This window comes from Mesoplodon densirostris, chromosome 15 (assembly GCF_025265405.1).
Source record: "Mesoplodon densirostris isolate mMesDen1 chromosome 15, mMesDen1 primary haplotype, whole genome shotgun sequence".
NCBI lineage: Eukaryota > Metazoa > Chordata > Mammalia > Artiodactyla > Ziphiidae > Mesoplodon > Mesoplodon densirostris.
Window position 1 is genome coordinate 5,483,903 of NC_082675.1, and position 116,807 is coordinate 5,600,709.

Sequence of the window (116,807 nt, forward strand, 5' to 3'; positions counted from 1 at the left end):
TGGGATTAACGATAATATTTAATCACCAACTTTGTCTCTTTCCGCTGTCCCTGTCAACTGGGGTCTCCTGCTAACCTGAAAAATGACATTTTATTTTTATTATTCATTCTAATTTCCCAGTAATAACTTCATTCTGAAAAATGTTAAAAATGATAGAGGTTAAAGTCTATTTTGAAAATTGCTCAGACCTTTTTCATAAATACATACACAGGTTACCAAAGAAAATATAGAGCAGTTTTGTTCTGATTCACGTTTTAAGTATAATGTTTAAATAATATAATGTTCATAATTTCAAGCAGGAATGTAGTCTTTTCCTAATGGCAGAACATTTTTTAGTCAGTTGCCCCTTTCTCTCTATATATATATTTTTGAAGGCTTTAAGGGTAAAAATTAAAAACACCCTCCCCTCATTTGTACAAATAGGGAATATTTCTAGAAGAGTCCAGAAAGAACGGTGGCTGGGGAATTGAAGGCATGAGGAAGATTTTCCACTGTAAACTTCAAAAAAATCTGTTGGCATCATGTTCATATATTTCAAAATACTTTAAAAATCTGCTGGAGAAAGGACGTAGAGATCATAAAATAGATTGTCATAAAAAAAGGAAAAAGATCTAACTGACAATCTTTTTCTCTTCTTTTACCCAAAGGGAATTTGCCTAGAGAATTAAATTTTATATTTGGGATATTAATTTTTTTTCCCCAGGAATAAACCGAACTTAGATTCAATAAGTATCTTCTTAAAATCTCGGGCTTAAATAGGTTTGATTTCTGATTTCTGAGCTCAACTAAATGTCAACAGAATTCAAATTCCAACGCCTCCCTGTTGATAATCAAGCACAAACCAGGAAAGCTGAAGAGCAATCTGGAAAGTTCTGTCAGCTTTCAAGTCCAGCTCAAAGAGGTTTACACAGCTGTGTGGAATTTCTGCTTTTCTTTTCAAAATTCCATGTAGACCTGCCAATAGGCATGTCTCCCTTGGAAACTTAGTTTTCACTCCTGTGTTCTGAGGAATTCCTGAGGCTCCTGACGACCCGCCTGAGGAGGGCTTGAGGCCGCGGCCCTGGGATTTGTCGAGTCATTCGTCTTGTCCCGGTGCCCGCCCGGTGGAGAATGGGCGCGGCCGCCACAAGTTGGGGGGCTGGACTCCCAGAGAGGCCTAGCGACGGGCTGAGGATGAGGGGGAAGTTCAGGGCAACAGAAACACTACCGTTATGTAAATGCGACTCACAATAAACACCCCTCTTTATTCGCGGGGGGGAGGGGCAGGGCGGGGTGTGCGCTGGGGGAGCGGGACCCCGACTCGGTGTCAGGCGCTCGGCCGGACCCCTGTCCGCCTAAGGCGGGTCTCGCGAACGGCGGGGCCCGTCCGGGCCGGGGGGAGGGGGCATCGAGGCCGGGCGGTGGAGACAGCCCGCTCCGGACGTCTGGGCGACTCCACGCCGGGTTTTCAGGCCGCCCGCTCCCCATTCTCCCTCCCCTCAAGTCGAGCCCCGGGCAAGTCCGCGGACGCAGCACTCAACGAGCGCGCTGATCCCTCCGCCCCGCCTCTCGGGACGGAGGCCGGCTCCGCGCCAGATTCGGCCCCAAAGCTCCAGTCTTCACAGGAGAGCATTTTATGAGTGGAATTAGTCGAGTCTGGGGTTTCTCTTCAGAGGGCAGGAGGGCTGCGAAAAGTAGTCCCTTCTCGGCGTTTCTGCGGAAGGATCTATCGGAGCGGCGCTACCTGTAACTATATAAGGGAGCGCCGTTAGGGGCGCTGCGCAGGCGGTTTCGTGAAGACTGGGACGTGAGTTGCAGTTTTTCTGCGTTTGCTGCCGTCACCACCACTTTGGTAAGGAGGGGGCCCGGGGGTTTTGCGGCCGCGGGGGGCGCGGGGGGTCGACTTGCTGCGGCAGAGGGGGCAGCCGAGGCCTTTAGTCACCCGGGGCCCGCTAGCAGCAGAGTGGTCCTGAGGGGGAGGAACGCGGCAAAATGGCGTCCGTTCGCCGTCCTCGGTGGGAGACGCCGGACTCTGAAGCGGGCTATGAAGTGGGAGAGAGAAGATGGGGGGCGGGGGAGGGGACTGCGGGTGGAAAGGAAACGCGAGAGGCCCATGAGGCCTCCGTGGCGGCGGGGCCCAGCTTTTTGGGGAACGGGGTTGGGCAGCGTGTGAGGGAATCGAACACTAGGTCACGGTTTGACTCGAGCGAGAACTCGGTTTCCCGTCCCAGTAAGGGGACATTAATTGCCGATGCCACGGAGCCGTCCTGCGCCCGCGATGGGGGAGGGGACCCGCTCGCCACCGCGGTTACGAGGCGTCATCCCTTCTGTGGGCTCATAATCGAGGGTGGGGCCGCCTGCTGGTATGTGTGGAGGAAGAGTTTTTCTAGTCTCGGGGCACAGGGTTTGGGCCTGGGGTGGTCGCTGCCGTGTTGGCAGGAGACAGACAGCCAGTGAGGGGGGAGGATAAGTGAGGCCCGCGAGTTGCCTGGGGTCACGTTTCCCTGCTTTTCTTAAGTGCGTGAAACGTTGGTTTTGACCTTATTTGTCAAGCTTTTGAGTGTTGCGGCAAGTTAGTCATTTGGTTAGTATATAGTGACGTATAATTTTGTAGCATTAGGTTTGTGTTGACTTCTGAATTACCTGTTAAACGCTGGGGTTATTTTTTCTGTTAATTTTTTTGTTCCAACAGACAATGCAGATCTTCGTGAAGACCTTGACGGGTAAGACCATCACCCTGGAGGTGGAGCCCAGTGACACCATCGAGAACGTCAAGGCGAAGATCCAAGACAAGGAGGGCATCCCCCCTGACCAGCAGAGGTTGATCTTTGCCGGGAAACAGCTGGAAGATGGGCGCACCCTGTCTGACTACAACATCCAGAAAGAGTCCACTCTGCACCTGGTCCTCCGCCTCAGAGGTGGGATGCAGATCTTCGTGAAGACCTTGACGGGTAAGACCATCACCCTGGAGGTGGAGCCCAGTGACACCATCGAGAACGTCAAGGCGAAGATCCAAGACAAGGAGGGCATCCCCCCTGACCAGCAGAGGTTGATCTTTGCCGGGAAACAGCTGGAAGATGGGCGCACCCTGTCTGACTACAACATCCAGAAAGAGTCCACTCTGCACCTGGTCCTCCGCCTCAGAGGTGGGATGCAGATCTTCGTGAAGACCTTGACGGGTAAGACCATCACCCTGGAGGTGGAGCCCAGTGACACCATCGAGAACGTCAAGGCGAAGATCCAAGATAAGGAGGGCATCCCCCCAGACCAGCAGAGGTTGATCTTTGCCGGGAAACAGCTGGAAGATGGGCGCACCCTGTCTGACTACAACATCCAGAAAGAGTCCACTCTGCACCTGGTCCTCCGCCTCAGAGGTGGGATGCAGATCTTCGTGAAGACCTTGACGGGTAAGACCATCACCCTGGAGGTGGAGCCCAGTGACACCATCGAGAACGTCAAGGCGAAGATCCAAGATAAGGAGGGCATCCCCCCAGACCAGCAGAGGTTGATCTTTGCCGGGAAACAGCTGGAAGATGGGCGCACCCTGTCTGACTACAACATCCAGAAAGAGTCCACTCTGCACCTGGTCCTCCGCCTCAGAGGTGGGATGCAGATCTTCGTGAAGACCTTGACGGGTAAGACCATCACCCTGGAGGTGGAGCCCAGTGACACCATCGAGAACGTCAAGGCGAAGATCCAAGACAAGGAGGGCATCCCCCCAGACCAGCAGAGGTTGATCTTTGCCGGGAAACAGCTGGAAGATGGGCGCACCCTGTCTGACTACAACATCCAGAAAGAGTCCACTCTGCACCTGGTCCTCCGCCTCAGAGGTGGGATGCAGATCTTCGTGAAGACCTTGACTGGTAAGACCATCACCCTGGAGGTGGAGCCCAGTGACACCATCGAGAACGTCAAGGCGAAGATCCAAGACAAGGAGGGCATCCCCCCTGACCAGCAGAGGTTGATCTTTGCCGGGAAACAGCTGGAAGATGGGCGCACCCTGTCTGACTACAACATCCAGAAAGAGTCCACTCTGCACCTGGTCCTCCGCCTCAGAGGTGGGATGCAGATCTTCGTGAAGACCTTGACGGGTAAGACCATCACCCTGGAGGTGGAGCCCAGTGACACCATCGAGAACGTCAAGGCGAAGATCCAAGACAAGGAGGGCATCCCCCCAGACCAGCAGAGGTTGATCTTTGCCGGGAAACAGCTGGAAGATGGGCGCACCCTGTCTGACTACAACATCCAGAAAGAGTCCACTCTGCACCTGGTCCTGCGCTTGAGGGGAGGTGTCTAAGTTCTCCCTTTTAAGCTTTTGACAAGTTTCGTTGCACTTTCGTTTCAATAAAGTTGTTGGCATTCTCAAATAGTGTAAATTATTTATTTATTTCATTTTTTTTGCGATATGCGGGCCTCTCACTGTTGCGGCCTCTCCTGTTGTGGAGCACAGGCTCTGGACCCGCAGGCTCAGCAGCCATGGCTCACGGGCCCAGCCGCTCCGCGCTATGTGGGATCTTCCTGGACCGGGGCATGTGTCCGTGTTCCCTGCATCAGCAGGCAGACTCTCAACCACTGCGCCACCAGGGAAGCCCTATTTATTTTTATTAAGTGTTTCCAGAAGATTCTTTTTAACTAGGGGTGGGGTGTGAGGGATCAAAGTTTTGGTCTACCAGCTGATTCTGTGGTAACCTGGAGGTAAGCAATGTCAATAAAAGGTGGCCTTAGCATAGAACTGTAGTGGGTGAGTATAAATAAAACCCAGACAAGTTGGAGGTTGCAGTTAGAATTTTCCACGTGGATCCTTAGATGTAGATTTACTTGTAAACTACTGACTTCAAAAATACTGAGTTTGCGTGTGGTCCCTGAGTGGGAGAGTTTCTGGAATACCAGCAGGGAGGAGCTATTAGAGGGCCGGAGTGGTGGAAGGGAACCTACAGAAAAATCAGTTTTAGTACATAGCTCTGTTTAAATTCACGTTGAGCTGCATAGAAAGTCATTTGACCAGGTGGTGTTTTTTAAAAAGGATGTGGCAATGTTTTTTTGAATTTTATTTTTTATACAGCAGGTTCTTACTATCTATTTTATGCATATTAGTGTATATATGTTAATCCCAATGTCCAAATTCATCACACCAGCACCCCCTGCTACTTTCCCCTCTTGGTGTCCATATGTTCTCTAGGACGTGGCAGTTTAATTTTTACTGAAGTCTCATTAGGCGTTATGCTAGAAAGTTTAGGACTTAGTAGTTAGAGAATTAAAGCTATTGTCATAATTTTTGCTGAGATAAAGTCAAGATTCCTTAATTTTCTGTGACTAGGTGAAAGATTTGTATATGGCTAAATTGGTGGGTGAAGCTGTTGGCTCTTGGTCTTTTATAGTAGTGACTTACCCAATCAGGTGCTACTGGTAAGTATCTTTGTCATAACTAGAGCCAAAGGTGAAAGTTGCAGGGAAGCTGGTTTAATAGGAGGAGCTGGCACTGGTTGGTAGGTACCCCAGAAATCAGATCCTTACTTGAAGGACTCGAAATAAGGGATTGTTCTCTCCAAAGAGCATCAGTCCCGCTAGCTTCTCCCTCTCTCCCACTTTCAGGGTATGCATGTGTAACTTCTGATGCAGAGGAAATTCTGTATTACAGCCAGTTCTAAAATAGCTGAAGTCAGCAGGCTTAAGTCCTTGCTTTAGGGAATCACAACTAGGAAATGTCATTTGAGAAGTTTGTCTTAGGCAAATCCGTTACTTATTGTGGGTTTTCACTTTATTGACACTAGAAAATGTATAGTTCACTGGATTCCCATGAATCACCCATGCAAATGAACATACAGGTCGAGAAGCAACGTTACAAAACTCCCTGGAACTCCACCAGCACGTGTAACCACGTCCAGTCGCTGTGAGTAGTTTTTGTGTAAGAAATTTTATTTTTTATTAAAAATAAGTGGTCATAGCATAGGGGAAAAAAGCTCAATAGCATCTTGAAAATGACCGCTCTGCAGGACGGGTTTTGCAAGATTCCTAAGGCGGTGTTGGTGATGAGTGCTTTGTCTTCAAGCGTGAGGTGGTCAGTGGCTAGTGATGCTTCAGATTGTGGGGCTGGGTCAGTTCATGGGGGGGACCATGTGTGCGACATGCAGTTAGAAGGATCTTGGCATTAGAGCATAAAGCTGTATGGGTGTCCTAGGGGTGGGGATGCTCAATGGAGACCTCGCTGAGGAACACTTGGCTCCTTCCTGTCAAGTTTAGTGAAAGGAATTGCTAATTACAGGTGTAAACACTAGAAAAGATTTGAAAAACAATTACATTAAAATCAGTGATGGTACAAACTATAAATATATTAAATATTAAAATATGCATACGATATAGTACAAACATTAAAATCATAAAGGAAGTGAAAGTTCCACATAAGCTTACTCCCAGGAAGATGAGTATATTTGCCTCTTACTGTTTCTAATTACAATGTATACATAGTGTGTTTTATAAAGTCAAAGGTAGCCCACCTAAGCTCCTAAGTAGTTAACTGACCATATTCCTTCCCAGTGATAACTAATTTTAAAGTTTGATATTCCTTTGGGCTTTCCTCCTATGTAGTAAATACATATAGATGTATACATAAATACAAATAGGACCATTCACAACATAGTGTTTCTCAGCTTTTTTTTTTAAACTAGGTAATTATGGACTTCTTTCCATGCCAGCATATCAAGATCTCCATCATTCTTTTAAATACTCCAGCTAGTATTTCATTGTATAGATGACCTGTGACTTATTTAACCTGTCCACCAACACTTGATTCTAGGTTTTTGCTGTTACAATCCTGCTGTAAAGTACATCCTTACACACATATCTGTCATATACTAATATTTTGAAAGGATAGCATAAAAATACAAGATTTCTATTTAATAAGGTTCTTGGGGATTTTTTTTTTTTTTTTTTTTTTTTGCTGTACGCTGGCCTGTCACTGTTGTGGCCTCTCCCGCTGCGGAGCACAGGCTCCGGACGCAAAGGCTCAGCGGCCATGGCTCACGGGCCCAGCCGCTCCGTGGCATGTGGGACCTTTCCAGACCGGGGAACAAACCCGTGTCCCCTGCATTGGCAGGCGGACTCAACCACTGCGCCACCAGGGAAGCCCCTCTTGGGGATAACTTTAAAAATCAGCCTTAAAACAGTTTTATAAATAATGATTACTGTATTTGTTACTGTCTCATATTTTCCTACTTTTATTTTTTTGAGTAGATAATACATTCATGTGTTTCAGACATATAAAAAGTTTAAAACAGTATATAATGAAAAGTTTTCAATTTTGTCTCCCAGCTACTTGGTTCTCCACCTCCGCTAGTACGTTCTTTCAGGATTTCTCTATGCATGTACAAGCAACCACTAATTACTAATTCCTCTTTATGCAAAAGGTAGCATACTGGCTTGCAGTCTGTCCTGCACCATGCTTTTTCACTTTATGTCTTTTATAGTTTTGACAGAGTTCTAATATCCTTTCATTATAAAGGAAAAATACCTTTCATGTAATTTTCTCAAGAATAAAGACCACGAGAGCAACACAGTCCCTAGTGCACACTTACAGGACCTTTCACCCAACAAATAACAAGCATGACAGGAAAAATAGTGATATAGTGATGAACGAGAAGCCTTTCTATCATCAAGGGATTCTGAGGCTAAAGGACAGAGATGCTAGACTTGCTCAGTTTCGTTGAATGATCTTAAAGCACCCCAAAGTTTGGTTTCACACGTGAGTTAATACTATGTAAGGATTCATTTACATAGATGTGATTGTGTGAATCTTGAATAAACCAGAAGAAAAATGCGTGGCTCATATTTGTTTAGTGTTCCTTTTTATGTTTTGTCTGAAAGCACAACGAAGTCCTCGTCAAGTTATTATAAATATGGTCCTCAGAGAGGTATGCTGTCTAGAGACTGGCAAGCGCTTTTTAACTCAAGGATGTCAGCCTTTGTGTGCAGTGATATCTCTGCCGGAAGAGGGAGCTACTGGAACAGACTGGTTTAGTCATGAAGCCTGCAGCGCCCCCAAGCGGTGTGGTTGACTAGGCAATTTGTGCTTTTACTTTTCTATTTCTCACAGTGGGTTGTTTACTCATTACTAAAAGTTAATTTACTGTCCTCCCAAATGCCTTTTACTTTATCCTGTTTCTGCCGGTCCTGAAGCCATCTCCATTTTTTTTTAAATTTATTTTTTGGCTGCGTTGGGTCTTCGTTGCTGCATGCAGGTTTTTCTCTAGTTGCTGCGAGCGGGGCTACTCTTCACTGAAGTGAGCAGGCTTCTCATTGCGGTGGCTTCTCTTGTTGTGGAGCACAGGCTGTAGGCGCACGGGCTTCAGTAGTTGTGGCTCGCGGGCTCTAGAGCGCAGGCTCAGTAGTTGTGATGCACGGGCTTAGTTGCTCCACGGCATGTGGGATCTTCCCGGACCCTGGTTCGATTGCATTGGCAGGTGGATTCTTAACCTCTGCGCCACCAGGGAAGCCCCAAGCCATCTCCTTTTCCATTCCAGCTGGAATGACTCCATAGCATCTAATGTAGCTATTATTCAGTGTAGATTCTCTGTTTCTTACAGTATGTCATCAGATCTAACCCCTCAAAATGCCCTTCTCCCTGCTTCTCTTATCTGCTGACCACTTTCTTTTTCCCCATATGCTCCCTGACATTTTCTACTTCCTTGTTTCACTCCAGCTGCTCCCTCTTTCTAAAATACCACCTTTCCCCTATGTCTGACTTAAAAAAAAAAACAAGTCTATAGCCTTGGCTACAGTAAGGAAAGAGCTGGGTTCCTGGGACAGCACAGAGAGGTTATATTGCAGCCCAGAGAAGGCGTGTATAGGATGGCAAGAGGTCACTGGCAGAATTTCCTGAGGCAGGAGGCTGGCTGAGCAGCAAGGGGCTATCAGCACAGATTTGTGGAAAGTGTAAGCATTCCTCAGAAACCCCCAAAAATACCAGGGAAGGGAAACTGATAAGTGGACTTCCTAGAGGCGGTCACACACAATGCAGAACAGACTGGTCATATGGGCTTTAAAGGAAATGCTGACTCCTCCACACTGGCCCGCACAGATGCTGGGTCACAGCTCCCTGACCCCTCCTCCCTATTGGTCATTCCCCTGGCATAGTTCAACCTGATGGGCTTCACTAGAGTTTTCAAAGGCCCCCCCCAGCGGAAATGCTTGAGACTAAAAAATACATTGTATCCAATACATGAAAATTACAAGAATGAATTTAAATATTTTAGAATCTTCAAAAGGTAACACATAAACTGGCCCAGACTTCAACGCTGACATAGGGACTTGTATTTAATGAGGGTACTTTTTAATGCAAGATATAATATGAAATGCTTTATATTTGGCTGTGGCATCCAAAGTAAAAATGTCTAGGGCCTACATGGGTCTTAAAATGGCCCTGTTCTTTTCTTTCATTTAAATTGAAAACAGATTAGACATTTGTTTTTCAAATGTTTCCATGCCAAAAGAGAATTTTGAAAGTTTTTGGAATAAATCATCCCAAGATGTCAGTAGAGCTGATTTATTTTTTGATCCAGGATCCAGTAAAGATTCATGCTTTGCATTGGTTATTACGTCTCCTTTATGTTTCTCCCTCTTTTTTTTTGGTTTGGTTGTGAAATGATTCTTTATTTACGTGCTCCTTTATTGAAACACTTCCCTTTCTAGTTTTTAACTAACTGGGCATTGCATGGCACCACTGTTGATGTCATCTTTCATGTCGTGATGGTGGTGGCCATCAGCACACCACCTCACAGACTGGGCAGTCCTCAGGGTCTCCTGATGGTTCCAAGAGAATTCTCTAACCAAAGACTGGTGCTGCATCTGTCGAGCAATGGTGACAATCCCGTCAAAGTGATACTCCCACTTAATGTTTTTCTGCTGCTTTCTGTCTCTTGGCCGTTCCTTGAGGACTTTGATGATCAGCGCAGAGGCAAAACGTACTACCTCAGTCTGAGCCTGTTGGTTCTGAATGGTCAGTTTCACTGTCATCCTCAGACGCTTCCAGTCACTGGTTGCCTTGGCGATGTCATCACCAACCTTTTTTGGAGACAGACCTAGGGGGCAGATCTCAGGGGTCAGGGCAGATGTGGCCCTGAATTCCACCAGTGTACCTCAGGCACACAACTTTGAGAAACCGTGGGTAGGTGGCTGTACTTTAACCATATCTGTGTTGTCAGGCCTGAGGGCCTCTTCTATCCTAGTCTAGGGGAGAGCTAACCTTCTCTCCGTTCACACAACACCCCTCCTCTGTCTCTCTTTTTCTTTGGCTGTGCAGTGTGGCCTGTGGGATCTTAGTTCCCTGACCAGGGATTGAACCCAGGACCTCAGCAGTGAGAGGCAGAGTCCTAACCACTAGACTGCCAGGGAATTCCCCACACCCTCTCTTTCTCTTAATCTAGAAAAACCCTGTGTCTTTTGTATTTCCTAGGACACTGACTGAAGAACCACGCCAGCCGATTTAACTGATGTCTCCCATTCTGGATTTGTCTGATTGTTTCCTCATATGTGTGTGCCATTTTGAAACATATAGATAATAGAACACATTTATTGTCTCCCAATTTGCACTCCACCTGTCTGTCCCTTCATCTTTCCGTCTCAGCTAATATCTCCTCCGTGTCTTCCTGTTCCAGCCAAAGCCTTACCCTCTCTTTCTTTCATCCATCCGGTCCAATTCATCAGCAAATCCCATCCACTCAGCCTCTAAAACATAGCCAGACTCTTGCGGCTCTTCCTCCAGGCCAACACCCTGATCCGAGGCACCCATTTCTTTCATCTTAACCCCCCAACGGGTCTCTGCTCCCACTTGGGCCCTGGATGATCCACCCTCCTCCAAGTAGTGTGGGATGTGCAGATTTCCAGAAAGCTGATGGCTTGAGCCTATGTCCCTCATTCCTCATTTCTGACTCTCTCTTTGGGCAAATACAACAATCAGGAGGGTGTGAAGGCCATGGGGAGGGGGATGAGGCCCAGGGGACCCCCAGAAGGTGACAGTGTGTCAGCACGTGGACCTCCGGCCCTCGTGTCCAGGTCTTCCTGCTTGCTGGTTTGCCATCCCAGTTAGTTATTGGAAACAAGAAGCCCTCCCCTGCTTAAAAATCCCCAAAGACCAGCTGTCCTATCTCTTGGCCTCATTGCTGCTGTTCTGCTCCCATTCATTCTCCCTTAGCTGCGCGGTTTTCTTTACGGCTTAGGAACAGCCCGGGGCTTTTCCTGCTTCAGAGCCTTTGCACTCAGCTCTGCCTGGAACGCCCTCCCCTAGATCCTCCCATCAGAGGACCCACCTCCTCTCTCAGGTCTCAACTCCAACCTCCCTTCCATGACCACCATTTTAAACTAGTCCACTGGCTCTCAACTAGTCTCATCCCATGATCCACTCCTAGGTCCTTCATACGGCTTCTCAGTATCTGGAATTTTCTGACTGGTTGGATATTTGTCTACTGTTAGTTCCCCTACCTGTTAGCGTACTGATAATTCATTCCTCATCATGCATGGCACTCACTTCAATCCGAAACTTCTTCGTTGTCCTTTTTTTTTTTTTTTTTTAATTTTTTTTGGCTGCTCTGCCTGGCATGTGGGATCTTAGTTCCCCAACCAGGGATCGAACCTGTGCCCCTTGCACTGGAAGCTCAGAGTCTTAACCACTGGACTGCCAGGGAAGTCCCAGTCCGAAACTTCTTAACGACTCTGAGACCAAGGCACGGTGAACGTCCAGATTTTATTGATGCAGAAACTGAGGCACAGAGAGGTACAGGGAAGGCACCAGGCAGTCTGGTCCCAGTTCCAGACTCTTTTTTTTTTTTAATGTTATAGAATATATATTTGTATAGATTTTTATTTATTTATTTTTATTTTTATTTTTTTAATACAATTTTAAAGGTTACTTCCCATTTACAGTTATTACAAAGTATTGGCTCTATTCCCTGCATTGTACAGTACATCCCTGAGCCTACCTTACACCCGATAGTTTGTACCTCCCACGCCCTCACTCCTAAAGTGCCCCTCCCTCCCCTCCCTACTGATAACCACTAGTTTGTTCTCTGTATCTGTGAGTGCGCTTCTTTTTTATGATATTCACTAGTTTGTTGTATTTTTTAGATACCACATTTAAGTGATATCATACAGTATTTGCCTTTTTCTATCTGACTTATTTCACTTAGCATAATGACTTCCAAGTCCATCCATGTTGCTGCAAATGGCAACATTTTGTTCTTTTTTATGGCTGAGTAGTATTCCATTGTATATATATGTACCACATCTTCTTTATCCATTCATCTGTGGATGGACACTCAGGTTGCTTCCATATCTTGGCCATTGGAAACAAGGCTGCTAGGAACACTGGGGTGCGTGTATCTTTTTGAATTAGTGTTTTTGTTTTTTCCGGTTATATATCCAAGAGTGGGATTACCCAGCTCCACGGTCTTAACCACTATGCTCTCAGATCCCCATGGAAGCACCACAAAGATTGGGGTTTTTTCTGTTTCATTGCTCTGGCCGCAGCTCTCAGTGCTTGGAACCCAAAGCGTCTGATTCAGGCTCTGATTCCAAGAAGAAACCTTTTATCTTCTTGCTGGGCTGGGTGGTAGAGCCATCACAGCAAGCCCAGGGCCTCAAGAATGGTCTGTCATGTCGTACATTTAGGAGCGGCAGGATGAATGACTTCAGGGAGGTCTCAGGGATGATTCATTGGCGTGGATAAAAGAAAGACAAGGCCAAGTTGTTAGAAGTTCATAGTTCGATTCCAAGAAGCTAACCACACATGGCTATTTACATTTAAATTAATTAAAATTAAATAAAATGTGTTCATCCATTGCACTGGCCACATGTTAAGAGTCTAGCAGTGGGGGAATTCCCTGGTGGTCTGGTGGTTAGGATTCGGCCCTTTCATTGCTGTGGCCTGGGTTCAATCCCTGGTCGGGGAAGTAAGATCTGGCAAGCTGTGTGGTGAGGCCAAAATAAAAAAAAAAAAAAGTTTAGTAGAAACATGTGACTAGTGGACATGTTTCCATCATGGCAGAAAGTTTCATTGGATGGTGCTGGTGTAGGTGGACCATCACTTAGTTAAGCATCCTTCTGCTGTTGGCTATTCACGTTGCTTCCAATATTTTTCTACTATAATCAGTGGAACAAGATTATAAGACTATTCTTTTTTTAAGTAAGGTTTTCTTTTTTTGTTTGTTTTGTTTTGTTTTGTTTTGGCTTCACTGCGCGGTTTGTGGGATCTTAGCTCCCCGACCAGGGATTGAACCCAGGCCCTCGGCAGTGAGAGCTCAGAGTCCCAACCAATGGGCTGCCAGGAAATTCCCTATATGGCTATTCTTACACATAGATCTTTGCCCATGTGCGCATGTATATCTGATAGATACGTTTCTCAAGGGAACTTGTGGGTCAAAGGGCACATGCTTTTGAAATTTAGACAGACTTTGCCAAGTCCCCCTCCAAAGAGGTTACACAAATTTACACTCTGCCAACAATAATCAACAGCCCCTGTTTCCCCACACCCTGGCCAGCACTGGGACTTCTCAAACTTTGATCTTTGCTTGTCTGCTAGGTGAATAATGGTACCTTACAATAGTTTTAATTTAAAAATTATTTTAAGTTTCCCCTAACCTCATTCATTATTTCACTGACAAAAGCACTTTCAATATGAAAAACATTTCTCCAAGTTCTTTGTGTCTTAGTTGGGGACTTTGTCCTTCAGGGCAGCGTCTACCGTTTATATTGATTGCCTCACCCGTCACTGGTGTTGAACTGTGTGCTGCTAATTATTAGCTATGTGGAATCGGAAGGAAGAGTAGAATTGGATATGGAACGCCCAAAGCTACAACAAATTATAAAAGGGCCCGGCTGTCACTTAAAAAAATAATACGATGTTTCTCATAAGCGACTCCATCATCAGGTACAGATTGTTCATTTAATTGCACAGGTAAGGGGCTGTCACCTAGTCCTTTTCCTCATGAGTAATTGACTTTTTGCTCTCGGAATGCAAATCTGCAGTGGCAGATACACAGGACTGTTGACTTTTAAACTATGTAACATTTAAAGATAATTTTGGTACACCCATGTTCGGAGCAGCACTGTTCCATAGCCAAAAATATGGAAAGAATACAAACGTCCATCAACAGATGAGTGGATAAACAAAATGTGGTGTATCTATACATTAGGCTATTATTCAGCCATGAAAAGGAAGGGATTTCTGACACAGGCTGCAACATGGATGATTTTTTTTTTTTTTTTTTCCAGTACACGGGCCTCTCACTGTTGTGGCCTCTCCCATTGCGGAGCACAGGCTCCGGACGCGCAGGCTCAGTGGCCAAGGCCCACGGGCCCAGCTGCTCTGCGGCATGTGGGATCTTCCCGGACCAGGGCACGAACCCATGTCCCCTGCATCGGCAGGCAAACTCTCAACGACTGTGCCACCAGGGAAGTCCTTTTTTTTTTTTTTTTTAACATGAATGATCTTGAGGACATAGTGCTAAGCAAGATCAGCCAGTCACAAAAGGGCAAATAACGTAGGATTTCGGTCATATGAGGTCCCTAGAGAAGTCAAATTCATGGAGACAGGAAGTAGAATGGGGGTTGCTGCGAGGGGCTGGGGGAGGGAGATGAGGAGTTGTTGTTTAATTGGGACAGAGTTTCAGTTGGGGAAGATGGAAAAGCTCTGGAGATGGATGATGGTGATGGTGGCACAACAATGTGAATGTACTTAATGCCACTGAACTGTACACTTGCAAGATGGTTAAAATGATTAAAGAAAAACAGTGCACACATGGAAAAGTGTTTAGGAAATAGGTGGAGAAACAGAAAATAGTCATAGAGGCTCCCATTTGGTATCTTCTCCTATTAGGGATCGAACCCATGCCCCCTGAAGTGGAAGCCCAGGGTCTTAACCACTGGACTGCCAGGGAGTTCCCGGTTATGTGTCTTTTTATTTTTTTATTTTTTAAAAATGTATTTATTTTTGGCTGCATTGGGTCTTCACTGCTGCGCGCATGCTTTCTCTAGTTGTGGTGAGCGGGGGCTACTCTTCATTGCGGAGCACGGGTTTCTCCTGTTGCGGAGCATGGGCTCTAGGTGCGTGGGCTTCAGTAGTTGTGGCACGTGGGCTCAGTAGTTGTGGCTCACGGACTCTAGAGCGCAGGCTCAGTAGTTGTCGCGCACAGGTTTAGTTGCTCCGCGGCATGTGGGATCTTCCCGGACCAGGGCTCGAACCTGTGTCCCTTGCATTGGCAGGCGGATTCTTAACCACTGAGCCACAAGGGAAGCCCTCTTATGTGTCTTTTTGTTTGAGTTTTTTTTTTTTTTTTTGGTACGTGGGCCTCTCACTGTTGTGGCCTCTCCCGTTGTGGAGCACAGGCTCCAGACACGCAGGCTCAGTGGCCATGGCTCACGGGTCCAGCCGCTCCGCGGCACGTGGGATCTTCCCGGACCGGGGCACGAACCCGTGTCCCCTGCATTGGCAGGCGGACTCTCAACCACTGCGCCACCAGGGAAGCCCTCTTATGTGTCTTTTTAAAATCACAATTTAAAATGTTTAAAAAGTATTTTTAGAAAACAAGCGCACCAAATATGTCATAATATTAAGGTTCAATAGAGCTGGATGCTGAATGTGTTATTCCCTATGCTTTCATGAATGTTTAAAATATTCCACAATCAGGAAAGAATTCTGAAAGTAGTTCTTTAGGATACATGGGCAAAAAAAACTATGATGTAGAATCTTTTTAGCTTTTATGTAAATCTTTAAACTTTAAAAGCAGCAATAAGGCTTTGATTATCTTTTTTTAATTATAAATTTATTTATTTACTTATTTATTTATTTGGCTGTGTTGAGTCTTCACTGCTGTGCGTGGGCTTTCTCTAGTTGCGTGAGCCGCGAGCAGGGGCTGCTCTTCATTGCAGTGCACGGGCTTCTCATTGCGGTGGCTTCTCTTGTTGCAGAGCACGGGCTCTAGGCACACGGGCTCAGTAGTTGTGGCACATGGGCTTAGCTGCTCCGCAGCATGTGGGATCTTCCCAGACCAGGGCTCGATACCATGTCTCCTGCATTGGCAGGTGGATTCTTAACCACTGTGCCACCAGGGAAGTCCCATGTCTTTTTAAAATTAAAAAAATACCTAATACCTATACACGATTTAAAAAAATTCAACAGTATTGCTTTGATTATCTACTGCTGCTTCATAAACCATTCTGAACTTAGTGGTGGAAAACCACTATGATCTCTTCTGATGATCTCCCATGGTTCTGGGGTGAGTGGGCTCAGCAAGGTGGTCGCTGCAGGGATCTCTCACGTGCTTGGGGTCAAAAATGGGGGGAGGAGTCAGGGAGGCTTCCTCGAGCTGGTTTTGGCTGGGACCTCAGTGGGGGCTCTTGCCAGAACTCTACACAGAGCAACTTCATGTGGTTAGGGGTTCCTCCCAGCATGGTGGCTGGGTTCCAAGAGCCAGCAGCCCTTGAGAGCCAGGTGAACACTGCATCACTTCTGCCACCTTCTATGCCTAAGAAGCAAGTACAGCTAGAAGGTACAACTTCAAGGTCATGTTGTTAAAAAGGAACCTGGTTGTCCTCCACTCACTTTCCCTCTGCCCTTGGGCTGGAATGGGGACAGGCTGCCAGTGAGTCAGCTCTGACCCTCGCGGGCGGGGTAAGTGTACCGCAGAGCAGTGGGACAGCTGCCTAAACATTCAAGGGGAAGAGAATTAGTTTCTACTTTTTTGTTCTGGTTTTTGCTTTCTTTCCCCGCCCCACCCCAATGTGGTTAAAAAACACATAACATATAATGTACCATCTTAACCATTTTTAAGTATGCAGTTCAGTAGTGTTAACTATATGCACATCTTTGTACAACAGGTGCCCAGAACTTCTGCATCTTGCAAAACTAAAAGTCACTGAATAACAACTTCCCACCCCACTCCACCCAGCCTCTGGCAACCAGAATTCTACTTTCTGTCTCTATGAGTTTCACTACTCTGGGTACCTCATATAAGTGAAATCATACAGTGTTTGTCTTTTTTGCGACTGGCTTATTTCACTTAGCATAATCTCGTCAAGGTTCATCCATGTTGTATCATGTGACCGGATTTCCTTCCTAATTTTTAAGGCTGAATACTATTCCATTGTATGTGTATACTACATTTTGTTTATCCATCCATCAGTGGACTCTTGGGTTGCTTCGACCTCTTGGCCGTCATAAATAATGCTGCTATTTGCATGGAGGTGCAAATATCTCTTTGAGGTCCTGCTCTGAATTCTTTTGGGTATATACTCAGAGATGGAATTGGTAGATCATATGGTAGTTCTATTTTGATTTTTTGAGGAATTGCCATACTGTTTTCCATAATGGCTGCACCATTTTACATTCCCACCAACAGTGCCCAAGGTTCCAATTTCTTCACATCCTTCCCAACACTTGTTATTTTCTGTTTTATTTGTTTGTTTGTTCATTTTGTTTTGATAGTAGCCATCCTAATGTGTGTAAGGTGATATCTCACTGTGGTTTCGATTTGCATTTCTCTGATGATCAGTGATGTTGAGCATCTTTTCATATGTTAGTTGGCTATTTGTATAACATCCTTGTAGAAATTTCAATTCAAGTCCCTTGTCCATTTTTAAATTGGGTTATTTGATTTTGGGGTTGTGGAGTTGTAAGAGCTCTTTATATATTCTGGATTAACCCCTTAGTAGATATACGATTTGCAAATATTTTCTGCCATTCTGTAGGTTGCCTTTTCGCTCTGTTGACCGTGTCCTTTGGTGTATAACAGGCTCCACCTTTTCATGGATAAATGTCAAAGAATTCACAGGCATGTTTTAAAGCTACCACAAGCATGAAAGGGTTTTGGAGGGGTAAAAAATGTCTCCCTCTGCTTTGACTGCCTTCCGCAGAGATAACCTCTGTTACTGGTTTCTTGTGCAGCTTTCCAGAGGTTTTCTTTGAGGCTTTGTGATGTAAATTTTCCATAGAAGTTGTGCACAGTTTGTATTTATGCAAAATGAACTATGAGGTGGACCTTGGATCCTCTGGAACAGGTCTCTCGGGACCTCATGACCCTCATTTGTAACATAGGACAGTTGGAGTGGGTGATTTGCAAAGACCCTACATCCTGGATGAACACCGGCCACATGCTGGAAAAGAGCACTTTCCCATGTGCTCCTGGAGCCTCCTTTCACTCAGTTTATGGAGGTTTGGTCTTGCCTTGGAAGCGATTTCTTAAAGGAGAAAGCATTTGCTCTGAGCAGAGTCTGAGTTGCTCATTCACGGGAATCTAAGAGTTTGTGTTTTGTTTCACTTAAATAAGAACACATTTCCTCTTGTCAGTTCCGTGCTGGGCAAAACTCTAATTTCAGTTCTTACTTTTCTGAAATTGAAAAGGATGTGAAACGTGGCACACACACACAGGAAGAAACAAATTTGCTGCCTTGGCCTAAGATTCTTCTCCAATCTGAGATTTGTAGTGTTGAATGAAAAAGGTTCTCAGACTCCAGTAAGTGTCATGATGGGCTGGATTGTGGATTAACAATGCAGAATTCTTGGAGTTTCAATCCATACCTGCTAAATCAATCTTTGGACTTGGCTATAAATATACAACTTTACTTATCATGGAAGAAAGGATCCAATTTACGATAGCAACCATAATGATGAAATATTTAGCAGGAAACTTCTCAAGAAATGCGGAGGATATAAATATAAAATGTGTTAAAATTCTACTATTAAATATAAAAGGAAGCTTGGATGAGTGGCGAGATGATCTTAGTTCTTAGAGAAGAAGAATCCATTTTGGAATGATGTCAGAGTTCCCTAAATATAGCCAGAAATCAGTGCAATCCCAGTTAAATAACCAACAGGAAATTATGGGGGACTTTGAGAAAATGGTGCTGAAGTACACAGAAAAAAATGAATACGTGAGAATTGTCAGGAAAATTCTGGAAATGGAGACTAGAGAGGGGAGATTAGCTTTACCAAATATTATAATGAATTATAAAGGTGGAGTATTAGATACAGTTGGCCCTAGAGAAGGAATGGCTGGATTGAGCATTGTCATAAGAGAAAAATCCAGAGAGAGATGAAAGTATATAAAGAAACTGGCTTGTTAAAGATGGTGACTTCATTCAATGGAGAAAGGACTTGTAATACATTGGATTGGCATAACTGGATTCCTTTCTTACTCCATAGCTGAAAACAAATTAATTCCAAATAGAGCAGAGATATAAAAATAGAAACACCTACAAATCCCTGGAAGAGAATGCAGATTTTTAAAAAATTCTTGGTTTGGGAGACTTTTCTGAATATAACACAAGACTAAGAGTTCATAGAAAAAGTAAATCTGATCCCGAGAAAATAAAATTTCATCTTTTGCAAAATATTGAAGGCAAAGCTGACTTGGAAAATATATTTGTAACTCTGATGTTAGGCAAAGAATTGGTGTCCTTCATATACAAAGAGCGAGTGCTAACAAACAAGCCAGTAGAAGAAATGATCACAGCAGGTCAACGTGAAGTTCACAAATGGCTGATAACTATATGAAAAAATGTTCGGCCTCATTTATAACGAACAGAAGTGCAGAGCCAAGCAATTAGTAATTTTTCACCTCTCCAGTGTGCGAAAATGAAGAGTTTGAAAATACCCAACTGTTGAGGATACAGAAAAGGTTCTTGTGTATACTGTCACTGGGAGTATAAATGGTTATACCCTTTTTGGAGACTGGCTTGGGAAAGCTTTGCAAAATGAAAAAGGTGCATACTTTGGATCCAGCGGGCTCAGGGCTGGGTGGCACTGGTGGTTACCCCGCCAGGATCTTTCTCCTCCTTCCTTCTCTGGGGCAGAACCCCCTCCTCTACAACGCATGTGTCCTGCGTGAATGCTGATGGGCCCACCCAGCAAGATGTAGACAGGGCCTCCAGCAAGCCCCTAAAATAAGACTTTCTGGTAACTTTTAAACAGAGGCTGAAGTCAAAAGGACGGGGAAGCCACAGCTGGTCGGAGAGTCTTTCCAGGCAGCGGGGAACAGCATGTGCAAGGGCTCGTGGCTGGAAGGAGCTGCAGCCGTAGGGGTGTGGGTTTCTGGGTCATATCACTTTGAGGGCTCTGGGTGGTAAGTAAGGAAAAATCCAATCAAAAGCGACTCGGGGGCGGGGGGAAAGCGACTCGAACAATAGAGACCTTTGTTACGTTGCGCAACAAGATGCCAGAAATGGGGCTGCTCCAGTAGGGGTTAATTTAGTACCTGAACATCGCCACAAAGACCCAGATTCTGGCTTTTCCCGCTGGCTGTCAGAGCAGAGAACTGAATGAACTGTAATCCGTGGTTCGCACCACAATCTCATCATTTGGTCCTTTCAAGTCCTGCTTATGTTCTTTTTAACAGTTAATTGGATTCCATCTATATGAACTGTGCGAATAAGCAAATCCACAGAAACAGAAAGCAGATTAGTGGTTGTCAGGGGCTGGGGGAGGGGGAGCAGGGAGTGACTTTTTAAAGGGTATGGGGTTTCTTTTGGGGGAGATAAAAATGTTCTGGAATTAGATGGTGGTGAGAGTTGTACAACATTACGAACGTACTAAAACCCATGGAATCGTATGCCTTCAAAGGCTGAACTTTATGGTGTGTGACTCAATAAAATTGTTTTTTTAAGAGGAAGTTAAGGGACTTCCCTGGCGGTCCAGTGGTTAAGACTCTGCCTTTCTACTGCAGGGGGCCCGGGTTCGATCCCTGGCCGGGGAACTAAGACCTTGCATACCATGTGATGAGGCCAAAAAGGGGGCAGGGGAAGAAAAGTTAATTGGTTATTTTTTTTAACGGAAAAAAAATTTTTGGCCACACTGCACAGCATGTGGGATCTTAGTTCTCCCACCAGGGATTTGAACCTGTGCCCCCTGCAGTGGAAGCTCAGAGTCCTAACCACTGAACCGCCAGGGAATTCCCCCTGTTATTTTAAAGTAATCCATCATCCAAAATAAAAACCAAGGCTTTGACAATGACTGAGATCTGACTTTGTACGGTCCCCCCACCCTATTTTTCCTCACCATCCTTCAAAATCTGTCTTCAACATTGCCTTGTTTTTTCATATATACACACAAATATAAAGAGGTGATGCAAACTGTGTGTGTGTGTTTTAAAACTTCCGTTGTTTTTAGCAGGGAGGGATAAATTGGAAGTTTGGGATTGACATATACACACTGCTAAATATAAAATAGATAACCAACAAGGATCTACTGTACAGCACAGGGAACTCTACTCAATGCTCTGTAATAACCTAAATGGGAAAAGAATTTGAAAAAGAACAGATACATGTATGTGTATAACTGAATTACTTTGCTGTACACCTGAAACTAACACAACATTGTTAATTAACTATACTCCAATATTTAAAAAAACAACTTCCGTTGTTTTACCTTGGCATTATAACGATAACATATAATATCATAAGGATGCCAGGTTCTAGGCCTGAGGAGGGCTTTGCAAACTCTGCTGGCCAAGCACAGTCAGGGCTCTGTGAGCTGGGGAGGAGGGGCCGAGGAATGGCTGCTGGGCAGACCTCTGCTGTCAGAGTCTGCAGGGGAGCTTTTGGAGGTTTTCAATTCTGAAAAAAATTATGGTGCCCTCTCCCAAAGAAGTGATTCAAAATAACCACGTGGCTCAGCAGTATAGTGGGTAAAGCAAGTCTAACAGCTTGCTTGCTTGTTTTTTTTTTTGGCCTCACCTCATGGCATGAGGAACTTCTCCGACCAGGGATTGAACCCGTGCCCACTACAGTGGAAGCCCGGAGTTTTAACCACTGGACCACCAGGGAAGTCCTCTAACAGCTTTCTGATGATCTTCTCACGCTGGCCACTTGGATGTATTTTAAAAATATTAAATACAAAATCGTTTCAGAATTGTACGAGTGGAACAGGAGGCTGGGGGACAGGCGAGGGAGGGGACTGGCTTCATCAAATAGGCCTTTCTGTTTCTCTTGAATTTTGTAGCTCTTAGGCTCTGAAATCTGAAGACCTGGGTTCAGATTCAGGCTTGGTCACTGCCTGGTTGTGTGACCCTGGACAGGTCACTTCACTGCTCTGTGCCTCAGTTTCCTCATCTGGAAAGTAGGGATATTATGGGTTCTGACTTCAGAGGGTCAGTGTAAGGATTCAGTGAGCAAAGATATAAAGCATTCAGAACAGTGCCCGGCACAGTTCAGGGTCCCTAAATGTCAGCTATTATTTTTTAAAAAATATTTATTTATTTACTTAGGCTGTGTGAAGGTCTTAGTTGCGGCATGTGGGCTTTTCATCGCGGCACACACGCACGATCTAGTTCCCCGACCAGGGATTGAACCTGGGCCCCCTGCATTGGGAGTGTGGAGTCTTACCCACTGGACCACCAGGGAAGTCCTAATGTCAGCTCTTATTATGATCAATATCTGTTATGGTTGAACTGTGTCCTCCAAAAAGGTACACGGAAGCCCTAACCCCCTCAGAACGTGACCTTATTTGGAAATTGGGTCATGGCAGATTAGTGAAGATGAAGTCATATTGGAATAGGGTGGGCCCCTAATCCAAGGTGACTGGTGAGACACCTTTTAACGTGTCTGGGGGTCAGCGATCTGGGTACAGCTTAGCTGGGTGTTCTGTTCAGGGCCTCTGAAGACACACAGGGAGAAGATGGCCACGGGATGAGATGTGTCTACAAGTCAAGGAACACCAAGGAAGCCAGGACCACCAGAAGCTGGAAGAGGAGAGGAAGGATCCTCCCCTGGAGCCTTCAGAGGGAGCGTGGCCCTGCCCACACTCTGATTCCAGATTTTAGCCCCCAGAATTATCAGGGAATACATCTCTGTATTTTAAGCCACCCCGTTTGTGGTACTTTATTACAGCAGCCCAAGGAGACTAATACAATATCTATTGAAAATTACTTGATAAAGTCAAAGAAAAGCAGTGCTTAAAAGCGATTCTTCCTCTATTTCTTCTTGTGCCCTGGAGCAAGGTGGAGGTGTCAGTTCCAAGTGCCCACAGCTGAGACCAGGCAGTAAGGGTGACTTGTGAAGGTGTTCGGACTTTGTCCTGCAGGTCCTGAGAAGCTCCTGGAGGTTTTAAATCTGGGAGACACAGTTTCCAAGGTGAGTTTTAAGAAGCTCTGCCTGCCTGCGGGTGGAGGATGGAGAAGACAGTTTAGGCCATTTGGGGGATGGGTCTGTCGTCCAGGCAGGATGATGGTGTTTCAGTGATTCTCAAAGTGTGGTCTCCAAAACAGCAGCATCAGTGTCTCCTGGGAACTTGCTAGAAATGCAAAATTATAAGGCCGTCCAGACCTCCTGAATCAGGCCCCCGGGTTGGGGGGGGGCAGATCTTTGGGTCCCCCCTACCCCCATCCCACCAGGTGATTCTGAAGTGCCTCGGGTGTGAGAACCACTGGTCTAACCAAGGCGGTGGAAATGGGGCACTCATTTGCTAGGACTGCCGTAACAAAGTACCACAAACTGGGCGGCTTCAAGCAACAGAAATGTATTGCTCAGAGCTCTGGGGGCCAGAAGTTCGAAATCACGGTGGCGCATGCTCTCCAAAGCCTCTACCGGAGGAAACGTCCTTGCTTTTTCTGCTGGTGTTCCTTGGCTTGTAGACCCATCCCTCCAGCCTCCCCTGTGTCGCCTCCTCTTATAAAGACACCAGTCATTGGATTTAGGGCCCACCCCAATCCTGATGACCTCATCTTCACTTGGTCACACCTGCAAAGTCCCTATGTCCAGATAAGGTCACACTCACAGGTCCTGGGGGTTAAGACTTGAACATATCTTTTTTGGGGGACACAATTCTACCCACTACAGATGGAGAGAAATGAAAGGATTCGGGAAATATCAAGACAAGAGAAATCTTAATGGTTAGCTGGGAGTAGGAGGGAGAGAAAACAGAACGAAGAGGAAAAACGACTCAAATGCTTTTACATCAATAACAAAGCCTGGACTGACGCTGGTGTCTTGCTCCTCTCTGAATGAGTTCCTTAGGGTAGAGTTTCAGGAACTTGATTCCAGTATCTTATGACCGGTAAACACCTTGCTGAAATAAACTCCTTCCCGCCTGAGAACCTGTCTCCGTTCCCCGCGGGCCAGGTCTGGGGAGAGAGGAGCTGGAAGAGAAGATGCCCTTCAAGGCCCATGGAGCCCCCAGCTGATTGCACTAACTTCAATTCAGGCCACACTTGAGAGCCAAAATCAAAATCAAGGTCACAGAGCCCGAGGACATCTGAAGCTGCTGCAGGTCTCAGCAGCCTCAAAGGAAAGGATGGAATGGGAGACCATGGGCCTGTCTCCGGGCAGAGGAGCTGGGGGACCCGTCAGCGTGGGAGTCCCTCCCTCCCAACCACAGGCTGCACTCAAAGCATTTGTTCTTCTGGAAGATTCTTCTCCTCCCTTCTCGCAGTCCCCAGGAGTTCTGATCCCCTGGAGGGCTTGTGAAGACACAGATCGCTGGGCCTCACCCTGGAGTGTCTGATTCAGCAGGGCTGGGGTAAGGACCAAGAATTTGCATTTCGATTTTGTTCCCATCTCTCAGAACGGAGAACCACAGCCCGAGATGAATGGCTCTGAGCCCCTGCTGCACGTGGGGGTCACACAGGGACTTAAAAACACCAACCCCAGTGCTGGACCCCGGACCCCAAAAATCTCCGACGATGGGGCATGAGCTCTGACTTTGAAGCCCCCCAGGATTCTAAAGGTCAGCTAAGTTTGAGGTTGACACCATTCCCTCACTATGATTGGCTGAGAAGTGGGCACGTGACCAAATTCTGGCCAATAAGACGCGGGGGTGGTGTGCTGGGGGACTTCCGGGTTGATGGCTGCCGCCTTTCTCTGGCGCAGATGCTGGGCCGGGAAGATGCAAAGAACGTGGGTGCTCGATGATGTCCATCCTTGACCACGGAAACTGAGAACCCCAAAGCTGCTCCATCTCAGGACTTGCCCCTTTTGTGGAAATAATAAATGTCTTCATTGTTCAACGGCTCAGGTTGGTGCTTTCTAGTACTTTGAGCCAGAAGCATCTCAATGGCTGCAGATGTGAAACCCTCTGGCAAGGAGCCAGCAGCCACAGTCAACAGCTTTATTGATCTACTTAGGCAGTGGATGTTTACTGAGTGTCTTCCGTGTGTCAGGATGGTTCTGGGTACTGCAGAGCATGAGAGAGGTCCCCGCTGTCGTAGAACTGCATTCCAGCGGGTGGAGCCAGACACAACAGCAAGCCCACAAATAAACCAACAGAATCATTTCAGACAGCGTTCAAGAAGGAAAATAGAGTGGTTTGCTGGAGAGGGAGGGAGGGTGGGGCTCCTCTGGGAAGGTGACATTTGAGCAGAGAACTGAATGAAGAAGAGCCAACTGTGAAGAGGGGCAGGGGAAGGACTCCAGGCAGAGGGCACAGCAGGTGCAAAGGCCCTGGGGTGGGAGTGCACTTTGTTCAAGGAACTGAAATGTGGAATGTGAAGGTGGCATGATTATGCCAGCAGCCTCAGGGAAGTATCTAAAAGCACACAAAAGCCCCACAGTCCAACTTTTTCTCTCTCTTTCTCTCAATTTCTTAGGGCTTTTGTTTTCAGGTCCAAAGTGTGCTAGGACTGGTTTGTTGAAATCTGAGCGGAGTTTTTCAGGCTTCTCTTCCTAACTCAAGAGAACCACTTAACCTCTCACCGTGTGTGGTCTGCTGTACATTGGCTTTCTTCAATGAAAGCCAAGTGTTCGTGCTTCAGCCTAACTAAACAGCGCTGTCTGCAGCAGGTCCCCATCTGTTTTGCTGTTTTTCCTGCCAGAACATTTTCTGTCCTGCCCAGAAAACTGCAGCTCCTGTCACGGCCCCTTCCTTTACAACACCCACCTTGTATGCCTGGGGCCTGCTGACGCCCGGGGATACATCCCACAGCAACAGAGCAAGAGGACGGCCGCTGTGCCAACAGGCAGGAGTGTTGTTGAGGCCAACGTTGGTACAAAGAATCCTTTAGGATAGAAAAGGCCTTTGCCCTTTTAAAAAATTCACTCAACTGTAGAACAGCAAAGTTGCCATTTTCTTTCCTCAGTGGGGACACTGTTTCTGGACACCAGGTTGAGGTGTGTGCCAGGGGTGGCTGAAACCCAGGTCCAAGCAGGTCCCGGAAATATTCTTTGGCAAGAAGTGGATGGCAACACCATTCTGCACACGGCTGCCAGCAGCAGAAACTCCCATTTGGGCAGAGATGGAGTGGTGCCGAGAGGGACCACAGGACACTCACTCACAGGGTTCTTTGTTTAACTGTGTTTACTGAGAGTTTCCTGTGAGCAAGGGGGACACGGTCTCACACAGGTCCAAGACCAGTGGGGACAAAGATATTATTCTCACACCACTGAGTCTATAATGCCACCTGCACCTGAGAAAAATGCTCTCAGGGAAAGGAATCTGCTTGGGGGAGGGTGTATTACAGAAGTCGCAGAGTGAACCTTTTTCAAAGCAAACAGGATCCAGTTACTTCCTGCTTAAATCCTGCACTGGCTTCCCGTTGCCCAGGTATAAAGCCCAGACCCCTCCCCAGGGCCCACAAGGCCCTGCAGCTCTGGCGCTGGTCCAGGTCCCCCACTTCTCCTCCTGCCACTCCCTGAGATGCAGCCTCCCTAGCCTCTTGTGGATCTGCTGATGTGTCCAGCCTGTGCTCACTCCAGGACCTTGGCATGTGCTGTGCTCACTGCTCTAAGCACTTTTCACGGGTCCCCACCTTCTCCCTCAAAGTCTGGCTCCAATGCCACCTCCTCAGAGAGGCCTCCTCTGGACGGCCCATCTCAAGTAACTCTCCTTATGACGTCTTCTTGTTTTATTTTCATGGCACTCTAATTTTACCAGTCTGATTGCTTATGTCTGTCCCCCACACTGCTATGAAAGCACCACGAGGGCAAAGACATTGCCTGTCTTCACAGCAGGGCCCGATGCATGCCATGGTTTGTGGAATGAATGAATGAATGATTGAGGGACCTGACCCCATCTGGGCCACCCAGTGAAGGCTTTCTGAATTGACATATGGTGGACAAGGAGGGCCTCACCTCTGCTTTTTTTGGGGGGCCTCACCGCGCGGCATGTAGGATCTTAGTCCCCTGACCAGGGGTTGAACCTGCGCCCCCTGCAGTGGAAGCCAGGAGTCTTAACCACTGGACCACCAGGGAAGTCCCACCTTTGCTTACTTTTTGACCTCACATCTCACATTCTCCCCTCTCCCCTCTACCAACCTGAGATCTTTCAGTTTGTTTGTTTTATTAAATAAGCACGCTAAGGTTCTAAGGGCTTCACAGGTAGGAGCTCACTTGATTCACACCACAGACCTCTGAAATAGGTATTATTAGCGCCATTTTACAGATGGGGCAATTGAAGTCCAGAGAAGTAAGTATCATGCCCACAGGTGAGCCGAGATTTGAACCTGGATTATCTGGCTCCAGACTTGCTGTTTTTTTGTGTGTGTGTGTGGTACGTGGGCCTCTCACTGTTGTGGCTTCTCCCGTTGCAGAGCACAGGCTCCAGATGCGCAGGCTCAGCGGTCATGGCTCACGGGCCTAGCCGCTCTGCGGCAATGTGGGATCTTCCCGGATCGGGGCACGAACCCGTGTCCCCTGCGTCGGCAGGCAGACTCTCAACCACTGTGCCACCAGGGAAGCCCGGGACTTGCTGTTTTTAATGACTATTCTTTCTTACCTCCAGGCTTTTGCCCCAGAACGCTATCTCTAGGATTCTCTTCCTCTTCTCTAATTAATTCCTTTTTCACCGCAGAATCAGTTCTCATATCTGTCAGAGTCCAAGCAGGAAGGGGACAGTGCACTAAAACTGGGAGATTTTGAAGAGGATTTAATACAGGGACTGTTTTAAAGGTGTGAGGAAAACAAAAGGAGTCGTGAAGCTGTTCTCACTCCTAGGGCTGAAGGTTGGAGGGGAGGGAATGACCTTGGCACCTGGAAGGAGAGGGGCTGCCTTACTTGGCAAGGGTCGTGGCCAGCCTGAGCATTTCTGTTATCTGTTGCTGCTAAAAAAAAAAAAAAAAAAAAAAAAAAAAAAACCAAAAGGTAGTGACTTAAAACAACAAAATTTAGTATTTCTTATCATCTTCTGGCTTGAATAGTTCTGGAATGCCAGGATGCCTGGCAGGTCCACAGATGCTGGCTGCCAGCTGGGAGCTCAGCTGGGCTGGTGGCTGAGGGCATGGTCCTCATTCACATGGCTTCTCCACACAGCTGCTTGGGCTTCCTCACAACATGGTGGCCGAGTTCAAGAAGGAGTGTTTTAGGAGGTGAAGGCAGAGCTGCTGATGGATTAAGGTCCACTCTTGGAGGCTACCCAGGGTCACTTCTGCCACAGTCAACCTGTGGTTGACAGAGGTCACAGTGCCAGCCCAGATTCTGGGGGAAGGAAAATGGATTCTAGATAAGAGGAGTAGCAGAGGAGGGTGAACGTATCTTTACTAAGAACATACCACCAGAGGGGGCTGGGGAACATCTCATTTTCCCTCACTCAACTTCTTCAGATCTCCTACCTCCCAGTGGCCAGAGCCAGCTAGAAACCAGAGGACAAGGGAGGCTGCTGACCTGGTTTCTGAGGGTCACCTTCTTAGGGAAGACATCAGGATGGAGAAGCAGAAGGTGGTTCTTAAGGGACAGGACAATATCCTGGCATAGGACCTCCTACTCTCAAGCTCTGCAAGAACTCTCTCTTTTTCCTTTGCTGTGCAGTTTGTAATTCTAGACCTCTGTGCTTATTTATTTCAGTCTCTCCTTCAGTACTGTGAGCTCCAAGAGGATTGGGACCATGGCTGTTTCGCCCACCACTGGGTCCCCCAGCGCAGCACTGTGTCTGGCACAGGGTAGATGCTCAATGAATATTTGTTGAATGACTGAGCCCTTCCTGATATGACACAGATTTCTTCCCTGCCTTGACCCCTCACCCCCGATCCATCTGTCCCAAATACACCTTCCATCCGTCCAGGTCTCCCTGGCTTCCCCAACCCAAGTCACTACAACCCAGGCTGCTCAGGGCAACCTCATTCTCATCCTAGCTGAGCCACACTTTTTGCTCTTGACCCTCAAGCAGCAGTCAGGGAGATGTATTTTTATTCTTTAAAAAAAAAAAGGGAAATTATCTTAGTTTGCTGTGTCTGCTGTAACAGAATACCACAGACTGGGTGGCTTATAAGCAAGAGATATTTTTTTTCCTCATGGTTCTGGAGGCTCGAAGTCCAAGACCAAGGGGCTGGCAGATTTTGTGTCTGGTGACAGCCCACTTCCTGGTTCATAGATGGTTATAGGTTCCCTGTGTTCTCATGTGGCTGAAGTGGTGAGGGAGCTCTCTGGGGTTTCGTTTATACGAGCACAAATTTCATTCAAAATGGCTCCAACCTCATGACCTAATCACCACCCAGTGACCCCCATCTCCAAATGCCATCACACTGTGGCTTAAGATTTAACACATGAATTTTTTTTGTGGGTGTTGTGTGTGTGGGAGGCACAAACATTCAGTCTATAGTAGGAACAGACACAAAAGTAGAGAAAATCGTACCATGAACCTCCATGGACCCATTTTTCAGATTCAACACCTATCAAGTTTTTTTGTTACAGCTGCTTCATCCATCCTCTTCACTTTCTCTTTTAGTGAATTATTTTGAAGCTACTCTCAGTCACGATGTCCTTTCTCCCCTACATCCTGCAGTATGCACCTCGAAAATGCTTCACATAACAGTTATCACCCCTTCAAAATTAGCAATCATTTGAAAGATTTGGTTTTTTGGTTGCAGCGTGCAGCACGTGGGATCTTAGTTCCCCGACCGGGGCTCAAACCCGTGCCCCCTGCAGTGGAAGCATGGGGTCTTAACAACTGGACCGCCAGAGAAATCCCATATTATTTTTTATTTTTTATTTTTTGGCCATGCCGCGCAGCTTGTGGGATCTTAGTTCCCCGACTAGAGATTGAACCTGGGCCCCGGCAGTGAAAGCACAGAGTCCTAACCACTGGACCGCCAGGGAATTCCCTGAAAGGTATTTTAAAACCTAAATCAGATCACTCTGATTTAGGTTATTCTTCTGCTATGAGATCTCCACGGCTAAAATTGGAATTCTTTACCATGGCCTAAGAAAAACCTAACAATTCATTTATTGCACAAACTTTGAGAGTAAAAGGGGGAGGGTGCTAGCAATAATCATATTGAGAGAAGAGATAGAAACTGGGCGGTCATGCTATCTGAGGGGCCTGCTCTTCATGGCACCGTCTCTGCTTATCTGTTCCTTGAACAGATGGGACATCTCCCTGCCACAGGGCCTTTGCACTTACTGGGTATTTTGCCAGAATGTCCTTCCCGGTCTCACCCTTCTGGTCTCACCCCTCCACCCCCTCATTTCTCTGGGGTGTTACCTCATCTGTTTCTCTCATTGGCACTTTAGCATCATACAAAATCCTTATTTATTTGCTTAGGTGTGTTTTGTTTTGTTTTAAAATCTCTCTCCCCTGCTGAAACGTGAGACCAGGACAGAGGGGACCTGTCTGTCTTGTTCACTATTCTATCCCCTGCCCCTAGCACACAGTAGGCCTGGCACAGAGTGGGTGCTGGGTGAATATCTGCTATATGAATGGATGGATGGATGTTCATCCCTGCAGGTCCGGCAGGGCCAGGTGACCTCAGAGGAGCCTCCTGGGTCCTGGGACTGGAACCATCCTCACGTCTCCAGCCATCTGGGCTGTGGGAACAGGCAGAGGCTTTTCTCTTGTGATCCGGCAGACACAGAACAGAGTTGTTAGCTCCTGGTTGCCAGCTGAGCCCTCCCACACACTTACACCTTTGAGATGGAAGGTGGTTTTGTGTTGGAGACTTAGCTCTTGCCAGAGAGACGTACATGTCTCAAGTCCTGAGAGGCAGGGGCAAAGGTGAAGTTCAACTGGCAGCTTTTAGTGAAGGAAGACGTCTGGAGACTCCCAAGGTGGTGGATGATTCTGCAGGAAGTCCGGGTTTTGTAGGGGCTTGGCTGAGTCTCCTAGGGGATGTGGTGGTGGTGGTGGGACTCTGGAGACCTCCACTAACATTAATATGCACACAGCTGCAAGGGTCTGTGTGTTTCCAAAATGGCGGCGGTGATGGATGTGGATACCTGGGGTGGCGCCAGCATCAGTGCAGGCAAGAAGCGCTTTGACATGAAAAGGGGGAAATGTGGTAGCCCTCTGAGCCTGGGATAGCGTTGTTGGTAACTGTGCCATCTGCAGGAACCACGTTATGAATCTTTGCATAGAATGTCAAGCTACCCAGGTGTCTGCTACTGCTGAAGATGCGCCGTTGCACGGGGGAGTTTAAGCACTTCCCCTGCATCTCCCGCTGCCTCAAAACACAGTAGTTGTGTCCGCTCTCAACCACTGCGCCACCAGGGAAGCCCTGTATGTGGGCTTTTGTAACTGCCTCTTTCACTTAGGGTAATGTTTTCAAAGTCATCCGTGTTGCAGCATGGATCAGTACTTCATTTTTTAATATTAAATAATATTCCATTGTGGGATATTCCAGGTTTTATTTATCCATGTGTCAGTGGGGGATATTTAGGTTGCTTCCACCTTTTGGCTACGATGAAGAGTGCTGTCATGTACAAATTTTTGTGCGGACACAGTTTTCATTTCTCTCATGTATACCCAGGAGGGGAACTGCGGGGATTTATGGCAACTCTGTGTCTAGTCTTTGGAGGAGCTGTTTCCAGACTGTTCTCCACAGTGGCCGTGCCATTTTACAATCCCACCAGCAGTGTATGAGGGTCTCAATTTCTCCACCTCTTTGCCAACACTCCCACTAACTGTCTTTCGATCGTGGGAGGGTTTTGAGCTGAGGAGGAACGTCATCTGACTTGGCGTTTACAGGATCTCTCTGACATGCACGTTGATAATATTTTGCTATCTTTAATCTTTCTTTTCCTTCTGCATCATTGTCTTGCCTCATCCTGGAAAAACCTCCCTCTGAAACATGACGAAGTCTTTTCTCTGGCTTCTTAGGTCACCGCCCCCTACACCCCCAGTGGATGTGACTCCCCACAGCGAGGTCACAGCTGGTCACGTGTCTCAGACATCCTTTCATCTCTGCTTTCTCTCTTGTCAAGTGACAGTGTGGCGTGACATGAGAACACTCTTGCTGTGGCCTTGGGGGCTCTCTTGGGTAAGCATCACGTACATTTGGACCTTGAAGACTTGAAAGTTAGATTGGGTGAGATGGTCAAGGCGAGCCAGTCCTTGCCGAGGGAAGCTGGGTATCAGAGAAGGGGGTGGCGTCAGGGCGAGCACAGACCCCAGATTTTAGTTAATTCGTTAATTCCCAAGAACTACAAAAGTCAGCAAACATAAAACAATCCCCATAGCTGATAGCCGCTGAAGGCCTTAAGGAATTCAATGAAATTATATTAATTAATGAATGAGTTGGTTAATTAATTAAAGGTTAATTATTTCAAGCCTTTATTGAGTATGTACTAGGTGCCAGGCATTGTTCCAGGTGCTGGGGATACATCCATTCGCAAAAACAGACCAGCTTTTCTCTCTCTTGGGAGCTGGGGAGAGAAAGAAGTAAAGAGATAAACGAATAAGACAATTTTAGATAAAATGGGGTGATTTGATAGAGAGTAACTGGTGGGTTGGGACTTTCATTTTGGACAGATTACACAGGGAAGGCCTCTCCAAGGAGCAGGCTTTGAAGTGAGACCTGCAGGAGGAGAAGGCGTCAGGTGTGGGGACGTGTATTCTTTTTATTTATTTTAATTAATTTATTTATTTTTGGCTGTGTTGGGTCTTCGTTTCTGCGCGAGGACTTTCTCTAGTTGCGGCGAGCGGGGGCCACTCTTCATTGCGGTGTGCGGGCCTCTCACTGTTGTGGCCTCTCTTGTCGCGGAGCACAGGCTCCAGATGCGCAGGCTCAGTAGCTGTGGCACACGGGCTTAGTTGCTCCGCGGCATGTGGGATCTTCCCAGACCAGGGCTCGAACCCGTGTCCCCTGCGTTGGCAGGCAGATTCTCAACCACTGCGCCACCAGGGAAGCCCGGGGAAGTGTATTCTAAGCAGAGGGAACAGCAAGTGCAAAGACCCTGTGGCTGGAAGAAGCTGGGACAGCTTCTCTACCCCAGAAGCCTGGGGTAGAGAGAACAAGGGGCGGAGGTTGGGACATGGGGGCAGAAAGGTGAGCGGAAGCCAGGTCAGTTAGGACCTCGGGGCAGCAGCAAGAACAGCCAGCTCCAAGGTGCACTCACCCTGGGGCACTATTCTACGCACGGTCACATCTTCCCAACTCATTTCATCCTCGCAATAGCCCTTGGAGAGAGGCTCTTATTATCCCCATTTGACAGGTGAACAAACTGAGGCACAGAACGGGCCAAGCCACTTTCCCCAGGACTCTAGGGTAGGAAATCCTGTAGCATGGACTTCTTGGAAGCTGTCCCCATCGGACACCACAGCCGCCTCATCTAGACACCTTTGCCCCAGCCATCTGGATCTAGGTCAGGGGTCGGGTCCCTGCTCCCGGTGCCCTGGACAATGTTGCGTCTCTCAAGGGGAACACAATGCCAGGCAAGGCTCTCTGGCTAGTCACAGCAGGTGCCTGATACATACTGACTCAGGCCAGGCTGTGTTGCTTAAGGGTGGGCCTGGGAGAAGGCTGCTTCCTTCCAGGGTTGAAGAAGAGTTTCAGAAGGCCTCATTCTGAGCCCTCAGGGACTGGCCTGCCTTACGCAGGTGCTGGGGACACTGCCCTCCTATCCCTGCGTGGCCCCCACTAGAGACTGAGGGGACTGGTCTACATCAGGGGTCCAGAAGTCCAGGTGGGGAGGAGGGCTGCAGGCATTAGGAGCAGGTGGGTGGGGCTTGAGGGCTGCAGCGGAGCGCGCACCCAGGTTTCATTCCTTGGAGCACTTATCTGCAATCCCTCTTTCATTTGTTCACTTGCCAATCGCCTGTCTCCCTGTTCGTTAGAAAGCAGGGACTTGGGTTTGTTGACCTAACCCTCTGTGCCCGTTTCCTTATCTGTAGAATGGAGTCGCTGTGGGCCAGGCACTTAGCACAAGGACCCCCCCCCCCAGAAGGCTCCTCGCTGATTCATTCTAAAACGTTCCTTGTGAGCAGGCATTCCCAGCCAGGCAGCGCTCAAGCTTTGTCAAGAGACGAAGCTTCTGCCCGTAGCATTCTAGCGCCTGGCGATGGTCAGAACGCAAGAACATATGAACGTGGAACAGGCCAGGTGGTGGCCCGGCGATAAGGGTGAGGGGTGAGGGGAGAACTGGCCGCTATTTTATTTCACACAGGGTGGCAGGGAAGAGCCTTTCTGATAAGGTGGCGGAGCAGTCGTGAAGGAAGGAGCCGGGCAGATATCTGGGGGGGACAGAATTCCAAGTCGTAGGGGTACAAGGTCCTGAGGCGGGAGTCCGCTGGGCTTGTTCCACGGAGAGAGAGGCTGCAACAGCATGTGTGTGCGCACACGCGGGAAGGTGTGTGTGCGCACACGCGGGAAGGTGTGTGTGGCGCCCTCGGGGGAGAGGAGGTCGCAGAGCTGGGGGCGGGCGCTCTGGAGTCCCTGCCAGAGTTGGGCAATTCCTACTAAATACGAACAGTGACGACGCTCAGGACAGAGGAAGTGGGAGGGGAGGAGGGGAGAAGAAGAGGGGAGGAGGAGGCTCTGGGAGGCAGGGGGAGGAGGGAGAGGCGGGGGAGGACGAAGAGACATTGGAGGAGGGGGGAGAAGATGGGGAGGCGGGAGCAGGAAAAGGGGTGAGCGGGGAGCAGCTGGGAGTGAGGAAGGGGAGAAGGGTTACGAGGTGCAGGGGAGCCGAGCCCAACGTTGCACGCAGCCCACGAGACCTCCGAGCCTCCCTCCCACGGAAACGGAAGCTAGAGCTTAGGGCCGGTGGCCGTGGCCCCGCCCCAATCGGACCATCTCTCCGCGCCCCGCCCCGGCCACGCCCCTTGCGAACTTAGGCCCCGCCCCTCCGCCCCCGCCCGCTGCTGCCCGCCCAGATCTTGGTGCCCAGGGCGTCCCGGGGGCGGTCCGCCCCGGCGATGGCACATAAAACCGCTGGCCACCTGCCGGGCCGCTCCTCCGTGCGCTGCGGTCCGGGGCCCGCCGTGCCGCTGCGGCCCGCGTCCGCGGAGTCGCTGCCTCCGTCACCTCCGTCCCCGCCTCGGTCCCTCCACAGGCGCGGAGCCCCGCGAGCACCGCACGGGCGCCGGGGCGCGCAGACATGGGCAGCCGCTCTAGAGCGCGCCGGGCGGCCGCGACGCTGGGCTTCGCCGGGCTGCTGTGCGCCGTGCTGGGCGTTATCATGATCGTGATGGTGCCCTCGATAATCAAGCAGCAGGTCCTCAAGGTGGGTGAGGGGCCCGGGGGTCAGTGCACGCGGGCCCCTCCGGGACTGGAGGGCGCTGGGCGCCGAGGAGGGCCGGGGCCCCTGAGCACCGGAGAGACCAGAGGGCATGAGGAGGGGCAGCTGGCCACCTTCCCAGGAACCTCCCCGACCCAGGACGCAGGCTGAGTTTGGGGGCCAAGGAGGGCATCCAGGGCTTTTGCTGGAGGCGCAGGCCCGGGTTGGGGAAGCCTGAATTAGAGACCACCTGGGAGCCTGACCTCACCTTAAGCGTCTGGGGTCCAAGGCGGGCCTGGAGTGTGGCCACGTTTCTGGTACTGCCTGGAGGAGCCCAGGAGCGGGCTCGCATGCTTCTTGCCTCTTCTACGGCAGCCTGTGACAGCGTGCGGTAAAACGAGGGCTGCACTTTGCTTGTTTCCTGTGAGCACAGGAGGACAGGAACCCTCCATGCATGTGCATGTGAGACTCACATGGGTGCCCAGGCCGGTGGGTGCTCAGGAGAGCGGTCTCTGCTGTCCAGAACCTCCCCATACGAACCCCTTCTCAGAGCTGGAATGGGCTGCTCTGTCCTTCCCGGAGCTGCCTTCCTGATGCAGATTGGCAGCGATAAGCCGCTTTTCTCCCCAGATCCACACAGAGGCAGGCATAAGCCCAAGGCTGCATAAGCAGGGTCCTTGCGGAGTCCACAGCCTGAGAGCTTTCCTGCGGTCCTAACCTTATACACCACTGCCCTTTCAACCAGGGAGACAAATTAAGGCTGTCAGCTGGCCTTCAGACCGTCAGACTCTGCCCTGGGTGTCTGGTGGCATTTTTGAATGAGCCTGGAGTTACTGAAGGACAGGGAGATTGCAGAGTATCACACTTGAGGTAAAAGCATTCAGCTCTTTGAAGGAAAGGCCAGCACCTGCAGGGCCGGGAGGGGAAACTGAGGCTCACCTTGGCCCAAGATCCAGCCAGACGCATAAAGATGTGGCTGTCATCACTTGCTAGTTGATTTCGCTTTTCCCCTTAACCGGCTTCTTTAGGCGAGTTTCTTGAGAATGGGGACTTGTCCCCATTTCGTGTCTGTGCCCCATGCCCAGCGCAGGATGCTTGGGAGATGAATGAATGAGCGAATGAATGAAGACTGCATCTGCTTGGACCCGGCTGCCATTTTTTGGCTTTAAAGATGGAGCAACGTTTGGTTTTTCTCGAGGTCTCTGGGTGAGCAGTTGTCTGAGTCATCTTGGCCACACTGTGTCCTTTGTTTTGTTGTCAAATCTTGTCCCATTAAATCCTGTAATCTGATTGCAAGGAGATCCTGGCCGATGGTGACATTGAGCCCCGAGCTCCTCTTAGTGGTTTTTTTTTCTTGCCTGTGAAGTGGCGGGAAAAAGTTTCTTGGGGAAACCTGAGAGCGACCAGAACTGCTTCTTTCTCTCCCGTGGTGGCCGACGGCTGTATCTGTTTTGCTTTTCAAAGTAGCTGTGAGAGCTTTATCTCAGTGAAAGCCGGCGGTAAACGCCCGCCAAATTTGTGGTTTCTGTACTGTGTGAGCCCTGGAGAGACCATCACTTGGGTGCTGTAAGCGTGGCAAGCCCGTCGTGATCCCGTGCAGAGAGCCTGTTGCTTTTGGGGGTGTGAGGATAAGTGGGATTTATAGCTGATGCAGAATCTTGTCAGCCCAGTCCTTCTTGGACTTAATTCAGGTGTTTTCTTTTCACGGCTCTCAATCAGATGAAGGATGTCTGTGTGTGTGTGTGTGTGTGTGTGTGTGTGTGTGTGTGTGTGTGTGTGTGTACAGGCACACCTGCACGCCCTACCTAATTTCCCACTCCTCCTCAGGGCTTCCAAAGAGGAAAGCGCCACTGTCCTCAGTTGTCCCGGAGCTAAGATTTCTGGGCTTAAACTTGAGTGAGAGCCACCCAGCGTTCTCCGTGAATATCCCAAAGGTGATTGGTTTGTGGCTGAGTGGCGTGAAGGCACGGAGGCGAGCCCAGCCTGTGACAGTTTCTTCTTGGACAGCTCAGGCTGAGCCCTGGCCAAGCGCCTTCCCTTGGAAGAAGAGCATCTGTGTTCAGGGGACCGGGTGGGTGGGATGCTAGGAGAGGGAGGGATGGCCCGCTGGTGTTTTCTTTGGCTGCACGTGTCCACGTACAACTTGAATGGGAGGGCTTGTGCTTTGATTTCTACTTTTTTTTTTTTTTTTTTTTTTTGCTATACGCGGGCCTCTCACCGTTGTGGCCTCTCCCGTTGCGGAGCACAGGTTCCGGACGCGCAGGCTCAGCGGCCATGGCTCACGGGCCCAGCCGCTCCACGGCATGTGGGATCCTCCTGGACCGGGGCACGAACCCGTGTCCCCTGCATCGGCAGGCGAACTCTCAACCACTGTGCCACCAGGGAAGCCCTACTTTTTTTTTTTTTTAATGCTTTGGGGTTAAAGAAGTCCGTGTATATAAAATACATGGATTCTTGTTTGTAAAAAAAAAAAAAAAATTCAAGTGGAAGGAAAAAAAGGTTCCCCCCATTTTACTCCCCTCCTGTGATAGTACCACCGTCATCTGAGAGTATCTTTCTAGATTTTTATGGAGATACACATCACGAGCATGGATTTAGACACATTAATATATATATATTTACATATATTGAACTAAACTATGTCAAAATAGCCTGCAGTTTGCTTTTCAATTCACAGATATCGCTTGGGAATTTTTCTGTGTCAAAACATATAAATCAGTCACACTTTTCACTGCTGCATAGTATTCCTTTGAATGGCTGTACACTTAATTACTTACCTGTTTCTCCGTTGACTGATAATTTTCTCATACATACATCTCTGTGTACCTGGATGAACACTTCCACCGGGTACATTTCTAGAAGAGAAGCCTCTAGTCCAGATGGTATGTCCAGTTTGCATTTGGACACAGCCTAATGGCCCTTCTGAAGACTGAGGGCATTTATAGTCCCATCCACAGAGTATGAAACTAGTCACTCCCCTGCATCTCTGCCATTATTGGGATTACCGATTTCTTATTATAATTTTGGGTTGGGGGTTAATCTGATGTGTGTGAGTTACATTTCTCAGGTTACTGATGGGGTTGCATAGGGGTGTAGCTTGTTTTGAAACCGATGTCAGTTTCCAGAGCTCAGGGTTTGCAGACCTGGCTGTGCCATTTGCTGGCTGGGGACCTCAGGCCAGTTACTTCACCTCTGAGCCAGGACATGTGTCTTCAGCTCTGAGGCAGGGGTTGGATTTAGTTTGTTTCCTGGCAGGATGATAAAGTACAAAGGCGGTGACCTGTGTGTGAAACTGCTCTGGATGTACCCGGTTTACACAGCTTGTGGCAGTTTCGGGCAGGAATCCTGACTGCCAAATCTGGTCTACATTTCAGTAGGGGCATAGGAAGTAAAGCAGGAGTCCTTCATCCAGTGGATTTCTAGGTGAAAGTTAGAGAGAAGGAACTAGATATTTACGTTTGGGCACAGAAAAGTAGAAAAAACACATTACTAATTGAAAAAAAGCTTTGAGGCTACTCGTGTTAGAAAAAACCAAAAAAAACCCCCAAAACTCCACAAAACGATACTCTGTCTTTTCACTGGGTTTCTATCAGTGCATGTAAAAGCACAGAAAAAGGTGTGGAAGGGTGTGCACCAGACTGACAAAAGTGGTTACTCTCAGGGGACTGGGGGTGTGGCAGGGGAAATATTTATGCATTATCTATAAGGCTCATACTTTTTCTTTGTAAATAAGGAGAATGTATTCACGTATTATGTGTTTAGTTAAAAATTAGTAACGAATCCATAGCTTTCCCCAAAGAATGGCCAAATGAGTTAGACGCAGAATGCAGGAGGCACACAGTGGAGGGGCCCTGGAGATGGAGGTAGCTGGGAGAGGCCTTGGGGGAGAATGAGACTAATCTCTTCTCCTTTCCCCCAGTGGGTAGGGTTGGGCAAGAGGTGTTCAGACCGAATGCACTCAGGAGTATAATTGAGGGTGATGGTGTGCTAGGCATCTTTGTAAATGTTAATCATTTCCTTTAGTCCTGGGAGAATTCTGGGATACACATCTCACTCTCATCATCCACCGTTAGAGAAACAGAAGTTTAAGAGAGTAATTTGCCCAAGTTACCTTGCTGCTGTGTGTGTGTGTGTGTGTGTGTGTGTGTGTGAAAAAATCCTGAGGCAAACCCCAGGAGGATGGGCGCTCTTATATCCACAGCCTAGAACAGAGCCTGGCATGCGTGGCCCTCTGTGTTTGCATGGATTAGGAAGCACAGTCCAGGTCGTGTATTTCCAAGTTACTGGGTGTCTCTGGTACACCAGGGAAGGCCCCGCTGGGCCACAGGGGAAGGGGTTCGTTCGCTGGGCCACCATGTGCCATGATGGGCCTGGTGGCCTTCTCCACGGCCGGGGGTGGGGTGGGAAGCTGAGTCCCCCTCTGCTGTCTTTTATGTTTTCTAGTTGGAATCAGCCTTGGGTGCTATCTCCATGAATCTTTCCAGCTGCCAAGGTCTTCTCCCATCTGTGTCCCCATCTCAATAAGTGATATCTCCATTCGTTCCCTCCGAGAGTAGAGGCAAAAACCTTGGGTCATCCTTGACTGCATGCTTTTTGTGATACCCCTGTATCTGGTCCATCAGCACATCTTACTGGCTTACCTTCAGAGGCATATCTGCATTCGGACCCCTTGTCAACGTCTCCGCCACTCTGCCCTCCTCCATCCACTGCTTGGACTAATGCAGTAGTCTCACCTCTGGTCTCCATAGACAACCAGATCATGTGCCCCCTCTGCTCACAACCCACTGAGGTTTCCCGTCTCACTCTGAGTGAATACCAAGGTCATTTCAGTGGCCTGAAGTCCCCCCGCCACGAGGCAGCCCTCCTTCCCTCTCTCACCCCCTCTTGGCTCCTTTGCTCACCTGCCATGCTTATCTCTTTGAAGTCCTTGAACCCGGCAAGCCTGGTCCCACCAAACTCTGGCTTGCTTTCTCTACCGCCCAGAAGGCTCATCCCCAGATATCGGCACAGTTCACCCCTCATGTCCCTAAAAGTCACCCCCTTACGTTATATGTTTATTTGTGCATTCTCTTTCTGCCTCATGAGCAGGGGCGCGGGCTGTCCTGTCGCTCTCCCTGCAGTGTCCCCAGGACCAGAGCAGTGCTTGGGTTCACAGTAGGATGGTGGGGTGAGCAGACGCCGAGCACTTGGAGGTCAGGCTATTTCCTTAGCCTCTCCCCACCCCCACCCCCAGCCTCCGACTCTATTCTGCCCACTCCTCCCTTGGCGAGGGCCACCCAGAGAGCCTTCAGGAATACTGTGCCCTGCCCCCGTGCTTCGTGCCCTCTGGCAAATCTCCTTTGCCTGTCAGTTCAAAGGCAGGGGTTGGGGAGAGAAGACAGTCAGTGGAACCTGATTATGCACTAGACACTGTCCTATGTGTTTTACATGTATTCAGTCGCTTCATTTAGTATCTAAATAGCTCCCTCTGCCTCTCTTTTATTGAGGGAAATGGAAGCACAGAGCCGGAAGGACACTTGCCCCAGGTCACACAGCTGACGTGGCGGAAACAAGATTCCAGCGAGTCCGCCCCCTGTGGACCCCGTCCTCCCCACTCTCCGTACAGTATTTCTGAGCAGCTCGACTTGACATTTGGGGGCAGGGCAGGCCCTTCCCCTGTTCTCTGCTTGGGTCCACCTTTCCTTGTCTTTTTCCTGCACAGACAGCGGGGCAGTGGGGTCCTTCCCAGGCCTTTCCCCTGATAATCACCTCCCCCAAACTGCGATTACAGAGTACGTCCTGACGTCTTCCCTCCAGGGCTGTCTGCTAGGCCCGGGCAGCTCTAGAATCGCAGATGCCAAGGGAAGCTGGGGAGGGCAGCCTCTCCCTGGCCCTTGGTCCCAGCGACCCTCAGGGTGACCCCGCCTGTCCTGCAGGGTGTGCTCGGCCAGCTCTGTGCCCTGCCGTCCGTCTGGGCCTCCACAAAGCCCCAGGGTTGCGTCTCAGAGGGCGTCACGGCGTCCGCGGGCTGACCGCCTCTGACCACATCAGGCTCCATCTGGCCGCGGACTTGACCCATGGCCGCGGACGGGGGGACGGTTCTCCCTTCTCGGGGGGCAGTGGGGTCGCAGGTGTGCTCCGATTCTGCTGTGTTTTTCTTCCTCTTTCCTGCCGGGAGCTTCCTATCCCTCCAGAGCCACAGCTGAAAATACGGGCTATTTTTAGTCTCCCCGAGCGTTGGTTATTTTTGTTCCCCTCTTTGCTGCTGACGGATTCGCTCCTCCGGCTTCATGTGTGTGCACACGTGTGCCGGCTGTGCACGCTGACCGGTGACACAGGAACATGTGTCGGCATGTGCCCATGCACGCCTGCGTGTGGCCATGTGCTGAAGCACGCACACACAGACAAGTGTTGCGTGTCAGCATGTGTTGGCATGGAGCACAGTGTCTGTGATGGCATACAGTGTATGTGCATGAACACGTGTACACACATGACGTGAGCCCACGTGTGGTAGCCTGGCACACACGGGTTCACACGTGCCGTTATGTGTGTGTCTATGTGTGGGCTCACACACGTGTGTTGACACTGGTTGAGTGTATAGTTACACACGGGGACATGTGGACACACGTGTTCACACGTATCCGCATGTGTTGGGGTGTGTGCACACACGTGTGGCCATGTGTCCCACCACGGTCTGGCCTTCCTGAGGCCTGGCACGGGGCTGTGTTCAGTGCGCCTGGCTCTTCCCATTTCAGGACACGTTCCCCATCCCTTCCTAGAATGACTCATACTGGCTGGGCCTCCGCTCCATGACTCATGTGATTAGCTAGAATTTGGTGAACAGTTACCTGGAATCATCCTGTTCTGGCTTCAACTTCCAGCAAACGGGACAGAAGTGAGTCAGTGTCGAGGACTTGTTTGTTGAAGAGCTTCCCTTGGGCAGTTTGGTCCCGCTGGAGCCCCGGCACAGGCATGTCCGCTCCATCAAAGACCGTGGGTCCTCCCGGTGGTCATGGTGCCCGGAAGGGTGATCCTATGCCCTTGGTCAACAGCAGAGAGGCCCCTGGGGTCATAAGCCGCCCCCAAGGCTGGTTTCAGCCACAAGGCTGACTTTTCTGGCTCATAATCTTAGAACTAGAGAATTCCGTTATGGGGAGTCCACCCTGAGCACCCACCTCCCTCTCACACCCCGGCCTTTCTGCGCCACAGAGATCTAGCAGCTTCGTCCCCATAAACACATTTATGGTGCAAAGAATTCAACTGTAGCAATCGGCCAGAAATACAAAAGCAAGACAAAAGGTGAAGTCCTTTCATGTGCCTCGTCTCCCTCCCCCTTGGTCAGATGCGACCTTGGCCTCCACTGGCCCTGGGAGTGGCCACCAGAGCTGAAATGCAAAGAGAAATAAAAACAACACACAAAAGTGAATTCTTGGCTTTAGAGATTTCCAGGGCCCAGGAGCTGGTGAGTTATAGGTGGTTCTGATTTGAAGCTCAGGATCCTTTTGCTCAGAACCTCCCCAAACCCAGAGGTCCGGGCCCCTGATGGCTCAGGGCACAGCTGGCTTCATTGTCTTGCTTCCCTCCCCCACCTCCGCCCCACTGTTTCCTACTGTTCCCCGATTGCTTCGTGCTGGGGCGGAGGAAGGAACAGGAGTGCCCTGACCTATGCTTACTTCCTGGCATTTTGGGTGAAGTTCCTTCCACCTTTTCTGGAAGCTTCTAGAAGGACTCTTTTTTTTTTTTTATACAGCAGGTTCTTATCAGTTATCCATTTTATACATATCAGTGTATACATGTCAATCCCAATCTCCCAGTTCCTCCCACCCCCCGAGCCCTCCCGCCACGTTCCCCCCTTGGCGTCCATACGTTTGTTCTCTACATCTGTGTCTCTATCTCTGCCCTGCAAACCGGTTCCTCTGTACCATGTTTCTAGAAGGACTCTTGCGACGCTTTAACGTGTGCTCCCTTGGGCCGCTCGTGGACTCACACGCTGGTGTCCCCTCATCTCCCTGACCGCCGGCCATTGGCACGTCCCAGGGCTCAGGCCTTTCCCGGCCGTGCTCACCCGGTCTCACGTGTCAAATGCCATCTCTGTCCTGGCACCTCCCAAATTGATATCCCAGACCCAGACCTTTCCCCTTGAACTCCAGCCTCAAGCATCCAGTGGCCAACTCCATATCTCAACCTGGGTGGTCAAAGGCAGCTCACGCTTTCCCTAGCCAGCGCCTGACTTCCCGTCACTCCCCGTGAAACCCACAGTCCCATCTCAGGCCGTCGCTTGTCCATTCTCCAGCTGCCCAGGCCGAAAGCCTTGGAGTCAGCCTGGACTCGGTCTCACTTCTCACCCTGAACCGTCAGGATATTTTATGACTTCATCTTCGAAATATAACCAGAATCCACTTCTCTCCACACCCACGGCCACTCCCCTGGTCCAAGGTGCCATCGGCTCTCATCTGGATTCCTGCAGGATCCCTGCGCCCACCTTTGCTCCCTGGTCAGGTTTTTCAGCACAGCAGCCAAAGGAATCCTATGAAAATTGCCCCATCCTCCTCTGCTGAAAGCCCTGCAGTGAATCTGCCCCGTCCCCTCCGAGTCAAGGTGAGCCCTTCTGTTGTCCCTTGAGGCCTGTGCCATCTGATCCTGACCCTGCCTGTCCTCCCCTTCACCTTGACCTTGCACAGGGCCCTTCTGTCAGTTCCTCAGACTTACTGGCACATCTGCCTTACTAAGTTCCTCCCTCTGCCCACAGCTCTTTCCCTGATGTGACATGTGCGTGATTCATGCTCCCACCTCCTTTAGGCCTTTGTTCAGATCTCACTTGCCCACGGATCTCTCTTTTTGAATATTGCAAGTTCCCTTCCCATTCCCTGGTGCTCCGAACCCTCCTTACCCCGCTGTGTTTTTCTGTCGTCCTGTCACCTGCTGAGATACCGCCGACTTTACCTAGGCATCCTGTTTATCACTTATTGTCTGTTTCTCCCTGTGAGAATGTCGGGCCCATGAGGGCAGGGACCTTAGTGTTTGTTCATCGCTGTGTCCCAAGCACTTGGAACGACGCCTAGCACATAATGGTAGGTTCTCAAGTAGTTACTGAACGGATGTTTAGAAGACGAGGGTGGTTTCACAGGGAGGTCCGTGATGAGTGTCAGGTTGTCGTCCTGTGCGGGGACCTGGGGACTGCGCCCCTCCCGCTGCACGGCCCCCACTCCACATCCAGCCGTTCCACCTCTCACCTGCTGCAGGAGCGTCCTCTCCTGCCTGCCCGCTCCTATTCCTGCCCCTCTGTTGTCCGTCTCCCCTGCCGCAGCTAGAATGCTCTTTAAAATAATGCACGTTGGACCATTCCACAGCCCTGGTGAAAACCTTCTTGCGTGTGGTCTGAAACCCGTCTGCCCGCCATGGCCTGTCAGCCACTTGCCTCCACGCCCTGCACTTCCGCCCTGCTACAGCCTTACAGGCCTTTCTTTTCCTCCAATACACTATGTTCTTTTCTGCCTCAGGACCTTTGCACAGACTGTTCCTTTCTCCTGGCTTTTATGTTTGGTTCCTCTTATGTTTCAGCTCAAATGTGACCTCTTGAAGAAGAGACCCCCCCTCCCCCCATGAACCCCACCCCATCTGTGTTATAAGCATTCCGCGTTACTGTCTTCCAAGCCGTCACCATGCTCTGGAATTATATGGTTCACTTGCTTGAGGTTCCATGAGGCAGGGGCCTTGTGTGTCTCGTTCATGACTGTATTCCATGGTTGGGGACCCTGGTCCAGGGCAGAGACCTGGCTGGGGTGGGACTTAGGGTCGAGGCAGTGAGACGATTCCAATCGGGATCCTCAAAAGCATGGAGTTTTTTTTTTTTTTTTGGCGGTACGCGGGCCTCTCACTGTTGCGGCCTCCCCCATTGCGGAGCACAGGCTCCGGACGCACAGGCCCAGCGGCCATGGCTCACGGGCCCAGCCGCTCCGCGGCATGTGGGATCTTCCCAGACCGGGGCACGAACCCGTATCCCCTGCATCGGCAGGCGGACTCTCAACCACTGCGCCACCAGGGAAGCCCAAAAGCATGGAGTTTTGAAGCCAGACTCCTTGGCTTCCAATACTGGCTCTTCCCCTCCTCTCTGTGTGCCCGGCACCAGGGAGCACCCGGCACCAGGAGCACCCGGCAGCCGCTGTCCGTGATGTGTTCGTGGATTCAGGGCCTCAGTCTTAACAAGCCCTGCCTGGATTCCAGAGACGTCTCTCTGACTCCAGTGACTGGGTGTTTCTACTGGCTGAGTGTTGATTGACCCCTCCTGCGTCCCAACGTGAAGGCGGAGTCGCCAGAAGGAAGGGACACAGGTTTACAAAGATGTCGTTGGGGCCATCTGGGGGTGGTGGGTAAAGAAGGAGCATCTGTCCTGTCCAAGGGGCCAGGGGAGGCGTGGAGGCTGGTCTGGGGCTGCCTCCATCTGCCTCTCGGACGGAGAAGGGATCTTCATGCTGGCATCTTGGCCTCAGCTGGGTGGCTTGGACTGGGGGTGTGGCGGTGTTTCCCTCCTGCTGCATTCAAGCCCAAGTTCAGCCTTAAAGTGGAACCACTTGCGTTTCCTGTCCTTATGAGTGGAAACCTCATGAGGCTGGAGTTGGGAGACCCAGGTCCAGTTTGCTGGTGATACGTACTTGCTCTGTATGTACAGGATCGCACATCAGCTCAACCAGGCAAAATCTTTCACCTGCACTCAGTAAACCACAAGTCGACTGGGTTAGTGTTGGCCTGGAGAGTGCAGAGAGGGTGGGGAGGGAGCTTCTTGTGGCCCTGCTCTTCCTCCTGTGGGGTCCCATAATGGGTCCCGCTTGAATGCAATCCAACAGTTAAAAATTCATTTTTTGTATGCGTGCTTTTGTATCACTGGCCAGCAGCTTTATCTGGGGCTCAGATGGCCGTCTGTACCACATGGGGGAGAAACTGGCTCCTCTGAATTTCCCCAGAGGTCTCCAAAGGGAAACCTTATGGAGGGACCTTCAAAGATAATTAGAGAATTTTCCCAGTGGCTGGGAAAAGTTGTGGTGTGAATGCTCATGGGCTTTGATCGGCTGGGCTTGTCTCTCATGCTTATCCCTGAGCCAATCACTGTAGCTTGAGAAATGGACTGCTCCGACTGGTCAGGCTTGGATTACATGCCCATTCTTGGAGCTGGAGAAGGAGGACTTTTTTCCCCAAAGCAGAGGGACTGAGGTGGGGTGGGATGGTGCCCTAAAGGAAAAGGTTGGGGGGGCACTGTTAGCAGAAGGAGGAAAGGGTGACAGGCAGCAAAAATGATTGATGTGCCCTTTTCCCCAGAGTAGCTTTCTCACTTCATCTCATTGCTTCTTGTTATTATAGTATTAGAGATTATTTTCTTTGGCTTGACCCAAGACCTCTGGAGGAGATGGTAGCTTATCAGCTAATTGTTTTTATCAGGGAAGGTTTCATAAACTCAGATTTCTAGGTCTGGTGCTTGGGTTTTACTCAGTTCCATCTTTTATTTTTTCTTTGGGGAAACCAGAACCCAAAGGGAGCAAAGATTTAAGTAAGGCCACAGAGCAAATTAGCAGTGAGTACTGGCAGGGAAGACTGTCTCAGGTGGGCGGGGGATGTAGGTGGAAGTCAGATGGGCCCCCGGAGCAGGGCTTGGAAGAAGCCAAGTAGTTGTAAAAGCAAGTCATTAGCTAGCATTCTTCAGGCAGAAAGTCCCCAGGGTCCCCTGTCTGTATTCCTGTCCGCCCACCTCCTGACACGATGGGAAGGAGGTGTTTGTTGTAAACTGGGAGAGGTGCCAGGGCTGGGGTGTGCCAAAGTGCAGGCTTTGTCTGCCCCGGGTGGGAGGCGCCAGTGGTGTGCCCTGGAGGGGATGGGCCAGAGGAGGGATGAGTAAAGACTCTGACCTTTATCATAATCTGCCCAGGTACAGTTGCAGAGGAGTTGATCTGGAATCCCTGTTGCCAGCAGGTGTGTTCTGCAATGTGAACCAGCACCTCTGTCATCAACGGTCCCCCGGATGAACGGCTGCCAGCTTGTTGGCCCTTGCCCCAAACTCTGGGGCACACCCTTCTTCACCTAGGACAGCAAGGAGCTGTGTGTGAGAGGGACCTGCCTGGACAGCCAGGCCCCCAGGGCCTCTGGGGGCATCCCTTTGTGTGCTGAGAGAGCCCTGTGTGCCCACATGATAACCTTCCACCTGAGTGAGAGGCATGAGGTAGACTGGAACATGGGGAGCTGGAAGGCAGTGGTGGTATGTCACCGTCTCAAGGTCAGGCATGGGTTCTCAAACCCGCATGACTCTCTCTAGCCCTTGGCCAGGGTTTTGGCGTCCAGGAGTTTAGGTGGACCCAAGAGCATAGACTTTGGAGCCAGACAGCCTGGGTTCAAATCCTGGTTCTGCCCCTTTCCAGCTGTGTGTCTTTGGACAAGTAACTTAACCTCTCTGTGCCTTATTTCCCCCTCTGTAAAATGGCATTAATGGAAGCATCTCCTGTACAGGGCTCTTATGAAGATGGAGGAGTGGACACACGTAGAGCCCTTAGAATAACAGCTTGGCAAGTGTCACATAAGTGTTTGCTGTTGTCATCATCTTAACCTTATACGCACACCTATAGTAGGATTAGTTAGTCTGTCATTTTACTGAAAGGGGACCATACTACGCCCACTTTCCCGCATCTTGCTTTTCTCACTGCGTCTCTTCTCTAAACTTTCCCCGGTTGCTTGGGTAGCTCTGACTGGGTATCTAGATGACTGAACATCCCACGGTGTGGATGTACGAGCCATTCCCAGGAGGGAACTTTCAAACTTGTGAAATAATCCATAAAGCAGCCGAAAGTGTTCTTTTCCCACCTTGATGTTTCAGTTTGAAAAATTTTATTTTGGAAAAATCGCAAGAACAGTGCAACGAATTCCTGTAAGCCGTTTCCTGAGCTCCACCAATGTTTACAATTTGCTGCATTTTCGTTCTCAGTCTCTGTCTGTCTCTCTCATTGCCAGACCATTTGAGAGTTGCTTGCAGACGCCAGGACACCTCGCCCCAGAATACTGCAGTGTGCGTGTCTTAAGGACAAGACTATTTTTTTCTGTAACCACAGACCACAGTCACACTCAGGAAAGCTCGTAATAATTTACATCTTTGATGCTCAGGTTACAATCAGAGTCTCTTATTGACCCAAGAGCGCCCTTTATAGCAGTTTTTTGGTTCTTATTGTTTAAATCACGTCCTGTGTCCAGTTGCCTTGTTTATTTCTCCTCCTTTAATCCAGACCAGTCCTCCAGCCATATTCTTTTGACTGGGTCCTTCACAACACTGGCGTTTATTAAGGGACCAGACCAGTTTTTCTGGCGGAAAGCCTTTCGAGTTGGATTTGTCTAATTGTTTCCTCGTGAGTGCACGTTTTCTTCCGACGGAGTCCTACACAAAAGCCTCCTTGTGTGAGTCAGATGGGAGTAGAGGTCTCCTGGCGGAGTTGGGATGAGCGCCTGGACCCCACCCGCATCCCAGCTTGGTGACCCCATCCCACAGCAGGCCTGCGCCCCCAGGCGAGTTTGAACCTCCCCTCAGACGGGAAGAAGCCAGTGATTCCATCAGGCCTTGCCTCGCTTAGCTGTTCCTCCATCTGCTTCCTCATTTTCTCAGCTCTGATTCCTTGCCCTCATGCCCAGGCGTGCGGATCCTTCCAGCAGCCCTCGGCCAGCCTGTCTCCTCCCCTCCAGCCCCCCCCATCTCCCAGCGCCATGGACTTGAGGGCCACGGGCTGGGTCGGATGCTGCCTAATCCTCTGGGCTGGGAAGGCGTTGCAGCCCTGGGGTGTCAGGGCCTGTCTGGTGGAGATGGGATGGCAGGTGGGGGGGCTTCTCATCTCTGCCGCCTGTCCCTCTGAGGCTCACAGAAATTCTTGTGCCAGGTCCCCCTGGCCCCATCTGGCCTTTTGGCTGGCACAGGAAGGTCACTGTGGCTTTACTCGGCTGGGAGCCCGCTGTAGCTGGAATCCCTTGGCAGCTTTGAAAGACTCTCTAGGCCTCAGGACTTCCTTTGACCGCTTGTTCCCAGGGTCCCCGGATTCCACCTGCTTTGGACCTTCAACTTTGATTTCTTTTTACTGTGAAATCTTATGCACTTCAAGGAAAGTGCCTGAGACACACGCAATTAAATAAATAACTAAAACGAACACCAGTGTGATCATCCCCAGATGAGAAAGCAGAACCTCATCTGCCCTCCAGTAGCCCCTGCAGAGGAGACTTGTTCCCAGCTTGCTTGGCTTTTTATCGTGTTACCCCATCTATATCCCTAAACACTGGGCTTAGTTTTTTTTTTTTTTTTTTTTCTTTTTGCGGTATGTGGGCCTCTCACTGTTGTGGCCTCTCCCGTTGCGGAGCACAGGCTCCGGATGCGCAGGCCCAGCGGCCATGGCTCACGGGCCCAGCCGCTCCGCGGCATATGGGATCCTCCCAGACCGGGGCACGAACCCGTATCCCCTGCATCGGCAGGCGGACTCTTAACCACTTGCGCCACCAGGGAGGCCCTGGGCTTAGTTTTGTCTGGTTTTGAACTTCACTTGAACGGAATCATATTGCTATGGTCTGAATGCCTCAGAATTCATGCGTTGAAATCCTAATGCCCAAAGGGATGGTGTTAGGAGGTGGGGCTTTTGGGAGATGATTAGGTCATGAGGGTGTAGCCCTCGTGAATAGGATTAGCGCCCTTGTAAAAGAGACCCCGGAGAGCTCCCTCACCCCTTCCACCATGTGATAACATAGCGAGAAGTCTGCAAGCCAGAAGAGGGCCCTCATTGGACCATGCCAGCACCCTGATCTCAGACTTCCAGCCTCCTGACCGAACGAAATAAATGTCTGTTGTTTATAAGCCACCCAGTCTGTGATGTTTTGTTACAGCAGCCCAGCCCTAACGGAATAAGGCACATGCTCTGTATTTTTTTATTTTGTCTTGTTCTTGCTTCCCATTATATTTGTGAGACCCATCCGTGTTGTTGCAATAAACCACACCCCATCTTTTAAAAAATTAATTAGTTAATTAATTTATTTATTTGGCTGCGTTGGGTCTTTGTTGCGGCGCACAGGCTTCTCTAGTTGTGGCGTGTGGGCTCTGTAGTTGTGGTGCGTGAGCTTAGCTGCCCTGTGGCATGCGGGACCTTAGTTCCCGGACCAGGGATCAAACCCGTGCCCCCTGTGGTGGAAGCGTGGAGTCTTAACCACTGGACTGCCAGGGAAGTCCACAAGTTTTTTAATTAATAACTTATAGAGATGAAATTCAAAGAACATAAAATTAATCATTTTAAAGTGATCCATTCGGTGGCAGTTAGCACATTCACAGTGTGAACCATCACCTCTTTCTGCTTCTAAAATGTTTCTGGTCACCCCAAAGTGAAACCCCACTCTCCATCTTTTCTTCCTTCCAGCTCCCCCCTTCCCTATCAGCCGTTAGTCTGCTTTCTGTATCTGTGGATGTATCTGTTCTGGACATTTCCTATAAATGGAATCCTACCCTGTGTGGTCCTTGGTGCCTGGCTTCTTTCACTCAGCCTCACGTTTTCAAGGTTCTTCAGATGGTAGCTTGTGTCAGTGCTTTACCCCTTTTTTTTTTTTTTTTTTTTGTGGTACGCGGGCCTCTCACTGTTGTGGCCTCTCCCATTGTGGAGCACAGGCTCCGGACGCGCAGGCTCAGCGGCCATGGCTCACGGTCCCAGCCGCCCCACGGCATGTGGGATCTTCCCGGACTGGGGCACGAACCCGTGTCCCCTGCATCGGCAGGCGGACTCTCAACCACTGCGCCACCAGGGAAGCCCTATGTGCTTTACTCCTTTTTATGGCTGAATCACATTTCACTGTGTGGATGGACCACATTCTGTTTACTCATCCGTCAGTTGAGGGACACTTGGGTTATTTCCACCTTTTGGTCATTGTGAATAGTGCTGCTCCGGATATGTGCGTACATGTGCCTGTTTATCTATTTTCCCTTATCTCCTTCTATTTCCTCTTCTTCCCCTTATCCCTCTCAGGTCTCACCCCTCCTTGCCCTGGCACCCATTCCCTGGGTGCTATGTCTTTAAATAGGACATGTGTGTCCTTGTGCCACAGGTGGTGCCAGGAGTCTGCTCACAGAACAGTGGGCTGGAGCTCAATTCTGGAGCCAGGTGGGCATGGGGGCCAATCCTGGCTTTGCCACTTGCCTGCGGGTGACCTGGGGTAGGTTCCTCGGGTCTCGGGTTTGGATAGGCTCCTGTAAAATGGGACACACCACACCTTCCCGTAGGGTTGAGGTGAGGATTGAGCAGGCTAATAGGTGGTAAGTGCTTTGAGCTGGGCGTGGCCGAGCAGGCCCCACGCGCAGCACATGGGCTGCCAGAGCCTGGGGAGAGGGCGACCTCTGCCCTCGGTACCTGACTCCTGCTCTGAGCCCTACTTTTCTCCCATCACGCTCTTGGAAATCTATGTATGGTGCCGTATTCTCATCTGGCTCATGGCTTCCTGCTACTGCCTGGGTTTCCGAGTTTACATTCCTCATGCTTTGTTTATTCCTTTCGTGACCAGTACCTGGTTCCGTCCGCTCCTGCCGCCCCAGACAGCAGACATCCTGGAACCTTCCATCTTAAAGTTCCCAAGAATTTCCTCGGGATGTGCGGGGAGTGGAGCTGCCAGGTCCAAGGGCACGGGAGGGGGGAGGCAGGGAGCCAGTGTCATCAAATGTGCCTTCCAGAAGGGCCGTTGCCGTTCCCTCCCACATCTGCTCCATCGCCCGATACCGTCTGGCTTTCTAGTCTGTGTGTGGTTGTGGTGGGTGTTGTTTTGATTTGTACTTCTGAGTTGTGTGTTTGAGCCTTCTTCCTTTTCTAAGTCAGTGGGGGGATGGGGTCTGAGGCTCAGAGAGTTGGAGGGGCTTGCGGGGTGTGGGGGGCACACAGCAAGCTAGGGATAGATCCCGGGACTTGGACTTGGTTTCATCAGAAATCTTTGGTCCTCGGTGACCGAGGTCAGCTGCAGGGAGAGGACAGTGGATGTGAGGGGCCTCTCTTCAGCTGAAAAGGCTCAGAGGGAGAGGTCAGCCTTGTGCAGGATGGGGAGGGACTGTGGCTGACCCCACATACCCGCCTGCTGTGTGCAACCGGCTTAGGGGTCCCCTCCTGCTAGGGGCGGGCCTGTGGCCTCCTTGCTGTGTAACTGTAATGTGTGTATTACTTTCCGAGGCCTTTGTCCTCACATGGCCGTCCCCTCTGTGTCCTTGCCTCTTCTTATAAGGACACCTGTCATTGGATTTAGGGCCCCCCCTAAATCAAGGATGACGTCATGTCGAGATCCGTAAGTTGTTCACATCGTCAAAGACACCATTGCCAAATAAGGTCAGCTTCTGCGGTTCCATGAATTCTGGGGGACGCCATTTGACCCACAACCAAGTGTTTGCCCGACCTGCAGACCCACAGAACTCCGGGTTGAAATCCAGGTCCTAGTTCTTGGGTTCTCTGGGAACTTGATTTTCTTTAAAAGCCGATGTCCTCTTTTGCAGTTGGGGCTGATTTTCTTACCTCCCACAGATTAAAATTCAGGTAGAGCAGCCTCGGATGGTCGCGTCATTCATGACAGCTGGATGGGATGTGCTTGGCAGGGCCAGCTCTTGCCCAGACAGCCCCCACTGGCATCAAAAATAAGGAAAGTACAGTGGGGTACAATGAAAAAAGATTGAAAGCGTTACAACCTCAAAAAAAAAAAAAAAAAAAAGGGCACAGTGTGAAAAGTCACCACCGTCTCTCCCCACAGTGGGTCTTGGCTCCAAAGGCAACTTGGGTTAATAGTTCCTTCCTGAAAAACATTGTTTGTGTCCACAGGGACCGGGATATCCTCCTGTCCCAGGCCCACCCTTGAGGACCCTGCATGCCTTTTTCCCCCTTGGGTTTGGCACTGAGGGGTGGATCTTGGAGACCTTTGTACTGGCCCAGAGCTCACCCTCCTGTGGCCTGTGGGCCTGCCTCTCTGCCCGGCGGGCTTTGTACACGGAGCGCTGCAAAGGACGGGGCTGTTTCCCTGTTACTGCTGGAGCAGTGATGCAAGGCCTGCGCGGGAAGGAGTCCTCGTTCCTTGGGACCTGGCAAAGGAAGGTGCAGGTCGGGATCCATTCTAGAAAAAATCTTCCTGCTGGAGATGCCTGTGTGTCTTCTGGAGCTTTCTCAGGGAGCATATGTTTCCTGGGGCTGCCGTAACACGTGATCACAGACGGGTGGTTTAGAATAGAGATGTATTCTCTCCCAGTTCTGGAGGCCAGAAGTCTGAAATCGAGGTGTCGGCCGTGCTCCCACTGAAGGCTCTAGGGGAGGATCCTGCCTTGTCTCTTCTGCTCCTGGTGGCTCCAGGCATTCCTTGGCTTGTGGCCACATCCCTCCAATTTCTGCCTCTGCGTATGCTCTTCTAAGGACACTCATCGTTGGATTTAAGGTCCACCCGCATAATCCAGGATGATCTCACTTTGAGAGCCTTAATTAAATCTGCAAAGACCCTTTTTCTAAATAAGGTCACATTCATAGGTTTTGGGGCAGAACTTAGTATGTGCCAGGCACCAAGCTGCGTGTGGTACAGGTTCATTGTCTTCATAACCCCCTCCGAGGTGTGGTTATGCTTATTTTCTGGCTGGAGTCATGGCGGCTCAGAGAGGTTGAGGCACCTGCCTGAGGTCACACAGCTGGTGGTAGAAGCGGAACCTGGAACCCTCACTTTTGTCCCAAGGTTACAGCCCAGCCTCTCCCAGACCCAGACCTGGCTGGAGAGGTGTTTTGTGTGGCCCACGCTGGTATTTAAAAAAATTATATCGGTCGCCAGCATTTAAGGACGGGCAGATTTAGATCCAAATCTACATTTTGAGGCACTCCTGACGGTTTGGAAACTCTACACGGCAGCTGTCGGCCGGGGGCTGCCCCCGTTGGATGAGGTCTCTTCCTCGGCAGATCTCATTCTCACCAGGTTGATGCTTCCCAGCTCCTTGGCCGTGGGCAAGTGACTTGGCCCCTCCAGACCTTGATTTCCTCAGCTGTAAAATGGGGATAATCATGGCCTGGCCTCCTGGCTGTTGCTGCGACGGATAAGTGGGTTGATAAATGGGAAGTGAGTGAGTGTGACTGCATCAGGCTGGCCTTGTGGCTGTTAATTACCAACCTTCTTTTGGAATAAATTCAGACTTAGTTCATGGAGGCCGTCCAGGGTCCTGGGTCATGGACGCGTTCATCACAGAGGAAAACCGGGGAGTCGGGAGCCCCTCGGGGTTCTGATGCAGCTTATGGCCTGAGGCTCATTGTAAGCCTCCTGCCTTAGTTTCCTCATCTCTAGCAGCACCTGTTCTTTCTACCTGCTCAAATGAGGGAATAATGAAAGGAATTTAAAAATATAATTTTTTTTCTTTTTTGCGGAACGCGGGCCTCTCCCGTTGCGGAGCACAGGCTCCGGACGCGCGGGCTCAGCGGCCATGGCTCACGGGCCCAGCCGCTCCACGGCATGTGGGATCTTCCCGGACCGGGGCACGAAACCGCGTCCCCTGCATCGGCAGGCGGACTCTCAACCACTGCGCCACCAGGGAAGCCCTAAAAATATAATTTTTGAGTGTAATTATTATTTTAATATATGTGGCAGTATATAGAGAGTTGAGGATTCAGAAAACTGGCCATACTTGGGCAGCGACCTAATCTTCCTGAGCCTCAGTTTCCCCAACTGTAAGGTGGGATATGTTAGCATCCACTGCATGGGGCGTCGTGAGGACTCAGGGAGCAAAGTGCTTGAGTGTTGCCCCCTCCTGGTGAGAGCAGTGGGGATGGTGGGGGTGGGGGTGGGGATGGTGGAGGTGGGGGTGGGGATGGTGGGGGAGGGGGTGGGGGTGGTGGGGGTGGGGATGGTGGGGCGGTGGTGATGAAGGGTGTGTCAGGCACCTGGAGCTCATGGCCTGGGGGCGTGGGAATGGAGGTGGCTGTGGCCACAGGCCTGGGCGGGAGCCTGTCCTTGGGGGGCAGCCTGGCCCTCCCTGTCCTCTGCTGCAGGAGAATGACGTCACCTCCGTGCTCCCTTGGGCTCCGGCAGCTTGTGTATGGCCGCGGAGCCCAGATAAGTGGGGTACAGCTGTCAGCAGTCCTGGCCATCTGTGTCCTTGGCGGGGGAGGGAGAAAGGCCGGGGGCTGGGGCAGCGTCCAGCTGAGGTTTCAGAAGTCCTTCAACCCCGGTGGCGGGGGGGCGGGTAGGCGTGGGGAGGGTGTTCTTTGACTCCTCTTTGTGGTTTGGGACATAAGCAGCCTTCAGCGCGTGTGTTCTGAGCTCGTACTGTGTGCTGGGCATTGTACCAGGCATGGGAGCTGCAGTCCTGGACACCCCAGGCCGGGTCCTTCTCCTTTGGGTGGGTGGTCAGGAGGGCCTCCCTGAGGAGGGGCCGTTGGAGCTGATGAGGAGTTGGGCGTAGGAACAGCACGCCAGGCACAGGGCACAGCAAGTGCAAAGGCCCGGAGGTGGGAAGTGGCTATCACATTGGAGTGATCAGCAACTTATCAGTCTAATGTGATAAGCAGGCCAGTGGGCTTGGGGAGAAGGGGGTGGTGAGAGGGGAGAGGCCAGCCGGGGCCTTGTAGGACATGGGGAGGAGGTGAGATTTGGGTTTCAATTCCTTGAGATGCCAGTGGAGGGTTCTGAGTGGGGGGCGGGGCATGATCTGATGCCTGTCTTACAGAGCCCTCTGGCTGCTGCTGGGCGAGGAGGCAGTGTTGGGGGGTTGAGAGGAGGCAGGGAAGACAGGGGGTGCCTCGGGCCAGGGCAGAGGCAGTATAATTGGAAGGAGGGAACAGAGTCACGATTCCTCTTGTAGGGAGCGTGAACCAGGTATGCCGCTGCGTTAGACTTGGGCTGGGAGGGGAGGAGAGAAATAAGTCTCTTGAACTTCTATCTGAGGGACTCAGTGGCCGGTGGAGCTGTTTTCCAAGATGGAAATATCCGGGAGGGCAGTCAAGAGCAGATGGAAAGTGTGGGCCGTAAATCTGGTCCTAAATTCTTGGTGGGACAGCTCATTCACAACAGAAACCGACCCGATTAGAAAACGGGCCAAGGACTTCATAGAGATTTCTCCGAAGAAGATATGCAAGTGACCAACAGGCACATGAGGAAGCACCCCGCATCACTCATGATTAGCGGAATGCAAATGCTAACCACAGTGAACCATCACCCGTGCCCACCAGGCTGGCTGCTATCAAAAAATGACAGTGATTAGTCAGGTTGTGGAGAAATTGGAACCCTTGTACAGTGTTGGAGGGAATATAAATGGTGCAGCTGCTGTGGGCAAGTCTGGCAGTTCCTCAAAAAATTGAAACATAGAATTACCATCGGATGCAGCAATTCTACTTCTGGGTACATATCCAAAATAATTGAAAGCAGGGACTTGAAGAGATATTTGCACACTCATGCTCATCGCAGCACTATTCACAATAGCCCAAAGGTGGAAACAACCCAAGTGACCATCACTAGATGGATGGATAAACAGAATATGGTCCATCCATACACTGGAATGTGATTCAGCCTTAAAAAGGAAAGAAATTCTGACACAGGCCATACATGGATGAACTTTGAGGATATTATGCTAAGTGAAAAAAGCCAGTCACAAAAAGACACGTATTGTGTGATTCTGCTTATATGAAGTAGAATATTGTGTGATTCTACTTATATGAAGTCCCTATGGGGGGGGGGCAAATTCATAGAGACAGAGAATAGAGGGTGGGTGCCAGGGGCTGGGGGAGGGGAGTTAGTGTTTAATGGGAATAGAATTTCAGTCGGGGAAGATGAAAATTTCTGGAGACTGATGGTGGGGATGATTGCACGACAGTGTGAATGTACTTAATGCCACTGAACTGTACGCTTAAAAATGGTAAAGATGGTACATGTGCTGTTATGTGTATTTGACCACAGTTTTAAAAAGTGATGGGGGAAAGTCCCTGGTGGTCCAGTGGTTAGGACTCCACACTTCCACCGCAGGGGGTGCGGGTTTGATCCCTGGTCAGGGAACTAAGATCCTGCGTGCCGAGTGGCTGGCCAAAAAAAAAAGTCATGATGGGGTTTAACCTGAGGGGGATTAGTACCGGTCCCCCTCCCGCCCCTCCTCCCCCCCCGCCAATCCGGGCATCAAGGATCGGGTTCGGGTTCGTAGGTGGTAGACCGGATTGCCCAGCCCCTGGCCAGGGTGATTACAGCACGCTGAGCCTCTTGCAAAAGATTGAGCTTTTGGAGGAGGCAGCCCCGAGCCCCTGATTCCTCCAGGCTCAAACCACCACTGCGCCATCTTACGAGACCTTGGCAAGCTTCCGCACGCGTTCTGGAACCAGGGCCAAGGTGAGTGGCGGAAAGCTCATTTAGCAAGCGTCCTTGTGGCCCGTGTACACCCGGGTGCCTTCTTCAGAGCAGTGCGTGTCCTTGTCACTTGATTCTCGGTACTGCCACCAAGGAGGAAGGGGAGGTACTCACGTCTTCGTGTGGCCGGTCAGGGGACCAAGGGGCAGAGGACAGGAGTTGGCACACTCTCTGTAAAGGACAAATAGTAAATATTCTCAGCTTTACGGGCCAAACAGGTTCTGTCTCCGCCTCTCACCTCCGCAGCCATGGTGCAGAAGCTGCGTGGACCATATATCTGTGAGGGGGCTGGCTGAGTGCCACACAGCTTTATTTGTGGACACCAACATGTGAATTTTATGTAACTTTCATGTGTCTTGAGTTAGCATTCTTCTGTTTTGTTTTTTTTTTTGAAACATGTAAAAGTGTAAAACCGTTGTTAGCTCCCGGGATGAACAGAAACAGGTCAGATGTGGCCCGCAGGCTGTAGTTTGCTGAGCCCTTTCTTGCGTGCAAACAGGCTGCTTTATGATTGGGGTGAAATTGTGGTGTTTGAAGGAAGGGCTGTCCTCTGCCTGAATTATGTGGAGAAAGTAGGGCAGAAGTCAGCCCTGTGCTCGTCCCAAAGAGCACAGACAGGTAGACTGCCTGGAGTTCCCATCACGGTAGTGTAGTTGGTGGGTCGGCTTACAGGTGGAGGGTGAGAGTGTGCTTGATTTGCCTGGGAGCCTGGGATCGGAACTGCGTGCGCCTTCCAGCAGTCATCTCCCTTCCCTGTGATCCTTATCTATCCACACCTGCGGTGAGCCTTTATGGAGGCAGTAGAATGTTAGAGCTCAGGCTTTGGGGGCAGACTGGAGTTGAGGACCCTCTGTCACTACTGGGTTTGTGCCCTTGGGCAAGTAAGTAGTTTAATCTCTCTGTGCCTCAGTTTCCTCCTCAACAAAACAAAGCAAATAATGGTACCTACCTCACGGATTAATGGTCATATTTAGATGAAAGCAAGCATTGCATCGAATGGGATGTTTTGGGCTGCAAGCAACAGAAAAGCTGCTTCCAAGTGGCTGGTATAATACAGAGGTTTATTATTGTGCTTCATGAGAGACTGGAGGTGGTGGATGTCTCCAGATTTATTCAGCTGTTCAGTGATGTCAGGGGACTGGATCAGTGTCTATGCAACTCTCTCAGCCTTGCCCTCATAGCCTCATGATGGCTGCCACAGTGCCGGACATCACACTGTCACACACATCATTCAAAGCCAGAAGGAGGGATGGTGCAATGGGAGGGCTCTGTTCAATTCTTCCTCTTATTGGAGGAGGATCTTTTCTTTTCTCAGAAGCTGCCAGCAGACTTCTTTTTCCTTCTCACTGGTTAGACAGGCTCATGGGCCTGGACTACAGTCTGGGCCCATTTTCTCTGAGACTTAGGGCTTTCTCCCCAATACTAGAAGCAAGTCAGGGTTCACTTAGTGGGAGGAGGGGATAAAGGTGGCCTTTGGGCCTGCCACATCGAATGCTTATTTAGCATATGGCCTGGCACCCAGTAAATGCTGGCATCATTGTCAACGTTAGCCTAGTACATGTCAGGCAGGCAGAACTTTCACAACCTAACATCCCCAAGTAATCAGCAGCACCCCCAGAATCCCCTGTTGCTACCCAGCCCCAAGGGTGACCGCTACCCTGACTTCTTCCAGCATAGCTTAGTTTTACCTGGTTTTGTACTTTATCAAAATGGAGTCAGCCAGCGGGTACTGTTGTGGTCTGGCTTCTTAGCTCAACATTAGGCTTGTGAGGTCCACCCACATTGCACATGGCTGTTGTTTCTCACTGCTGTGTGACTATAGAGTGATGTCTGGTTAATATTTGGGTTGTTTCTGGTTTGAAGAGTAAAGCTGCTGGGAACATTTGTGTACAAGTCTTTGTGTGGACATGTGTTTTCATTTCTCTTAGGTGATACCCAGGAATGGAATCACTGGGCTGTAGGGCATGGACTTTAGCTTTAGTAGCTAGTGCCCCAACAATATTCCAAAGTGGTTGTACCTAGTGACAGTCCTAATGTTAAACGATGTCTGGTGCTGGCCAGTGGTTGCCAATAAATACATTTGATGAGCTGAGCTCTTCCTGTTGTGTGTCTGAGTCATTTGTGAGTAACCTGTCATTTTTCCAATCCCTGCTCAGCTCCTCTCCGATGAACTTTGCCCCCCATAGCACTGAGGACCAGCTTTGAGCATATTAGATGCTCAGGCAGGGTTAGAATGAATGAATGAATGAATGAATGAGTACCATGTTCTCATCCTGTGTTGCTGTAGGACAGGGATTGCAAACTCAGATACCCGTGAGGGTCATGCAGCAACTCCGGTGAGTGAAGCCACCTGGTGTGAGGCGATAGGGAGCACTGAGGCCTGTGGTAACGTGGAGAGCAGATCCCACACCAGGAGCAGCTGCTACTCAGCTCAGCAGGCCGGGCCGTGTGGGGAGGCAGGCCCAGTGTTGGCACATCTCCTGGTTTTTCAGAATTTATCTGCCATTTTTATGTTTATTTTTTAAAATTATTTATTTATTTATTTTTGGCTGTGTTGGGTGTTCGTCGCTGCGCGAGGTCTTTCTCTACTTGCGGTGAGCGGGGGCTACTCTTCGTTGCGGTGCGCAGGCTTCTCAATGCAGTGGCTTCTCTTGTTGTGGAGCATGGTCTCTAGGCGCACGGGCTTCAGTAGTTGTGGCACGTGAGCTGAGTTGTTGTGGCTCGCGGGATCCAGAGTACAGGCTTCAGTAGTTGTGGCACTCGGGCTCAGTAGTTGTGGCTCACGGGCTTAGTTGCTCTGCGGCATGTGGGATCTTCCCGGACTGGAGCTCGAACCCGTGTGCTCTGCATTGGCAGGTGGATTCTTAACCACTGCGCCACTGGGAAGCCCTATCTGCCGTTTTTAAGATGTTGTCAGCAAATTCAAATATTTTGAAATACCATGTGATCCAAAACTCATCCACTGGCCAAATCGGACAGTTTGTGGAGTTGTCTTCAGGAAGACAGAAGACCTGTCTTTTTCTTTGGGGGTGGGGGAGGGGTTCGAATCTTTAAGTGGTCTAAAAGAAACTTGCTATGAAAATTTCAAATGTCCATGAAAAAAAAAGAGAGAACACGGGACTTCCCTGGCGGTCCAGTGGTTAAGATTCCGCGCTTCCACTGCATGGGGCGCAGGTTTGATCCCTGGTCCACATGCCGTGGGGTGTGGCCAAAAAAAAAAAAAAGAAAAGAGAGAGAGAGAACAGTATGATTGCCCTGTGCCACTCGTCTGCGTTAATGGACACTGGGTCCCGCGCCCTCCGGTTTCATGTGTACCACCACCTGCGTCCATTTCTCCTTCCCCGAGTTATTCTGAAGCATGTATCTGACGTCGGTTCGTCTGAGTCTCTAACACGGTGGTTCGCGGACTGTCTCCTGCAGCAGAAGCCCTGGAGGGCTTGTTAAAACACAGATGTCTGGGCCCCTCCCCCAGCGTTACTGAGTCGGCAGGTCTGAGACGGGGCCTGAGAGCCAGCTTTTCTATCACGTTCCCAGGTGATGCTGACGTTGCTGGTCCAGGGACCACGCTTTGAGAACCACTGCTTGAACAGGTACATGGTAAACAAGGACATGAAGCAGAAGACCCCCTGCCCCTGTTGCTGCCCCGATGCTGTTATCCCGTGAAAACAAATTCCAAGGAAGAGCGATGAGTTTTTGAGATGAGGAACCTGATCAGCTACTCAGAAATGCCCTGCGTCCCCACCCCCTGCAGTTGGGTCCCTTTTGGGGGGCTGAGGAAGTGCGGCTCAGTGGTCGATCGGTCTCTGCCCAGCCAGGAAGCTTCCCGAGGCCCCCTTGCATCGTGAATCTCTCTGTCCTCTGACCTTTGCTCCCCCCAACCTGTCCTGTGGGAACCTGTTGGCTTTTGGAGGCCTGCTTTGGGGAGACGCCCCCCTGGTTCTGATGTTGCCCCAGGAGAGGGGAGGCTGGCCTTCTAGGGCCCCTCAGTCCCTCCTGCCCCATGTTCCCAGCTGACACTGCAGCTGGCTGAGCTCTTTGGGGGGTGTCTCAGTTCCTGTTCTGAGGGACACCCTTGTGTCACCGTGAAGCCAGACTGTCCTTTGGTCTTAGAATTCGGGAGGAGGCAGGGGCCTGTCTGCAGCCCCAAAAGGGCTTCTCTGCAGCTCCAAGCTTTGAGAACAAGGTCCCTCCCACCCTGCACTGCAGCACTTGCGCGAAGTCCCACCCGGATTGTGTTCAGCCCTGCGTTTCTTTTAAGGAAGCTCGGGCTGCAAATAAAGCGCAGGGGTTCAAACAAGGAGGGGTGGACCGAGCATCCTGGGCCGGGCGTGGGGCTGCACTTCAGGACAGGGGGCTTCCCACGGCGGGACCTGGTCCACCGTGTCCCCGGCGGGGGCCCCGCCTGTTGGCTACAGACAGGGATGCTCTGGAAAGGAAGCGGTACATGAGGAACAAATGTCCCTCTGCCACGGCATTTGGATGTGGGAGGGGTGTGGAAGGGGCTCTATGGGAGGAAGCCCCGCATCTCTCAGTGGGTGTGGCAGGCGGGACGATGGGCCCCCCCCAAAGACATCCTGATCCCGGGACCTGTGAATGTGTTGCCCCGCGTGACAAAAGGGACTTTGCAGATGTGATTAAGGATTTGGGAGATGGGGAGATTGTCCGGGATTATCTGGGTGGGACCAGTGCCATCCTAAGGGTAAGAGGGAGGCAGGGGGGTCAGAAAGAGTGTGATGATGAAAGCAGAGGTTGAAGTGATAAGGGCACCACAGCCAAGGAATGCGGGAGGATTCTAGAAGCTGGAAAAGGCAGGGACTTGGATTCTCCCCGAGAGCCTCCAGAGGGAACGGGCCCTGCCGACACCTTGATTTTAGCCCTATTTCGGGGTGAGACCTATTTTGGACTTCTGACCTCCCAAACTGTAAGGTACTAAATTTGTGATGTTTTAAGCTGGTACGTTTTCGATCATTTGTCACAGCGGCAATAGGAAACGCATGCAATGAATTTGCTTCCATGAAAGCCAGGGAAGTAAAATTCTAACACATTTTGGTTCCCGTTTAAGTAAAATATTTAAACGTAAAATCATATTCTTTTAATATATCTACTTTTAAACATTTCAGTTTTTTTTTTTTTGCGGTACGTGGGCCCCTCACTGTTGTGGCCTCTCCCGTTGCGGAGCACAGGCTCCGGACGCGCAGGCTCAGCGGCCATGGCTCACGGGCCCAGCCGCTCCGTGGCACCTGGGATCTTCCCGGACCGGGGCACGAACCCATATCCCCTGCATCGGCAGGTGGACTCTCAACCACTGCGCCACCAAGGAAGCCCCATTTCAGTATTTTTTCAACGACTTTAATGTTCTGGAAGAAAAATGTATCGAGGGGCTCACATTTTTCCTTTGCTTCAAGCTCTGATGTGACTTGGCCAGGCACTGATTTGAACCTCACGGTAGCCCTGTGAGATAGGTCCTGTTTTGTGTTTCAATAGCTTCCTATTTTAGAACAGTTTTAGATTTACAGAAAAATGGAGGAGATCGTACAGAGTGTACCTCACACCTGGTGTTCCTGTTGTTAGCATCTTTAATTAGTGTGGTCCATTTATTACAGCGAATGAACCAGTGGTGATACTTTAGTATTAACTAAAGTCTGCACTTTGTTGGGATTTCCTTAATTTCTATTTCACCTCCTTTTTCTGTCGCAGGATCCCGTCCGGGACACCATGTCACACTTAGTCACTGTGTCCCCTCAGGCTCCTCTCGGCCGTGCCCGTTTCTTAGACCATCCTTGGTTTTGGTGACCTGGATGATTTTGAAGAGCACTGGTCAGGGGTTTTGTCAGATGTCCTTCTCTTGGGATTTGTCTGATGTTTCTCTCATGATTCGACTGTGGTTTCTGGGTCTGGGGAGGAAGTGCACAGAGGGCAAGTGCCGCGCTCATCCCGTTATGTCAACATGACGCCCCTGTTGAGGCTGGTCCTGTTTCCAATCCCTTTTTACAGATGAGGAAACCGAGGCACAGGAAGCTGTGTCGGGCCCCTGTTGGTAGGAGGAGAAGGGCAGGAAGTTAGGCGGTAGGGAGCAGCTCGCTGCAGACGTAGGGCTGGGTCTCCTTGCTTGGGGGGGGGCGCTCCCGGCCCCCCCCTTCCCGTGCCTCCAGCAGTCTCCTCACTGTTCTCCAGGGGGTTAGGCGGAGAGCTTCGGAGGTCCGATTTGATGGAACGCAGCCCCCTTGTTGAGCCTTTGTGGGCTGAGGCTCCCCTTGAGAGAGTGATAAATGGCTTAAAAGCACTCACCTCCATATTAAATTTTTTGCTTTAATTTTCTTTTTCATTAAAAAAAAATCTAAATTTAGGGAATTCCCTGGCAGTCCAGTGGTAAGGGCTCTGTGCTTCCACTGCAGGGGGCACGGGTATGATCCCTAGTTGGGGTACTAAGACCCCACAAGCTGTGTGGCTCAGCCAAAATAAATAAATAAATAAATAAATATCTAAATTTAACATCCATACAGGAAAGTGCACAGCCTCAGGTGTGGAGTTTGATGAATTTTTACGTGGGCGTGCAGACTTGCCACGCTCACCTGTAGAAGGCTCTCCTGCACCCCTTTCTGTCAACGCCCACCCCTATCACCAGAGATTAGCTTTGCCCATTCCCTGGAACAGCACAGAAACAGACTCATACAGCGAGTTCTCCTGGGTGTCGAGCATCTCTTCGTCACGTTGTGCTTGTACGGTTCATCTGTGTCCACTCCCTTTCTTTGCTGGGTGATGTCCCATTGTATGAAGGGGCCCCCATTTGTCATCCATCCACTTGTTTGTGGACATTTGCGTTATTTAGCTTTAGGAGATAATGCCACAGTGCTTTCTATGGCAATTGTACCAAATGACACTTCCACCAGCAGTGTGTGAGCATTCTTTTTTTTTTTTTTTTTTTTTGTGGTACACGGGCCTCTCATTGTTGTGGCCTCTCCCGTTGCAGAGCACAGGCTCCGGACGCGCAGGCTCAGCGGCCATGGCTCATGGGCCCAGCCGCTCCGCGGCATGTGGGATCCTCCCGGACCGGGGCACGAACCCGCGTCCCCTGCATTGGCAGGCGGACTTTCAACCACTGCGCCACCAGGGAAGCCCATGTGTGAGCATTCGTGGTTGCTGCACATCCTTGCTGATATTTGTTATTGTCAGTCTTTTTCTTATCCTTTTCTTTTTTCTGTTATATATATGTATTTAATTATTATTATATGTATATTTTTTCAGATTATTTTCCATTATAGTTTATTATAAGATATTGAATGTTGTTTCCTGTGTTATACAGTAATCCTTGTAGCTTATTTATTTTATATATAGTAGTGTGTAACTGTTAATTGCATACTCCTTATTTATCCCAATAGGTTTTTTTTTTTGGTCAGTCTTTTTCATGTTTGCCTTTTTGGTGTATGGTGTAGGATCTCCTTGTGAGTCTAATGGACCTTTCTCTGATGACTACACCTGCCCAGGGCAGGTGGGGTGGCTCTGTGAAGTCACGGGGATTGAGCTTCCTGTCTTTCTACTCTACCATCCTTTGTGTGTGGCTTCCATTCTCAAGACTGCCTCATGATCCAAGGTGGCTGCTGTAGCTCAGTCCATCCTGTCTGCAGTCCAGGCAGCAGGAAGGGGGACTTGTCAACAGATACGTAGGAATTGCCGATGTTGATGATGCTGGGAAGACAAAACAGGTGATGGATAGAATGTGATGGGGGAAGGGCTACTTTAGAAAGGGTGGTTTCTTTGTCCATGTCATTCACTGCTAGAGACCCCAGACCTAGAACAGAGCCTGACATGCAGTGAGAAACCAGTAAATATTGTTGAGGGAAGGTCTTGTTGAAAAAGTGACTTCAGACTTGAGAAATGAGGGGGTCACCTATGTGGGCATCGGCGGGAAGATTGCCCTTGGAGGAGCAAACAGTCAGTGCAAAGGCCCTGTGGCAGAATCTTGCCCAATGGGCTCAGGAACAGTGAGGCCAGTGTGGCTGGATCAGAGTGAGCGAGGTGGACGGCAAAGGGAGCTACGCTTGGTATAGCTGCAGGGAGCCAGACGGTGCAAGACCTTGTAGGTCACTGTCAGAGATTTGGATTTAATTCCAAGATAAGTAGGGAGCCGTGGGAGGTGTTTGAGTGGGGGGAATGCCATGATCAGATGTACCTTTTGAAAGGGTAACTCTGGGGCTTCCCTGGTGGCGCAGTGGTTGAGAGTCCGCCTGCCGACGCAGGGGACACGGGGTCGTGCCCCAGTCCGGGAAGATCCCACATGCCGTGGAGTGGCTGGGCCTGTGAGCCATGGCCACTGAGCCTGCGCATCCGGAGCCTGTGCTCCGCAACGGGAGAGGCCACAACAGTGAGAGGCCCGCGTACCGCAAAAAAAAAAAAAAGGATAACTCTGATCTATGCGGAAAATAGACTAGGGACAAAAGCAAAAGTGAGAAAACCAGTGAAGAGGTGACTGCATCTGTCGGAGCAAGTGATGATAGGAGCTGGGGTGGTTGGATGGATTTTTGGTGCATCTTAGAGCAAGACTTCCTGATGGATGGTTTTTGGGTGGGAGAGAAATGGAGGAATCAAGCATGACTCAACTTCTTAGCTTAAGCAACTCACCCCGCTGTTTCAGCAACGTGCTTGGGTTTTCTATAAAAAACCTTTTCTTTTATTCTTCTTCCTTTAAAATCAAAAGAAGTTGGAACATTAGCCAAGGGTGTGGCGTTCCCAAATTCCAGACTGAATCAGCCCATGCTGCAGTCTTCCCTGCGTTCATGGGCCCCACGGGGCTGGGGACATCTCTGGAGCCCTCGGATGCAGGGGGTAGGAAGTGACTTATTGGAGTGGGAAGGGTCTGGTCCTGTCCCAGAACCTGGCCTCAGACAGGTGAGTCAGCCTCCTGGCTCATCTGGTCAGACGTGTGTTTCCTGTTATCACTGGGGGAGGGATTGGGTTTTGCAATTCAATGGCCAGGTCAAAATTAATGATTAATTTGCGAAACTCTTGTCCTGTGTGCTCTGAGCCCAGTGGGAGAGCAATGTGAGGACACTGGCCTGCATGTTGATGCAGGACCTGTGGCTTGGTCTCTTCCAGCACCTGTGACATCGGGGTGATGTTTGGCCCTCGATCTTCAGTGTCTGTGTCTGTTCAATGGGCCTTTGAGAATTTAATGAGGTGAGGTAGGTGGAAGTGTTTTGCTACCTGAGCCGTGCTTTACAGATGGTGGATAGGATTCTCCAGCTCCCCGACCCTCCCCCAGCTTCTCAGGGGCCCCGTCTTGTTCATCTTTAAATTCAGAACATATCATCTAGCACGGGGTGGGTGACTGTCCACAGAATGACCTGGGTCCTATGTAGGTCAGAGCAGGCTCATTGTAGTTAGCTCCCCAAAGGCTTCGTGGAGGAGGTGGCACCTGGAGAGTGGGGTTTTGGATTTGGCAGTCAGGGCCATCCTGGGAGCAGGGAGAGTGCCGTGGGAGGGCAGTGGCCACTTGTGGGTTCAAGCGACACCCTGATCACTTCGCTTTGCCCTGGCTTTTTGCCCCTGGGTTGGGCTGAATAGGGTCCCCCCCAAAAAAAATGGTACGTCCAAGTCCTAACCCCCGTTACCTGCGAAGGTGACCTTATTTGGAAATAGGGTCTTTGCAGGTGTGATTAAGGTAAGGGCCAGGTGGGCCCCAAGTCCAACACGAACGTCCTTATAAGAAGAGGACACGTGGTGGGGGGGAAGTGATGACAGAGGAAGAGGTTGGAGGGATGTGCCTAGGAAAGCCCGAGACCACCAGGACCTAGACAAGCAAGTTAGGAGCCTTCCCTGGAGCCTTCCGAAGGAGCACGGCCCTGCCCACACCTTGATTCCGGACTTCTGGCCTCCAGAACTGGGAGAGGATACATGTTCTAAGTCACCCAGTGTGTGACTTTGTTCCAGCGGCCCAAGGGGCCTAACGCAGATGCTTTACTGCTCGGGAGATGGGCGAGAGGAGATTTCCTGGTAGGTGGTTTCACCGGGGTCACGGACTTCCTGGCCCTCGAGACCCGGCAAGAGATGCTTTTTCTGGCCTCTGAGGTCCCGTGCTCTGGCTGTTGGCTCCTGAGGGTGAAGGTAGCGGTCCCTGGAGTCATGGGGCCCCTCTCAGCCTCTGCCTGCTTCTCTACTCCAAGCTCATCCCATGCGTGTGCAGGAGGCCTGCCTGGCTGACCTGAGGCCCCTGGAAGGACAGCCGTGTGAGGCCTGGGCCTCTCCCCTGCCTTCCGCTGGCCTCTCTGCGAAGCAGAAGGCTGGCCTGGTGTCCCTCACCCTGCATCCTCCGGGCCTCAGGACATCTGCTCTGCCCTGTCCCCGGGCAGGGTCCTCACTGCCTGGCCTGGGAAGGAGATGGGGTCTGTTGGAGGTGGGACCACCCTTGGATGGGACAGTGGTCTGAGCCTCATCATCCGTTTACCCCAGTCCTGAGGCTGTGGCCTGGCCTGTGAGGTTGCCGCTCGCATTTTTATTAAAATGGTGATTTTTAAGGTGTATTTCATTGACACATGAAATTTTCATTTGTTCCATCACACGTCCACTGAGCTGCTTGGGCCCCAGATAGGCCATGCTCTCTGTGTATTTAAAAAAAAAAATTATCTCGGGAATTCCCTGGAGGTCCAGTGGTTAGGACTCTGCGCGTTCACTGCTGTGGGCCCGGGTTCAATCCCTGGTCAGGGACCTAAGATCCTGCAAGCCATGCAGCACGCCCGCCTCCCCACATTCCCTCAGTTACGAGCTTTTAAAAACATACACAAAGGAGAAAGCAGATCACCGCCCCCTAGATGTTTCTACTTTGATTCTCTTTGTTCCCGAGCTCACATTGCTGAGCACCTGCTGAGTGCCAAGCACTGTTCCAGGCCCTGGAGACACATCAGTGAGCAGCTGAGGATCCAGTCCTGGTGGGTTTATGATCTAGCAGGGCAAACAGATGAAGAACAATAGACACAATTAATTATAATTATGCCGGAAGGTGACAAGGACTATGGAAAAACCAGAGCAGGTTGGGGGGTGTTCAGGAATTTGAAGGTGGATGGGGTGGGTCTTCCTGAGAAGGGGGCATGTGAGGAAAGATTAGGAGGGGCGAGAGATTTGGCCATGCTGCTACGTCAGGAAAAACATTGAGGGCAGAGGGAACAGCCCATGCAAAGGCCCTGGGGCAGGAGTGTGCCTGCATATACAGGGGACAGCAAGGAGGCCAGCATGGACGGGCTGAGTGAGTGTCAGGGACATGGTAGGATGTGGGGCCTGGAGAGGCCACAGGGGCCAGACCAGATGGAGGGACGTATAGACCAATGCTGAGCTGGCAGCTTTTAGGTTAATATCATTTCCAAGATATAAAATGTTCCACATTATTTTGTGTGTTTGAAAAATTCATGTGAAGAGCCAATAGTGACTGTTACCTTTCTGCAGCTTGCCTTTTTTTTCACTCAAGATTCTTTCTCTACCTTATCCAGGTAGACCCGGTCCTTTCATTCATTTTGCCTGATATAGTTGTGTGCAGAAGCCCGATTTATCTCTGGCTGAGAATCTGCTGAACTGTCTGTTCCTTTTTGAGATTCGACAATTCTGAGGCACGCAGGATCTTAGTTCCCCGACCAGGGATCAAACCTGTGCCCCCTGCAGTAGAAGCTAGGAGTCTTAACCTCTGGACCGCCAGAGAAGTCCCTCGACGATTCTTTTGCAGCCCTCTCGCACACACGTGGGACTGTCTCTAGGGCAGAGTTGTCCAGCTGTGGGCTGTGATCCGATAGAGGGATGTGAGATGACTGGGGTCAGTGGGGACCAACACTGTAAAAACAGAATGGACTGGGAGAGAATATCTGAGGAGCAAATAATCCGTTGGGAGTGTGACATCATATTGGAAAGGCGGGTGTTCTTTCCTGAAGCTTGTTTCAGTCACCCCAGGTGTGTAGGTTGTGGTCCTGGGCGGGGCCAGCAGTGTCTGAGAGCCAGTGTGCAGAGCAGGAGACCGCAGGGTCATGGGGGCGTGCCTCACGTTCTGGGGCACCTCTGTTTCCCCACACCTTTACTCGCACTTGGTTTTCTCAGGTGACTTAATTTGTGTCCATCTTTTGGGAAATATCTCCTTTTAATTTGCAGCTAATCTTTTTTCTTTTTTAAATTGTGGTAAGTTTCACTTAACATAAAGCTCACCATTTAAACCGTTAAAAAGTGTACAATTGAGTGGTATTTAGTCCATTTGCAATGTTGTGCAGCCATTACCACTGTCTAGTTCCAGAACTTCTTCATCACCCCAAAAGGAAACCCTATACCCATAAAGGAGTCCCTCCCCAATGCTCCCCTGGCAGCCACCAGGCTGCTTTCTGTCCCTATGGATTTGCCTATTCTTTTTTTTTTTTGGCCACGCTGCGCAGCTTGCAGGATTTCAGTTCCCCAACCAGCAATTGAACCTGGGCCACAGCAGTGAAAACCCGGAATCCTAACCACTAGGTCACCAGGGAACTCCCTTGCTTATTCTAGGCACTGCACGTAAATGGAATCATACAGTGTGTGTCCTTTTGCAACTGGCTTATTTCACTTAGTAATGTTTTCAAAGTTCATCCATGGTATATAGCCTGTGTCAGAATTTCCTTCTTCTTTTTTTTTTTTTGCGGTACGCGGGCCTCTCACTGTTGTGGCCTCTCCCGTTGCGGAGCACAGGCTCCAGACGCGCAGGCTCAGCGGCCATGGCTCACGGGCCCAGCCGCTCCACGGCATGTGGGATCTTCCCGGACCGGGGCACGAACCCGTGTCCTCTGCATTGGCAGGCGGACTCTCAACCACTGTGCCACCAGGGAAGCGCAGAATTTCCTTCTTTTTAAAGGCTGAATAACATTGGATACACCACATTGCATTTATCCACTCATCCATCGATGGACACTTGGGTTGCTTCCACCTGTTGGCTATTGTAGATAATGCTGCTGTGAACATAGATGTGCTCATATACCCCCTTTTAAAAAAGGCTTGATGAAAATGTCCCTTCTTCTGATTTTAGTTGGCACGCTGGTGAGGTATATACATTGGATTAAAGCTCAACAAACTACACATAAAAAGGATGAGTGATCAGGACCTCGATAACATTTTGCTGAGTGAAAGAAGACATATGTGCTTTTTGTGTCTGCTTGTTTTTAAGAAATAGAGAATTATGGACACATTTGAAGACTTGTATGATTCTCTTTATCGGAGAAAAGGCAAATCCGTAGAGACAGAAAGCAGACTGGTGGTTGCCAGGGACTGGGGGAGAGAATTGAGTGCTAACGAGGTTCTGTTTCGGGTGATGAAATGTTCTGAAATTAGACGGTGGTGATGGCTGCGCAACTCTGAGAATAGACTAGAAACCATTGAGTCGCACACTTTAAATGGATACATTGTGTGGTATCTGAATAAGATCTCAATAAAACTGTCAGAAAATCCTAGTGTCGTGTTTTCAAGGTTCATCCATAACATTCATCCTTTTTAAGTGCAGTTTGATGAGCTTTATCAAATGTATGCATCTCACCAAAATCAAGGGATGGGACGTTTTCATCACCCCAAATAGCTTCCTGGTGCCCTTTTGCAGTCAGCTTCCTCCCTCCCCCGAGCCCCTGGCAACCACTGATCTGGTTTCTGTCCCTAGAGTTTTTCCTTTTCCACAATGTCATATAAGTGAAATCATATAGTATGTAGCTTTTTGTATCTGGCTCTTTCAATTTAACATAGGCTTTCTTGTCTAATTTTGTTTTTTTTTTTTTTAGCCTTGCCGTGTGGCATGCGGGATCTTAGTTCCCCGACCAGGGATCGAACCTGTGCCCCCTGCATTGGCAGCTCAGAGTCTTAATCACTGGACCGCCAAGGAAGTCCCTAACATAGGCTTTTGGGGTTCATCCATGTCGCATTTATCAGCAGTTGGCTCCTTTTTATTACCGAACATTTATTCTATTGTATGGATGCACAGCAGTTGGTTTATCCATTGTGGATGTTTGAGTTGTTTTAAAAACAAATTTGTGGGCTTCCCTGGTGGCGCAGTGGTTGAGAGTCTGCCTGCCGATGCAGGGGACACGGGTTCGTGTCCTGGTCCGGGAAGATCCCACATGCCACGGAGTGGCTGGGCCTGTGAGCCATGGCCACTGAGCCTGCGTGTCCGAAGCCTGTGCTCCACAACGGGAGAGGCCGCAAGAGTGAGAGGCCCGCATACTGCAAAAAAAAAAAAAAAAAACTCAAAAAAACATATTTGTGATTGACGGACATTTAGGTAAGTCATGCTCTTAAAGGCTTCCTAGCCTTTGCAGAGGCTGGGCCCCTGCCAGGACCGCCCTCCCCATCTTCCTTCCCTGGCAAAGCCCAACTCCTTTGTTCAATCCCCAGCTCACATGCCCTCTCTTCCAGGCAGCCCTCCTGACTGTCCGGAATGAGCCTGGTTGGATAAAAGGGAGTGGCTCCAACGAGGGATCACCTTGGCCTTCTCTCTCAGCCTTTGTTTTCGGGCTGTGATCTTTGACCTTAGGGGAGGGGGCAGGGATAGAATCAGTTGTTAGTCAAAAGGCCCTGAGCTTGGCCTGTGCACTGTTATCTAATCAGCTGCCTGGTCCTGATGCCTCTGGTCCTGTTGTGACCGAAACAAAGTTATCCTGTGGATCGCAAGCAGTGCAAAGTCCAACCCCCACTGGAGATGGGGCAGTGACAGGGGGAGGAGGAAGGGCTGGTCACTTCGTGCCAGGTAACTGCATGGCTGATCTTCTGGGTCCCCAGGCTCTACTGTACCCTGTTCTAAGCACTTTACCTCTACATACCCACTTATTTTGGACGCTATCATTATACCCATTTTATGGATGAGGGAACTGAGGTGCAGAGAGGATCAGTGACTTATCCCAGAAGGCAGAGCTGGGTCACAGGAGATTGCCCAATGAACAGGGGTGGGACCCCAGGGCCCCAAAACCCCTTCTGTTGGAGGGAGAGACACATGGCTTCATCTGGTGACTCATTGGTTTGGCGCTGATTTATCCCTGAACCGGGTGGGCAGGCCAGGAGATAAGGAAAGCACAGAGGGATTCCGGAATTCCAAAAAAGCCTTGTCCGGGTCAAGGTTCCTTTGCCAAGAAACAGGGCTGGGGGAGGGAGGCAGGAACTGGAAACTTTTTTTTATTTTAAACCACTTTATTGAGGTATCGTTGACATTTGAAAAAACTATATGTATATAATTATGCAACTCGATGAGTTTGGAGAGAAGTATACACCTGTGAAACCATCACCACGATCAAGACGTCCATCACCTCCGAAAGTTTCCTCCCAAGCTCTTTATTTATGTTTGTTATTATTGCTAGTAGTAGTAATAGTAGTTATGCATGATGAATAAGAGTTAGCAATACTGCGTTGTATATTTCAATATTTGCTAAGAGGGTAGATCTCATGTTATATATTTTTGCTACCGAGTCCAAGCTCGCTCTGCTTGCCGCATGCCAGGCCAATAAATCAGAGACGAGGTGCTGAGGCAGGCAATACGAATTTTTTTTTTAAACATTTTTATTGGAGTATAATTGCTTTAAATGTTGTGTTAGTTTCTGCTTTATAACAAAGTGAATCAGCTATGCATATACATATGTCCCCATATCTCCTCCCTCTTGCGTCCCCTTCCCACCGTCCCTATCCCACCCCTCTAGGTGGTCACAAAGCACCGAGCTGATCTCCCTGTGCTCTGCGGCTGCTTCCCACTAGCTATCTGTTTTACGTTTGGTAGTGTATATATGTCCATGCCGCTCTCTCACTTCGTCCCAGCTTACCCTTCCCCCTCCCCGTGTCCTCGAGTCCATTGTCTATACGACTGTTCATTCGTAAAGCCAGCAGACGGAGAAGACAGCCGACTAATGTCTCAAAGTCACCATCTTACAGGGTTTGGATGCTAGTTTCTTTTATAGCACAGAGAGGGGGAGGAGATGAGGAAGTAAAGTAAAAAGCCCATACGTTTTGCGAATATCCCCTGGAATGGCCAGCCTCGGGGAGGGGACGTGTTCATTTCTTCTTTCTTGCAGCCATCCCCAGGTGGACAGGGTCAGGATGCTTCCCTGAACAAAGGCACTTTGGTTTAACATTCAGGCAGGGGGACCGGGTTCCCCGAGGCAGGCCGTTCTGTATAGACAGAGTCCTTTAAGTGAACACAAGCAGCGGAAAGCAAAGTTTAAAGTAAAAGAAACAGATCCAACATGGAGTCCGATTTGGCTCTTCCCTGTTACATTTTATCCCAAACACGTCAAAAGAAGGAAGCTGGATTGATGTCGCGTTTTCTCCTGGCCGAGTGCGCTGACTGAAGCCAGGACAGGCGGGCCCCCTACCTACTAGCCCCGGGTGTACCTGTTCTGTGGATGGGGGATGGAGAGAGAGCATGATGGCACCGCCCATCTGTCGCTCCTCCCCGTGGGCCTGTCTTTGTTGCTTTGGGTTAAAAATTTCCATCCTGCAGGACTAACAAACCCCCCCACCCCCGCCTGCAACCCCCAGAGCAGCCTCCAGGCTGACGTTTGGATTCCACTCTCCAAGCCTGTGGCTGGTGGGAGGGAGCGGCGGGGGTGGGGGGGAATGGCCTCTGGGGTGGGACCTGCTGTGGGCCAGTGGGGAGGGGGAGAGCTACCCAGCCTCCCAGGCCCCAGTCCCGCCCCCGCCGTACCATGGAGAGGTCACCCCCTCCGGGAGATGGTGCAGGTGAGGTGCTCCGGCAGGGGTGGCAAAGGGGCATCCCGGCGGTCCAGCCGTGGCCTGAAGATGTGTGACCTGCCTCCTGGGTGTGTTTGTTTTTTTTTTTTAATGTGATGGAACTGCACATTTTAAAAATTTTTTATTTTTTAATTTATTTTTATTTTTTGGCTGCGTTGGGTCTTCGTTTCTGTGCGAGGGCTTTCTCTAGTTGTGGCAAGCGGGGGCCAGTCTTCATCGCGGTGCGCGGGCCTCTCACTGTCGCGGCCTCTCTTGTTGTGGAGCACAAGCTCCAGACGCGCAGGCTCAGTAGTTGTGGCTCACGAGCCTAGTTGCTCGGCGGATATGGGATCCTCCCAGACCAGGGCTCGAACCCGTGTCCCCTGCATTGGCAGGCGGATTCTCAACCACTGCGCCACCAGGGTTTGATTTTGAAAAATAAGTTGCTGCCATTGAAACAATTGGGAGATGCCATAGAAACATCTGGATTTATGGCAGCTCACAACATGGGAGGAGCTGGAAAAACCCAAGCCCCGGGGAACTCAGGGGCCTGGAGGGAAGTTGCAGATGCTGCCTTTGTTTTGGGGGGGGTGACCCCTTCCGTCCACCATGTCCTCCCCACCTCCATGCTCACGCGAATTGCCCTCTTGGTTGTATGTGTCAGGACTGAGCTGGGGACGGGCCCTGCCTACAGCTGTACACGGGGACTGCCACTCCATTCCTCCTCCCCTTCTCCTGGCCGGCCCCAGGATGTGCCCTCACTGGGCTCTGCAGCTCCAGAGCTGGGGGCTGGGAGGCCCGGATGCTGGCTTCCCCCTCCCTGCCTTAAACTTGGGAGAGGCGCGCTCAGGGCTGGCCCCCACCAGGGTCTTGTGGCCTTTTCCCTCGCACTGAAGAGGTCAGCAGTCACCTGTCAGAGTGGACCCTCCTGCACCCTGCACCGAACTCCCTCACTTACGTCTTCATTAAAACTGACAAAGGAAACCAATAATAATAATAGTAATAATAATTATAATCATCATAATAATAATAGTGGCTGCCTCGAAGGATCGTGGTGCTAGTCAGGGAAGTGACAATGCAGCTAAGAGTCTAGAACAAGCACCTGACACACAGGCCTGCTTGGGAAATGCTCGTGTTTTTCTTTTTTTAGTTTTATATTGGCGTATAGTTGATTTACACTGTTGTGTTAGTTTCAGGTGTACAACTAAGTGATTTATATATAGTAGTGTCTATATGTTAATCCCAACCTCCTAATTTCCCTTTGGTAACCGTAAATTTGTTTTCTGTGTCTGTGAGTCTGTTTCTGTTTTGTAAATAAGTTCATTTGTATCATTTTTTTCAGACTCCACATACAAGTGATATGTATGATATTTGTCTTTCTCTGTCTGACTTACTTCACTTAGTATAGTAATCTCTAGATCCATCCATGTTGCTGCAAATGGCATGATTTTATTCTTTTTTATGGCTGAGTAATATTCCACTGTATATGTGTACCACATCTTCTTTATCCATTCATCTGTCGATGGACATTTAGGTTGCTTCCATGACCTGGCTATTGTAAATAGTGCTGCAGTGAACACTGAGGTGCATGTATCTTTTCGAATTAGAGTTTTCTCTGGATACATACCCAAGGGTGGGATTGCTGGACCATATGGTAGTTCTATTTTTAGTTTTTTGAGGAACCTCCATACTGTTCTTCATAGTGGCTGCACCAATTTACATTCCCACCAACAGTGTAGGAGGGTTCTCTTTTCTCCACACCCTCTCCAGCAGGGAAATACCCTTTTTTGTTGCTTTGTACGAACCATGTTTACTAGTCACCTTTATTTGCAGGTACTGGATGCTCGGGTTATAAAAATGATCCTTGTGACTCCCGTAGCTGGTAGGAAGACGTGTTTATCAATAAAGGATTGTTACACCTGAAGGCAAGTCTCTGATCTCTGGATATTTTCAAGAGAACCCTGAAGTCCAGATTTTATGTTCAATCTCCCAGTTTTTTGTTCTTGGCAATGAGTTCAACTTTTCTTCATTTAAATGCCACGTAGGTCAAATGAGGCACAGCTGAGGCTATAGAGTCACTGGCCCCATTGTACAGATGGGAAAACTGAGGTTCAGGGCCGACTAACTTGCTCGAAGGGCCCTCAGGTCAGACTCCCTCCAATCTGCTCCTTCCCAGAGCCTGCCGGTTGGGGACCTGGGGCCGAGCCTGACCTCCAGCTCCAGTCTTCTGCCTCCTCTGGGGCTGCTGCCCATTGGTTCTGGGACAGTCTGTTTGGGGACAGTGGGGGTGGCTGTCCTTGTCCTGGAAGACCACGTTCAAAGAAAGGGTGAGGGTGACGCAAGCTGCCCAGACATCTAGCTTTGCAACATTGAGCGTCTATCTGATGGACTGGGTCAGGCTGGGTGGGGGAGGGGTTGGGTGGCACTGGGGGTACCTCCTGTGTCACTGGGGCAGGGAGCTCAGAGCTGAGGAGCGAAGCAGGGATTAGAGGCCAGTGTATCTGACAGACTCTCCGAGTGAGCTTCAGACCCGTTATCTTCCGCCATTTAAGGAAATCAAATTTTGGCCAAGCTTTATAGATCTGGAGATTTATAGTTTATATAAATTTCTGCCTTGCTGGCTTTTCATGGAAGACTGCTTCTGTTCTCATCTCCTTCTGCTCTCCCCCTCATAGACTCTGCTCTGGCCATGCTGGCCTCCTTGCTGTTCCTGAATGCTCGGTCTCAGCTCCTCCCTGCCTCGGGGCCTTTGCACGGGCTGTGGCTTCTTCATGGACTTACCCACCACCACCAAATACACGTGTTCCCCTCAGTGCCCTTAGTTTTTAATTTTGGTTTAGTTTTGGTCTTTTGTTTTTCCTTACATTTCACCTGCCTCACTCCTCTGTTTAAAATTGCAGTCTTCTTCCCTGTCCCTGCCGTGTTTTCACTAAGCCCTGTCACATAGCATGGACTTTACCCTAATTATTGAAGACCTTTCCCTTACTGGAATAAGAGCCACACGACATTGGAGATCTGGGTCTGTCTTGTTCGCTCTCCTATCCCCAGCTCTTAGAAAAGGGCCTGACTTGTAGTAAGTGCTCAATAAATGTGTGTTGACAGACATAGAAAACAAACTTATGGTCACCAAAGGGGGAAGTGGGATGGGGAGGGCTAAATTAGGAATTTGGGATTAACAGATACACACTACTATATATAAAGTAGGTAAACAAGAAGGACCTACTGTATAGCACGAGGAACTATATTCAATATCTTACCTATAATAGTAAAGAATCTGAAAAAGAATATATATATATGTAAAATTGAATATTTTGCTGTACACCTGGAACATTATAAATCAATTATACTAAAGCTTTTTAAAAATGTGTGTTGAATGAATGAGTGAATGAATGAATGACGCATTTGGCCCACTTTCCGCTGGGTGCCAAGTGCTGTGGTCAAGCAGCAGCCACCTCCTGGTCCCCCAGTCAGGCTGCCGTTACGAAAACACATTTTAAAAATAACACATAGGGGCTTCCCTGGTGGCGCAGTGGTTAAGAATCCGCCTGCCAATGCAGGGGATACGGGTTTGATCTCTGGTCCAGGAGGATCCCACATGCCACGGAGCAACTAAGCCCGTGCGCCACAACTACTGAAGCTCACGTGCCTAGAACCTGTGCTCTGCAACAAGAGAAGCCACCGCAATGAGAAGCCCGCGCACCACAATGAACAGTAGCCCCCACTCGCCGCAACTAGAGAAAGCCCACACGCAGCAACAAAGACCCAACGCAGCCAAAAGTAAAATAAATAAAAAATAAAATAAATTTATAAAAAAGAATACCACGTAAAAATAATATTACCTATTAACATTAATTATGTCAACTCCAGAGCAGCATTCCCACCTCCTCCTGCTCCCAGAGCACCCCCCTCAAGGGAGCCCCTTCCCTGATGTGCCTGTGGAGTCTGCAGCACAGGCTGGCACCGGGCAGCTGTTTTGGAGCTGGGTGGGTAGGTGGGCGGGGGCCCTGGCCCTCCTGCTCACGGACCTGTTTGTCTCATCCCCCACAGAATGTGCGCATCGACCCCAGCAGCCTGTCCTTCAACATGTGGAAGGAGATCCCCGTCCCCTTCTACCTCTCTGTCTACTTTTTTGATGTCATCAACCCCAAGGAGATCCTCCAAGGCCAGAAGCCGCAGGTGCGGGAGCGTGGACCCTATGTGTACAGGTGAGGATGGAGGGGGCTGGGCTGGCACTCAGGTCATCACCCCATTTTACAGATGAGAAAACAGGCCCCTCGCAGCAGTGGGGCTTGTTCAAGGTCAATCTGCTTCTCCCAATCTGGTGCTCTAGTGCTTGAGACTTGGAGTGTGACTGCCTGGCTTTGCCACTCAGCAGCTCTCTGACCATGGGCACAGGCCTTTCCTTCCCTGTGCCTCAGTTTCCCGCTCTGTAAAATGGGGATGACAGTACGCACTGTGGGTGGTTATGAGGATTGGATAAGATGGTTAACGGAAAGCCCAGCACAGTGCCTGGCATGTAGTAAGTGCTCAGTAAACATTAGCTGTTAACATAGTATTGTTACCTGAGTTCAGCTGCTCGCTGCTCAGAAGGCAAGTGTTGGGACTTTCCTGGCGGTCCAGTGGCTAAGACTCTGAGCTTCCACTGAAGGGGGCACAGTTCCCCTGGTTGGGGAACTAAGATCCTATATGCCGTGAGGTGCGGCCAAAAAGTAAAAAAAAAAAGAGGCAAGTGTTGGTTGGAAAGGAAAGGTTGCTTTATTCAGGAGGCCGGCAACCTGGGGAGAAGGCAGACTCATGTCCAAAAACCAGTTCCAAAGATTCTGCTTGACCATGGAAGTTTTTAAAGGGAAATCATTTGGGGAGCGGGTCAGAGCCTTCATCACCTCCCACTGTGTGCAAAACTTTCTTCTGATTAGCTGGTGGTGAGGTTAGAGGACAGTGCATCAGGAACCTTGAGCTCAGCCTGAAGTTACCATCCTCCACCTGGGTGGGGGTCTTAGTTCCTACAGAGGAACTCAAAGATATTGTTCTGTGTATCCCTTGAGGGGGAACCAGGACCCTGCCCCAAGGCGGCACTATTGTCTCCTGACTGCTCCTCCTTTGTCTCTGCATCCCCTCCCTCCCCTGATTAGCAACTGTTTGAATCTACCCTTTGGAACTCAGGGGAGGTCAAGGAAGCTGAGTGAAGCCTATTTCCTACAAACAAAAAATGGGGGACATGGAAAGGGTATGTTGGGGTCCTGCTCCGTTCCATTCTGACCACTGCTGCTACAACCTCTTTGTTTGATCGTTTTCTTTGGGAGAGTGCATATCTCCAGTGGCTACTGAGCTCCTTGGATTGGCCCGAGCAGTCTTCCAAGAGGCAGGGAGGCCTGTTGGAATAGGAGGCCCGATTTCTTGTTCTGCCTGTTGTGCCTTCAGGAAACTGTGATCCTGGCTTAGCTCACCCATGAAAAGCTTCTATATCAGAGCTGAGTCTGGTTTGCCAAAGTTCCTATTTATTCCTTCGTTCCGTAAGTGTTTATTGAGTGCCTCCTGTGTGCCAAGCACTATGCCAGTTCACTGTTTTTTGTTTTGTTTTATTAAACATTTATTTATTTATTTATTTGGCTGCGCTAGGTCCTAGTTGCGGCAGGTGGGCTCTTTAGTTGTGGCATTCAAACTCTTAGTTGTGGCATGCATGTGGGATCTAGTTCCCAGACCAGGGATCGAACCCAGGCCCCCTGCATTGGGGGTGCGGAGTCTTAGCCGCTGGACCCCCAGGGAAGTCCCCCAGTTCACTGTCAAAGGCAGACAAAAGCCCCTGCCTCACAGAGCTGACATTCCGATGGGGAGCGAGCGGGGAGGGAATAAACAAGTGGACAAGTAAGGTAAAACCAAGCAGCGTAAATGCTGGTGTGTTAGGAGTGAGGGGAATAGTGGGAGAGAGGAAGCCCGAGAACGGGATGGAGTCAGATGGTGAGGACCCCAGAGGCCACAGTAGGAGCTTGATTTTATCCTGTGTGCAAAGGAGGGTAGTGGGCGAGAGGATGACGTGATCTGATTTCCCCTCTCCAAAGATTCTTCTGGATGCTCTGTGGAGAACAGTTTGCAGAACAAGAGAGAATAATGACAGCATAACAGCAGTGAAATTTGCAGCTGATTTGTAATGTTTTCTTTGCATCTGACAACCATTTTAATTGCTTGATGTGCATTAACTCACTTAATCCTCACAAGTAGGGACCTAATGAAGTAGGTTTTGTTATTACTCCCATTTTATTTTATTTTATTTTTGGCCTCGCCCTGCGGCATGTGGGGTCTTAGTTCCCGACCGGGGATTGAACCCGTGCCCCCTGCAACGGAAGTGCAGAGTCTTAACCACTGTACCGTCAGGAAAGTCCCATTACTCCCATTTTATAGGTGGGACGACTGAGGCTGGGGTAGTCAATGATGGAGACAGGATTCAAGTCCCCACCCTCTGTCTTCAGAGTGCATATTCCTAACCACCATCCTCCCCGCCTACCCTGGAGGAGCAGGGAAGCCCGGGAAGAGACTGATGAGGGACAGCGGCGGCTTGGCCAGGGGGAGGGGTGTGTGTTGGGATTTGGTTACAGAGGCTTTGGTGCCGTGTCCTGCAGTGGGCAGGCGGCGGGAGGACAGATGCAGGGGAGGCGGACAAGCTCGGTGCAGACATCCGAGGGCCTCTGGCTCCCAGGCAGCTGACCCACCGGCTTCCTCGCCCACAGGGAGTTCAGACACAAGAGCAACATCACCTTCAACGACAATGACACGGTGTCCTTCCTCGAGTACCGCAGCTTCCAGTTCCAGCCTGACAAGTCCCGCGGCCTGGAGAGCGACAATATCGTCATGCCTAACATCCTGGTCTTGGTGAGGCGCCCCTTCCGTCTCTCTGTCTGCCCCCTGCACCAGTCAGTCCCTTGAGGGCACAGCCTGTGGCTCCTGCGGTGACATTAAGCCCAGTGGGCTTCCTGGGCGCATCCTGGGCTCTGGTTTGGGGATATTGGCCAAAGTCATGGTCTTCCTCTTTTCAATTCTGTAAATCTAAAATCTCCAAAAGGAGGTACTGGCGGGGGGGAGCTGAACGGGGGTCCGTGTCGTCGTCTGTGGTGTTTAGGGGGGGGTTAAGGGCAGGGCGTCCGCTCTCTGCAGGTGAGAGCCATGGTAGTAGCTGGATGGACTGCCTACCACGACTGTCAGGGTTCCCAAGACCACCCCCAGGTTCGCTGACTCACTAGGAGGGCTCACAGGACCCCGCAGATGTGGTCCTGCTCTTGGCTATGGTTTGGCAGAGTGGAAGGAGACAGAACAGACTCAGCAGAGGGAAGGGGCACGTGGGGTGGAGACCAGATACAGGCTTCCAGAGCCCTCTCCCAGGGGAGTCACACGGCGCATGCTTCATTCCTTCAGCGGTGACTCGTGACAATGCAGGTGGGTGTCCTCCACCAGGAACGCCCACGAGAGACTCAGCGTCCAGGGTGTTTATTGGGGGCTGGTCACGTAGGTGCCCTCTGCCTGGCACAGACCCAGGTTCCAGGAAAGCAGGTGGTCTGCATAAACCACGTTGGTACAGTCCAGGAGCAGTGAGCCCCTCTTAGTTAGGGGGTGTGAGAGCCCTCCTAAAGCCAGGATCTCAGACACCAGCCAAAGGCCAGCCTGGCCAGCAGGCCTTTCTAGAGAGTCTTAGGCCTGCTGGATGAGCATCTTGCTAACACTGCGTGTTAGAACTCGTGTTTAAGGCTGTACACATGTTACCTTGTTTACTTGTCAGCGATCCCATGGTCATTAGGGACCATTATTTTCTCCATTTGTAGAGGAGGAGAACTGAAGAACAGAGAGGTTAGGTGACTTACCTAAGGTCGCTCAGCTAGTGAGTAGCAGATTAGGGTTTTGAACCTGCAAAGTTTGGGCTATGAGTCTGCCCTCTGTGGCACTCAGCCCTCCATTCAATCCTCTGTCCACCCACTTGAAGGTCATCCAGCATTTGCTCTGGGCCTGGCCCCGGGCTGGGCTCAGGATCAGACGTGAAGGCACCTGGTAAGTCCGTTGGGTGGACGGAACAGAAGCTCAGAAAATGCAGCCCAAAGCCTTGCAGCTGCCCCCCTCAGAGATACGCATGTTTTGGCAGTGAAGTCATTTTCTCCCACCGAGCCGGTTGGCAAAGACTGTGTGATAACGCCCAGGGCTTAGGAGCGTGTGTGGAAACAGATACTGTCGTTAGGCATGGAACTGGTATGAGGTGTTGGAAGGTAGTGATTTTCAATGTAAATTGCACACGCCTTTGACCTCAGAAATTTCATAGGTAGGAATTTGTCCTCTTGACAGAATAACACATGTGGGCAAAGATGTTTGTTCTCAAGGATATTTATTTCAGCAACATTTTCAGAGCAAACGTCTAGAAGCAACCTAAACGTGTGTTATGTGGAGTTATGTTGTGAGAATCTACTGCGGGTGGGCAGTGGACTAGTATACAGCCAGCAAAAGGAGTCAGGGCTGCAGGGTGTGTCATGGAACAGTCTCTTAGTTAAATCTAACTGGGGAAAAGCAAGGTGCAGAACACGTGTGTGAGGCCCCTACTTATAATATTTCTAAAGGAGAAATACTTGCACACACATACCCACTTCCACACAAGTGCTTTTACGTGCCTAGACCAGGGTGGGCTTCTTCTGTAAAAGGCCAGATAGATATTTTAGCCTTGGATGCCTAGATGTTCTCTGTTGCAGCTGATCAGCTCTGAAAGTATAACACAAAAGCAGCCCAAGACAAAAACATAAATGAGTGGGTGTGGCTATATTCCAATGGAACTGTTTCATGGATACGGGAATGTGAGTTTCATATAATTTTCATGTTTTTCAGAGTAGTCTTCTTTTGTTTTCCTTTCAACCATTTGAAAATATAAAAAAACATTCTTGGGCTTCCCTGGTGGCCCAGTGGTTGAGAGTCTGCCTGCCGATGCAGGGGACATGGGTTCGTGCCCCGGTCCGGGAAGATCCCACATGCTGCGGAGCGGCTGGGCCCGTGAACCATGGCCACTGAGCCTGCGCGTCCGGGGCCTGAGCTCCGCAACGAGAGAGGCCACAACCGTGAGAGACACGCGTACTGCAAAAAAAAAAAAAAAAAAAAGAAAGAAAAAGAAAAAAACATTCTTAGCTCCTGGACTGTACAAAAAGCAGGCCGTGGGCTGGCTTTGGCCCACGGGCCATAGTTTGCTGACTTCTGGTGTAGATTCTCTCTGCAGGAATACTCAAGACCCCAGAGCAGTGGGTTGCCTTGGGGGAGAAGAATAGGAAGAGGAGGGTCAGGGGCTGGAGAGGGACTTTTGTTTTGTATCCTTTTATGATTTTTAAAAACCATCTATTTATTACCTTTAGAAAATCATAATGTTAAGGAGACCCTTGTGAGTTCCCATGGAATCAGACCTCTGTGTTTTAGGAAATGCTGGCTCTGTTCCCGTTTCTACAGGTGGAGATTAGCTTTTGGATGAGGTGCCTTTAAAAAATAAACCAAGTGCCCAGACAGTATCTCCAGAGGAAAGCAAAAATTAGAAAATAAAATCACCTAAGTTCTAAGCACCCAGATATTGGGTAGAACAGGTGCTTGGGGTCTTGGAGTTTGGGAGGGAGATGCTAAGGACGTAGAGTCGAGTCTCCATGAAGATTCTTTTGGTTACAAGGTTATAGTAAAAGGTGCTCTAAATTGGTATAGGCAAAAAGGGCATATGTGGGCTCTTGTTACTGAAAGGGCAGGAGTTGGTCTGGTTTCAGATGTGGCTTGATCCAGAGTGCAAACAAGGTTGCCCGGATCTGTGATGGTTCCACGCTCTGGCCGACCTGCCCCTCAGGGTGGCTACAGCCTTGCACACCCCACGTTCAAGGACAGCCACAGGCACTTCTCCTCTCCACCCCACAGTCCCAGGCGACTGGCTCCTTGGGGCTTGTTGGCTGTGATTGGGCTACATACACATAGAGAGGAACGTTTCTTTCTTACTGTTTTTTTTTTTTTTTTTAAATATTTATTTATTTGGCTGCATTGGGTCTTGGTTGCGGCACATAGGATCTTAAGTTGCAGTGCGCAGGCTTCTCTCTAGTTGTGGTGTGCGGGCTCCAGAGCGCACAGGCTTAGTTGCCCTGCGGCATGGGGGATCTTAGTTCCCCAACCAGGGATCGAATCCACGTCCCCTGCATTGGAAGGTGGATTCTTAACCACTGGACCACCAGGGAAGTCCCGAGAGGAACGTTTCTGATTGGCCAGGCCTAAGCCACATGCCTGCCTGTGGGGCTAGGGGTGGAGTCAACTCGGCCTGAACTCAAGAGCACAGGTGGTCCTATTCCTAAAGGATCACGGAATGGTTCCGGATGACCCAGACACCCTGCATGTCCACTGCAGGGACCCTTCTAGGCCTGAACATTTCTCTAGATGGGCTGTGCCTTGAAGCCTGGCTTGAAGTTCAGGGAGCTCAGACCCGCTGTGTCTGGCCTCTAACCCGTGGTGTCCCCTGGCTCTGCAGAGTGCAGCAATGATGATGGAGAATGGGCCCATGAGCCTGAAGCTGATCATGACCTTGGCATTCAGCACCCTTGGTGAACGTGCCTTCATGAACCGCACTGTCAGTGAGATCATGTGGGGCTACGAGGATCCCCTCATCCACCTCATCAATAAGTACTTCCCAAACATGTTCCCCTTCAAGGGCAAGTTCGGGTTATTTGCTGAGGTAAGTGTGGCCCAGTGAGAAGCTCAGGGCCTCTGTCTTGTCCTCCACTGGCACAGCCTGGGAACCGGTTACCAGCTCGCTCTTGGAGCTGGCTAGGGGCCCAGGAGCTGTGGGTTGTAAATTACAGAAAATCTAACTCAAACTGGCTTAAGCAAAAGAGAGAATTCATTGGCTTATATAATTGAAAACTCTAGGGGTGGTTTCAGATGCAGCTTGATCCAGGCTCAAATGATGTGACTGTTGCTGAAAGAAAAGGGAGTGGCTGCTGGGGAGGCGGGTCACACATGTCAACTATAGCATTGCTCTGAGTTGCCTGCTTTTTCTTAATCTTGACCCCTGGTAACCTAGTAGGGTCAGTGATTGGGATCCTGAATCATGATCTGATGTAGAGTCAGATCCCTGACCTTGGCTCCCTCAACCACCAATTGTAACCAGCCCTCTGAGTTGCTCCAGCTTCAGCCTCCTTTTGGGGCTCCGCTGACCTGGTGTTGGGGGCAGTGGGAGGGAGAAATCGTGATTCTGTTCTGGGCACATGATAGCTGCTCAGTACCTTTTTGACTAGGATGACAGGTTCTGGGTGTGTGGGTAAGTTGGCAAGTTTAAGGTAAGTGACATGATTCTTGTCAAAGCAAACTGTAAGCTTGTAAACAAATGAAAGTTATTACCAATTAAGTAGCATGTTAAAACTTATTTTTGAGTATGTATAGTGGAAATCCCCAAATAACAGTCCAGCAGGGACTGTTCAGTGTTCCTGTGGTGGTTTCACACTCTTCAGGGATCTAGAATTCTTCTACTACGCTGCTCTGCCCTCCTGAGGGTGTGGTTTCCGTACTCAAGGTTACCACATGGTCCAAGATGGCTGCCAGAGCACCAGCTATCACATCCACATTCTAGGCAACAGCAGGAAGTAGGAAGTGGTGGGGGTTTTAGGGGCAGTCAGGGGAGTTGAGGACAAAACAGCATGTACCAGCTGTTTCCCTCGTTAGGAGGGAGAAAACCAAGTTCCACTTGCTTTCCATTGCCCAGAACTTAGTCATGTGGCCACACTTGGCTGCAAGGCAAGCTGGAAAATGTTACCTTTTAGCTGGTGTGTTGGTGCCCTGAGTAAGGTTTGGGTTTTGTTCTGAAGGAGAAAGGGGAGAATGGACTTTGGGTAGTGACTAGCAGTCTCTGATACACTTTGTCTATTATAATTACTGTGTTAGTATCCTTTTGGGTGAGCATTTATTAATAATAATAACAATAATAATAATAAAGCATTTTGAGTTCTTATCATCTCTCAGGCACTGTGCTCAGCAGTTTTACACATTAGCTCTTTTAATATTCTCATATTTAATAGTGGCTCCTGTTACAGTCCCCTTATATCGGCTAAAGTTTGGGCTCATGAAGCTCTAAATGGACAGGTGACAGAACACACAGATATTAGGAAGCCAGGGCAGGCTTTGAACTTGGGCCCTGTTGGCTTAACCAGTCAGTAATCGAGGTAGCTCTTCGGCCACTAAAAGACCCCTATTGAGTTCCTAATGGGTGCTACACCTTACATTGTATGGCGTCCTCGGAGGTAAAAGGGTGCTTTCTAGATTTTACCCAGCAGCCACTCATTTCTTTGTACGCTTTGCATGTTTTTGCTTTGAATTAGAAATCTTTTTCTAAGAAATACCCTCAGGGTGCCAAAGCCTGTCTAGAAAGTACTTGATAAACATCAGGTCCTGTGTGCCTGTATGCTTCAGGATACGCCAGGTTTAACAGCCCTCAAATCTCAGTGGCTTAAAACAACAAAAGTGTATCTCTGGCTTATATGCCATGTCCAGTGCGGGTGACCCGTGGGGCTCTGCTCTTTGCTGTCACTCAGGGACCCAGGCTGAGGGAGGCTCCAGCTGGACACACACTTCCCTGGTTTCTGTAGCAGCGACAGAAAGCACGGGGAAATTCTCATGCACCGGCTCTTAAAGCTTCCACCTGGAAGTGACAAACCACTTCTCTCCTCATTGATCGTTTTCACTGATCAAAGAGGTCACGTGGCCATGCTTTATTTTAACTTGGGGGGAGTAATGGGGTGACCCTACCATTCACCTAGGAGGAGAACCAGACTCTCCTAGAGTCTGGGAGGGAAGGTGGGACTCTTTCTAGGACGGATGCTGTCATCAGGGGAGTGTCCCTCCTAGAAAGCCCCCAAGTCCTCCTCCTCTTGACCCCCAGGTGCTGGGGATGCAGCGGTGAACAAGATGACGAGGCCCCTGTCCTCCGGGTGAAGAGGGAGCCGCCTGTAACTAAGCGGGCTGGCTTGACTACTGGTCCCCGGGTCCTTTGTCTCCATCCTGGGGCTTAAAGGTGTCATTCTCTGCCGTTGTCTGCAGCTCAACAACTCTGATTCCGGGCTCTTCACGGTGTTCACGGGGGTCAAAAACTTCAGCAGGATCCATCTCGTGGACAAGTGGAACGGGGTCAGCAAGGTGAGGGCAAGAGGCGCCGGCCGTCCTGTACAGGGGCCGGGTAGGGATGGCAGGGGCTGCCAGGGCAGGCCACCCAGTACACCTTCTTCCTCTTAAAACAGGGGTTTGGGATTGACATGTACACACTGCTATATGTAAAATAGATAACCAACAAAGACCTACTGTATAGCACAGGAAATGCTGCTCAATATTCTGTAATAAGCTAAATGGGAAAAGAGTTTGAAAAAGAATAGATACACATATATGTAGAACTGAATCACTTTGCTGTACACCTGGAACTAACACAACATTGTTAATCAACTATGCTCCAATTAACAAAACAAAACAAAACAAAAACAGGAGGGGGTTGCATCCGCAGGGGAGACGCTCTCAGAGTTGGGGATCTTACCTATGTTTAAGGCTCAACTAAGACTTCCCTGGCGGTCCAGTGGTTAAGACTCAGGGCTTCCACTGCAGGGGGCACGGGTTCAACCCGGTTGGGGAAGTTCCACATGCCGCAAGATGCGGCTGAAAACAAAAACACGAAAAAAAAACAAACCCAAAAACCTAGCTCTTTGTTCCAGGTGTGTGGGGGGGGCATAGACACTGATTATTTACGTGTATGCTAGGAACAGAAGTGTTTCTTTGATGCTTCACTTACAAGAATGCTTCAAAAATATTACACTGATGATATAACCATCCATTGCAGTAAAAGATTATTGAGTAAAAAAAAAAAATTACGCTAGAAACACAGGAAGACACTCGCATGAAAAAATAAAATAATAGATATAAAGTGCACTTTGTACGACTTCACACACCCAGCCCCACTCCCACCTGAGTCACAGAGGAAACCCAGAGTTATCAGCGTTGGGTATATTCTTCCTGTCTATTTGTATCGAATTGCACGTGGGTTTGTTTTTTTTTTCTTCTTGGAGCAGAGTGAAATCATCCTATGTGCATTGTTTTGCAACTTGCTTTTTTTACCTGGTGGCCTTTTGTTATCATGCACAAGAATGATTGTGCAGTGGTGGTGCTCACACCTGCCAAACGCTTATCTGGGTGATGGTGGCAAAGACCTGAGGCGGGGGGACAGGTTATTCCCCATCAGTGCCCAGAGTGGCAGGGTTACCATTTGCAGCCATTAATAACCGTTCCGAATGGGCGCTACTGAACTTCTCTTTGGCTTGCTTTTTCAATATAAAAATGTACAGGGACTTCCCTGGAGAGCCGTTGGTTAGGACTCTGTGCTTCCACTGCAGGGGACCTGGGTTCGATCCCTGGTCGAGGAACTGAGATCCCACATGGGACCCCCCCAAAAAAATATATATATATGTATAAATGTACACATGCTTAAAAACCTTCTCCTAGGACAGAGGGGTAGAGTGTGAGAAGTCTGTTTTTTTTCTGTCCAGGTCTCACTCCCCAGAGGCAACTACTGTTTTGAGATCTGGTAGCCACCATTATTATTTTAAATATTTTCCTTACTGGGCTACCTTCTAACTTGATCTGTTTTCAGGAAGTGTCCTTCCTCTCTGAGAGGTGAGGAGGTCAGTGTCCCCTGCTCACTGTGCTCCTTGGAGATGTGAGTGACAGGTCCATTTTACAGATGAAGTAACTGAGTCCCCAGCAAAGTTGCACATTCAGGGATCCATGGTTAGGGAGTGGGGAGCTGCCGTCGACAGTGTCTCTGGCTGTCTACACAGCCTGCTCACCTTGCACCAGGCTGTCTCTCCGAGGGGACAGGCTTCTTCTGTCAATTGGGTAGTGACATCCCCCAGGGTACATGGCCCGTGAAGTCACAGCTCCACGTCAGGTAGGAAATGCCCAAGAACATTTCTTTAAGAGGCTTTGCATCCCTACAGGTCAACTTCTGGCATTCCGATCAGTGCAACATGATTAATGGGACTTCCGGGCAGATGTGGGCACCATTTATGACTCCTGAATCCTCGCTGGAATTCTACAGCCCCGAGGCCTGCCGGTAATTGCCCTGACGTGGGACATTCTGGGCCTCCTGGGAAATCTGCCTTGTGGCTGCTCAGAGCCGAATCAAGTGGCTTGTGGTGTGAACTTGCAAAGCGCTTGGCTCTCTGTGTGTCCACCGGCCTTTGGCGCCATCTTGAATTCTCTTTGGCGCCATCTTGAATTCTCTTTGGTTGCACCATGAAGAGCCAAACGCCAATTGCTTGTGCTTTTGCAAGGCCCAGAGAGAGGTCGTGGTGGGCAGGAAATGGGCAGGATTGCAGGGGACTGCGCAATAAGGCAAGTGATGGGCGGGGCTCCCTGTGCTGTTTGCCTGGCTGCCCTAATTTCCCATTGGATGCTGTGACATCTGGATGCCTCTCCTGAAGCCCCTTCAGCCTCCAGAGTAGCAGCCTCAGAGGCCAGCTTGGGGCTGAACAATTGCAGTGGCCCTGGCCGAGGGGTGAGAAGAGACAGTGGCTCCTAGAGCTCTTCTCTGGCTGCTGCCCTGTCCTCGGCTTCTCTGTTCAGGCCACTCTGGAAAAACCCTTTGCTTGGGATCTCACTGATGTGAACTCCGACCCACCTGCCTCCCCAGCAAACCTTGATGGAGCCCTGTCTGTGCGAGACACTGGGGTCCCCGCAGAGACAAGCTGGGCCCCGTCTCTGTTCCCTGGGAGTCATGTCCTGGTGGGGGACTCAGGCCCACGCACCCCAGGGGAGTGTCAGAGAGTGGAGGTGCTTTTGCTCTGCGTGTGTTCACTTCTTAAAATTAGGAATTTCAGCCTAGAGGAAAGTTGTGAGAATGTGCAATTTTCTCCGCATTGCCTTCCCCACTTTCCCAGTTGTTTCTCTTTGGCCCCTTCTGCTTTATCCTTATCCCACACTTCTCTCTTTCTTTCTCTCTCCTTCTGTATATTTTTCCTGGACCCTTTGAGAGTACATTGGATGCCTAAATACTTCAGTGGGTGTTTTCTAAAAATGACATTTTCTTACATAACCCCATCATGTCACCAAAATGAGGGAATTTAGCATTGACGTGATACTATTGTCTAGGCTAGCACTCTCCAATAAAAATATAATTCAAGTGCCATCTGCAGTTTAAAACTTTCTAGTGGCCGCATTGAAGAAAAGGAGCGAGAAATAGGTGAAATTAATTTTAATGATGTTTTGTTGGACCCAGGAGATCCAAAATGGTATCATTTCACAATGTGTAAACAGATGTAAAATATTGAAGAGCTGTTTTCCATTGTTTGGGGGTATCAAGTCGTAGAAATGTGGAGTGCATTTGACACGTAGAGCTGCATCCTGGCTTGGACTGGCCCTGTTTCAAGGGCTCTAAGGCCACGTGTGCTGAGTGGCCCCCGTGGACAGCGCGGGTGGAGCAGTTCTGATCCACGGACCATGTTCGAGGTTAGAAGTGCCTTTGAGAAATACGGCAGGGTGAGCGGAGGAAGAGAGAATAGCATGTCGGCCACGTTGCTGCTGCCTACGGAGCTAACAACCGCACCGTGACCTGAGTGGAGAACTGAGGTCTGATGTGGGGATGAGACGGAGGAACATTCCAGGCTCCAGGAGCAGCAGATACAAAGGCCCTGGGACAGGATGGAGCATGTGGGAGGAATACCACCTGTGGGGTGCAGTACAGGTAGGCAGGGGCTGGACCCTCTACAAGCTCGTGGGCCATGGTGAGGACATTAGATCTTATTCTAGATTAGACTGGAAGCCATTGCAGTGTTAAGTGGGGTCGCGATATATGCTGTCCTTGTTTTAAAGCTCCGTCTGCTTGCGGAGAATGGATTGGCGTAGGCGGGGGAGGCAGGGAGACCCATAAGGGAGGTCATTGCAATTCCCCAGGCGAGAGACGGCGGCTGCTGGGACCCGGGCGGGGGCGGCCGTGCCCGTGGGGCGTGGCTCAACTCGGGCCACCCACTTCCAGCCACCTCATTCTGGGGTGTCATCCTCCATCGTTTGTCCCCGCAGGTCCATGAAGCTCATCTACAAGGAGCAGGGGGTGTTCGAAGGCATCCCCACCTTTCGCTTCGTGGCTCCGAACACCTTATTTGCCAACGGGTCCGTCTACCCGCCCAATGAGGGCTTTTGCCCCTGCCGGGAGTCGGGAATTCAGAATGTCAGCACCTGCAGGTTCAGTATGTGTCATTCCCCATGGGAGGGCGGGAGGGTGCGGCCCGTGATGAGGGGCTTATCTGTCTCTTTACTCCATGGCCTCTGATAATCCCATTAGGCTGGAGATAAAGAGGGCAGCAGAAAGATAACTTGAAAAAAAAAATATGCTTTGGGTATATCGGTTGCTGTCGTAATAAATTCCCACAAACCTGGTGGCTTAGAACAGCTCAAGTTTATGATCTTAAGCAGTCCCGTAGTTCAGGAGTCGGACACAGGCCTCTCCAGGCTAAGATCCAGGTGTCAGCAGGCTGCGTTCCTTTCTGGAGGTTGACGGGGAGACTCCGTTTTCTTGCCTTTCCCAGCTTCTAGAGGCCCCTAGAATTCCGCGCTCAGGTTTCCCTTCCTCTGTCTGCAAAACCGGCAACATCACAAGGCTTTGATCGCACGCCTGTGGTCCCGTCTCTTTCCCTGAAGCTCTTCTGCGTCCCTTGTCCAGTTTTCAGCGCCCTGGAGACTATATCAGGCCCACCTGGATAATCTAGGCCACTGCGCCCTATTTTTAGCGGATTAGCAGCCTTCATTCCTCCTGCGTGCGACCTAATTCCCTTTGTCGTGTAACCTAACAGGTTATGCACAGGTCCCGGGGATGAGGACGCGGACATCTTTGGGAAAGGCATCGTTCTGCATCCCAGGTCCTGATAGGTGGCTTGAGGGGGAGGCTTCGTGGGGAGGACCTTCCACTCCACCTGGGGAGGGGAGGAAGCTGGCAGCAGCCTGATGGTTCCGTGAAATCTTGTTCCGCAGTGTGCAGTTGTGGGCTTGGATGTGGGCCCTGGCGCTGGCACACTGCTCTCTGACATCGTCAGTGTCTTCCAGCTGTGTGCCAGTCCCCGAGACGGCCCCGCCTCACATGCTCAATTTGGACGCTTGGATGTCAGCTCGATTTCCCTCTCCCAACCCTCATCCGGGTCGCCAGCAAGCCCCGTGCGTCCTGCCTCCAAATTAACTCCTGCATCCTTGCTTTCTTCCACTCCCCCGCCGCCTCGTGGTCCAGGGCCCTTTAGTTGGCCCTCCTCTTGCACTGTGGCCATCCTGTGTACCATCCGTTTCCCAGACTGTCCAGTGCGGTCACCGCTGGCCTCGTGTGGTTATTTAAATTGAAATCGGGGACTGCCCTGGCGGGCCGGTGGTTAAGACTGCGTTTCCACCGCAGGGAGCACAGGTTCGATCCCTGGTCGGGGAACTAAGATCCTGCATGCTACACAGTGTGGCACCCACCCACCCCCACCAAAAAATAAATAAATAAAATAAATTGAAATTGGTTTGAATGAACTCAAATTAAAAAGGCAGTGCGGGGCTTCCCTGGTGGCGCAGTGGTTGAGAGTCCGCCTGCCGATGCAGGGGACACGGGTTCGTGCCCCGGTCTGGGAAGATCCCACATGCCGCGGAGCGGCTGGGCCCGTGAGCCATGGCCGCTGAGCCTGCGCGTCCGGAGCCTGTGCTCCGCAATGGGAGAGGCCACAGCAGTGAGAGGCCCGCGTACAGCAAAAAAAAAAAAAAAAAAAAAAAAAAAGGCAGTGCGTTCCTTGCACTGGCCACATTTCCAAGGATCCCCACCCACACGTGCCTAGTGATTGCCCTGTGGGACGGACAGTGAAAAAAGAGGATATTTTCATCCTCGTAGAAAGTTCTGTTGGACTCTCTGTTCCAGCGAGCAGCCCAGGGGACCTTTCAAAACCTCGATTGCCACCCAACCCCTTGCTTGAAATGTCTACTAGCGCCCCGTGCGTTAGACCCACATCCCTACAGAGGCCCCAGTGCTGTCAGGATCTGGCCTCTGCCCGTGTCTCTAATGTCATTTCTTCCCGTACTTTCCCCACTGATATTCTTCAGCCCCGCCACCTTCTCCCCGTTTCTAGGAAATATCTCGTTTGGTCCCGCCTCAGGGCCTTTGCATCAGCTGTTCCCCAGGCTGCCGCAGATCTGTGTGAATCATTCCCTTACCCGCTCCTGGTCTGTTCGGATGCCACCTCCTCAAGGAGGCCCGCTCTCTGACTTCCCGTCCTAAAGTTGCTCCCCTGCCCCACCTCCCAGCTGCTCCTGTCATTTCACCCTTGATTGTCTTCCTGGTGCTCATCACTCCCTGAAATCACTGAGTGTGTCTTTTATTTTACTCATTGTCTGTCTCCTGTATTGGATTGTAAATACTCTATGCAGGGCTCCGTCCTTAGCTTCTAGAATTGGGCCCAGTATGTAGTGGGTGCTCCCACAGTATGGGAACATACGGATGTGTGGGTGTATCTTGCACTGAGGGAACTGAGGCTCAAGGCTAGGGTGTGACACCCTAGCTGGTAGGACAAGAAGCCACTCCTTATCTTCCGAGGTCTTGCCTTCTGGGGCCTGTTTGGTTGGAACCACATTTCCAGCTGGAGATGGGAATTTGCGAGGGGTAGTTTGCTGCAGGGTTGGGGGGAAGGACTGTCATCAGGTCGGACGGGTTCCCCAAGTTCGGGCAGGATGAGGTGCTCCGTGGGTGAAGGGCTTGGAGCTGGGGCCTGGGAGTGCCCACCTCTGTCGTGGCCTCTTCTGGCCCACCTGCCCTTGTCCCCTGTTTGCTTACTTCTTTCTTCACTGGTGTTTACAGGAGTTTCTGCTCGTAGGTGAGCCGACAGTGCAGAGACCTGGTAGGCTGTGTGCTACACAGTTGCCGTGGCAAGTGGCCGGTGCTACACCAGCCTGATGAGGCCTAAAAGGGCACTTCTGGGTTGACCTTTGCATTAGGCCTAGCTCTAGAGCTCAGCCGTTGTCCGAAGCTGCCTTTCGCCATGTGCCAGCTCAGTTTTCCTCCAGCCTGGTTTGTTGCCAGGAAGGCTCTCCCCTCCGGCCTCCAGGCTCACCTCCTCCCAGCTCTGGGTCCTGCAGAAAGGGGACAACTGGCTCCTCTTCACTCCAGCAAAAGTTCCAGAGTTTGCTCTGATTGGACTGGCTTGCATCACATGACCAGCTCTGAACCAGTAAGTGGCCAAGGGTGGCCTATGCTGATTGGCCAGACTGCGTCACATGCTCAGCCCCTGGCTCCAGTGGGTGGGGCCAGCACCCACATGACAGGAGGCTGAAAATAGGGGAGGGGCTTTATCGGGGTATAGGTTCCAGGAGAAAGAGTGGGTGCTGGACAGGCAGAAACTACATATCCACCCACTCACTGCCAAGGGCTAGGGATGAAAATTGCACGGCCTCATCTTAGCACATGTGCCAAAAGAACTTCAGAAGTGCAAGGGAATTATGTATGTATTATGCAAATAAAAATTTTTCTTTTACGTTGAAATAGACGTATATACAGAGAGATGCCCAACTGACACGTGCACTTTGAAATTCCACCAAGTGATGCAGAAAGAGGACAGGAGTGACCCCCTCCCCCCCAGTCACTGGCCTGACTTCTGGCAGCACAGCTTTGCTTGCCTTTGGTGCTTATGTGAGCGGAATCATAAAGCATATATTCCTTTTTCTCTATTTCTGTCCTCTTTCACCCATTTTTGCATTGGTGAGGTCCATCCCTGTTGTTGTGGGTGCCCTCTTCCTTGCTGTATAGTATTCCACGGTGGGACCACACCTCCATTGCCTTACCTCTTTTGCTGTTCACGGACATCCGACGAGGTTCTGCTTGTTGACCGTTACCCTAGGGCTGCTAAGAACATTCTCTCATACATGTCTTTGGGTGCACCTGTGTCTGTATTTCTGTGGCATTTTATCTGAAGATAAGAAGTACCCACACATTTCCCTTTCTGGGCCTTGAGCAGTTCTTGGACCCAGAGAACTCTTTCTCCTCCAACCTCTGTGCTGTGTAGGGTCCTGAGACTTGCTCAGTGGAGGCCCTTAATCTGTGGTGATCCTGGGCAATTAGATCTGGTTAGATGTGCCATAAAGCTATAAATTAATTACCACTTATTACTTGGGTGTTGTCTCTCAGTCTGTTTGGAAATAAAGTAGAAAGAAACACATACATGCATGCATACTATTAAAGAACCAAGCAAGTTGGGCTTCCCTGGTGGTGCAGTGGTTGAGAATCTGCCTGCCAGTGCAGGGGACACGGGTTTGAGCCCTGGTCTGGGAGGATCCCACATGCCGCGGAGTAACTAGGCCCATGAGCCACAACTACTGAGCCGGTGCGTCTGGAGCCTGTGCTCCGCAACAAGAGAGGCCGCGATAGTGAGAGCCCCGCGCACCACGATGAAGAGTGGCCCCTGCTCGCCGCAACTAGAGAAAGCCCTCACACAGAAATGAAGACCCAACACAGCCAAAAAAATAATTAATTAATTAATTAAAAAAAAACAACCAAGCAAGCGGAAGCAAGGGAAGGTGATGGCAAATTGGCCCAGCCCATGTCAGTCTCCCCCGAACCCTGCCACCCTGGCCTTGGAGGCATGATGGGGCTTGTTTGAGATTCGCCGCCTTCAAGGGCCTGGCTCGGTGACTGCTTCCCTTACGGGGTGGGGGGGGGGGCCTTGTGTTTGCTCTGTTGATCTCCTTTCACAGTGAGATGGGAGAATGGGAAACAGGGTTTTCCAAATTGTGAAACATTGTCCCTGGTGGTGCCCAAGACTTCAAGGGTCCAAAGAGGTAGCTTTAAATACCATTGACTTACATGGTGAGAGAGGTCTGCTCTCCATTCTCTTTCTGTCCTTCTGATCACCTCCAGAAGAAAGTACCTTTCTAACACTCGTCTGTCTTTCTTTTTGACAGAGAAAGAGCAAGTCTCAGGGTCCAAGCCTCATGTAGGTAACAGTCTCTAGTTAGAATCTACAACATTCATTCGTTCGCATTGTATTTATTCCTATATTTATTTTCTAATTCTGGCGTGTGTTTGCCAATTATGCCTCCGATAGCAAGCTCCTCCTTTAAAATATAGCTGTTTATGTAAAGCAATAGCAGTTGCTTCAGAGAAGCACATTATGTAACAGGGCAGGGGGTATCTGGATATGACAACACATCAAAGAGGTACTAGGCTGAATAAATTAATGTCAAGAAGCATTAAGGCGGGCCTCCCTGGTGGCACAAGTGGTTAAGAGTCCGCCTGCCGATGCAGGGGATACGGGTTCGTGCCCCGGTCTGGGAGGATCCCATATGCCGCGGAGCGGCTGGGCCCGTGAGCCATGGCCGCTGAGCCTGCGCGTCCGGAGCCTGTGCTCCGCAACGGGAGAGGCCACAACAGTGAGAGGCCCGCGTACCGCAAAAAGAAAAAAAAAAAAAAAAGAAGCATTAAGGCAATGAATGTAAAAGGACTCTGGGAAAAATGAAGTCAGACAGCAGTTAAATCCCAGCTTTTATTCCAAACCAGTGCTTGGCTTTGCTAAGAAAAGCAGAAAGAATCTAGACATTTGAGGTTGCCAGACGCACATAAACAGGAATGCGGGTCACCTGGCTGGCAGCAGATGGGCTGCTGGTTTTAGGAAGAAGACCTTGTGAGTTTTGTTTGTTTTTTCTTTCTTTTTTTCGTATCGAGGTGAAGTTCATTAATCCGCAATTAGCCATTTTAAAGTGCACAATTCAGTGACATTTAATACATTCAAAACGTTGTGCAGCCACCACCACAATCTGGCTCCAGAACATTCTCATCAACCCAAAAGGAGACCCCGTACCCAGTTACGCTCACTCCCCATCTCTCTGCCCCGGCCCCTCTCACCACCAGTCTGCGTTCTGTCTCTATGATTTGCCCGTTCTTGATCCTTGTCAGTTTTTGAGAGGCTTATTCTTTTCCTCGTTGACTCATTGTCCATCAGGCCTGTTGTATGTTGACCTGAGCACAGGAGGATGCATTGGTGTTTGCCTGGCTTGGTCAGTTGATGGAGAGGTTCAGCCTCGGGTGTCTGGGTGTGAATTTCCCACTCAGAGGGACCCAAGTCAGTCCCTGTTCTCACACGTTGGCGTCCATCCCACAGATCAGCTGCTGGGAGAGAAGGAGCAAAACAGGTGTGTCTTCTCCCCTCCCGTGGAGGTTAGGGAGACCTGGCTGCAGGTGTGCACACCTGAGCATCTCTGATCATTGCCGTGTTGCGTGCAGAAGACAGTCCGGGCTGCTTGGCTTGGCGATCCAGATGCCCCTCCTCTCACCCAAGTTCAAGTCTTTCTAGCCTCAACTCCCATCATTCCCCTCCAGGCACTGTCTGCTCCATATGCACTGCGCATTTGCCCACCTCCCTGCGTTTGCTTCTGCCATCCCTTCCACCTGCAACGCCATTCCCTCACCTTCTCTGTCTGGCATCTTTGAGCCAGCTTCTTCTCCTTCCTTTGATCTCTCCTGACAGAAGCAGCAGCTCCTATTTTACCACTCCTATGGCACCGAGCTTGTCCCCTGCTGGGTGGGTTCCAGTCCCTGGTGCCTCTTGGGCGCTTGGTAAATATTTGCAGACTGAATGAATTCTCTCTGTCTAGTTATTGTTGTTTGCATCTTGTCGTCATCATGAGGGGGGTGCACTGCAGGCAGTGGCTGTGTTTCATCACCTACGCATCCCCTTGCCCAGCTCAGGGTGTGACAGGGGCAGGTCTCTGGATGTGCCAACATGCTGTCTTTGTCTGACATCCCCTCTCTGCCCCTCTGCCTTCTAGACGCACCCTTATTTCTCTCCCATCCTCACTTCTACAACGCTGACCCAGTCCTGGCAGAGGCAGTGTCTGGCCTCCACCCTAACCCAGAAGAGCATTCCTTGTTCCTGGACGTCCACCCGGTGAGCCCCTGCCTGTCAGCCTGTGGGTGGGTGCGGGGATTTCTGTTTGGTGCACACTTGGCTTTCTCCTCTCCCCACTAGGCACCAAACTGTTCCAGTGTGGGGGTGATGGGAAGCCTGGATTTCTTTGGCAGTGATAGCTTCTAGGCTATCAAGCCTTCAAATTTTGCCCAGACTTCATAGTGCAAGAACTTTATCTCTTTATAAGGGAATTGTCTCTATAAAAGGATTGTAAGAAAGTAAATTAATTAGGAATTATCAGCCTGCAAATTAGCCAGAGGCAGCCCTCTGGCTGTGCCAATGTACCATAAAGATCTTTAGGTACCGACAAGAGCCTGGAACATCTTGTGGATAAACTGGGTTCTGGGGAATTGGTCCTGTGTGTTGTTTTGTCTATAAACAGGGACCAGGAAGGTATCAGACCTGTACACGTGGCCCTCCCGTGGGCATGTTTTTACCCAGTTGCTTCTTTTCTTAGCGCCTCCGTTCACTGGAAATTTGCCCATTTGGACTCGGTGGCTTTTTATCATTGATTAAATAAATTCTGTGGGTTTCTGTTTCCTGAGTGGACACTTGTGATCTCCTCCACAGGCCTTTCTGGAAGCTCTTCTACCTGGTGCCGTTCCATCCCGTTTTCCTTGGTACTCTTCAGATTTTCTTAGCCGCTGACTCAATCCTCAGCCCCCAGCACTCCACCTTCTAGCTCTCTCTCTCTCTCTCTCTCTTTTTTTTTTTCACTAAAAATCCAGGCTGAGACTTCCCTGGCGGTCCAGTGGTTAGGACTCTGTGCTTTCACTGCCGAGGGCACGGGTTCAGTCCCTGGTCGGGGAACTAAAATCCCACAAGCTGTGCGGCTCGGCCAAATTAAAAAAATAAACAAAACAAAATAAAATAAAATAAAATAAAATAAATAAAAATCCAGCTAGTGAAGTCAGCTATGACTGCACACACTTCACATTCAGCAAATATTTCTAGAATGCTCATTATGCTCCAGGCATAATTCTAGATTCTTCCACCCACACCAACTCATTTAATTTTCGCAATAATCTGAGAGGTGGGCATTGCTATTCCCATTTTACAGATGGGGAAACTGAAGCCCAAATACTTTAAGTGCTACAGCTAGTAAATGGGATTCTTGGCTCCATAAGGGAAAGGTCTGTTCTGTCTTGTTAATCGCTTGGATTCTAGTAGTTACCACAGAAGTACTAGCATCCCAGTAAATATGGGTTTGATTTACTGAGATATTAGTGCTTGAGAGTGAGTAAGGGATGAGGCCAAATTCAAACTCAGGTCTTCTTTGTTTTTTAATTAAATTTTTTTTTATTATTTTAAAATTTCCTTTTTCTCTAAACCTGAATACTCAATGGCATATGTCTGTTTTTTAAAAAAAATTAATATACTTTCATTTTTGTTTGTTTGGCTGCACCATGCGGCATATGGGAATCTTAGTTCCCTGACCAGGGATCGAACCGGCACCCCCTGCAGTGGAAGTGCTGATTCTTAACCACTGGACCGCTAGGGAAGTCCTTACTTTGGTGTTTTAGAATAGTTTTAGGCTTACAGAAAAACTGAGCAGAAAATACAGAGAGTTCCCAGACATCGTTTTCCCCTGGCACGAAATTTGTCACAGTCGATGAATGAGCATTATTATTAACTATAGCTTACATTAGGCTTCATTCTGTGTTGTTCAGGTTTATGGGTTTTGACAAATGCATCATGACCTGTATCCACCATTACCGTCTCCTACAGAATGGTTTCACTGCCTTAAAAATCCCGTGTGTTCTACCCATTTATCCCCCTACTACCTTCACTCCCATCCAACCTTTGGCAGTGACTGATCCTTTACTGTCTCTGTAGTTTTGCCTTTTCCAGAATGTCACATAGTTGGAACCATAGAGTATGTAGCCTTTTTTTAAAAATTGAAGTATAGTTGACGTACAATATTATACAAGTGACAGGTGTGTAATGTAGTGATTCACAATTTTTAAAGGGTATACTCCACTTACAGTTATTTAAAATATTGGCTGTACAAACAGTTGTTTTAATCCCCACTACATTCTGTCCTGTATTAATATGTAGTTAATTAAGTGGGTATTAATGAATTGATAGTCATTTATTAATATGAATCTATTGCGTGCTCTATGTTAAATTCATTCTTTATTGTTAGATGTGTTAAGGCTTTTCCATACTGTCTTAAACTTTGAACCAGTTTTTAAAAGGCTTTTATTATAAAGCTAACAAATGGTTTTCCACTGTCTCTTGTAGTTCATTCACTTCACTGCTTCTCTCTCTCTCTCTCTCTCTATCTCTTTCTCTGTCTCTGCTGGCTTCTGGGCATTCCAGCAAGAGCAAGATCTTTTCTCTGTTCTCACTGGTGACTTTCATTGTGCTGCATGGATTTTCTTTTTTTCCCCACATTGAGAAAGAAACAGTTAAGTTTGGGAGGCTGGAGAGATGCAAACAGCTGTTTAGCAGCAGCCCCTCAGCTGATGCAGAAGTAGACTTCTCCTACTTCTCATTTCAAGTCAGAGGCAGACGGGGAGAGGAAGTGGCCTTGGATTTTGTTGTCGATTTGGGGAGGATGATCATGGGGTCGATTTGCTGATTTCTGATCTCATAAGCCCGGAAAACAAAATGCCTGCTGGAAGCGGCTTCTCTGGTGCCTTCTTTTCTGCTGCTGAAACCGGGATGGTGGGGGGGGGGGGGGGGTGTGGTGACAGACGTGGGCTCACGGGTCCAAGTTTCTGTTCTGAGATTGCGGGATGGTGGGGGACAGGCGGGGCTTTGCCCAAGAAGAGGTGGCTGGACAGCAGCTGGAAGGACAGCCAAGGAAGGAAGGAGACACATTTCCTGGAGAAGGAAGTGGCCTGAGTGGAGACCCCAGAATGTAGAGGCTAGAAAGCAGGATGTGTCGGGGTCTGCAAGATCACCCCCAAGTTGGAGGATTTGCTAGGAGGACTCCCAGGACCCAGCATATGGTGGTACCCACAGCTGTGATGTATTGCAGTGAAGGACACAAGGCACAGTCAGCAAAGAGAAAGGCACATGGGGTGAAGTCTGGGGGAACCAGGCACAGGCTCCCAGAGCCCTCTCCCAGGGGGGTCACACAGGACACCCTTCATTCCCTGTGTGAGCTGTCTTCTACCAGGGACGCCCAGTAGAGACTCAGAGCCCAGGATTCTTACTGGGGCTGGTCATTATAGGCGCCGTCTACCTGGCACAGACCGAAATTCCAGACTCCCGGAAGGAAATCAGGTGTCGGCATAAACCACAGTGTTTGTACAAACTGTCCTGGTACAGTGAGCCCCTCTTATCTGTCAGGGAGAGGTGGGAGCCCTCCTGAAATCCAGGATCCCAGACGCCAGCCAGGGACAACCTTGCTAGCAGGGCAGCCTCACCCCTGCTGGCTCTTTTGCACACGGGTGATCTCACTCCCGTCCCACCGGGTTCTCAAGTTCAAGCTCTCCCCCGTCCTGGGAGCATGGCCCTTGGCCAGTTGCTCTGTGCCCCTGGGGTCCCAAAAGACCTCAGGATGCCAGGCTATATTGGAAGATAATGCCCTCTCCCACTGGTGTATGTGATAACAACACAACATTTATGGCTCTGAGTGTGGCTGTCTTGCATCCCCTATTTTGCCCTTGCAGAAACCCTGTGAGGTGGGGAGAATTGTCTCCACTTTCCAGAAGAGTCTCAGCTAAGAAGCAGCAGTCTGTCCTCAAACCTAGGTTCCTTTCCACTCTCATTTCCTGACATCATTCTGGAAGCACCTTCCTGGTTTTGGTCCTATATGTGTGTCACTTTTTGTGTTATTGACTTACTACTTAAAAAAAAATGATCTCATCAAAAAAAAAAAAATCCTGCACAAAGGAAGCTTTCTATCATGACCTCAAATTGGAAATTAAAAATTTCTCTAAATAGGGAATTCTCTGGCGGTCCAGTGGTTAGGACTCCGCGCTTCCACAGCAGGGGGCACGGGTTCGATCCCTGGTCGGGGAACTAAGATCCCACAAGCCGTGCAGCACCGCCAAAGAAAAAAAAAAATCTCCAATAAAGAACGCAAAATATCACTAGGCTCTCTGTAAAATACCGTCGCCTGCCCTTGGCATGAGCCTGAGGCCAGATCTGTTGAAATGGAGATTGGGTGGAGGTGTATTGCAGAGGCACTAGGGGCTGAGCAAGCTCCCTGCAGGCTTTCTCTCTGAGACGCTGGTGGGGAGGGAATGGGGGGTGAATGGAGAAGATAGTGACCTTATTAACATGCAAATCTATTTTATTTTATTTGGAGGCTGGAGGGAGGGGCGATGACTGGGAAAGGTCCTTCTGCACTGGGGGAGGCATCGTGCAAGAGAACAGATGGAAAGGGTTAGTTTTTTTTCCATCCAGAGCGAGGCTGGCTCACCAGAGGGGATCCCTCGAGGTCGTGGACATAAGAGCCATTTGGGGAACATGTGTTTACCCATCAGGGCTTTGAATAGGTAGCGGAAGCCCCATCGGATGGGCAGTTAATTTGGGATACGCACCCTCTTGAGCGTGACCAGGGAGAGGGCTGTTTGAAGGGGTCCCCAGGGCTCCAGGGAAGCCAGACCCCTCACTGCTCTTTTTGTTGCAGGTCACTGGAATCCCCATGAACTGCTCTGTGAAACTGCAGCTGAGCCTCTACATTAAGTCTGTGAAAGGCATCGGGTGAGTGGGGTCTGGGAGCCCCGGGCTGCCTTGCTGTTGAGAGATCAGAGACTCGGGACTCTGGCCACGTCCTTGGGAACCTGGCATCTGGGGAGATAGATGGTCCTTCGGGATATGGAATCTGGTCCCTGCCCCTTGAACCCCTGAGGGGGGTCTCAGCTCTCAGCTGAGCCCAAACTACATCCTGACATCCCTGCCCTGTTCTCTCTTGACATTTGTCCCCCCAATTAGCCAGACTCTTCCATCCAAGCTGTTTCCCATTCGACAGAGTAGCAAAAATTAAATCCTGCCAAAACCAAGTGTTTGAAAGTGGAAACTTAGCAAACAGTCTTCTGAAGTGAGACCATTCACTTGACGGGAAGAATTCTTTAAGCACTGGTTTTCTTTTTCTTTTTCTTTTTTTTTTTTTTTTTTTGAGTTGGTTTTCAGTAACCGCTTTATCAAGATTTAATTCACATAGTATAAAACCCACCCTTTAAAAATGCACAATTCGGTGATTTGTAGGATATTCACAGAGCTGGGCAGCATCACCACAATCAATTTGGAAACATTTCCATCCACCCCTTGGAAAGAAACCCCACACCCTTTAGCAGCCACTGCCCATTTCCCCAGCCCCAGGCAACCCTTAATTTACTTTCTGTTCCTGTGGATTTACCTATTCTGGCCATATCATGTGAATAGAATTATATAATATGTGTCTGGCTTTTTTCACTTAACATGATGTTTTCAAAGTTCATCCATGTTGTGGCCTGTGTCACTGCTTCATTCCATTTTATGGCTGAATCATTCCATTGCATGGAAAGACCATGTTTTTATTCATCAGTTGATGGACATTTGGGTTGTTTCTACTTTTCGGCCATTATGAATAGTGCCGCTTTGAATATTTAAAGTTTCTGTGTGGATGTATGTTTTCTCTTGGGTAGATACCTTGCAGCAGAATTGCTGGGTCATATGGTGACTCTATGTTTAAGAGTTTCAGGAGCTGCCAGACTGGTTTCCAGGGCGGTTGCGACATTTTACACTCCCACCAGCAGCATGGGAGGTGCCAGCGTCTCTACATCCTTGCCAGCTCTTGTTATAACATCGAGTTAGGATACAGCTGGGTGAGGGAGCACGCTGGTCGTTACGTCAGGGTCTGTACTTCTTTATTTTAAAAAATTCTTTTGGTCGCACTGTGTGGCATGCAGGTTCCTAGTTCCCCAACCAGGAATCGAACCCGTGTCCCCTGCCTTGGAAGCACGGAGTCTTAACCTCTGGACCACCAGGGAAGTCCCCTGTACTTCTTAGCATATTTGAAATAGTTTCATTAAAAAAAAAAATTCCCCCGGAAAGATTCCTGGGCTGCAGGAATGTGAGCATCTGTTTGGCTTTGTGAGACTCCGCTCAGCTGGAAAGAATAGCACTTTGTCTGAGCGTGGAGAGGATCGTCAGCGCAGCTCATCCTCACTCCCCCACTAGCTTTTCATTTTTACATTTTGAGGCTGCTCAGAGAGTTTGTTCCTGAAGCGTTTGTGGCTGGTGAAACGGCCCCACGCGTGCATTAGGCGTCTGCTGCCCAGACTTGAGCTCCACAGGGCTCCCGTCCCTCAGTGCCTGGTCTGCTAACTTGGATGTGCAGGGCCGGCAGGTGACTAAGTGGAACCCGTAGGGGTGGGGCCGAGGGCCAGCCTCTGTCCAGCACCAGGGCCCATGCACGCAGTGTGACCACATCCTATGCATTTGCAAATGCAGTTTTCAAAATCTGGATGTTAACACACGCTCTCTCAATTTCACCTGTGGGGAGTTCATTCAGATTTTTGACAAATGCTGCTCAAGCCGGCAGTCTCTCTGGGTGGCTGGATTCTGCCTGCCAGTGGCCACCACCCTGATGTCTCTGGGCCTCTGTGTTCCCATCTGTTCGGAACCAAGGCCACACAGCTGCCTGGCTGCCCCTGTGGGCTGGGATGGTGGTCTCAAGGGTGGTGGTCTAACAGCAGTGCTTATCAGCATCCCCGAGGGCCGTTGAGGAACCCATGTGGGAAAAGTCCAGAGACACCGCCGCCCGGAAGCAGAGCTGTCTAGCTGTGACTTGTCTGAGGAACTTTTGTGCTCTTTGCTCACAAGATAAGGGCAGCAGGGTTGCACACGCTGTGCATTCAGTTTACATCAGTTCTTACAAACTCAGATGAAAGAGGCTGAAGTGAAGGGGATGTGCCGTTGTATTTCCAGAGCGTTCTCTGTGTCTGTGTCTGTCTCTGTAGGTGATACGGTGTAGATTCATTTCACTGCACAATACTCTACTGAATAAGCGCTTTTTGAGAATTGTGATTGAGGATTTTGACCTTTTGTGCTGACTCTGGTGCCTGTCCCCTGAGAGAGTGCCAGCTCCCCTCCAGCTGTGCCTTCTTTAAGCAGACCCAAGAATGGTGACGTTACAGAATACTTGTTTGTGCAGTTGTTTGCTGGCATTTGACAACAAGACAACAATAATAAACATCGAGCAGTATATGTCTTTTTTTTTTTTTTTGGCTGTGCCACACGGCTTATGGGATTTCATTTCCCTGAGCAGGGATTGAACCCAGGCCACAGCAGTGAAAGCCCAGAATCCTAACCACTAGGCCACGAGGGAACTCCCCTAGAGCACTTTTTATATGCTGGGTATTTTTCATGGTGTCGCGTTCCGTCCTCACTAGAGCCCTGTGAGGAGTTCCATTATAATCCCCATTTTACAGAGGAGGAACAGAGAAGGTAAATAGCATGCCCAAGGTCACACAGCTATCTAGTAGCTGACTGTGTCGGGGGTCCCCAAGACCACTCTCAGGTTTGATGATTCACTGGGAAGACTCAGAGGACCCAGCGTGTAGTTAATAGTCACGGCTGTGAATTATTACAGAGAAAGGATTCAAAACATAATTGGCAAAGGGAAAAGGCTCACAGGGTGAAGTGTGGGGAGACCAGGCACAGGCTTCTAGAGCCCTCTCCCAGGAGGGTCACACCAGGACACGCTTCATTCCCCCAGTGACAACTTGTGACAACATGCGTGAAGTGTCTCCTACCAGAGATGCCCAGTAGAAACTCAGCACCCAGGGTATTTACTGGGGGCTGGTCACGTAGGCGCCTTCTGCTTGGCATGGACCCAGATTCCAGACTCCCCAAAGGAAAGCAGGTGATCAGCATAAACCGTGTTGTGTGTTAGCTGGGCGTATTGCCATCCTGAATAAAATTGGGATTCTGTTTCTAAAAAAGAACAAATGGATATCAGCTAGGTCCCTGGCAGCCCCTCCACATAAGAATTTTTCATTTAAAAAGGTATTGTTGGATTGTCAGGTTGCGCCCCGTCAGGAGATGCCCATTCCTCAAGCCCATGCCGATCAAGTTGCTGCAACATCAAATCCCTCCTGACCCTGGGGCTTCCGATCACAGGTCCAGAGCTGTCTGATCTAAGACACCCCGACAAAACTTCTCACTTGCTTGGTCTCGCTTATTTCCAGACAAACTGGGAAGATCGAGCCGGTGATTCTGCCACTGATGTGGTTTGGAGAGGTAAGGCTGCTTCCCTCTCCCTGGGTACTGGGCACCCGAGGGGGTGGTGTCTGGTGCCTCAGTGAGGAGTTGATGTGGGCATTTGGGGCAGGAGGCTGTGTGTGGTGGGGAGGCTGGGCTGGGGTAGCTGGACTGGGTAATGCAGAACAATCTGTTAGAAACTTCGCCCTCTCCAAGCACTTTATGTCAATTTTCCCACTGGGTTGAAAGGATCACATGAGATGAGGAACACAGGAGCTGCATGAAACTGTAAAGTCCCTGGTCAGGGTATAAAATAATTTTGTTAATGCACGTGGCCCCTTCTCCTGAGATGAAGGGAAGCTGGTTTTCAGGGTGTCAACTTGTTATTGAAATTTCTTCTCTCCCAGCTTTTCAGGGTTCCTTCTGGCTTAGCTCGTTTTAAATCAGGGTGAGCTAACAGCTGGAACAGACAGGCTCCAAATGTGAATTTCACTTCCCACTCACATCACAGTCTGATGGGGGGCAGGCGGAGCTCTGCTCCTCGCAGACATTCAGGGACATCCAGGCTCCTTCCATCTTCTGGTCCTGCCCTCTTGGAGATCTTCAGAATCCGTCTCCATTCAGTAAATTGGGAAAGAGATGGAGAGAATCACATGGGAGCCAGGCGTGGAAGTTGTAGCCTCACTGTGCCCCCATCCCATTGGCCAGAACAGGTCATATGGGCCTGCCTAGCTGCAAGGGAGTCTGGGAAGTGTAGTCCTGTTGTGTGACCCCAGAGGAAATAGAGGCATGGCTGGTTCCACCCATCGCATGCTTTGGCCAGTGGGCTTGAGATGGGAAAGGGGTTGGGGGACAGAGGGGTGTGGTGTGGGGTGGCGTCTGCACCCTCAGCCCACAGTATGTGGCACCAGTCCATTTGTTTGTCCTTCTCCTTCCCCAGAGCGGGGCAATGGAGGGTGAGACCCTTCAGACGTTCTACACCCAGCTGGTGTTGATGCCCAAGGTGCTGCATTACGCCCAGTACGTGCTCCTTGCCCTGGGCTGCGTCCTGCTGCTCATCCCCATCGTCTACCAAATCCGGAGCCAAGTAGGTGGTGGCCAGAGCGTGGCCGGGGCCGAGTGCCCCTTGCTTGCCTGCTTGGGGGAAGGAGGGGCTCAGATCAGATTCCCCAGCCGTCCCTTCCTGCTGTGCCCACGGACACCTTCAGCCTGCAGCCCACCTCGGGCGGCAGTCCTAGGTCTCTGCCTGGCTGGGGAGCTGTTGCTGCATCCTTGCTTCTGTTGCATATTCTGTTATCACTTCTCTGCCTATTCTGGGAGGCCTGGGGGCCCTCCCTTGGAGGGGCTGCAGGTGGTTTTGGATCATGAGACCTGGTACTTGAGTGGTTTGTTCTTCAAGTCAGCAGCTGCTGGCTTTCAGGCTCTGGCAGGTACAGGGCATATGAGAGTGAACAAGGCAGTTCCTACTCCGGGGGAAGTGGGGTGCGGGGACTAGCATTCTAGTTGGAAAGACAGGTGGAAACCAAGTAAATAAACAGAAGAGATGATTTCACCGATGATAAGGATCATAGAAAATGTGATGGGCTTAGGGCACTGCTGTCTGATACAAATACAACATGAGCCATGTGTGTGATTTTAAATTTAAATTTTCTAATAGCCACCTTAAGTAAAAGGGAATTAATCTTAATCATATCTTTTATTTTATCCGAATATATCCAAAATATCAATATGACCATGTCAACCTGGAATCAATATAAAAAATATAATTTTTTTACATTTTTTTTCGGGTTAAGTCTTTGGAATTCGGTGTGTATTTTACATTTACATCAGGTCTTGACTGGGACTCGCCCCTTTTCAAAGCCTCAATGGCCATATGTGGCTACCAAGCTGGATACCGCAGCATCCAAGGAGGCTGGCGACAACTATAGAGATAAGGTCAGAAAAGGTTTCTCGGAAGAGGTTGAATTTAAGCTTAGAAGTGAATGCTCAGCACAGAGTCAGGGAAAGAGTGCTCCGGGTGGAGGAATGGCCAGTGCAGAGGCCCTGAGGCAGGGGCGGGTGAGGTGTGTTGGAGGCTCCCGCAGGGCCAGGGTGGCTGGAGGGGAGTGGGCATGGGGGCAGCGGGGGAGGAGGTGGTGTCTGAGAGGCTGACGTAGGTCATGCCTGGTCCTGTAATGCAGGGTGAGCATCTTGGAACTGATTCTGGGGGTGATGGGAAGCTGTTGGAAGCTGTAAAGGAGAGGAGTGACTGGGTCAGTTAACGTGTGGCCACTTGGTCTTCAGATGGGAGAGCGGAAGCAGGGGGACCAGTGAAGAGGCCCAGGTGAGCGAGGATGGTGGCTTGGACCAGGATAGGAGCAGGTATTTGGGGAAGGGAGCACAGATGGAGAAGAGCCCTGAAGAGCCAGCCCTGGGGCCTCTACCATTCAGAGGCAGGAAAAAGAGGGGGCGACAACAAATACCCCCCCTTTTTTTGGCCGCGTTGTGCGGCAGGCAGGATCTTAGTTTCCCAAATAGGAATTGAACCCATGCCCCCTGCAGTGGAAGTGCATAGTCTTAACCACTGGACCACCAGGGAAGTTCCAACAAATACACCTTCTTGATTTGGCATCATTCATTCATTCATGGCATTCACTGACACCTTCATAGCTTATTGGGGGGGGTCACTGTGCACAGTTTTGGGGATACAGACATGAGTAGGATGTGAGGTCTGGAGACCAGGGGGCTTTAAGCAAGTTACTGCCGTCACATGGTGACAAGGCCTGTGGATGCAAGGCCCCCGGGGCAGCGGGGATGGGTGGGCAGCTACCTGGTGGACAGGGGACACTGCTCAGTGGCAGGGAGTCTTGAAAGGCCATTTTGAATCCATGAACCAGAACCTCCCCGCCCCGGGTGCCCCCTGCCCCCCGAGTTGTCCTGGAGCCACAGGCCTCAGCCTCGGTCGGGGGCTGCCCAGCTCCCCTGTTGCCCCTCGGGCCACCTGCAACGCCCGCTTTCTTGCTTTAGCTCTGGCAAACAGCTTTTTCTCTTTTTCCTCTTCCTCGGAGGCAGCTTGCACGCTTGCTTGCTTGTTTGCTGGGACGAGGATAAACCTTTCCAGGCTCGTAACCTGGGCTTTCAGACCCTTAACCTGATTTCCCTTCCAAATTCCCAATCCTTTGGGGGAAAAGGTTTGCACTGGTGTGAGGGTACCAGGGCCTCTGGTGTTTTGAGCCCCCAGTGAATGCTGGGGGCCCGGTCCTCTGTCACTGCCCCAGCCAGAGCAGAAGGGAACTCCCTAGGGTTTTTGGAATGAATTTTGCTGGGAGGACACAGGGGCCGGGAGCCCTAGCCCCCAACCCGTGGATGCCTCCCTGGGGCCAGCATCACCGTGGGTTTCCAGGAAGGAGGCGCAGGGGAGCAACCGGTGAGGGGCTGGACCAGACAGCCTCTGCCCTCTGTCTCTCCTAATGGTCCATCAGAAGGGGGAGGGGGAGGGGGGGGAGGATGCACAATGTGAAAGCTTCCCTGCTTCACATCCCCCATCCGCGTCCCCCAAATCCGATAAGAATATCATTGTCTACTGACCATGGTTGAGGCACCCTCCCCGCAGGTTTTGCTGGAGGCCCAGTCCTTGAAATTTATCCCATTATGTATTTTTTGGTTTAGCAGGGGTTAGGCCTTACGTGTTTTTATGTATCTGTCCTGATAGGGGAAAAAAAAAAAAAGAATGGCATGTCATTAAACTCAACGTATTTTAATTTCTCTTCAAAGACATTTTTCTTGTCAAGTCATTCTTGAAAGAAAAAAAATTTGTTTTTAGACAGAAATGTCGCTGTTTCTGGTCGATTTAAAATGCCACCTACTAGCCCAGCCAGTAGAGCGTGAGACTCTTAAAATGCCACTTGCGCAACTCTCTGAGTCTCGGCCAATCCACCTTGCCCAGCATGGCCCATCTCCCCTCCTGGATTCGGCCTAAATTTTCAGGCTGACAAACCCTTTTTCAGCTCAGCTTGCCCGTCTGACCAAGTGCGTTTCCTGAAGATGCTCGTATTTCTGTCTTTGGTGAAAGACACCATCACTCCCCAAATCTCAGCCAACTCCCGTCATTAATGGTGGTTGGACTCTACAATTCTGTACCCCACCCTCTGCTTTTTGAAAATCGGAGAACCGTATAAAAACCGTGTGTGTTCAGCTGCAACGTCAACTATAAATTAGCTTGGTTATCTTCTAGGAGAAGTGCTATTTATTTTGGAATAGTAGTAAAAAGGGCTCAAAGGATAAGGAGGCCATTCAGGCCTATTCTGAATCCCTGATGACATCAGCTCCCAAGGGGACTGTACTGCAAGAAGCAAGACTGTAGGTGGGTACCAGGTAACACCTCTCGCCCCCCCATCCCCTCCCATAGCGAGTAGAACTCTGGCGGTTTGAAACGCTTTGGATCTTACACATCTCTTCTCACCTGGAGTGTCTACAGATTGAAAATACGTCTTTGTATATTTTGCTGTCTTCTTACGTTCCGAGGGATCCCAGGCGTGGTAGGCGATGGAGCGTGACTAGTGGGCTGGCATCTTATTTGCAAGGTTGTCTTAGAAAGGCAGGATCGAGGTTTAGGTCTCAGCTGCTTCTCAAACCTCTGGTGCCATATAGACTCTTCTGGGAAAGTCTGCGAAAAAATGCAGATCCACGGACATCCTTCTAGACCTCCTGGAATAGCATCATGGATGGGGCCCAGGAATCTGTATTTTAATGGCCCCCTAACAGGATTCTGATGTAGATAAGTTTAAATAAATCCGGATGACTGGCCAAGAAAAAAGAATTTAGGCATCACCTGGGCACCAACTGTAGATCTAGGACTCGGTCTGAGGGTATGGTTGCCATATTGAGCAAAAACAAGCAAACCACCCCAAGAAACAACAGCAACAAACGGATGCTCAGTTACGTGTGAATTTCAGGTAAACAGTGAATGATTTTTAGCCTAAGTGTGTCCCATGAAATGATCAGGACAGGCTTATACTGCAAAACTGTTTGTTGTTTACCTGAAATTCACATTTAACTGGCAGCCCTCTTTCATCTGGCAGCCTACCTGCGGGAGACGGAGGCTAGTGCCTTTGGGGGTTCACCTCCTGGGCTGTGTTCCTTTAGGTCTGAGGTCTTAGGAGAGCCGAGTCCCCCCAGGGGATGTGACAGGCAGAGCTCTGGGCCCTACAGTTGGGGTTTGGGCAGGGGTGAGTCGCTCTATGGTTATACCTCTGATTATAGTTATTTTGGTTTCTGAAAAATGTGCCACCCTCTCCAGCTTCTGGGGCTGGGCCTGCTCGGGTTTAAATAGCTTTCTTGAGAGCCACAGGCTGGGGATGAGGTGACAGCCCTACTCTTTGGGACCAGTTGGCTGCTTCCAGTTTGCTTCGATTGCCAGGGCTGGAGGAGGAGATAAAATAGAACATGGGCGCTGGGCGTGGGTGTGTTTGCTGGCAGGTACTGCCAGCCCTGCAAGGAGTGGGAGGGAGGGACTGCTGTGTCCCCAGCCAGGCTCTGGGGGGCTCCCCCTGCCGATCTGGGCATAAGAGAGCCCGACCACGTCAGGGCTGGGTGTTAAGGGGGTGTCTTCCTGAGCTTGGGGGGCAGGGTGTCCTAGCTGGAGACGAGGCCCCCGTTGCCTTCCTCTCTCCCAGAATTCCTCTTGGGATGCCTTTCTTGTGTACAATTTGGCCTCATTGGCACCCCTGCCCCCTTGCAGCCACGATTCCCTTCTGCAGAAACTTGCTTGGCGTTCTTGCGGTGCAGGGGTGGGGTCTTCAGGCACAGAGATGGGGGTTATTCGCTTTTAGCACAGATAGAGCTGGTGTTTGTGAGGTCTCAGCCCCGTGGCTGCACCTCCCTGGACACAGCCAGGGTGTCCTGCTCCCCGCCCCCCCAAAATAAAAATAAAACAAAACCAAAGTTGGAGCCTCTTCATGATTTTACCAACAGAATCCAAATGTCAAGTTATTAGGGAAGGTTTTGATTAAAGAGGTGCTACTGCCTTGTCTTCTGGAAGGCAGGTCAGCCTTTGGCCCGGATGAGACCCCTACCCCCGGTCACGTGTACTTGGGGAAGGCAGTGTCCTGGAGTGTCCTGTCGGGTCTACTTTAGGGGACCAGGCACCTGGGAAGCGGCGGTGGTCCTGGAGACCTGGAATCCCTGCAGCTCGGCCTCCAGCCTGTGCTGAGTCCCTGGGGGAGGTCCTATACCTTGCCCCGCGTCTGGGCATGGGGGTGGCCTTGAGGGGCTGCTTTGCTCCAGGAAAGGGAGGACATGGGGCTTCCACTAGCCCAGAAGGGTGTTTTTATGTGAATAAGAAAAAACAGCCCCTCTGTGCAGACATGGCCTGCTTTAGGGCTGAGCGCTTGGCAAAGAGAGTACAACCCATTTATACCCACTTGGCTGGGTGCCCTTGTGCCGTGAACAGCCTGGACAGTGGTACTGGGCAGCCCTTCAGTGACATGTTCCAAGATCTCTCTTGCTGTCTCATGAATCTTTCTCTCATTAATTCCAAGTCCTCATTCCTCAGTTAAACGGAAGTGTATTCCTTGAGGGTTTGTACATGTGTCTTCCTTGGGAAGGCAGTTTCCCCTTTGCACTTTTTTTTTTTTTTTTGCGGTACGCGGGCCTCTCACTGCTGTGGCCTCTCCCGCTGCGGAGCACAGGCTCCGGACGCGCAGGCTCAGCGGCCATGGCTCACGGGCCCAGCCGCTCCACGGCATGTGGGATCTTCCCGGACCGGGGCACGAACCTGTGTCCCCTGCATCGGCAGGCGGACTCTCAACCACCGCGCCACCAGGGAAGCCCTCCCCTTGGCACTTTTGAGCGAGGCTTTCTCCAGTCGTGGCTCTCTGGGCCCACATCGCTAAGAATCCCCCCACCCTGACCCCCGTGCTGCCTCTGTGTCGGGGTGGGTGTCGGCAGGGGCGCACACCCACCCCCCCTTGCCCCTGGCTGGAATGTGGCTCGGTCCGGGGAAGCCTGAGCTCTGTCCCCGAGGAAAGGAGTCAGGAGTCCTCCAGCCCTCCCCACCCAGAGTGGGGTTTGATTTACCCCACCCCGCCGTGAAGCAGGCCCCTGGGGGTTGTGAGTAAGGCCCAAGAGGGTAGGGACGTCTCGGGTTTTCCGACCACAGCTGCTGGGCAAGGAAGCCTCTCCATTCTTCGAGGGGAAGGAAGACAGAGGGCTTCGGGGGATGAAAAGTTGCCCCCAATTCTTATCATCATGGCTGCCTTTAAAATTTTCCTTCAATTGAGAAACTTAAACATGTAAAACTAGATGAACTGCACGCTCTGAGCTCCCTCTCACCCAGACTCAACAATCCTGCTAACATTTTGTCCTATTTCACCTTTTCCCTGTGTGTCCTTTGCCCCTCTCACCAAGTCCCACTGCCCCTCCCCCTCTCCCCAGAGACATCCATCGCTAGGATTTTGGTGTTTGCATGTTTCTTCCCCTCTAAATCTGTATATATGTATCCGTGAACGATAGATAATTTTTAAAAAGCTTACCTCCGTGGTGTCCAACTCTATGAATCACTGCGCAGCTGGATTTACCCTCTTCAGTTTTCTGTGTGACAACTGTGTAGGTTGACTACCATCTCATGACTCTGTCTTTTAAATGCATTCGGATATCCGTGGACATTTAGGTGGTTTCCAGCTTTCCTGTGTTAACGATATTACTTATATAAGCCCTGGACTCCTTGCTCTGACCTTCTCACTGTATTAGGCAAGTCTCTTAGGGTCTCAGTTTCCCCATCTCTAAGATGGGTGAGAGCAGGGCAAGATGGTGTCTCGTGAGATGAGGAGACCCTTTGTAGTGGAGTCCCAGGAGTCTGTAGGTCACTCCAGTCTTCTCTCATCTCGAGCTTGATAGTGGGGGGGGCTGCAGATGGGGGCTCCAAGGGGGGTTTCCATGCTGCTGGAGGATGTATAGGGGCGGGTCCGGGGTCTGGGCGGGGCTTGGTGGGCGGGGCTTAGTGATGCAGCCCCTCCCCTTTTCTCCACAGGGTCCCAAGGATGCCGCCAGCCAGCCCAGCCTGGCTACTCAGCCAGACCAGCTCACCAGCCCCTACACCCCGCTTCTTCAGGACTCTCTCAGCGGACAGCCCACTAATCCCAAAGTCTGAGCCACCCCCTGCTACCACATGCCTGTTGCACACTGCACACACCCCCAGCACGTGTCCACGTGTGTGCACAGGTGTGTGCAGACACTCAGGGATGGAGCCGCTGCTGAGGGGACTTGGGGAGAGGCTCGTCAACAAGGACTGTTCCGGAACCTTCTCTCCAAGTGATCCACAGGCCCGACCACAGGTGTTGTGGGCACGGGGTCCCCTCCCTTGGGTGAGCAAGCCTGGGCTCTTAAGGACTCAGGTCACCTCTCCCCAGCGGTCTTCTCAATCAGTCTTGAAACACTGCAGCCCCCACCTGGTGGTTCGCCCAGGCAGGACACGGCCTTTACTCCGAGGGGCTGGCCACTGTCCCGAAACCTAGCCCAGGAGTGCAGACTGCTTGTGCCCAAGCCAGGTGGGCCGTGGGCCGTGGCTCAGCGCCCAGCCCGGACCCAGAGCTGTGGCCACTGGACACCCATCTGGGCCTCAAAACGGAGATGCCTCCGACCGCAGCCTTAACTCCCTGCAGGATCGTGATCTCCCTGAAGTCTACACAGGCGCCGGATTTGGGTGTCTGCGCCCCTTCCCTGCAGCCTGAACTGACATCCTCATGTATGCTGAGCCGGCCACTCCCTGGCCAGGGTGGCGGGAGCCTGTGCCCCGAGCCGCCCCCAACCAGGGTCCTCAGCTCTTCGGTGCCAGGGAGGAGGTGGAGAGGCCCCGGGTCCATCAGCCTGGGTGTCTGGTCGGGTGACCCGTCTGCCCGGGGCTTCTGATCTCTGGGGCAAACCTCTGTCTCTTTTCTACTGGAAGAGAAATGAATTTTATCATCTTTTAAAAATAATTCACAGTTGAAATAATAAACCTTTTTAAAAAGTGACTGATGGAGTCTGTGACAGCCTGTTTGAGGGGGGACGGGAGGGCTCCCTGGGAAGTTCTGGGCTCTTCTTTTCTTAGCCAGTAGCTCCTTTCTGGTTAGTGCCATGAGTGACTCTCAGGGACTGGGCTGCAGACTTGCCTTTCCCTTGTTTTAAAATTTACTTATTTATTTATTTACTTATTTATTTTGGGCTGCGTTGGGTCTTCGTTGCTGTGCGCGGGCATAGATGTGGTGAGCGAGGGCTACTCTTCGTTGCGGTGCGTGGGCTTCTCATTGCAGCGGCTTCTCTTGTTGCGGAGCACAGGCTCTACGTGCGTGGGCTTCAGTACTTGTGGCGCATGGGCTCAGTAGTTGTGGCTCGTGGGCTCTAGAGCGCAGGCTCAGTAGTTGTGGCGCACGGGCTTAGTTGCTCTGCGGCATGTGGGATCTTCCTGGACCAGGGATCGAACCAGTGTCTCCTGCATTGGCAGGCGGATTCTTAACCACTGCACCACCAAGGAAATCCCTAAAATTTAAACTTGTGTATATCTAACATTTTATATAAATTCTGTGTGAATTCAGTTCTTGTTTAGAAAGCATAGCATCCACGTGGACCACTACCCCGACCCCCCTTTTGATTGTTGAGCAGAATTCCATCGTAGGCACGTACCACAGGTTTCCAAGCATTCATGAGTTGAAGGACATTTCAAATGTTTCCAGTTTTTGACGATTATGAATATAAAGCTGCTACAAACATGAATGTACAGGTTTTTGTGTGAACATATATTTTCTTTTCTTTTTTTTTTTTTTGTTTTGCTTGCTCGATCTTAGTTCCCTGACCAGGGATCGAACGCGGGCTGACGGCAGCAAAAGCCCCGAGTCCTAACCACTGGACCTCTAGGGAATTCCCAATTTTCATTTCTCTTAAGTAAAATACCTAGGGGTGAGAGTGCCAGGTCATATGGTAACACGTGATATAGGTCTGTGTTTAACAATATTCACAGTAGCTGCACCATTCTGCATTCCCACCATCAAGGTATGACCGTTTCACCTGCTCTGCATACAGGCTGATACCTTAGTACTTCCAGTTTTTAAAAAACTGTCGTCATGTGTAGTGGTATCACACTGTGTTTTTTATTTGCATGGAAATACATCTCCTAATGAGATGGCGATTTCCTCTTCACCCCCAACGAATTTATGTATCTATGAATGACTGTTACTGCCAGGATGCGACCAATTTTGTCATCGATTCTATTCTTATTTTGTATAAGTGCAGAGAAGCCTTGTTTACGTAAGTAAATAGCTGGCAGTGGAAGGAATATCCTGATAGAGTCACTCAATTCTTATACTGCTGAGTAATGGGCAAAAATCAGGTGACAATCTG

General features: G+C 50.2%; 2 protein-coding genes and 1 pseudogene across 3 annotated transcripts; 2 read left to right on the forward strand and 1 right to left on the reverse strand.

Annotated features, from left to right (window-relative positions):
• The first annotated feature begins 1,721 nt into the window (after window positions 1-1,721).
• UBC (ubiquitin C) lies at window positions 1,722-4,346 on the forward strand. The gene is made up of 2 exons (XM_060119069.1): window positions 1,722-1,831; window positions 2,672-4,346. Exon 2 carries the CDS (start codon window positions 2,675-2,677, stop codon window positions 4,274-4,276), a length of 1,602 nt encoding a protein of 533 aa, XP_059975052.1. The 5' UTR covers window positions 1,722-1,831; window positions 2,672-2,674; the 3' UTR covers window positions 4,277-4,346.
• A 5,781-nt stretch (window positions 4,347-10,127) lies between these two features.
• On the reverse strand, window positions 10,128-10,238 carry LOC132503321 (U6atac minor spliceosomal RNA; annotated as a pseudogene).
• A 24,730-nt stretch (window positions 10,239-34,968) lies between these two features.
• SCARB1 (scavenger receptor class B member 1) lies at window positions 34,969-115,424 on the forward strand. 2 transcript variants are annotated; one of them, XM_060119375.1, is made up of 13 exons: window positions 34,969-35,316; window positions 78,388-78,545; window positions 81,066-81,207; window positions 84,845-85,048; window positions 87,406-87,501; window positions 89,343-89,458; window positions 91,423-91,589; window positions 98,170-98,288; window positions 102,898-102,971; window positions 106,442-106,493; window positions 107,395-107,541; window positions 110,668-110,796; window positions 114,463-114,551. In XM_060119375.1, exons 1-12 carry the CDS (start codon window positions 35,191-35,193, stop codon window positions 110,794-110,796), a joined length of 1,530 nt encoding a protein of 509 aa, XP_059975358.1. In that variant the 5' UTR covers window positions 34,969-35,190; the 3' UTR covers window positions 114,463-114,551. The 2 variants fall into 2 exon arrangements, with proteins under 2 accessions (XP_059975358.1, XP_059975359.1); XM_060119376.1 differs by lacking the exon at window positions 110,668-110,796 and having other exon boundaries at window positions 114,463-115,424.
• Window positions 115,425-116,807: the final 1,383 nt, after the last annotated feature.

Bases quoted from the DNA above. Each gene is read 5' to 3' on its own strand.
- UBC (XM_060119069.1), top strand. From the start codon at position 2,675: ATGCAGATCTTCGTGAAGACCTTGACGGGTAAGACCATCACCCTGGAG.
- SCARB1 (XM_060119375.1), top strand. From the start codon at position 35,191: ATGGGCAGCCGCTCTAGAGCGCGCCGGGCGGCCGCGACGCTGGGCTTC. The intron at 81,208-84,844 runs GTGAGGCGCCCC...CTGGCTCTGCAG, and splicing joins TGCCTAACATCCTGGTCTTG to AGTGCAGCAATGATGATGGA. The intron at 91,590-98,169 runs GTATGTGTCATT...TCTGCCTTCTAG, and splicing joins TGTCAGCACCTGCAGGTTCA to ACGCACCCTTATTTCTCTCC.